Raw genomic sequence first — 144,179 nt, 5'->3', positions numbered from 1 at the left:
CCACTCCCTCTTTCTGGTCCTTTGAGAAAAAGCCTTAGATTTTCCTTTTGGGGACGGCCTCTGCCCCCACTGCTGTCTTTGGGGACAGGCAATCCAGAGAGCCGCCTACCCTACCATTGCCTGGAGGGCAAGGTCAGGTCACACGATCCAAACTAAACCAAGGGAACTCACTTCTGTGACTGAGATCACCTGAGTGATCCAATGACAAATAACAACGGGGAAGCAACCTTTCTGAAGGTGACCTCTGAAGAGCCTGTCCTGTTGTCCTGCTCCAGGAACGCCACTTGGTCATTTCAATTCTGTGAACCACCCCCATCCTTCCCAATCTCCTCTTCTGGTTGGATTAGGCACAGTCCAGGGGCACCGGGGTGGCTCAGTGGTTGAGCGTCACCTTTGGCTCACGTCGTGATCCAAGGTCCGGGATGGAGTCCGGCATCGGGCTCCCTGCAGGGAGCCTGCTTCTCCCTCTGCCTGTGTCTCTGCCTCTCTCTGTGTGTCTTTCATGAATAAATAAATAAAATCTCAAAAAAAAAAAAAAAAAAGAAAGAAAGAAAAGAAATTAACCACAGTCCATTTCTGTGGCTGCAACCGAAGAACCCTAACCTGTCATGGGGAGCCACTGGTCCTCAGCCCCGAGTCAAGCAGGCAAAGTTTCAAAATGTTATGGGTCTTTAGAATTAGCAACCCTAAAAGGCTATTAGCATATCACTCCTAATGGCAGACTGTTTTATTCTATAAAATGAGATCTAACATCCTTTCCAGAGCATAAAGATAAGAAGTTTCCCATGTTTGAAAAACCAAGGCTCAAGAGAACTTCAAGCATATTTTTTTTCAAGATTTTATTTATTCAGGAGAGAGACAGAGACAGAGGCAGAGACATAGGCAGAGGGAGAAGCAGACTCCCTATGGGGAGCCCGATGAGGGACTCAATCCCAGGACCCAGGGTCATGACCTGAGCCAAAGGCAAATACTCAACCCCTGAGCCACTCAGGCTCCCCAATCTTCAAGCATATTTACTTAGACCTTTCAGGGCCCTGAACTTAAAAAGAAATTCCAGCTACATTTTACTTTTGCCCCCTTTTGAGTCCCAGTAGGAATTTTTTTTTAATAAGCATATAAAATACATGTTTAAAGAATCTGGAAATTTTTTAAACGTACAAGCAGCAAGAAATCAAACCACTCATAAGCCTGCCCAGAGATAAATACTGCATGCAAAGCCTTCCAGTCTTTCCAGATTTCCTTCCAGTCTTTTCTATGCAATTTTTTTTAACACTGTGCAATCTCAACTCTGTATGCACTTCTGTATCCTGTTTTTTTTTATCTCAAACATTTCTCTCAAGCCCTTAAACTTTTTGAGTGTTAGGAAAACACTGAGATTGTTACAAGTGTACAGATGTGCCACAGTTAATCATTCCACTAATACAAGATGTTTAAATTTTTCTTTCTCCCCTACTACAGAGTCTTAGAGCACAGTGCTAAAGAACATTGCCACTTGAGCTGGGGGGGGGGGGGGGTCTGGGAGCAAATGCCAACTTGCAATGGGGTAGACAGCAGCAACAATGCACATGCTCTGAGGCTGGGGCAGAAAGTAAAGAAATTTCACAATCTACTCAGTGAGTGTGTGAGGATTAAGCACCACCATCTATAAAGCACCCCATGAGTATCTGTCACAGGGCACACTCAGTAAAGAGCACTTATGACAACAAGTGAGTATACACGTATGTCTGCCATCAGAGCAACATGCACCAGGAGACAGAGCTAACAGCCCTGTCTGTTTCACATATTCCTTATTTTTTAAGGTCTCTTTGCTTTACTATGTCATGCGGGAGGCTGTAAGGGCTTTGGCATTTACCCACAGTGCTTTCTTTCCACTGAGAGCACAGAGCTAAAAAAAATAATAATAATAATGATACTTTCAAAGGGCACTTCTCTTCCCCTTTCTCTGAAACTGCAGTGAACACACAAAGTGAAGAATTTTCTATTGGCAGAAATTTCACTGCATGCTCTTTGTGGTTAAGGCTACATACAAGATACCCATTACCTTAAATGAATGTGACATTTTTATTTTTATTCAAGACAAGAGCAGTTAATTAGCATTTGCAAAACCACCTAAACTGAAGTAACTGGAGGGACCCCGAGGCTATCGAGATCCACTGTTAGGGAAAGCAGACCAGAGGAAGCTTCTGCCTGTGTATGACCTACTTAGGACCCTGCTGGAATCTGGCTCTGCCCCTTTCTTGGTCTGCCACTTCTAGCCTCCACTCCCTACCTATAAAATAAGGCTATAAATAGCACCCAATTCATACAGATGTTGCAATGAGTCCATAAAAATAATGCCTATGAAGTACCCAGCCCAATTCTTGGCTACAGGTGACATAACTGTGGCTTTTGTGGTTCTATTCTTTCCGGGTCCATGAAGGATTGTCTTTGCCTGCCCCTGTTTCAACTGAGGTGTGGCCAGGTGATCTACTTTGGCCAATGACATGTCACTTCCAGAAGAAAACACCAGGAGCCAATGCAAGACTGACCACATCTTCATTTACTGCCTCTGTCATCAGACAGGCAGGTATGGAAGAGAGCTATGGCAGCCTGGGTGCTGGGGAGACTACTTGCAGTCTCTGCCAGCCGGGGACATACACTGCTTTGACATGGAGGGCTTCTGTCATGGGTACATAACCTAGACCACCCCAAGTAATACAATAACTATTAGTGGGTATCAAATGAAGGGGGCCATGAGTATTATCTATACCTCCAGATTATTTCAAGCTTGTGACTAAACCCAGAAAAACTGGACTTGGTTTGGGAAAATAAGATAAATGGGTATGAATTTCAAGCTGTAATTTTCAGGTATTTAGGCCTAGAAATAAGACCAAAATGAATGCTTCATGTCAAAGAGACTTTCAGCACAGCAAGGAATAGTGAGAATACCTACCACTTATTGAGGGCTTATTATTTCTCAGGGACTATGCTAAGGATATTATATTTATTATCTTATTTAACCCTGACAATAATCTCATAAAGTAGGTCATGTGACATTCCAGTACAGCAAGATGAGAATTTCTGTTCTCATTATTCTCCATACTGTAGGAAGCACTAAAAAACAAACAAACAAAAAAAACCACTAATCGGTGTGCCTGGGTGGCTTAGTGGCTCAGCATTTGCCTTCAGCTCAGGTTGTGATCCCACAGTCCTGGGATTGAGTCCTGCATCAGGCTCTCTGCAGGGAGCCTGCTTCCCCCTTGGCCTCTCTGCCTCTCCCTCTTTGTCTCTCATGAAGTGAAATAAATAAAATCTTAAAAAAAAAAAAACTAATCTTGGCATGAAAAATAGTGGACAACAGTAAGTTTGTTATCCTAAAAATGTTCCTCTGAAGGATCTCACAGTTTCCTACAATGAATGATAAGAATCAACAACTGCAAACATCCATGGTGGAGAGAAAGAATTACTGTCTCATAGGCACAAGTGTGGAGGGCAAAAGAAAGAAGAAAAAGAAATGCAAATTAGGAGCTACAACTCTATACTCAAAGAAGATTCTATTAAATTTTAAAATAATAATGAAATGAATGCATTCCTACAAACTATGTTACTAAAAATGACTCAGGAAAAGACAGAAAATGTAAGTAGTCCAATGAAGAAATTGGGAAAACTGTCAAAGAACTATGTCCAAAAAATGCCCTGGAAAAGTTGTTTCCAACCTTCAATGAACATGTTAATTCCTTAACTCACTGCACAGAAACAAAAGGAAGTGGGCAATTCATTTTACAAGGTTATCAAAATTTGGCAGGTTAGTAAAAGAAAAAAATTCAGATGCTCTTATTTATGAATACTGAATGCCAAAATCCTAAATAAAACAACCACAAATTAAATCTATGTGTATTTTTAAAAATTAACAAATCATAGTCATAAGATTCATTGCAGGAAGGCAAGGAGAGTTCAATATTAGAAATCTGTAGGAGGTCAAAGTCATAAAACATAACATAAGTTTTATGGGTAGGAACTTTATCACTAGTGTATCCCCAATGAAAACAACATGCAAAATATAGTAAGTGCTCAATAAATATTTATAGTATAAATTACTGAGTGAATATATTAGTTAAAGGGAAAAGATATGATGATCTTTAAAGACCATGAGAATATAATTACATCAAATTTAACTCTGGCACCAAAGAAAAACCAAAGTAAAATAATAAAATTATATAATAGGTAACAAAATTTCTCAAGCCAATTATCATGCATTTCCATGGAGAGTAGTAAGAAGACATGGAAGCCTACCTATTGCCCCAATATCTTAACACCATTCTAGAAGTCCTAGACAATGCAATTAGACAAGAAAGTAAGTATAACTACTGGCAAGGAAGAAGCAAAATTATTATCTGCAGAAAATTGAAGGTCTACCTGGAAAAGTCAATAGCTTCAATTACTTGGTACAAAGTATTTAAAAGTAATGAGATTGTTTATGACAGTGGTTGTGAAGACAATTACACAAAAATCAGTAACTTTCTTACCACTTACTTATTCCACTAATAAAGAGTAAAAAATAAATAAATAAATAAATAAATAAATAAATAAATAACAAGTTTCCAATCACTAAGGCAAGAGTAGTGACAATGACAAATTACCTAAAAACAAAAGCAAAATTGTGTAGGACTTAACCAGACAAACACTATTTTACAGGATCACAAACAAATTTGAATAAGCATACCCTATTCCCACATGGGAAGAATTCTCAGCATACTCACTAGCATAAATTGTCAATCTTCTCCACCTTAATACACTCACTTTTTAAAATGCTGAGGAAAAAATAAAAACATAAGCAAAACCAAGGAAACACAAGCAATTCTAATTTATAAGGGAATAATTTGTAGCTGTGGTGAAGGCACAACAAGATCCTCAGGCAAAGCTGCTGAGTTCTAATTGCCAAGTCATGGAGTTGCCCTGGATGAAGCTGAGATTTGGGAACTAGACCAACTCCACTGTTCCACCCACCCAAACCATGGGACATCAACCCACTGCTGCTCACCTGGGCAGGTGGGCCTAGCTCACATTCCTGCCAACTGACAGGTAAAGAGAATAAATTAGAAATCCTAGAAACAAGGGCACCTGGGTGGCTCAGTCAACCAGTTAAGTGTCTGCCTTCAGCTCAGATCATGATCCCTGGGTCCTGGGATCGATCCCCCCATCTGGGGTCCCTGCTCCTCAAGGAGCCTGCTTCCCCTTCTCCTTGAAACTCTCTCTGCTTATGCTCTCTCTCTCTCTCTCTCTCTCTCTCTGTCTCTCATCAAGTAAACAAACAAAATCTTTAAAAAAAAAAATCCTAGAAACAAATCCAAGTAGATGAATCTTTTAGTACATGATGACATTTCAATACAGTGGGATTGAACTCCATTATTCAATTTGATAGTAGAAAAAAAAATTTGATAGTAGAGTAACTACTTGGGTTTTTTTTTTAATTTTTATTTATTCATTGGGGGGGAGGGAGAGGGACAGAAGGAGAAAGAGAATCCCAAGCAGACTCCATGCTGAGCATAGAGCCCAATATGGGGCTCAATCTCACAACCCTGAGATCATGACCTGAGCCAAATCAAGAGTTGGACGCTCAATCAACTGAACCACCAAGGTACCTCTACTACTTTTTTTTTGTTTTTAAAGAAAAGCTAAATGTGACACCCTAGTCATGCCATACATCAAAATTAATGACTGATGAATTTAAAATCAAATGGCAAAATTAAATTTATAAATGGTAATGAAAGCACATGAATATTTATGTAATTTCAGTCTGGGAAAAACATTTCTAAGCATAATATTTAAGCACAATCCATAAACTGATAGATTGAAGATCACAAACTATAAAAAACATAAAACAAGACATATAAGGCAAAAAAAAAAGTACAGGGAAATGGGTGGCATATGATAAAATACATATATGTTTAATATATTAAAAATTACCTAAAATCAATAGGCAAACAGCTATGACATGACTTTAGAAAAATGGGCAAGAAATATGCAGGCAATTCAGAAAATGGTAAGAAATGTCCAGTCAACACAGAAAATGTTCTACCTCATTGGAAAATGAAAGAGAAGCACAGGGAGGTGTTTCATTTGTGCATTAACAAAGTTGTGATATCACTTCCTAAGAGGGTTCAGGGGAAGAATTTGGCAATTCTGCAGAGGATGTAAATATAATACGTGTGTATGTTTGTGTGTATAAAATATTCACTCACGCGATCTTAAAAACACACAGGCTCTTTGGCTCTGAAATTCTACTTCTAAGGCTTCATGCTAGGAAAGCAAACCAACAAAAAGTATTTGCTACGTGATTAGCAAAAGGAAACTGGTTGATTGAAATGGAATACTATATACCCTTGAAAAATTATACTATAGGTACACAGTTGTTGTTATATAGTTGTTGACAGAGGTGAAATTCAAGATGTAGTACACAGAGGGGGAAAAGCAGATTGCAGAAGATTATATAGAATATGGTCTCTCTTTTATAAGAATATATACCTATTAAAAACTTAGAAAATGATATCTAAACTATTAAATGTGCTCCCCAGGTAGTGAGATTACTGGTCATGTTCTTCCTTCTTGCTCATCTATAAGTTTATAACTTCCCTATCATAAACAAATATCATTTATGTAACCAAAAAGAAAGTTAAAAAAAGTAAATTGAATTCTGTGGGAAAATAAACATTCACTCTAAAAATAAACTCTAAAGTTGGAAAATGAAAGCAAAAACATCTGCTTCCCGGACAGAAAGGATAGTTTTAAATTGCTAGATGGCCACACACTTCTCAGAGGCAGTGGGGTCCCAGGTGCCAAGCATACTCAGATGCCCAGCGCCCAATGGGAGAGCCCCTGGCTTGTCTGCCTCTCCCAGCAACCTTCTCTCTGGCCTACACCTGACTCGATGCAGAGCTGAAGCACAATTTTAGGACTTGCTGTCATTATCAACACAGCATTTGAAATCAATTTTTCATCATTATTAATAAGAGGGATGCCTACTAATCCCCTCGAAATGGGACAATCACAAGTGACTGTTTGACTCACACGGCTACTGATTCACTTTCTCTGGAGATTAAAAAAAAAAAAAAAAGTAGTCCTTATAACCTATTACGAAAAACATTAATGAATAGAGACATTTCTTTGAAAGAGGCTAAAGTGAGAGGGGATGTCGTTAATTGCTGGTGAAGCGAATGGGTCTCACAATGACTTGCAGGTCTGGGATAACAAAATTTTCTGCAGGACGTCCAGGCAGCCAGCCTCACGTGGACTGCTGAGAGCAGCCCAGCAGACAGCTGAGAGCCAGCAGATCTGCATAGTAAGGAGCTCAGAAGACACAGGCAAAGAATATTCTTTCCAGATTTGCTAGCCTGCTCATCAATTGGTGAGTACATTCTGTTATCTCACAGATACGCACCCAGAGCAGGTGGTAAGACATGAGCTTTCATAAAACTCTAATGGAAAACTTCGCTCTGAAACCGAGTGAATGTGCACAGTGCTCCCTGGGGGATGAGTCTGGGTCTGCCCAGCCCTGCTGGGCTAAAAGGAAGACGTGACATGGCCTGTGTTGGGCTGACAGGTCCAATTCACAGGACATACATAATAGGTGGGGAATGAAGCAGTCTGAGGACTAATTTAGAACTGGTTCTGACTTTTTCCTGATGTCCTTATTGATTGGGTCATGGCTCTTAGGAGGCGGGCTGATGGGCAAAGCCCTGTCTCAGAGAAACCTTCAAGGAACGGATCCTCACTGCCTTGGCTGTTTTGACCTCGAGGCTCTGCACCTTCAGCCTCCAACTCCGTACCACTGGCTGCTGCAGTTGCGTCCTGAGAGCTGCACAGCAGCAAAGATGTTCAGCCAAGCCATGCACCAGAAACCAAGCTCACTCGGGGCTGCATGCTTAGCAGTCTAGGAATGGAAAGTGGGGCTCTAGACAAAACTCTATCTTCTGCACCCAGCGCAGAGCCTCCAAAACCAACTAATCCAACCCAAACGCCCTGCTCTTGAATTTGCATGCTGCCCTCCCGAGCTCCCATGCTGCTCCTTGCCTACTCTCAGACACCGTGAACAGGACCTGTTGTCACACAGGGGCACAGGGCCCATTCATAGCCACCACTGGACAATGGCTGTCACAATCTAAGAAGTCTTTAGGAGATCAGGAGGATTGAGTGAGCAAGAGGAAGAGAGGGACTGTAAACTACATCAACCATTTGCTTGACATTTGATGTAAGCCAGCCTCCCTTCAACCTCATAATGGTCCTCTAACGTGGAGGCCACTGGGACCCTCATTGTGCAGACTTGGTGGGGGGAAAAATAGCTTCCTTGCCAGATCGAGGTATCAGTCTTGCTTCTTGTCTCTTCCATGTAGCAGGTCTCTAAAATTCCACTCAGGGCTTTATTCCACTCAACACAAACCAATGCTACTTCGAAGAAAAACACCCAGTGCCTTGCAGGATGCTCCTCACCCCAGACATTCTGGAAGATACAAAATGGCATATAAATCATGTGTGAACTAATCCCCCCCCCCCCCCCATTAAATCTTGTCCTGTCTTTCCAAAGCCCAGCAGGGCAGCTGTGCCGACTCCTCTGGACATCCATTCCATCACGACACTGAAAGGGGCACCGTGTCAGGACCTGCTTTGCCCGATTTCTCTGATCCACAACACTTGGACCTTCTGCTCACTTGCTCATTCGGTTGTCAAAGAATTTCACAGAACCTACTCTATGCCAGGCATTAGGGCAGTTAGCTGTCCCTACCATCAGTGAACTTTAAGTCTAGAGGGCAAAACAAGTAAGATACAAATTGTAATATGGTGCAACTACAGCACATCTTTAGCATACAGATTCCAGGAGAAGAGGGATTTTTGTTTTACTCTGCGCTGTGATGGCTGTGATGTCTTCTGAAGCCCAGCAGTGCCTGGCACATGGCAGGCATTCAATAAATATTTACTGAATGAATAAAGAAATGGGTGAACATATGAATGCATGCCACAGCACACGTAACCTAGGATTGGTTATAATTTGTCCAAGGATGCCTACTGCAGCTACTCTTGGTTCAGCATTTCCTAGGGTGCAGCGCGGAATAAGGCACATTGGGGGTGGGGGGGTTGGCATGCTTCCCAGAGGATGGAGTGAAATGAAGACACTGAAAGTGGAAAATTCAAAGCAGAAGGAACCTGTGCAGGGATTGGAGAAGCACATCCAGGAGAAGAAGCTCTTCACAGTTACGGGCAATGGGTTTTATAACCTCTCTTCCCAGCAGTGGATGCCCTTCTCTACTCAGATGCAAGCCCTTGGAGGGAAAAGGTTAGTGACTCTGGAGAGGACACCAAAGCACGGCAACAGCTACGTTGTTAAAGTGACTGGAGCCAGTCCCTAGCAGTTCTAGATTCAGAACACTTCCAGGACCTAACAACTTATGGAAGGCGGGTGGGTAAAGAGCCGTGGGGAGGAGTGATCCTCGTGCCCATTGCTTGTCGCCCCTCAAAGACGGGAAAGAAAGTCATCACTTCCCAGACACCCAAGGACAAGGATGCGGTGGCTTACCAAAGCAACTCCATAAAATGGTCTACCAATCCCAAACGTTCAATCCAAAGGTTTCCACGGATTCAAGAAATTTAAAAGGACATTAGGATCCTGACTCACTGCAGTCTCAGTAAGTAAATACTACCCCCTTTGATTTACCAGTGTGGGCCCTACAGTGAATGGTTTTAATCTCTTCAATAAGGGGCACCTGGATGGCTCAGTGGTTGAGCATCTGCCTTTGGCTCAGGGCGTGATCCTGGGATCAAGTCCCGCACCAGGTTCCCTGCAGAGAGCCTGCTTCTCCCTCTGGCTGTGTCTCTGCCTCTCTCTCTGTGTGTCTCCTCATGAATAAAACCTTTTAAAAAATCTCTTCAATAAGCATGAACTAAGCATCAGATGTCTACAAGGCGTTGGGCTTCAAACACCGTACAGTGGCGATCAATACATTCTACTGGAGGCAGACAAGACAAGAGCCATGACCATTCCAGAGCGAGGGGCGCAGTGACAAACATGACCAGGACGAGGGGCTAGAAGGCAACTGGGGCAAGGCAGCCTCTCGAAGGCCTCTGAGCTAAAAACCTGAATGATGAGGAAGAAGAATATGGGCAGTGCACAGCCCAAAGAGGAAAACAGCAAGAATAAAGCCCCCAGATGGAAATGAGTTTGGTGCATATGGGTCCAGGAAGGCCACTGAGGTCACATCACAGTGAATGAAGAGCAGGTGAAACAGAATGAGTACGGAAAGAGAAAGAGGAGTCAAGTGGGTAACATCTGATAGGCCACCGGAAAGATCTGGGATGCTAAGTGCAAGAATATGCCATTGGAAACCCTTAGGCAACAAAGTAACATGAACTGACTTTTGCTTTAAAAAGTTCCCACTATGGGATGCCTGGGTGGCTCAGCGGTTAAGCATCTGCCTTAGGCTCAGGGCATGATCCTGGAGTCTCGGGATCAAGTCCCACATCGGGCTCCCTGCATGGAGCCTGCTTCTCCTCCACCTGCTTCTCTTCTGCCTGTGTCTCTGCCTATCTCTCTGTGTCTCTCATGAATAAATAAATAAAAATCTTAAAAAAAATAGTTCCTACTAAAGATCATCAAAATGGATACATGTCAGTGAGACGCAAGGAGGGGCCCCCAGGGAGGCGCCCCCACTTTCCCTGGCACATGACACAACAAATGCCACCTGACAAAGACAGCACTCATCACCAGAGTCCCAACAAACAAGTGGAAAGTACCTCTTGCTAACCAGTTGCTTGGACTTCCAAGAATGCGCTTTCAAATAAGTGCACTTACGGCACCTGGGTGACTCAGTCGGTTAAGTGTCTGCCTTTAGCTCAGGTCATGATCCTGGGTCCTGGGATCAAGCCCCGCCTGAAGATGGATCCCTGCTTGGAGAGTCTGCTTCTCCCTCTCCCTCTGCCCCTGCTCATGCTCTCTCTCTCTCTCTCTCTCTCTCTCATCTGTCTCTCAAATAATAAAATCTTAACACACAAACACAAATAAGCACACATATTCTGAAACCCGATTTCCCCTCTTCGGCATTCCCTCTGTGAATGAGGGTTTAAAAAAAAAAAAAAAAAGGCTTTATGCCTAAGGCTCATAAATCTTCCCACCTTGAAACAAGTCCTGGAAAGAGAAAGAGTTGGTTGGTTTCAGGGGCGCCAGAGAGAAAGCCTGAACACCTTCCTCACATTTCCATTCGGGCACTGAACTGAACCCCAAAACCAAGCGAGAGGAGCAATCCAAGTGTATGGCCCTGATCGCTTAGTTGGTCTGCTGTGATGCCTGATGCCAACCCAGAGAGTGGTGCAGAAATCAAGATCTTAAAGACAGGTCAGGTTGACGGTCATCTATCTGCTAAACGACCAATAAAGGAAAACACTATTTTTCAGTGTCCAACATATCAAAAAGCAGCCCACGTGAGGCTATATCTGTGGCGACACCATGCCAGAAATCTGGGCTAATCTGACTCTGCTATTCATAAATTCTCCCTCATGTTAAAGCACATGTGTTTGGGAAAGGGAAATGAATCCAAGTCAATTTTAGACATTGTTACTTGGAAACCATCTGGAGTCCCCTGGAAGCGTAAGAAGCCACCGCATCCCCTGCCCTCAGATGCCCACCGTAATAAGGGCAGTATGCTTACCTGGGACCTCAGTGTCCCCTGTCTCCCAGGGATGTCCCCACCCCCACTCGACCAGAGGCCAGTTCGGGCTCCACTTGCCACCCAAGAAAGGTATTTGGTTTCCGCGTAAACCTAGCGGAGAGCCCTCCATGTGTGGAGCTCGCACTTGAACTGCACCCGAGGCTGGGCTCTCTGCTTTCCGCTTTGCTTTAGCACCGCACACCTGAATTGCTCAGCCCCAGCAGCAAGGGAAATCCCTCCCCAGGAGCAGAAGTTTCGCGAAAAACCCCCTCTACCTAACAACAACCCTGAGTTCAGGCATGTCTAGCCTTGGAAGAGACCCACCAGAATCCTTATGTAACGTTAATAGATGTTGGCACCCTGCGGAGCGCGGCTCCCGGAGACACCAGCCCAGATGCAGCCCATTTTGACGGCGGCGATGACCGCAGGCTGGGTCCTGCAGCCTCCTAGGGCCCGGCTCTTCCTGACCAGAGGGCCTCTCTGTTCCCCTCCCCTACCTGGCTGTGATCCTCTGCTTATCTCATCTTCCAGAGGAGTTGGACCTCCCTCTCTGCAGCCTCCCTCCCTCTACTGAAATCAGTCTCAGGACCAAAGCCGACAGCAAGCAGCGCCATTCCACCAGCACCCTCCCCGCTGGCCCCTCTCCCCCTCACCCCTTCCGATCCCCTCTCCGACACCTACGGCCTTAAGAAACCCGGCCAAGACAGGGGTCCGGCATCTCGCAGTGTCACAGTCCCCGGAGAACAAGCACGGCAGGAGGGGCAGGCTCCGCTCCGCCAAGCCGGCCAGGCCCAACACTTCCCTGCCCGCCACCCCACCCCACCCCACCCCGGACCCCCCAGAAGCCTGAACTTGGCGCAGGGGAGGGAATCGTCGGGGAGCGGCTGCGGGTCGGGAGCCTCTAGCACAATCGGAGCAAACACCTGTTTCCAGCAAGCCGGGCGGCCGGGGCTGGGGCTGGGGCTGGGGGTGGCGCTGGGGGTGGGGGTGGGGGTGGGGGTAGGTAGGGGGGCAAGGGGCAGTCCCGGGGCAAGGCAGGGAGGACCGGGTGAAGGGGCGGCCGGGGACGCAGGTGGAGGATGCGTCACACTTCGCGCTCGGCGGCCGGAGCCCGGGCGCAGGGGCAGAGCCGGAGCAGGGCTCCCGCGGCCGGGAAGTTCGGAGAGGAGGGGGCGCGCCCGCGAGCGGCCCCGCAGGGGCGGGCTCCATCACCTGCGCGCCCCGGGGACCTACCTGCCCACCGTCTGGTTGGCCAGCTGGCGCATGCGGTTGAACTGCTTCTTCATCGTGGCCCCGCTGCCGCGCTGGCCCGGGAGCTGGGCGAGGACGGAGCAGCCCGGAGCCCGCCGCAGGTTACATGGCTCCCGCGCGGAGCCTCCCGGGCGACGGCGGCGGCACTGCGGGGCCTCGGGGGGCCTCGGGGGGCCTCGGGGAGCCTCCGGGAGCCTCGGGGAGCCTCCGGGAGCCGTCTGGCCCGCGCGCGCGGCTCGCTCCCCAGGGCACCGCCGCCTACTCCTCCGCCCGCCGCGGCGCCCGCTGCCGCATCCTCCTCACGCGCGCCGCCGCGCCTGCATGCCGACGCCCGCGGCCGCCCTCGGCGCCGGCCAGGTCCGCCCGGCCGCCCGCCCCAGCCCCTCTCCGGCGCGGGGACCCGGGAGTCTCCGCAGGCTCCTGGCCGGCGGGCCGGGGTGGTCCCCGCTGCGCCTGTGCGGCGGGCGCCGTGCATTCTGGGACTCGTAGTCCCGCGCCCCCGCTGCCCACCTTTCCGCGTGCAAAGTTTGCAAGGACGGAGGCGTCGCCCGGGGGTGGGGGTGGGGGTGGGAGGGTGGCGGTCGGAGAGGGGCTTTGCACTGTGGCACTCCGGGGAGGGAAAGGTTTCGCTGCCTTCAAAATAGCAAAGTGAAAGCAAGACTGCGGCAGCCGAAGAAGGAAAAGCGAGCATCTGTCTTTCATTGTATTTTAAGTGAATGTGAGGCACATCGCTGTTTTGAATCCACAGGAAGGAAATGTATGCCTGCTGGATACGTGGCTCAAAAAATTGCATGAGGCCACCTGCTCGTTGTTGAGGGGACCAGTTAAGCTCGGGGCCCCCGGGCTTGACCGCGCATAGCGTGCATCCCCAGAAGTTTCACCCTTAATTTTTGCCAAACCCAGGAGGTAACCAGAAGACAAAATAGAAGAAGGGTATATATAATAACAGTGGCATCGTGTCTACGGAACCAGGTTGACTGGGACAGCTTTCGTGTATTAATTAGATTCCAGTCTCATAGCTGTTCCCATTTCCTTTCCACCTCCGGGGGATCGATCGAGGGGCATCAGCTGCAGCAGGCCTGGAGAGTTCTACACAGCAGTTTCCCATTGGCATCAGTTGGCTCCTTGCAAAGGGGCCCTGACTTTCCTTGCGCAGGCTCTGTCCTTTGGAAGAGATAGGTGATTGCACTTAGGTTTCATCACTCCCTGTCAGGAACAGCATGGTGGGGTGGTAGGGGCTTTGGATCAGATAAGAGTTCGTATATTAGAATTCCAAATACCAATTATATAACCTTTGGAAAAAAATTACATAATCTCTCCGATCCTGAGTTTCCCACCTCTAATAGAGAAACGATACTGCCCAGTAGGCAGCAAAGTTAGAGAACTATTGGCTAAATCACCACTAATTAAATAACATGCATTTATTCCTATGCAGTACATTGTCATATCCGTTTACTACAAATATGATTATGGTTAGCATAATAGAGCAAAATGCCATTCCTGCAACAGAATTACTAATCGGATAAATGAAAGAACTTTTTTGAAGTGGTATATTTTGCATATGCTGATTACAGTTGCAAGATGTCCTAAATATGGTTCTAAGTATCTTGCTGGCCAGCTGAACAAAAGATGGTTTGAGGCAAGTCTTGGCTGAATGAACATGAAATCTTTAATTAATTGTGAATTTAGCCTCTGCTTATTAGGTCAGGCAGCTCCAGCCAATTAATAAGTGAAGGCATGATTTGCTCTTAACCAACTGTGCTATGCTTATAATGTCAATATAATCTTTAGACAAACTGAAATTATTTCCACTTTGAGATATTTTTAAAAACCAAGGCACAGTAGGGTTTTTAAATGTATAAATGAAAGAAAGATATCAGAAGTTGCTGTATGACTTTTAGCAACACTGTCTCTGCTAACATCTAGAGCTGCACTGTACACTACAGTAGCCACAACTGCATGTGGCTATTGAGACTAAAATTAATTAAAATTAAATGAAATTAAAAGTTTAGTTTCTCCGTCATCCTAGCCACGTCATAAGTGCCTAATAGCTACACAGACTGTATTGGACAGTGCGGATATAGAACATTCCTATCCTCTCAGAACATTGTATTGGACAGCGCTAGAACTAGAGAACTCTGGTAGACAATTCCAAAATCATGCCAGTCTCTGTCTTCAGTCTGGAGACATTTCAGTTCTTTTTCTTTTTTTTTTTTTTTTCTTTTTTTTCTTTTTCAGAGACATAGGTAGAGAGAGAAGGAGGCTCCCTGCGGGGAACCCGATGCGAGACTTGATCCCAGGACCCCAGGATCACACCCTGAGCCAAAGGCAGACGCTCACCCTGATGTGTGATGTAGAGCCACCCTGATGCCCTGACATTTCAGTTCTAAAAGGGACCTACTTATCCACACACACACAGCCAACCCTGCTAGAATGTATGTTATTAATTAATGGATGACTTCCTTATGTATTTCCTGTTCTCCTCTAAGCTTTTTTCCTCTGTTCAGGAAGCAGTTCATATTTTTCTGCTTCCTTCCCAGGGATGGGATGACAGTGCAGAAAAAAAGAGAAAAGAGTGTCAGGTCTACTGATCCCATCTTTCAAGGCAGGCTTCAGAGACATCTGTGAGAATAGGCTCTTTAAAGAAAAGCGTTTTGGGTTTCAAGGATACAGGCTTTGGAACTTTAACAGTTTATACCAAAAATGGTTGAGTTTGAAGAATACACTATCCTGCCTTTTCTAGACAAAGAACTCCCAGGCTATGAGGTGTTGCAGATGATGATAGCGGAATGGAAGGGGAGAGAGGGAGAGGAAAAGTACATGATGCATGTACAGATTTGATTATTGTTTAAAATTTCATTACCTATACCTATGATAAGGATTATACTTCACCTTCCCAGTGAGGTCAAGATCGAGCATGTGATTCTCTTTGGACATAGAATATGCGCAGAGTGATTTGTGCCACTTCTGAACAGATGTTTAGGAGTCATTTGTAATTCCCCCCACCCCTTCCTTTTCTTACTCTGCCTTATGGCCAGCAATGACCCAGTTAAGGGCTGCCATGGATCAGAGTCATAGCCAGACAGCTGTGGTGAAAAATAATACCTTTGTTGTTGTAAGTCAGAGGTTTGGGGACTGTTTGTTACAGCAGCATAATCAAGTCTGAGCTGACTACTACAGATCCTGTCTCCAGGGAAGATCACTTGCTCCTGGCTCCTTCCCATGGTCAAATAAATCTCCAGTTGGGTAGAGGTGTGCAGGTTGGTGGCAGCTCGACCACAGAACTGTAGCGCAGGATCTGTGTAACAGTTCTTCTGTGAAGGCTAGCAGTGGCAAAGCTCACAGACATCCTGTGCCTTCTAAGGCACAGGGGTAGTAAAGAAGGCTCCATGGTGGGACCAAAGTGCCTAAACCACAGTCCCTTGGTGGCTCCAGAGTTCCCTGCACCATGCCATGTGCAAGGGTTTGTATACCGTGAGGATCTACAAAATCACTTGAAGGAGCTGGGTGTTTTTGCTGCTGGGATAGAAGATGACAAGAGGGCAGAAATGGCCCGGGCCACGATGTGGAATAAAGAAGTCATGCATTACCTGAAATTAAATAAAAAGAGACTTCAAATTGAGTGCATTTGAAGGAAAAGGAGGGGAGGTGTGGAGAAGGAAGATAGAAGAGGGGAAGGAGGAAGGAGGAGAGAAGAAGAGAGGGGAGGAGAAGGAGAAAGAATAAGATTTTCTTATATACTCAACTTTGATCTATGGAAGGATTCCACTTCCAGCTCCACATTGGCCTTAAGTTTGGCCATGTGACATGCTTTCCCCAACCAAATATAGGCTTTTTATGTCGGATTCTTTTGGACAGCTTTGGTCTGTAGAGCAGAATTCAGAACACAGGATCCAGCAGAACAGAGAAAAGTAATGGCAAGTGACGAGCTCATTATAATCACGGCCAGTTAATTTATTTGATCTCTCCAGGCTACTCTCCTCACCTACTGCGTGGGAGGTGATAGTACAGAACCTCTAAGGCATAAATTTGGGGGAATCGATGAATTGACCAAACTATTTGTTCAATAAATTGCTTGTGACCTCAGTATGCCTAAGCCATCCAGCCTTTACTACACCCAAAATAACATTCAGGGGCCCCTGGGGGGCTCAGTTGGTTAAGCATCTGCCTTCAGCTCAGGTCAGATTCTGGGGTCCTGGGATGGAGCCCCGCATCTGGCTCTCTGCTCAGTGGAGAGTCTGTTTCTCCCTCTCCTTCTGCCTGCTGTTCCCCCTGCTTGTGTTCTCTTTCTCTCTCTGTTAAACAAACAAAATCTTTTTAAAAAATAACATCAATGCTACACTATAAATAAAGGATATTACTTATCCTTGTCAGAACCCAATCATCTTTATACCTATGGGTATAAAATTTACACCATTGAAATGTATCTGGTAGTCTAAAGATTCTTTGAAACATGGTGGTCAATGTTCTGATCTTTGGGCAGTATCAGCTCGGATTTTTCAGCTCTTCTTGGATCTGTAGCTTTATCAGAACCTTATCACGGCCAGAGTGTATTTCCCTACCTAGTAACGTCAGACTTTGACTATGACTGATTTGGCCAATGGCATGGGGGTGGAAGTGACATGTGCCACCTCCACTGTATGCATTAAAGAGGCTTTGTGCCTTTTCCTCTTCTTCACTCTTTCCACCAATGTAAGAACTTTGCTCAGGTGTGTGCTGTCTCTCACGTCAGCTCCCTAAGGAATACTTGTGCAGCAGGCTTTGTCCAGAGCCCCCTGAAATTAAGGAAATAATTGATACATTCACTTTAGAAGAGGTTATTTGAAGAGATGGATAAAGTGAATGAATAGATCTAAAGAAAGAGAAAGAGAAGCAAAACAGAGACCAACGAGAAAAAAGATTTAGTCACAGGTGCAGAAAATAAAAAAATACTAAAATTACGAGAGAATTTTCCTTTTTATGTTGACAGGTTTTAATACAAGCTCTGTTTTCACTAGAGAAATAGAAATCACTACAGGTGTTTCAAAAGTGGGTGGCAAGAGTGAGTAGACCAGGAAAGCTGAAGAAATTGGAAACATTGTCACAGAATAACACTCCCCAAAGTAATCAGGCCCAGATAGTTTTATGGGGAGCTGATTCAAGGGACAGATTAATTCCTCTGCTATTTAAAGTGTTCCAGAACACAGAAATAGAATGAAAGCAACCCAATTCATTTTGTGAAATTGGCTTAACCCTGTTACCAAGCCTAATGAACCAAACACAAAAACAACATACCAGCATCACTAACAAAATAAAAATTGTGAATAAAACTAATTCACTAATAAAGTGTTAATGAATAAAATCAAACACTATATGTGTGTATAAGTGCATTTTAATGGTATTTATTGAAGAATAAATGATTCAGATAAATTCAAAAATGAAAACCATAAAAAAAGAGAAAACCATGCATATTGTCGCTAACCAAGCTAACATTATGAATTTATAAATATATTTCAAAAATGGAATCACACTTGTTAGGTCAATATGTTCTTTCCTGTCTTCTGTTATTCTAAATATCTCTCTGATTAACACATTGGTGGATAAAACTGCACATATACTCATTTCCTTAAGATCAAAATTGAAGCATTAGTATTTTCTGTCCTGTGTTTTTCAAGCTTCTTACTGTATTGCCAAATTATTCCTCTAGATAAAAAATGTAAATATTTTGCAGGCCCACTTCTTGTGCATAAATTTTCCATTTTCCCCACACCCTGACCTACACTATTACACTTTTAATAATCTTGCCAGATGAGTACATGAGACATAGCATGATAGTGCTGTTTTAATTTCCATTAAAAAAAAATCACATTAAAACATTTTGCCCACATGTTTCATGGCTATTTGGTGTTTCTTCTTCAGTTAATTTCTGACTTATTCATGTCCTCAGCTCATTTTCCTGTGATGGGGTTCCATATTTTCTTATTGATTTTTTTAAGGCTTATGAGTTACATTAATGATATGATTACTGTTGTGTCTTATGGTGAAGGCTTTCTCCAGTTTGGCCTCTCCTTTTTAAGGTTTCTGATGTTGTTTTTTGTCTTCCAGGAATTTCATATTTTTAATGTGATCAAATCCATCAATCTCTTCCTTTATGTATTAAGCCTGCCTTATTCCCAAACGATATAAATATTCAACTGTATTTTCACCAATACCTTTCATGTGTTATTTCCCTTTACTTAGACTAAATTTTAAATTCAACATTCGGGACCAAAATGTTAACTAAAGCCAATAGCTTTCGACTCCTTTCTCCCTCCATTTCATTTTGAAATAACTCATCACAGATAATAGAGAAATTATTTGTCACTCATAGAAATTAGAGAAAATTTCCACTCACAGTCTTGGCAGAGAATGGTATGGGTGATCTTTAAGGAGCACAGTACAAGCTGAATTTACTATTCTTTGGTGGGAAATTAAATGAAGACCTACCCCATCTCTGATAGACCACCTCCCCCACCAACCCAGCCACCAAAATCTGGACTAAGCAGACGCCTCTATGTGAGAAGGAACAAAGAGAAACAAAGACTCAGTAGTTGAATATTATAGTAAAGATGAGGATGGTGGAAATAAACCACACCCCTAAGTACTACTCTAAGTACACTTACCCTTTGAACAACTTAAGGGATGAGCACCAACCACCTATGCAGTCAAAAATGCAGGTGTAACTTTTGACTCTCCCCAAACTTAACTTCTAATAACCTGCTCTTGACCAGAAGCCTTACTGATAACATAGTTGATTAGGACATATTTTGTATGTTATATATAGTATACACCATATTCTCACAATAATACCTAACTTTTTTCTTTCTTTTTGATATTTCAAGGCTACACTGTTTTGCGAGTTTTTTCAAATTATCATAAATCCCCAAAAACTTTTCCAACATATTGACTGAAAAATAGTCACATACAAGTGGATCTGCACAGTTCAAACCCATGTTGCTCAACATATATGATCTCATTTAATCCTTGAAAGAACTCTGGAATGAGGGTTTTATGATACCCATCAAGTCAAAACTCAAGAGGATTTAGGTGAATTCAAGTATCACAACTGTGATTCAAACCCAGGTTTGTCTAGTTCAAATGCCTGTGCTTTTACCGTGTGGGCTACTATTACCTCTTTGAAACAGAGAGGTTAATCTGAGAATTCAGAGAAATGTCCCCCAGTGAAAAAGTTAAGTGGGAAGTAGGGGAAATATAGTTTTAAAGTCTAATTTACATGCTTGGTGAAAACTGAGAAAACGTTGCTTTGATATGACAAGAGCTGGCTGCCATGAAAAAAGAGTCATATTAAACAAGAAAGAGTACTTGGATCCAGAAACACATGATTCCCAAATTCATAAAATGCAGTAGAGACAGGAAATAGCAGACATGGTACTGCCCAATATGGAATGGATGCATTAGATGATGGGCTGGAAGAATGTTCCCAAAATCCAGAGGAAAAAGTAGGTAATTTAATGAAATGAAGGGGAAAAGGAAAAGAGAAATGGAATATTTTTCAGAACATTCAAAAAGTATGTAATAGAATTTCCAGAGCAGATGATGAAGAAATAAATAAGCATAAAAAGGTAAAAAAAAAATTGCAGAGCTGAAGAAAGGCTCAACTCAAAATTAAAATAATTCACCAGTTCCAAAAAATATTACTATGAGGAGGGAAGGGGAGAACCCTACACCTATCTTTGTAAAACTTCTGAATTTCAAAGATACATCCTGTGTTGTATATTTGAAAGTTGCTAGAGTAAATCTTAAAAGTTCTCATCACAAGAAAAAAATTATAACTACACATGGAATGAGTATAATCAGACTTATTGTGGTGATCATTTTCCAATATATAGGTATAGCAACTCATTATGTTGCACACCTGAAACTAACTAACATAAGGTCATATGTCCATTACATGTCAATTTTTAAAAACAAAACCAGCAACAAAAAAGAAAGATACAAATGTATATAGGTACTACTCAGAGAAGAGAAGTTAGTCCTGAAGAAAAGAGAAGCTGATTCTCTTGGTACCTGCAACACTCAATAGCAATAAAATTTGGAGCCACATTTCCAGAGCTCCAACAGAAATAGATTGTGGCTCAAGTGCAACTCAAAAAGTCTGTATCTGGTCCAACATTCACAAATACAGGCAAAAGAAAGTTATTTTTAAACCTGTAATGACTGGAAAGGTTTATTGGCCACTCATTCTCTAAACTGTATTACTAAAAAATCATTCTTTCCAAAAGAAGTAAAAAAAAAAAAATCAAAATAAAGAGCAAGACAGAACGTTTTCTACATGACCTCGAAGGAGACAATGATTCTTGAATATTACCCTAAAAACTCGCACCTTAAAGGAAATATTGGTAAGTGGGACTACTTCACAAATAAGGACTTTGGTTTATCAGATGATACCATTAGAAGAATGAAAATTTAAAAATCATCCTCGGAGTGCGAGAAGTTATTTGTAACATACAAAACAGTCAAAGGACTCAACTCCAGAATTTATAAAGGATCTTACAGTCCAATAGGAAAAAGGCAGAAAACCTAAAAGAAAAAATGGAGAAGACTTGAACAGCCGCTTTACTGCAAAGACAAATCCCAAATGGCTAAAGAATATATGAAAAGTTGCTCGGTGTCATTAGTCATCCAGTATATGCCAACTAATATTACAATGAAACACCACAACATGAATAGCTAAGATTGAAAAATACTTGTAGAATGACGTATGGTTGAGGATGCAGAGCAATTGGAATTCATATATATTGGGCAGAGGAAAATTAGTACAAGCACTTCCGAAACCATTTTGCATTATCCATTAAGACTTAGCAGTATGCACACCCCCCATATCCCAATAACTTCACATGTTCTACAGAAATGGGTATATATTGGCAACAAAAGGCATGCTCTAGAATATCTGTATCAGCAAAATTTCTAATAGTCAAAAATTGGAAACAATTAAAATGTCCATCACCCATAGAGCAGATGGGGCACCTGGCTGGCTCAGCAGTGTGTCGCTCTTGATCTTAGGGTGGTGAGGTCGAGCCCCACTTTGGGTACAGTGATTACTTAAATAAATAAACTTTAAAAAAAACAAAACAAAAAGGATGCCTGGGTGGCTCAGTCCGTTAAACGCCTGTCTTTGGGCTCAGGTCATAATCCCAGGTCTCCCTCTCCCTTTGCCCCTCCCACCTGCTCATGCTCTCTAGTAGATAAATAAAATCTTTAAAAACTAATATATTAAACAGCAAAACAGAAAGAACCAGTAGAGCAGATAAATAAAAGGTGGGGGATCCCTGGGTGGCGCAGTGGTTTAGCGCCTGCCTTTGGCCCAGGGCGCGATCCTGGAGACCCGGGATCGAATCCCACGTCCGGCTCGCGGTGCATGGAGCCTGCTTCTCCCTCTGCCTGTGTCTCTGCCTCTCTCTCTCTCTCTCTCTCTCTCTCTCTCTCTGTGACTATCATAAATAAATTTTTAAAAAATAAAAAAAAATAAAAGGTGATACATTCATACATTCATACAGTGGAATACTTTATGACAAGGAAAAAGGATACATTCACCCAACAGTGTGCAAAAACAGGCATGAACCTCACCCAAAAGGCTGAGCAGATAAAGGAAGCTTCAGAAGAGTACTTTTTATTTGATTCCACTTTCAAAAACAGGCAAAAACAAATTGATGGTAATAGAAGTCAGGATAGTAGGTACCTCTGCAGGGGGAAAAAGTTATGCTAGAAAGATGTGAGACTGGCAGCCTGGTCCCTGCATCCTGTCGGGTGAACAATTGGGGATAAGTGAAAGTGAATGGGGGTTCTAGGTCTTTCAGGTGGCTAGGTTTAAGGTGACCATAGTCTTGATTTGCCAGGGACAATCTTCGATATGCCTGTTGTCTTGGCCTTCATTTGGATAGAGCACTTGTCCTGAACAGAAGTGTTCTGATCTAGATGATAAATTCCATGGTCACCCCCATGGGACCCTGTCTGCATGAGCTCTCAGCAATTTGACATGGAACAGAAACACAGAGGATTCAAATCCTGCCCCGGGCTTGGAAGAATCACAAGAATGCTGGATTTCAGCATGCCAATCTAGAGGGTCATGTTACTCAAAGAACACCAGTTCTCCACCCTGGTGAAGACCAAGCTGGCTTTGGCCTGGAGGGCCCTTGGCTGAGCATGATAGCAAGAAAGTGAGACCCTACTTTCTGAAGAGCCCCTCAGGCTGATAGCAGTATTAAGTGGAAAGTCCCTAGACTTCCCTCTCAGCAGCTGTGGCTCCAGTTCCTTGACCTGGAGGCTGGGAAGTGCATAGGCCCATCTCAAAACAACCATCTTAGTTGATATAGGATCCTCCGGTGTCAGAATATAGATTTGTGTTCCATTTTTACAACAAATTCAGGAACGGTAGGTGCTTCTTTCCGTTATTGCATCAAGGGCATTTCTTGACTTTTGGAGGTGATATGGGCTTTAGAATGATGAAGCCCTATAATCTAGGCATGTGGGGAATCAAGATTTCCACTTTGAGCCAGAACGGAAGATGGTTATTCATCTCCCCTTAATGATAGATGTGGATATTCATTTATGATGCTGGTGATGACGACGACAATGTGATTTTATTATTAGTAGTAGTATTTGGGATGGTTACTCTTATGTGCCAGTTTGGCTGGATGAAGGGATGCCCACACAGCTGGTGAAACATTATTTCTGGGTGTATCTATGAGAGCATGTCTGAAAAAGATTGCCTTTGAATCAGTAGACTGAATAAAGGAGAGCCATATTCACCAATATGGTTAGGTGTCATCCAATTTGTTGAGGGCACAAACAGAACAAAAATGGGAGGAAAGGAAGGACATATTCTCTCTCTCTTCTTGAGCTGGGACATCCATCTTCTCGGGCCTTTGGACTCTGGGATTTATACCACTGGCTACCTGGGTTCTCAGGCTTTCAGACCTAGTCTGAATTACATTATTGGCTTTCCAGACTGCAAATCATGGTATATCTCAACCTTCAAAATTGTGTGATTCCCAAAATAAATCTAGATAGATAGATAGATAGATGTCATACATTTGTGTATGAATATCTATATAGTTATCTATATAGAATATTTATAGATGTGTCTTTATAGTTTTAACTGTATTTTTATGGAGATACACATATCTAAAGATCTTTTAAAAAGTATTTTTTATTTAAATTCAGTTTGCCAACATATAGTATAATACCCGGTGCTCATCACCTCATGTACCCCCCCTTAATGCCCATCACCCAGTTACCCTATCCCATCACCCACCTTCCCTTCTGCAACCCTTTGTTTCCCAGAGTTAGGAATCTCTTATGGTTTGTCTTCCTCTCTAATTTTTCTTCACTCACTCAGTTCCCCCCACTTCCCTTATAGTCCCTTTATTCCTCTATCTCTATCTCTATTTCTATCTCTATCTATCTCTATCTCTATATGCATGTATCCTATCAGTTCTCTTTCTCTGGAAAATCATGACTAATGCAGTATTGAAGCAATATTGTATTAGTCAACATCAATTGCCTGGGTCCACTTGTAGTTTCTGACCCACCTCTTTCTGCCTCTAATCTGTCGACCATACAGCTCACCATTTTACCTGTTTTAATCATACCCTCAATTACTCAGTTCTGTTTTCTTTCTTCCACATCTATTCCTGCAGCATCCTTAACTTGGCTCAAGGCACCTCTCTGCCTTCTCTGCTTCTGCTGCTGGGCTGCCGATGTTGTTAATGGAAAGTCCCACCATTGTGCAGAGAGAAGGATCTCTGGCCTCTGGCTAAGTTTTCCAATTGTGCGCTACCCATCCTTCTAGGTATCCTGATCACTTCTTGCTCTTTCTGCTGCTCTTACATCAGCTTCCTCCATTTTTATTAAAACTTGTACCCCACTTTTCTTCTCCCCAATCAATGCACACTGTCTCTCCCTCTTGTTTTAAGTATGAAATAGAAGCCACCATATGACAACTCCCTCGGTGTCCTACCACACCTGTCAACACACCCACATCTCCACCCACCCTCTTTTTTCTTTCCTGCCACGATAGACATTTCTCCCCTCTTCAAAAGGCAACTCAACCTCAATACCATTCTCTACCACCTTCTCTCTTGGGTATACTACCTATTTCTTATTAGCTTTTAAGTTAGCTCAAAATCTCTCCTCTTGAAAATCAGTCCTTTAGGGATGCCTGGGTAGCTTAGTCGGTTAGATAGCTGCCTTTGGCTCAGGTCATGATCTCAGGGTCCTAGGATCGAGCCCTATGTTGGGCTCTCCACTCAGTGGGGAGTCTCCCTCCCCCTCTCCCTCTGCCATTCTTCCTGCCTGTACGCTTTTGCTCTCTCTCAAATAACTAAATAAAATCTTTTTAAAAAATCAGTCCTTTGACTGATTTTGACTCTGCTATGGCCATGTGCATCTTCTTCCCCACATCACCATACTTCTTGAAAGGCATGCCTGGATTCCTTGTGTCTACTTTCTTAACTCTTTTCAATTCTTCAGTCTATGCCACCTCTCTTCACCACAGCCCCCAAGATGCTCTCACCTTGATTAACAATCACCTCCTTATCACTTTATCATGCAACAGCCTTCTGCCCTTATCTACAGAACATGGCAGCATTCGATATGATTAAAGACTCCTTCTTCCTTGAAATTTTCTCCCACCTCAGTGTCTGAGGTATTGTCAGCTCCTGGTTTTTCTCCTGGTTTTATAGCAACTCTCTTTCCTCTTTCCTTTGCTAATATCTTACACATTGGGCTTCCTTGGCACTCCTTTTTTCTTCTCACTGCACACATTGTGTAGGTCAGAGCCATTCCCCTGACTTCTACTATCTCCCGAATATGGGCTACTCCCATATCTAAATTTCTATGGAATGGCACTCTGAGGTCCAGACCTCTCTAATGAAGACTTTTGACATGCACATGTCTCCCAGACAGTAGAAACTCAGAAATCAAATGCACGATTTTTCCTATCAAGTAGGTATTCCTCGCGCTGGCCTTTTGCCTATGTGAATGGAATTAATATACACTCAACATCCAACATCCAACTATCCCTCCCATTCCAAATCCTCTTCACTATCCACATCTGATGATCCATCCCATACTTCCATTTCATTAACAAGTTTCAAACAACCTTTATGTCTCTATTCCCACTACCATTTTCTGAGTAGAGTTACTATCTACCTGTTGGCTAGTTTATCACAACAGATTCTTAAGTTGCCACTTTCACTCATACCCCACCCTCACCCCATCATTATTCTAAATCCAATATATTGGGTTACTCATCATTTCACTTTAAGTTCTCAGGGCACCAATGATTTATCAGACTTAATTCACACAATGACTGGGCTGCCTTTCCCTTATCCTACCATTCCAATTCATTTCCATGCTGTAGAATTCTCTTTCTAAAGTGTGTAAGAATTATTATAGCAATTCCTTGCTTAAAACTATTCATTGAGGCCCTATGGGTTTAAAATTCATTCATTCATTTATTTATTTTAACTATTTTCATTGATTTATTTGAGAGAGAGAGAGAGAGCACAAGTGGGGGGAGGGGGAGGGACAGAGGGAGAGAGAGAAGCAGACTCAATCCCAAGACTTCATGACCTGAGGCAAAGGCAACCACTTCAAAGGCTGAGGCAACCAGACTTCCCTAAAGTTCATACTTTTAAAGCTTGTAAGCTCATGTTCTTCAGCATGTGTTATCAGGCCCTTCATGGTTTGGCCCCTGTTGAATTGCACCAATCCCCTCACCAAACTCATATGTTGAAGTCCTAATCCCCGCTACCTCAGAATGTGACCTTATCTGAAGAGAGGGTCTTTACAGAGGTGATCAAGTTAAAAATGAGGTCTTTAGGGTGGGGCCTAATCCAACATGACCAATGTCCTTATAAAAAGGGGAAATTTGCTTACAGAGATGCAGTATAACAGAAAGGAAAACAATGTGAAGATTCAGGGACAATGCGATGTGAACACAAAGACAGCCATCTGTAAGCCAAGGTGGGAGGCATATAATGAATCCTTCCTTTGCAGCTCTCAGAAGGAACCAACCCTGCCAACACTTTGACTTTGGACTTCTAGTTTGAGATGATAAATTTTTGCCACTCAATTTGTGGCATTTTGTTTTGCAGTCCCAGCAAACGAATAGCGCTCCTCCCACATCTCCACCCTGAAACCTGCCTTCCCCACCTTCTTGCTCCAAGAACTAGCCAATCTGAACTTCTTATAGCCCCTGAATATGGTAAATTCTCATTTATTTTCAAGCCTTTGTATAGCCTGTTCCCTCTGCCTGGAATGCATGTAATGCTTTTGCTATATCATTAGTGGTCTCCTCTGGAGAGTCCTTGACCATCCTGTCTACCTAAGATTTTATGAAATGCATATAACACATTATATGGGAGTAGTATGCACTTACTCCCACGTAAGCACTTACCAAACTATGTTGTCATTCTTTATCTCCTCCGCCAGATAACAAAATTCTTGAAAGTAGGGATTGTGTGTTGGAAATCTACAGTTTGTGCCTCTTCAGCACCTGTTCCTCCTTTTGCTAATAGCAACTCAATTTTCCCTTAGAAAAATCTCACTTTCTCTACTGCCAGCCCACGAGATTCAAATGATCCCACCCTACAGCTCAGGGATGAATGGGAGATCCAGACCCTGTGAGTGAATGTGTACCTCATTCTCAGGGCCACAGAGATGGATTCCAGGATGGGCCCACTGAGAGAGAGCTGTGAGATTTCTGCTGTGACTCTTAGGAAAGAGAGAATCTTTTTACTAGAATTGCTAATCTAAAGGGTGGATGTCTAGGACTTCTGACAATCTGTGTGTCCTTCTTGCTTCTACATGGGGAGAATCCACCAGAAAGTAAGAGCAGAAAAAAAAGTAAGAGAGGAGCTGGGAAGGCAAAGCCATGGCATGAACCAAGATCAAATACTCTAAATTAGGGCTTGGGATCCCCATTCCAGGGCTCTTTTCACAATATATCAGTTCCTACACACAGTTTACATATTCACTGATGGGGAAAAAAACAGGAATAAATTGAGGAAGGTAAATCAAATAAAAACTGAGCCTTACTTGGGCGGTCTATGTGTATCTTTGATGCCCCGTTCATTATGCATTTTCTACACTGATGAAAACATCGAGTTGGCTAAGTTGTGTGTGCTCATGTATTTTTACATCATGTTTGTGACAGGAGAGTCTCCTCCTTTTCACAAAAGTCTTCATCGTATTAGCGTCAGTAGTAAATACAAGTGAGACGTGTACTGTTTGAGATCAGGGGTTTTGGAGAGAAAAACATTTGGCTGCTGGCTCTATATTTCAAGTATAGAACCTTAAACAATTGGCTGAGCCATCAGAGCCTCAGTTTCTTCATAGGTAAAATGGAAATAATAGTGATTTCATGGTGCCATTGCACACACACACGAAATAGGACCCGTGAAGGATGTGGCATAGTGCCTGGTGTATCATACATCAGGGGGAGAAAAAAAAATCTCATGTCTTTTTTCAAAATAAACATTTTATTTAAAAATATATTTATAAATTTTTTAAAAGAACACATGCCAACTTTGATATCTTAGCCGTTGCTTCTTTTCCTGGCAATCCACATTTCTTTCCGGTAATGTATAGTTCGGTAAAGGAGACCAATGTGAGCACAATACAGAGGTCCCCACAGAGAATGAATGCTGGCTTTTTTTTTTTTTTCTTTTCTTTGCAAAGCACCTCTTTGGGTTTCTCCAAGGCAGAGTTTCAAGCACCCTTTTTCCTCACTGCAGGACCACTGGAGGGGAACTGTAGGAGGCAGTGTGGGTTCCCTTCCTTTGGAAAACGCTAGAATAGCATCCAGGATCCCCATCATTATACTTTCCTCTTCCATAAACACTCTGGAGCTGTTAAACCATTTATAAAGGAAACTCATGTGATCAGTGTCCATGATGGGAGGTGATGAAAGAAGCTCAAGAGATGTTCAGGAGTTTGTTGGTCCTAATCCATTGGGGGGAAATCACCAAATCCTAGAATCAGAAGGAAGCTTACTTGTATGTTATCAGCTCTAGTGATCCTATTCCAATTTCCCTGGTAAACAGAGGAGAGGGAAATTCCTCCCAGATCTCTCCCTATCTTGAAATCATCTTCTAGTGCCTAGTCTCAGCCTAGCCAGGGGTCTTCTGAAAATGTGGATTCTAGAATCAAAGCCAGCTCCTTAACACAACCGAGCAGCTCTTGGAACCATAGGACCATCTTGTTCCAGAACCATCTAAGAAAGAACTAGAATTTCAGCAGCTGAACCACCCTGCTGGTTTAGACTGGATTTATAGGAAAACAAGGACCCCAGACTCTTTTCACTTTGAGTTCTCTCATCCCTGACAGCAAACTGGGTGCCAGCCCTTGTGGGCTTCCCCCAGTGGCAAATGAAGGCCTGGGTGGGGGGCAGGGATGCAAGTGCTTTCCTCCTAATGGCTCATGTGGGAACTCTTTCCCCCCCAAATGTCCCTTTTGCATAGAGACCTAGTTATAAAAGTCAAAGACAGGGGCTGGGGGTAATAATAATAATAATAATAATAATAATAATAATAATAATAATAAAAGCTTCCTTCATCTTTCCCTGATTTTCAAGGGGTTTCTGTATCTGGCAATGAAAACAAACCCTAAAGCTCTCACAGATGGTTTAAGTGGTGGGGGAAATGGAGAGAACTCCCAAGTGCTATGCTGCTGTTTGACCCCAGAGACAAGCAAAAAAAAAAAAAAAAGTTACTGTGGGTGATAACTTTTGGCAGAAAAGGGTCCTTCTACTCTCACTTCTGGAAAAATGAAGGATTTCACTCACCCCCCCCCCCCTTTTTTTTAATTAGAGCTAAAGGTTTCTGGTTTGAGGACTGGGAGATTCCTAGTGTTCTTGCTTGTAGGAAGCACAGCTCCCCCATCACTGAATTTGAACCATGTGTATTTTGTCAGGTTAGTAGTGGATGTCTGGTGTGCCTGGCACAGGTCAGACATCAGGTAGTTGTCCATTGGATGAGGAAACTGGATGCCGGAGCTTTCAGCGGGCCAGCATTTGTTTCTGGAAGAGCTAATGGAGTTTAAATATATTTTGAAAAGGACTGTCTTGAATGCTTAGGATAAGTTTTTTGAGTGTTTTTCCAGATTAGAAATAAATGTCTTTGAACAGTGAAAGCCACCAGTGCACAGACCCTTGACTATTCAGGTGGAAAGTCTCTTGGCTTCCCTCTCTTTCTTTCCTCCTTCCCTCCCTCTCTCCGTCCCTTCCTTCTTTTCTTTCTCCCCTCCTTCCTTCCCTTCTTCCATCCTTCGCTTCCTTCCTTCCTCCTTCTCTCCCTCTCCTCCTTATAACAGAATGAGTGTTGTCTCAATAATATTGTTAGAAGCAGGGCTACTGCTAATGAGCACCAGCTTAATGGGAGCATTTGCACAAAGGCATTTTCTGACTCTGTTGGGTAAGTTTGAACCCATGGGGCTGCGGCCACATTGGGATTGGTACAAACTCTGTGTCTGCAGGTCTGCTTCACCATGGTGTGTGTGTGTGTGTGTGTGTGTGTGTGTGTGTACAAACGCATGTGCACTAGGAGCCTAGAGAAAACTGTGTGGTTATCTCCAGGCTCTGAGAGCATTAAGAAACTCGAACGTGGCCATCTTCAGAAGTCTCTGCGCATCTCCCAGTCATGCCCAAATGATCTCCAGAAAAGAGGATGCACTTAAGAATTTAAAAGTACTTAAAATAAAAACGCCCAATAGGAGACAGATGAATTAGCATGGTCTAGCTGGTCCACTGGGTGCAGCCAACTTCTTCAATTTTCTCCCAGGTATCCCTGGTTTGATACCGTAAATCTCCCATCTGATCTATGCAGAGACAGAGTGAATATGGTACGTGGAGCCTGTGGGGGGCTGGGGGCTGAGACCAAGAATCCAGGGGTGCACTCTGTGCTAAGTGTGTCGGATGGCAGTAGCAATATCCTTTGTTGGCTGTGATGTGTGTGTGTCAGTGCTGGTAATTCCTACAAAGGTCTTAATGAAAATGCACAGTCTTAAAGTACAGCAGCCTCCCTACCAAGTCTAGTCCTTCTGCTAGAAATACCTCAGGTAGGGACACTACAAGTTTGTTTTCCGAAGGCAGCAAGGTGAGGGGCGGGGGGAAGAGCATAAAAATTGCACAATGTGGCACATGAAAAATGTACTGACCAGCAAGCTTCATCAAGATCCAAGTAAAGCTTCAACATCAGAGGGACAAATGTGAGGAAAGCGTTAATAAGATTTTCTTCCCCGTAGCCTCACCTCCATGGAAAAGACTGGTAATTCTTCCCTCTTGATTTTTGGTTCTGATGAATGACATAAAGGCAAAATGAAAAATGTACCATGTGAATGTCTGAAAGCACAATGCAGGTCAAGGAGTGTAAAACCGGGTTTCGTGTCTCTTTGATGCTTTTCTACGAGAGACTGTATTTACCATTCCCAGCAACTCATGGTGAAGCTGTTCAGTCGTTCCACATCCATATCCCTTGTCAAGATGAGCGTGTTCATGGGAAGCAAGTGGCTGTGAGTCATCGGGCTAGAGTCGTTAGTCATACACAGAGAGGCAACATGCAGTCTGTTGATGAATCAGGAACTCATAGTGAGAAAGGCCGAGTATCATTTCACAGCAAATTGGGGCTTGAGGGCTTTTGGTATAGAACTCTCCATAACACTGCATTTCAAGACACGTACAAATATACACACGTGTGCAGACCTACACATATGCACATATATATGCACACATATATACACACATACATATGCATATGTATATCTCTATACACACATGCATACCTGCCCCCACAAAAGACTGGGCAGCTTTCAGAGCAGCAGTCCCCCCCAAAACACTCTGTGTTCACACATGTTTACAAGCTAACAACGGAATGACTTCTGAATCTTTGGTTTATCAAAAAGAGAACTTCTAAAATCACAACATTTTTGGTTATCTTCTCCATAAGTGCACAGTGAATATTATTATTATTTTTTTTACAAAAGAAGAAAACAGTGCCTTAGTGATTTAAATTAAAAAAAAAAAAAAAACCAACAACAACAACAAACCAACCAACCAGCAATAGCTACTTTCTACAGCATGCAACACTATGAGACGGTGAGTTGGAGCCACAGTGAGCTTGAGAGAGACCGTCCTGCCATTTGAGTTTTTCAACTCCCAGCAAAAGCACGAGGTAATGAGGAATGCACACAAGACCATCGTCTTCCTTCTTTCCTTCGTGTTCCATGTACAACCGTGTTTTTCTTTTACTGACTCAGACCTGAAACACTCTCTCCTTGTAAATATAATTCAGATCTATCTTTACAATGTAATGGTTTCCAATTTCCCCAAAACCACCCAAATCAATGATTGCTATGAATCAAAATGGGAGCAGAATGAGCTTTGAGACTGATGGGCCATGTCACCAGTTTTTTTCCCCCAAGGACATGCTTTCGGCCTTTTCCTTCCTTCCTTCCTTCCTTCCTTCCTTCCTTCCTTCCTTCCTTCCTTTCTTTCTTTCTTTCTTTCTTTCTTTCTTTCTTTCTTCTTTCTTTCTTTCTTTCTTTCTTTCTTTTTTTTCCAGCAAATGATGCATACGGAGAATGAGTTCTCTGGGAGAACCTGGTGTTTTAGCCTTTTAAAATACGGCTTTATTAGGGGTATGGCAGCTTGTTAGATCTGAGGAGTCCCTCTTGATATTGGGGTAGAAAGAGTTTCAAAAGAAGAGCAAGAAGAGATTGGTATCTTGAAAGAAAAGTGGGAGAAAGATAAACTGAAGTAGACCACCAACCCCTCCCCGCAAAAAAAAGTTGGACCTCCCTAAATAGTTATCCTGTTGTAGTAATCAATGGTGCTTATTCTCATGACACGTGAAACAGTGATTTTTAGGCCTGTCTGAACGATTCCTGGTATGGCTTCCTGAAGCTAGAGATAGTCTTTTCTTCTGCTTATGGGGTCACTTCCGGTCTTTGAAACTAAAGGGGGTTGTGTTGGGGAACCTTCAATGGCAGGAGGCTTTGAGTTTTGTTGGAGTTTTGGTTCTTGACTGTTCCATGGTGCTTATCACCACAGAGACAGTTGGAAGTGATCTAGCTACTGGCTGGCAAAGAAGGGAAATTCTGGGTAGCGTTCTTTGGACCAGATATAGGTTAGTTGTTATCTGGGATCACACAGAGTCCTGGGTTAAGGCCTGGAACCACCCCAAGGGGGCAGCTTTGCGGCCAGGGGACACCGAGTTGACTTCCTTTCCCTGGGAACGGACTGGTTCTGTCTCTCTACTTTACCTCAAAAACCTAACTGAAGTTGGGCCTGACTTCTGTTTTGAGAGACAAGGAGGGAAGTGATAGGAAGCAGCCTCCACCACGGGTATATCTTCCAGAAACGGTGATGGTCATGCTATACCCCCTAGACATCTTTCCATAGTATGTCTCATAAATTCATGAGAGAGGCTTACCATGTGAGATCTTGCCCGAACCATGCCCGTGAAAAATCATGGGCCACGAGAATATTGGTGTTTGAAAAGGCAGTGAAAGAATTTCTTTTTTGGGGTGGGGTGGGGTGGGGTGGGGGCATTCTTGATCTGAGAAAGCACATTCTGGAATGCATTGCTGAAATCATTAGCAGTCACTGACTGTTGGTCAGTGACTATTTGTTCTCGCTGATGGTCACAGAAGTCTCCACGGTTTCTTTGCAATTCCCTTGTCCTCTTCCTCTCCTCCTCCTGCTTTTGGATGGTGTGAGTGTCTTTGGTTGGGTGCTGTCCCCCGCGGGACTCCCAGCGCTCTTCCTCAGCGCCCCGGCCTCGGGCGCCCTACCATTGCTGTAAGTGCAGGTCCATGGGGGAATTCAGGTTGAGATCCGTGACATCCAGGAAATCAATGTTAAAGATGCTGGGGCCGCCCGTGCCGAGGGAGCTAAAGCTCGGGGTGGAGCTGGGCGGAGTGAGGTCCAGCCACTCCATGGTCTCCCACGGGGATTCGGTAAAGCTGAGCTGCAGCCCGCTGCTGTCCACAGACGAGGGCGAGAACTGAGTCTGCATTGGGGACAGGGGGCCCGGCAAGATCTCGTGTGCGCTGAACAGCTCCTCTGCAGCCTTCCCGGACAATCCATCCACGATCCCATCGAAAGGAGGCTCCTCGCTCCCAATTTTGAGAAGGGCGACATCGCTCACCTTTCCTAAGGGGCTCTGGGAATTTAATAAGACTTCAAGGTGCTCGTCGCTGTCGGCGCCATAGGGGTCGAAGGAGAGCTGGGCTCCAGAGGACGAGGGCTTGGCGACGGCAGCAGTGGGGCTCCGGGAGGATCCGGCTATCTTGGGGACTTTCTGAAGACACGAATGATCCTCTCTAGCGTCGGCTGGCATTTCTGGTGGCAAAACACAACGGGAACTGTTAAATGGCTTCAAGTGGAACAGGTTACATAGGATGGATCTTGGTTGTGTGTGTGTGTGTGTGTGTGTGTGTGTTTATTGTATGTATTTATTCATGAGAGACCCAGAGAGAGAGGCAGAGACACGGGCAGAGGGAGAAGCAGGCTCCTTGCAGGGAGCCCAATGTGAGACCTGATCCCAGGACCCCAGGATCACACCCTGAGCCAAAGGCAGACGCTTAACCACTGAGCCACCCAGGCGTCCCTACATAGGATGGATCTTTGGAACAAAGGAGTCACACTTAGACATGAAAGGTCAGACCAGAAAGGTCACTGCTTCTTCACCCAGTCTCATCCTCGAAAGTGCTCCTTCTGTGCCCAGTTCTTCTCTCCCGTCCCTCCCCAAACACTTTCTATGTGGCAGTTCCACTCTCATCAGCCACCTCTCCAAGAAGGTCCCTTGACCTGCTCCTTCACTGATACCTGGCTGTCCCCAAGGACACTGCATCCTCCTTACATTCTCAGTGGGGGAGCCAGAAGGTGAGTCATCAGGCGCCACACCACTGCCACCTTCTGATTGTCACCCTCGTCATCCTCCTGCCAGCTCCTCGGTGGTTTCGGTGGTTTCGAGGGTTGCGCCGCCCTCCCTGCAGTCATCTCCGGGTCCCCCTCCCACAGGCACTGAAAACCCCATTCCCCAGTTCACTGCCCTTCCCACTTCAGCTCTTGTCCTTCTCCGTGACTTCGGCATCCTGGGAAGGGGCTGAGTGTCCAGTGGCCTCCCAGTGCCTTGACACCCTACTGCCTCCACTCCAGTGGTCCCTCCATTCCCACTCTGTTGGACACCCTAGAGCCCCAAATACTGCATTCCCTGGAAGCTCAATCTCAAGCAAAATCTCCCCTCTCCAGCCATCCCCTCCCATTCCTCTAGTTCATTTATTAAGCACCCTGTGATGAGTTTCTCAGCCGCTTGGGGTCACTGCAGTCTAGACTCTAGTACTTTCTCCATCCAGCAACCCCCTTGGCTCTCGCTTCTTTTCCTGCCTAGCCAGTATGCTCTGCTCCACCATCATAGCTCCGTCTTATAAATATTCTCAATCCCTTTGCTCTTTTCTCCTTGCATCATATTCCTGTGGCAAAACCCCATACCTAGGGGTGCCTGGGTGGCTCAGTCGGTTAAGCGTCTGCCTTCAGCTCAGGTCATGATCTCCGGGTCCTGGAATCAAGCCCTGCATGGGGCTCCCCACTCCGTGGGGAGTCTGCCTCTCCTCCACCTCTCCACCTGCCTTTCTCCGTGCTCATGCTCGCTCAAATAAATAAAATCTTAAAAAAAAAAAAGGCCACGCCTGGATGAATCTTGGTTGCAAGAGAAAAATGACACAATGGAGCTGACTGGTCTCACTTTAGATTCATGATCACAGTCCTATCAGTGGCACTTAATACAGCCTAGAACTCTACTGTGCTTCCCCAGAGAATTCATTCATGAGGGATTTATAACTGTCCTTGAATGGTTCTTCGGTCCTCCAATCTCCCATGCTCTCCTCCTGCACCCTTACCTTTGCTGATCTGGCCATAGATTTCATTAAAAATATAGGGTGTCCGACATCACCCTCTCCTCTGTCTGCTACAAAAACTTACAAAGATACACATGCCCATGCCCATCTTTTTCTTCTTCCTCTTGCTACGATGTAGGAATTACCTGTTCACTTGCCTATTGTCCATCTGCCTTCCCAGACTGCAGGCTCCACAAAGGTGGGGACTTGGTCTGGTGCGGCCCTGAGCCTAGTACCATGCCTGGCCACTCCTTCCCCGAACCTTAAAGTTCTTATCGAAAGGCTTGGCCTTGCGGTGTGTTTGTTTGTTTTTTCCTATCTACATGTTCTCCTTATATGATCTTAATGCATCTGTGTGGTTTCAAATTCTGGGCATATGCCATGTCTAGACACATGCCATAGACATGTGTTATAATTCTTTTAAAAATAAAGGAATGACTAAAAAGGAGGCAAAATGAACATGCTGATCTTTCTTTCTTCTTTCTTTCTTTCTTTCTTTCTTTCTTTCTTTCTTTCTTTCTTCCTTCCTTCCTTCCTTCCTTCCTCCCTCCCTCCCTCCCTCCCTCCCTCCCTCCCTCTCTCTCTCTCTCTTTCTTTCTTTCCTTCTTTCTTTCTTTCTTTCTTTCTTTCTTTCTTTCTTTCTTTCTTTCTTCTTTCTTTCTTCTTTCTTTTTTGCAAGACTGGAATGACATCTGAGCATGAATGGACCATCCAGCAGGAGATTACTAATTGAATTTCATTTTGGGTAGGTAGCACAAAACTTGCTTTGTCTGCTCTCTTCTTCTTCTTCTTCTTCTTCTTCTTCTTCTTCTTCTTCTTCTTCTTCTTCCTCTTCTTCTTCTTTTCTTCTTCTTCTTCTTAACAGGTTAGGGAGATTGGGATTAGAAAGGCAGAGAGAAATGGGAAGAGCAAGAGGAAGCACTCAGGGAAATAGTGATTGGGTTGGGAATGCAAACTGGCACAATGATTGGTGAGCAAGCTCCTAGGACAGAGGGACAAAAGTCGCTGAGGGAGTCAGCCGCTGTGCCTGGACGGCGAGCTCATGTGAAGTGACACCGTACCTGTTCACGGCTTTTGGCTCTGACCTCCAGTGCGCACCTGACCTTGGTCCTAAGGGTTTATGTGCCCCCAGAGCACATGCAGGTGCAAAGGATCCCAGGGGCAACACATAGGCAGTCTTACCTCCACTTTCAATGAGGACATCGAGGAGCTCATCCATCTGCTGACTCCGAGTCATTTGCTGTTGCAAAGTAAGCAGAGGAGAACAGAGAAGTGAGAAGGTGGCCCACCTCTTCCGTGGGAGATCTTGAAGCAGGGCTACAGAATTTCGAACTAGGTTTGGTTAAGGAGGGTTTTCTTCTTAATTGTGGTAAAATACACACAGCATTAACATTTATCATCACAATCATTTTTAAGCATCCAGACATTCACATTATCCTGTGACCATCCCCATCATCTGTCTTCCAGAACTTTATCATCTTCCCAAGCTGGAACTCTGTCCCCATCAAACATGAACTCCCCATCCTCCTCCTGCCAACCCCCGACGACTACCATTCTGCTTCCTGTTCCCACGAATCTGACAAATCTGATACCTCCTAGAAGTGGATTCATACAGTGTATTTCCTTTGATTACTGGTTTGCTTCACTCAGTATAATATCCTCCAGCTTCCTCCATGTTGAGACATGTGTTAGAATGTCACACCTCAGTGACACTCAGTGAGCCACACCTCAATGGCTCAGTTGTTGAGTGGTGGCTCAGTGGTTAAGCATCTACCTTTGGCTCAGGGTGTGACCCCGGGGTTCTGGGATCGAGTTCCACATCGGGCTCCCTGCAGGGATCCTGCTTCTCCCTCTGCCTGTGTCTCTGCCTCTCTCTCTCTGTGTCTCTCATGGATAAATAAATAAAATCTCAAAAAAAAAAAAAAAAAGACTGCCTAGTATTAATTCTGTGTTTTTTTTAAAGAATTTATTTATTTATTTGACACACACACACAGAGCAAGCACAAGTAGAGGAAGCCGCAGGCAGAGGGAGAGGGAGAAGCAGATTCCCCACTGAGCAGGGCCCCCCACCAATTCGGGGCTCCATCCCAGGACCTTGAGATCATGACCTGAGCCAAAGGCAGACGCTTAACTGACGGAGCCACCAGGCACCCCTTAAATCTATGTATTCACCCCATTTTGGTTAATCATTCATCCATCGATGGCCACTTGGGTTGCTTCCCCCCGTTTGTGAATGATGCTGCTGTGAACATGATGATAATTGGCTGACCACACGAATAAAGCTCAGTGTTCATTTCAGACAGGAAAGCTCCTGAAACAACCTATAGCAAGAGAAGGGGAGAAGGACGCAGAGTGCTCCCCACAAGAGTCCTTCAGAGTGAGTTCGGCTGAGAGGCTTCTATCCCAGGAGCATGGCTTCTTAATACACAGAGAGTATAGATGTTTTTCTCACTTTGAAGTGACAGATCTGCCGCCTGTTGGGGGGCTGTGACTCATGCTTTCCTGGTTCCTCACTGCAAGGGCCTATGGAACCTGTAGACACTCGTAAGGTATATGCTCCTTCCCTCCAGCTCATCTGAGTTGTACGGTAGAGTCTTATTTATGGAAGTCCACTTTGCTTGATCTTTACCTTTTCTTTTGAAACCATAAAGGATCTGTGGATGCTTCACAGATACCAGAGGCAGAAAATGGGGAGAAGAGGGGCACATACCGATCTCTCGCCCCTGAGAGCCCACTCCCGGTACACAAAGCAACAATAATCGATATCATGGGAGCGCTGCTCAGAGAATGAGTCACCTGCCAGTCCAGAAGGCATTAGATGTCTACAGGGTCTGGCAGGTAATGGAAATGAGCCAAATATAGAACAGGATAGAGGGATAGAATGCACAACCAGTACTGTGGTTCAAGGAGGCAGTGGATACTTTGTCCTCCCATAGAAATGTGGCTCTGCTGTTGCTAGATCGTCTCATTTTTTTCAGAAACGAGAAAGCCTACTTTTCGCCTAAAATCTCCTGACATTTAAAAATACTCTTTAAGCCAAGTGAAACCTAACTGCAAGCTGAATTTGATCTGTGGGACACCAGCATGCAGCAGCTGACGTAATCCTTCCTTGCGAGGTCAGGCACATACAAAGGGCCATCTGATATTTTTTTCCAAGCCCAGACCATTTGAAATAGAAGATCATTCACTGCTTTCCTTTTTTTTTTTTTTTTTACCTTTTATTTGGAAAATTTCCCAACATAAATGACAGTAGAGTCATGATGATGACGGTCATCAATACTTTGCCAGGATCACTGAATTCTGAAACTAAGAACGAACCTTACAAAAGTATCACCCTGACACAACCGCTCCCCTCTACCTGAGTATCTACCTCTTGCCTGGACAATGGGGTAAAAGTGCTACACTCTCTAGAATCCTTACAAAGTAGATAGGGATCCTATTTTATATCACAGAAGTTGAGGACTTGTCCAACCTTATTGACAGTGGCAGCTGGTACAGCTGATGCCGAGTCCAGGGGCCTGGATGCCCAGCGGAACCTCTTCTCGGCCTGCTTTGCACACCTTCTGTGCACTGTGCACCCGCAACATCTTCCTGCAATTAGCCTTCCAGGCCCTTTGCCCATTTTCATCGAGGGATTCCTGACTCACTCAATGTCACCATCTACAAACTGCATGAAGCTCAATGATGAAAAACAATGTCTATTTAGGCCACCTGCTTCTCGACAGAGGACACATCTTGCAAAGTTACCTGCTTTACGGCATCTTCATAGGATGGAGGCTGGGTTATCTCTGGAACTGCTGAAGTTGACTTGGAAAAAGTTGGGGATGGAATTGAAAACTTTGGCCCTGTCTTATCGGAAGAAGAGTGTAAACCAGCCATCTGTGGGGATACAAGGCAGAGAGAGAGTCAACTCATGTGTTGGAAATGGCACGGCTTCTGTTTTTATAAACTCCAGGCTCGATTTTTGGAAAAATTGATATGAGGGGAAAACAAAAGAGTTAGGGGTTAGAAAACAGCCCTGATATATTGACAGTAGTTCACATCATGGGCATATCATAGGTGGATCATAGTCCATATCTGAGGGCACGTTAGGATGGCAGATTCATTTCTCCCTCTAGGATGAACTCTCTTTGGCTAGTAGAAAAGGATATAAAGTAAGAGTCCAGTCCAACGTGAAGAAGTCCATCACCCCAAGAATTCCCAGAGTACTTTACTGCCTAGGGCATTTCATTCCTAACGTGGTGCATCTGCAGAGAGGGGGAGGCATTGCTGGGGTATCTCTTTAGGAACCAGCCTTGTGTATTATGAGTGTTCTACAGTGTGCCTGAGGCATCTCAGGGTCTCTGTTTCCAAAGGACGCCTTGTGGCAGGTAGCTCTTCTGCATCATGGCCATCTTGCTTGTCTTCTTCTTATCACCTCTGCATTAGTCTGTGGAACTCTCATACCCTGGTTCTCTCCCATCCCTAATTTTCACCTGCTGGTATGTATCACCTTGTCTTTTTCCCCACTGAGACACAGCACTGTGACTCAAACTCTCTGCACTGTTCTAGACCTTTGCACAGATCCACATGCCTTCTGCTTTCTCAGGCATTATTTTCCCATGTACCGCTATCCCAATCTTCAACGCCACAGAAACTGGTTGGTTTGCCATGTTCTTTCACAAACAAACCACGCTAATTTTAGTGCTCGTGATTTCTAGGACAACCCCGGGAGATGGCTCCTTGGAACACCCTATCTGTACATCCATGTCAGCCTGTTCAAGTAGATTTGTTTTTTATCTAACACGTCACTTGTTTCTGCTTTTGAACCTCTTCATTTGGAGGACGAAGCCGCAGAAGAGGGAAGAGGCAACATTTACATCTTTTCCCAGGTGCCTACCTTTGGCTGGACACCTGGGCTTTTGGGACGAGAGCTGCCCCCAGCACCATGACTGCTGTCTGCCTGGGCTCCAGAGAAAGGCGGGTGGAGGCTGGAAGGCTGGGGAGAGAAGCTTGCAGGATGGCTCTCATGTGCCCCTGAGTTCTGAAAGGAAGAAACAACCAATGAAGTGGCCTCCAGCTGCATATTTGAGGGCTTTTGCTGAGAATCCTGTCCCTACCCTGGGTCTTATCTTTGCAAATCTCCCTAAATCTCATTATCATAGTCTCAAATCTGGCTTTATACACACCACCTATTGCTCAAAAACCTTCCATGGCTCTAGTCAGCCACAGCATTGGGTCTCCCCCTGTAACCACCGTTCAACATGCTTCAGGTCAGGTCCCACTTCCTTCAAAATCTTATGTTCTACTAATCCCTCCCCAAACTTCCCTCAGCATGCCCTGCACATCATACTTCCCTGTCTTTCCCCACACAGAATGCTCTTTTACCAGGACACCTGGGTGGCTCAGTGCTTGAGTGTCTGTTTTCAACTTAGGGTATGATCCTGGGGTCCTGGGATCGAGTCCCACATTGGGCTCCCCTCATGGAGCCAGCTTCTCCCTCTGCCTGTGTCTCTGCCTCTCTCTGTGTGTCTCTCATGGATAAATAAATAAAGTTAAAAAAAAAAAAAGCTCTTTTCCCTACTCTTCTTTTTTCTTTTCTTTTCTTTTCTTTTCTCTTTTCTTTTCTTTTCTTTCTTTTCTTTTCCTTTCTTTCTTTCTTTCTTTCTTTCTTTCTTTCTTTCTTTCTTTCTTTTTTATTTTTTAGCTCTACCCTTCTCATTGAGTCTAACCCTTTTGCAAAACCTTCCTGAACAAACAAAAACCAAAAAACCAAAAAACCAAAAAAAAAAAAAAAAAAATCAAAACCCTCCTGGACCTTTCTAGTCCTTCATGACCAACCCACTTCCCCCACCCTCCCCAACACTTCATGCAGCCCAGAAGCACACATCAGGCATGTTCTTCTGTATTGCTCTTTATCTTTTTACCATGTAACTTGTCCATGTCCTCAGAGAGTGCTTTGTAAACTATGAATCACTGCACAAATGTTAGTTCTTCTTGAGAGCATCCATATCGTTAGAATGGTCTTAGGGTCTGGAGCTGTGTTTCCAGAACTATTTTTACCTTTGTTGCCTAGGACACCGTGCTCTCCGTAAACATTGTCAACAGTGATGCTAATCCAGGTGAGGTCCCCACCCCTCCCAGAGTGCCCACTCTGGAGTGGACATCTTTTGCTTGAATGTGTTCTTCTGGCCAGTGCATAAAAGCATATTCCCATTATCTATGGCCACACCCCATATTCCCAGAGTTCATAACATCCAGTATGTGAAAGGCATGTCCTTTAGAATCAGCTAACCCTGGGTCCCTGTGATCCTGGACACCTGGTTTAACCTCCTTGAGCCTCATCTTCCTCAGTGGCAAATAAAGAATAAGGAATTGGAGCTCAGAAAGCTGTGACAATTAACAGGATCACTCAGAGGCATGCCTCTTAACACTGGTCATATGGCAGGATCCAGTGATGGGGGGTATGTTCCTATTTCCTTTCCAATAATGTAGATTTCAGAATTTCTGATGATATCACTTTTTAAAAAAGATTTATTTATTCATGAGAGACACACAGAGAGAGACACAGGCAGAGGGAGAAGCAGGCTCCCTGCGGGGAGCCCGATACGGGACACGATCCCAGGACCCCGGGATCACCACCTGATGCTCAACCGCTGAGTCACCCAGGCGTCCCTGATGATGTCATTTTCTTTCTCAGAAAGGCTTAAGTAGACTTTCCTAATGACTTTTGAGCTACGTGGATAAGGAAAGTCTCCCATGATCGCCTTGGTTGAGTCTTTGAACTAGTTACTCCCGTAAGCCGTCTCTACAACTGCCTCCCATTCTGCTCCAGCCACACAGGCCTTCCTTCCTCCTCCTCCTCCTCTTCTTCTTCTTCAAGATTTTATGTATTTATTCATGAGACAGAGAGAGAGAGAGAGAGAGAGAGGCAGAGACACAGGCAGAGGGAGAAGCAGGCTCCATGCAGGGAGCCCAATGTGGGACTCGATCCCGGGGCTCCAGGATCACGTCCTGGGCCAAAGCCAGCGCTAAACCACTGAGCCACCTGGGCTGCCCGGACCTTCCTTCTGATCTCTGAATATTCCACACACAACTCCCACCCTGGGGCCCCTGTGCTTAGGATTCTTCCTTTACCCCAAATATTCACCAGGCTCTCTCCCTTACCTCCTTTATAGATTTGTTCAAATGGCCCTGGATTTAAAGTTTTTGATTTAAAGTTGCAAATCTGAAAATGTCCTGCCACCAGCCCTCTCTGCTTTCTCTCCATAAGATCTATCATCTCCTAATACATCATATATTTCACCTGTTTATTTTATTTGCTGTCTGTCTTCCCATGAGAGTAGGGATTTCTGTTTGACTAGTTCAGCACTCATCCCCAGAGACCAGATCAGGGCCTGGCACACAGGAGGTGCTCAGTAACTCTCTGCACTGTGCAGACCAATAGATGGAGAGAACAGGAGGGGCTGGTAACTTCCCCTTTGGCTCTCTTGAGGAACTGGTTTGGTCTGTGGTAAGGCTTTATACCAACGAGTCCTGAAAAGGGGGGTTGGCAATCCGGCCCACCACCTGTTTGGATAAATGAAGTTTTATTGGAGCACAGCCATTTGCATTCCTTTACAAGTTGTGCACATCTGTGTTCATGACACAAGAGTCCTGCTGAGTGGTTGTGACACAGGCCCACACAGCCCACGAAGGCACAATAGTCATCATGAGCCCTTTACAAGACAGTTTGCCAACCTCAACCTCAGAGAGGGGAGCCTGGTCTACCTCCAAGACCGGAAGTTGCTTCTGGGCTTTTGGTAAACCCTTCCTGTTAAAACTTCCAATGTGGGCTCTGGAGGCCTCAGCAAGCCACGTCCCACATCCAGAAAGCAGGGGTGCATGGGGGGCATGGGCAGGAGTTCCTACCTGTGCAGTACACACCTGGCCGCTGACAGGTGAGGAGATCCTGTGCCCTTCTCCTTGGGCGCCTGAAGAGGAGGGCAGGAAGTAATGGTTGTTGGGTGATGGGGGCAAACTGATGTGCTGCGGGCTTTTGACAGCCCCCAGGGGCGAGTGCTGAGGGGAGCACTGGGGGCTGAGAAACGTGGAAGGCAGCGCGTCGCTGGGCCCTGAGGAGGCCTCGGGGCAGGGAGCAGGCCCCAGAGGCCGGCGCCCAGCCGCTTCGCAGGCCTGCGCTTGGCCCTCTGAGCCGTGGCCTTGTCTCTTCCCAGATCTCTGCTGGGGCGCGAAGGGACAGCTGGAGACGGCGTCCTCCTGCTTGATGGGGACGGCCAGGAAGGGAGGCGGTGGCGGCTTCTCGGGGCAGTGGCTCCTTTTCTGCTTCTGCAGCTGCAACCTCAGCTCCTCCACGTGGCGCTGCTCCTGCTGCAGCTTCCAGGTGAGCTCGTTGATCACCTTCTGCTTCTCCACCAGCATCTTGTCCTTCTCCGAGTCCAGCCCGTCCAGCTCGGGGGCGAGGGGGCCCCCGTTCAGGCTGCTCAGGAGGCTTTCCTCGGTGCACGCGTGGACCGGGGACGGGTGCAGGCAGAGGGACGGGGACGCGTCGTTGAAGGTGTCGGGCAGGGACCCGGCCCCCGACAGGTCGGACGAGGCGGGCGAGATCGGGGGGCTGGAGCTGGTGCTGCCAAAGTGGTAGAAGCCGTTGGATAAGGCGCTGGTGGTCGGGGAGGACTGGTAGCCGGGCAGTGAGCTGCTGGGCGTCACGGGGAAAGTGACCGTCGTTATGTCACCGAAGTTGGCCACGGGGTTCCCAGAACAGTCCTGGAAAGGCCGCAGCCGGTCCATGAGGGCCGTCTTGGTGCCCGACACCGGCAGCCCCCGGATTCGAAGCTGCTGTCTTAACTCAGAGACCTGCAGAAACCGGGAGTGGTGAGTGCACCGTTTTTAAGGACTGTCTTTAAAAACACAAAAAGTATTACATCAGCTTTAAAACATCACACGTGGGCTTTTACAACATCCGCTTTCCTATTACTTGGTGACCCCCATCCCTGCCCTGCCCTTGATAGCAATAGGTTTTGCACCGTGCTTCCCACCCCCCCCTACACGATCCCAGAATCCTAGAAATGTATAGCCCACGTGAACCACAGAGGTCACCTACTCTACTACTTTCCCACCCCCATCCTGGTCCTGGCCCCATCTTATGGCTGGGAAGACTGATCTCTGCTTGGGTTTAGCCATCAGCAGGTCAGGCTGAGACTCCAGGTCTTCTGCTCCTAGGTCACCCCTTTCCCTGGCAGGTTCTTTCTGTCCTGGGTTCTCCAACTTGAACAGGTGAGGGAACCTCAGGCCCCCCAAATATAGCACAGACAACCCAGCCCAGCCCTGAATTTGTGCTTCAGTGGGGCTGGGGTGGAGACCGAGAGTGTACATTTTTAATGGGTTCCCAAGGGATCCTGATGCCACTGGTCCTAGGATCAGTTTTTGAGAACTATGGTTCTCCATTAACACCTATATCCTGTCTTTTTTCTTTTCTTTTCTTTTCTTTTTAAGATTTTACTTATTTATTCACGAGGGACAGAGAGAGAGAGAGAGAGAGAGAGAGAGAGAGAGAGGCAGAGATACAGGCAGAGGGAGAAGCAGGCTCCCTGCAGGGAGCCTTGCGGGACTCAGTCCTGGGACTCTGGGATCATAACCTGAGCCAAAGGGAGATGCTCAACCACTGAGCCACCCAGGAGTCCCTGTTTTTGTTTTTGTTTTTTAAAGATGTATTTATTTATCTTGAGCGAGAGAGCCTGATGCAGGGCTTGATCCCACCACCTGGAGATTGTGACCTAAGCTGAAATCAAGAGTTGGAGGTTCAACCAACTAAGTCATCCAGACACCCCACTTATGTCCTAATTTTTTCCCTTTTTAAAAATTTAAATTCAATTTGCCAACAGATAGTATGACACTCAGCTTACATCCATATTTTAATAACTGGCTAGATAATAGTCACATACTGAGAGAGAGCATGCCAGGATAAGACCATCGGTTCAAATCCTGACCTTGCCTCTTCCTAGCTCAGTCATCACTGTGTGTCCATTTCCCTTCTGCAAAACAGAGACAATCATATTGACCTTATATGTTTTTGTGAGGATTAAAATGGCTTGACAATTGTAAAGTGCTCGGAATAGAGTCTCGCAAATGGTTAGTGTGGTATAAGCGTTTGCCATGATTATGTTGATTCACATGGAATAATTTCATCCCTGCATTTTTTATAATTTTCATCAATGATAAGCTACCGATATCTAAAAATATGGGAACTAAATTAGTGATACCGTCTATGAATGATGGAATACTTAAATCCATTAAAACTGATGCTAAATACATTTATAGATTTATTTATTTGTTCACATAAAATAATGAATAACTGTTTATGGTATATTTTTAAGTGAAAAGTAGTTTGAATGGCTTGATTCTATTTTTCTAAGAATTATAGAAATTTGTGTGTATGTATATAGGTATTTAAACCTATGCTTGCAGATGAAAATATGTAGATAAACATAGGTTAAAATGTTAACAATGCTTCTCTCTATCTCTGCATCCTAAACATTTCACATATTACTTTTGTAATTAAAACAGGAAACATTAAATATCTAAGAGTCAGTAATTCCATAAAACACCTAGAAGAGCATATAGGGAAATATTCTTCTGATATTCTGCAGGGAAAGCTCTTTTGAGCGTAAAAGCAAAGAAGGTGATCCTAAAAATACTGACGACAAAAATCAAAAACCCCTATAAGTCAAAAACACCAAAGGAAAATGCAAATGCTGATAGCAGCCTCAGACAAAAATAATTGCAGGACAAATAATAAAGTGTTAGTAAGCTCGATGTACCAAGTGTGCCTAACAAACCCCTGAAATAAATCAACACAAATGGGTAATGGGCATGGTCACAGATGAAAGATATATATTTTTAAAACGGCCAATAATGTACATGTACCAGCAGTAGTAATCCAAATAAATAAATATAGACATATTTTTGCATTCATCAGATTGACAAAGGAATTAATTACACTTTGCATTATTGAAACAGCAGCAAAAATGAGCAAATAAAAATTTGTTTTTTAAAAAAGTTTCTTAATACCTTGTTATTCCAGTGTGGTCCTTGGACCACCAGCTCTGACGGCATCTGAAGACGTGTTAGAAATGCAGACACTCAGGCCTCCTCCCCACATCTACTGAATCAGAACCTGTATTTTACCCGGAAACCCAGGTGGTTTAGTGTGTACATTCATGCTTGAAAAATGTTGCCTCAGCACTGTTTCTGGCGGTAGATTGGCACAAACATTCAGGACAGAAATTTTTACAATATGTATTCTTTGGCAAGAATTTTAGTATTTTGGGGGGACATCTGGGTGGCTTAGCGTTTGAGCGTCTGCCTTTGGGCTCAGGGCGGGATCCCGGGGTCCTGGGACCCAGTCCCACATCGGGCTCCCTGCATGGAGCCTGCTTCTCCCTCTGCCTGTGTCTCTGCCTCTCTCTGTGTCTCTCATGAATAAATAAATAAAATCTTTAAAAAAATTAAAAAATTAAGTTTACAAGGAAATATATTCTGCAATGCTGTGGGTCAATTATCTTTTAAAATACTCTTTATTTCTCCCTATACTATCATGTTTCAATAGTAAATAATTACTTTATTATCACTTAGAAGTTATTTTAAAAGGATTATAGCAACTCACTCTGCCGCAAGCGTAAGCATACCATCACCCCCTTCGTCTTTCTGGTATTGTTTTGTCATTTTCTCTCAGATTTGCTGGGTTGAAAAAGTGAAGAATGGCAACTCATTATTGTTTTAACTTTGAATTACTTAAAATTAATGAGTTCTATGTTTATTTTTAGAATATGTTCTGGCACTGAATATTTTAAACTACATCATTAAATAATGAAGCTCATATTCCAAAATAACCTGAATAATTGTTGAATTTAGTTTACCTTACATTTCAGAGTATTGTGCTGCGTGGGCTTGCTTGGGACAAAGGTTTGTGTACACTCACTGACGTTTTAATTGCCGATCACTCTTTCAACCGCATATTATAGAAAATGTCGAACATATATAAAAGTCGATAAAAAGTATAATAAACCCATGTACCCATCAATCAGCTTCAACAACAATCCATCCATGCCCAGCCTTGATTCATTTAGACCTCAAACCACTTCCACTCCATTTCCTGAATTATTTTGAAGCACATCACACAATTTGATCTGTAAATATTTTGATATCTTTCCTTAAAAAAATAAGTGCATTAAAAAAAACATGGATCAAAGGCCATTATCACAACTAAAAACCCACATGAACAATTATTTCTTAATATCCATCATATTTTTCCCAGTTTTTACATTTCCCATTATTTTCTTGTTTCTCCCTCATGCTATCATGCTCTCTGGCTCTCTAGTTTCTTAGATACGTGAAAAAAAGAAAAAATCCACATACAACATTAGCAAAAAAGTACATATACTGTGATGTTACCATGTATATCTAAAAAAAAAAAAAGATTTATTTATTTATTTGAGAGAGAGTGAGCAAGAGTTGGGGTCGGGGCAGAGGGAGAGGGAGAATCTTAAGCAGGCTCCCTGCTGAGTGCGGAGGCTGCATCTCATGATCCCAAGACCATGACCCTGAGCCAAAACCAAGAGTTGGATGCTAGGGACACCTGGGTGGCTCAGTGGTTGAGCGCCTGCCTTCAGCTCAGGGCATGACCCTGGGGTCCCGGGATCGAGTCCCCCCTTGGGCTCCCCACAGGGAGCCTGCTACTCCCTCTGCCTGTGTCTCTGCCTCTCTTTGTGTGTCTTTCATGAATAAATAAATAAATTCTAAAAAAAAAAAAGAGTCAGACGCTTAACTGCTCCACCCAGGTGCCCCCCACGTATAACTTTTAATGAGAAATCAAACTCTTTTTCTCAGTGCTTTTACCCTTTTACTCTTTTTAAGTAAAACATGAGCATCTGGGGAGAACAACCACCTTCGATACCTTATCTTTCTGATTGCCTGTTGTAAGGGTCACCTTCATTAATTCCTCCTATTTCTTCCTTTTCCAAGGAAGGAGGTGGTTATATCACCTGCTTCCTTTATTCCTCTTCTCTCCTTCCACCCTTTCCACTCTTTCCAATTGCTCTCCTTCATCTCTTTCAGTCTTGTGGCTTCAACGAACCACCCTACTTTCCAGACCTACTTTCCAAATTCCAAAATTTCTGTGCCTAGCCTGACAACACAGTTGAGCTGACCTAGGTTGGTATGTTTCTAACTGCTTGGAAACTGGGTAGACTTTCCCTCTTGGTTGTCCTGATGGTACTTATGACTCAATTTCCCCAAACTGAATGCACTTTCCAACACCCGTTCAGATCACTTCCCCATTCTATCCTCCTGTTTCCTGCCCCTGGTATCCCAATCCTGAGTGATACCTCTCCTCATTCACCCAGTGGCCAAGTCCAATTAAGGTTTCTCCATCTGTCCATCCCCTTTTCCATCCTCATCTTGAGTGACAAAAGAAAACCTTTGAGATCACGCAATTAAAAATGGAACTTGTGTCCAATCCAGTAATCATACGACTGGATATTTACTAAAAAAAACAAAAACAAAAACAGGAATTTACAGGCATACTTAGATCTCTATATTTAGAGTGGCATTATTTAAAATAGCCAAATTATGGAAGAAGCCCAGTGTCCATTGATAGATGAATGGATACAGAAGATGTGGTATATGTATACCGTGGAATATTACTCGGCCATAAAAAATAAAAAATCTTGCCATTTGCTACAACATGGATGGAGTGAGAGAGTATAATGCTAAGTGAAATAGGTCAGTCAGAGAAAGACAAAATACCATGTGATTTCGCTCATATGTGAAATTTAAGAAACAAACAGAGCAAAGGAAAAGAGAGAGAGAGAAATCAAGAACACACTCTTAATTATAGAGAACTGATGGTCACCAGAGGGGAAGCTGGTGGCAGGATGGGTGAAATACGTGATGAGGATCAAGGAACACACTTGTTGTGATGAGCTTTGGGTGTTGTACAGAATTGTTGAATTGCTATATTGTGTACCTGAAACTAATACAACCTTATATTAGTTAACTCTACTGGAATTTAAAATTAAATTAAATAATTAAATTAAATTAAATTAAATTAAATTAAAACAAAACAAAATTACTCACTTAAGTTTAAACCCCGGCTTTGTCATCTATAAGCTGGTTAACTTGCATAACCTCTTTCTGGTGGGGTGGGGGGAGGGGCAGGGGTAAGCAAGACATTTATACAGTTACCATATGACCTCAGTGAAACTTGTGCCTACAGTATCAATGGTAAACTCACAACTGATCACTAAAACTTTACAACATGCAACACATGTAGGGATGTTGAGTTGATATGATAAATGTCATATGTCTCCCAAATATAACTCCAGACTTCCTACTTTAATTTCTTAAAATACACAAATCAGTGTTACCAGAGAAACTAAAACTAAATCCTATGAATTTACCAAACTTATTCATAATTTAAAGGTTCTTAGGCTTCTACAGGATGAGATCTAAGTCTATTTTCAGATGTTAGCATCCAGGATTGACTTGTGGGTTCTGGAAACACAAGACAAAGTTGTCAAATGATCAGACCAAGGTGGGATGGCTTCTACAGGTCTGGGGAGAAAATGTAGAGATAAAAGAATCTCTTTTACATGTTAACCTATGTCCTCATAGAACTAACATATTTCCCTCACTTCTCTTACCTGTGCCATTAGGGTTGATGTTAGATTTATTAACAATATTTTTCTTCTAGGGGTACCTGGGCGGCTCAGTTGGTGAAGTGTCTGACTTTGGCTCAGGTTGTGATCTCAGGGTCCTGGGATCAAGCCCCGCATCGGGCTTTGTGCTCAGCCGGGAATTTACTTCTCCCTCTGCTCCTCCCTCCACACATGCTTGCTCTCTCTCTCTCTCTCTCTCTCTCAAATAAATAAATCTTTAAAAACAATAAAACCTTTAAAAACAATTAAAAAATCTTTTTTTTAAAATTTTTTATTTTATTTTATTTATGGTAGTCACAGAGGGAGAGAGAGAGAGAGGCAGAGACACAGGCAGAGGGAGAAGCAGGCTCCATGCACCGGGAGCCGGATGTGGGATTCGATCCCGGTTCTCCAGGATCGCACCCTGGGCCAAAGGCAGGCGCCAAACCGCTGCGCCACCCAGGGATCCCACAATTAAAAAATCTTTAAAAAATAGTATCTTTGTTCTATATAGCAAATCATTTTATAGCATTCATGATAAAAGTAAGTATCAAAAATATTTGATATGGTTTATGCCTTACTCATTTGATAATGAGTTAGATCTTATTCATTTAGCCTCTTTGAGGTCCTGATTTTTATGTTCATATTTAAAACCTATTCTGCGGGGTGAAAATGGAAGCAAATCTATACAGCATGGTCAACTGATAGTTACACTAAAAAAATGTCAGTTGCTGCTATCATCATTTCCCAGAACCTATGCTAATTCTAACTCTAGCCAGCCAATTGTTCTGAGCGTGTGCCGTCAAGGAAATCATCTTTGGTGGCTCTGCCAGATGGCACATCACCCATGACTATGGGTGGGACTATGTTGTCTGGGGTCAAGGAAGCTTCAGATCTACATGAACTGGGCTCCCATCCTAAGGTAGGCTGATTTTTTAAAAATCTTAAACAAAAAAAACTTTTAGAAAAAGATTTTTCACAATCCTGAGATCAAGACCTGAGCTAAAAAATCAAGAGTCAGATGCTTAATCAACTGAGCCACCCAGGAGCATCTAAAAAATCTTTTTTTATTGTGGTTAAAGATGTACGGGCATCAAATACACTATTAGCACTTCTAAGTATGCAGTTCAGTGGAATTACTACACTCACACTGTTGTGCAAACATCGCTATTATCTATCCCCAGAACATTTCCCACATTACAAGCAGAAACTGTGTACCCATTACACACCCACTCCTCTTTCCTCCTCTCCCCAACCCTGGCAGTCACCATTCTACTTTTTGTCTCTTTGAATTTCTCTAGGTATCTTATAGAAGTAGACTCATATGATAGTTGTCCTGTTGTGTCTGGCTTACTTCATTTAGCTTATTGTTTTCTAGATGAGAGGACCTAATTTAATACCTCCGTGGATTTATGACCTGGGGAGTGAAGGTGGGTGACTTGCTCTGGAGGGCATTATCACAGGCCTATGAGATCCTCTTCAGGTCTGTGGATGCTAAATTGGAACGAGCTCAATGAAAACCTAAGCATTTTTATTCCAAGTGGAAGGAACAGAGGAGCTTTTGATATCATAACCCAAGATACATTTTATTGACTGCACTTGGCCATTGGCAGCCATAGAATTAATCTTTTCATTTGAAATAATCCCAATCCCACCATTCCCCCAAAGCAGACAATGACCAAAGACCGGGAATGGGAATAGAGAGTGACCAATAAAGGCTTGAGAAAGCCTGGCACGGTGAAGACCATGGGGATCTGTAGGAATTTGGCTTTTCAGGGACAAATGATAAGGTCCTTTGGGGAGGAGAGTAATAGGTGGGTGGAAACCAGGTAAACAGTTGGAATCACAGACAATGAGGAGGCATTGAGGGGAGCAGGTGTGCTCACACATTAGAGAAGTCAAAGGCACCGCCACTGCCTCCTTCGGTTCTTTTGTAAATAGCGGATGGATGAACATGCAATCGTGAGCCCCGCTCTGGAATGTGTGAGGCTCAGCTCAAAGCCCAGGGTCATTTCAATGAACGGAAGTCCCTGAAGTCCGTGATTCATCCTAACTGCTCCCAGACACATGTAGCACTCGACACATTGTTGTCATATGTCAAGGCCGAAGTTCTCAGACTTGGGGATTTCACAGGACAGTATGTTGTTTCAAATTACACAGCGGTCACAGGGTTACCAACATTTCATCTTGTTACACAAGACTAACATCCTTATTTAATGATAGCCCTACTTAATACGAAGAAAAAAACAAAACTCTACCAGAAACATTCAACTTCCACCCACGACTATCATTGTTTCTAAACAGGATCTTTCTTTAGATTCAAAACATCAGGAGGAAATAAATACTTTAAATGAAGTGCAGTCAGGTATGCTGAACACACTTAGATTTTTGAAAAGCCCTTTACCGTGGTCCTTGTTTTTCACCAGAGATTGGTAAAAAGTTCATCACGGAACTGACTGCTGGTTTAGAGCATTCTGGAAGTCCACATCAATCTTGTAGCACCCTCTATGCTAAGCTCTACCATGTATATACGATTCCACTGGGTTCTCACAAAATATCACATATGCAAATAAGCAATCTACGATGCAGAAAAATTAAGAAACTAACCCAAGGTGGCACAACCAGTGAAAGACCTGAGCTAGAAGCCCAGGGTCTTCTGCTGTATGGGAAGGGGGGGGGGTGCTAAAAATGTTAAAAATCTACTTACGTATTTGTTGGGGCACCTGGCTGGTTTAGTCAGTGGAGCATGCAACTTTTGATCATGCAATTGTGAGTTCGAGCCCCATGTTGGGTGTAGAGATTACTTAAAAGTAAAACCTTAAAAAAAACTACTGATGTATTTGTTGAAGATGGGAAGGAAGAAGGAAGGGAAGGAAGGAAGGAAGGAAGGAAGAAAGGAAGGAAGGAAGGAAGGAAGGAAAGGGAAGAGAATCACACCAAATCCTATACCTTCAGGTCATCTAGGTTTGATGGCAGTGGGCCTGGTTTGAGAGAAGAGACACCAGTTTGTCCAGAAAAGTTGTTTTTGACAGGAGACAAAGGGGTATTGCTCAGTGGTGTTGAAGCAGAGTTTGGATTTCTGACCATCTGTTCATTTGGCTCCCTGAAAAACAAACAAAAAAGAGGCACTTAAAATATGGGCCAAATATATATATATATATACATATATATATATGGGGGTGTAGTACTGTGATCTACAACGAGGAATTACATATTGGGTCCTGTCCCTCTTGTTGGCACAGAGCTCCTAAAATCCTTAGAATCTCCTTCAGTGATGAGAGCCACCAAGGTGTCACCTATTATGTCAGTGAGGCAACTTTGTGAAAGCCCCTAGGTCACTTAAGGATGGGGGCTGATTGCCTGAGAACCAACCCTGTGGTTTGAGATTGGGATTGTCAGCCCCACCCTCTGACCTCTGGGGAACTGGGCTGGAGGCTGAGTCATTCCTCAATGGCCAATGATTTAATCACTCTTGCCTGTAATGCAGCCTCCACAGCACCTAAAAGAATGGCGTTCAGAGAGCTTCCAGGTGGGTGAACACGTGGAGAACGAGGGGAGTGACCTGCTTGGAAGGGGCATGGAAGCTCCTCACTTTCCCCCCTTACCTTGCCCCATGCATCTCTTCCATCTGGCTGTTTCTGAGTTATATCCTTTTATAATAAACCAGTGATCTAGTAAGTAAAGTGTTTCTCTGATTTCTGCGAGCCACTCTAGCAAATTAATCAGACCCAAGGTGGAAATTGTGGGAACCTCTACTCTATAGCTGGGCTCAACCGAAAGCCCAGGTTACAACTTCTATGTAGGGCACCCAGCACCAGAGAATTGCTTGGTGCTGTGGGGAAAGGCCCCTACCCCCCACACATTAGATTTGGGTGGCCAGAACCCTTCATGGGTAGCTTGTGTTTAGATCAGGTCACAAGCTAATGGCCTGCAGGGATCAGGCAAGAAATAAATCAGCAGAAGAGGCAGGGTGAAGACAACAACGGTGCGTGCTCAGTGGTAAGTGACAAGTGACACTCCAGCTGAGACCTGGGAGGACAGAGGGGAGCCATAGAGCCTTTGGCATAGGGGAGAGGGCATGGCCAGCTATGGCTGAGCAGATGCGCTGTCCTGTGGGTGCACCAGCTCGCCTGGTTAAGCACGTCTACACTCTGCACTCAGCATCATTGCCAACCCGACCTGAGGCTGAACGGGGACAGGTAGCAGAACCCACATCCCAACTTTAGAGTTGAAGCGAATACCTAGTTAAAAGGTGACCCACAGTGAGGTCACATGCCTGGGTCCCGGAGTCAATTTTCGGGGCTGGTACCCAGTCACCCAGCTTTGTTGCTTCCCAAAGCATAGGGGCTGAGCAGATCCAAGAAATGGAGTCATTCTTAGATGGGTTTTCTTTTCTGCTTCTACAATTCAATCTGAGAGTGCCAATCCTTTCTCTTTTCCCAAAGATACCTCTTACGAGGACATCGATTTATTTGCTACCCCCGACCCTGGGCCTTCTGTTCCTGGAAAGGTGGGCATGGTTTCTAAATCCAGTCCCATTTGAAACCTATAAGATGAGGATGTGGTGCAATCGGGGACTCACTGGGCACCCAGGTGCTGGCCCCCTGAGCCTCAGACACAGAGGAGGCCTCCCCAAGTGGCCTCTGCTCACCACTACCACTGCCCTGGGCTCTCCCGACTTACTTGAGCTGAGCTTGGTGAATCCCGGGGTAGCTGAGCCGGTGCTGCTGTTGCTGCTGGCTGAGGATCTGGAGCTGCAGGAAGAGCTGCTGCTGCTGGAGCAGCCGGGCATAGGCCGAGTCCATGGGCGGAGGGGACTTCTCTGCCTTCTGGTCTGGGGGGATGTACTGGTGATATTTGAGCTTCTTCACCTTGGGCTTGGGGTCCTTGGGCTTTTTGTGGCGGTTCTTACTGTCGCTCAAAGATTTGGACTGCAAAGGGGATGAAGAAACAGCAGGTGCTTTAGGGGTGGGTAGGCATGGATGGATGTCATGGCTACATCATGAGGACGTTCTGTTTAATGAGCTTTCTTGAATCCCAGAAATACAATTCAGCAAAGGCACAATGCACAAAGAGGTCCTGGGGCACTGAGGTATCTGTTGAACAGATCTATTGCAAGTGCCTCACCCTAGAAAGGGGGTTCATGAATCTTAGAAGTGGCTCCAGGAGCATTTCCTTCCCAGTGCAGAGTAAGATGTAAGCCTGCATTTCGCCTAGAATTCTTTCCTAAGCTAAAACCAACAGATGGCCTGATAAAGGACATGATCTGATCTTGATATGGAGTCATAGGAAAGTTCCTTCCTATGGATACATGAAATCACCTTTGGTGATGCACTTAGAACAATGACTTATTAATGACATCATCTTGGATCAAATTAAGCTTGTCTTTAATGTGGCTTTTTGCTGCTTTGAGTGGAAAAATAAGATAGCCCCCCCTCCCACCAATACCCCAAATACTGGTATAAATAACCCCAGGAACTGACACCCTCTGAGATAATGATATTTGACTTAATATGAGAAGGGTCAGCCACCCACTGAGGTCCTTCTAGAAGCTTCCCATTGCAGAGCGTGACTTGGACACATTGAAAAAAGTCAAAGCTATAGGCCAGGAAGTTAAGACAAATTTCTGAACACAGTACAAATACTTTGCTACATCTCATCTGAAAATTGAGGAAAATATTCTTACTTTTTATCTCAGTGACCAATACAACGATGCTGAAAGATACCAGCGACATAATGACAGATCTCACAGGACACTGTGGTTGTACCTATGACCTGCTCCTGAAATCAAAAGGCCTCCATATTTTAGGAAACAGTAGTACGTACTGTCATCAGTTGAAAAAAATATTTAATTTTCAAGCCCTGACTTTAATTAGAGAAGCCTGAAATGAAGAACATGGATGTCATGACAAGCGTTTTGAGGATTTGGAGCAACCCTGCAAAGGGGACATGTGGTACCAGCAGTGTCCAGAAGAGGGGGCCCCTGAATAGCTGGCTGGCAGGGTCCCACTGGGCAGCTTCCCCATTTTAACCACAAAACACATCTGAAAGTGACCCATCCAAGCATACAACTTGCATTTCTCTGCCTCTGCACATCCCACCACTGGAGCCTCTTTTGTGTTTTCTCAAGGAGGCTTCTTCTCAGAAAGTAATAAATGATGAACACAAGAATTCCCTGTGTGCTTGGTGGCTGGATTTCTCCTTGTTCCTTCATTGATTAGTGTTTGAATTAATTAATCAGTCTTCTGCACTCATAAGAGCATTTCTGCAGGGCTCCTGCCATCAGCCTGGCCCTGCTTTGCTCCACCTCAGCTTCTGTTCCCGCCTCATCCTAGGACTTGCCTCCTCATCTGGGGGAGCTGCAGGCCCGGATTTAGCAGGTCAGTCGGGGTTGGGGAACTTTGCCTTCATGTTGCCTTGGTGTAGGGACTCTGAGCATTCCAGAAGTTACTCAAATTGGACTGTTTTCTCTGGAGAGTGGAAGTCAAAGGCTATTGAACCTGTGGAATTCTGATTTCACAGGACTGTAAAGTTTCAGACTCATTTTGAAACTAGGGGATACAAGGTTGTAAGTTTGGTTTTTTTGCTTTTGTTTCTATTTCTGCCTAGAACTGCATGGCCCATGGGAGGGGAACACATTCGGCTCTCTAAAGCAGAGGTGGATACAACATCCAGTGATTTAAGACCCAGGTGTGAATGTGTAAAGCAGGTTAGTATAATGCAAGAGGGCACTGCGCGGTCTGTGGCTAGAGGGTCCATGATTGTTTTGCAAGAAGACATTCTATTCAAACCTGCTCACACCGTGGGCCTGCCCTGCAATGCACCACCCCAGCAGCCTACAATCAGTTTGCCTGTCCTGCCCTGCAAGACAAAATCCAAACCCCCTCTGCCAAACAAGACAGTTAGTTCACCCACCTGCATGACTCCCCCACCCCCACCCCCACCCAACAGCTTACCCCTCCAACCTCTTTTCTTTGTAATTTCCTGCTGTCTGCAACTCCTTCTGCACCTGTTATCCAACTTGGGCTCATCCTCTGAGTCCAGCTCACACTCCAGATCCCCTGGGAAGCCTTTCTCCACTCACAGCAAGAGGCCTCTCATCTGCAGGTCTCATATGGCATTTTGAGGCTGTCTGACAATGGTCACACCACTGCATACCCCACTTAGGGGGTCGGGGAGACTGAAGTCCAGCCCCTGTTCTGCTTCCTATGCTACTGGCCTTGATGAAGGTGGTGCCCACCCCCTTCAGAAAGGGGACCCTCTTTCTTATTGTGGTAAAACACAAATAACAGAAAAACCACCCTGGTAACTATTTTAAAGTATACAATTCACAATGTTGTGCAAGTGTTATCACTATGTAGTTCCAGAATATTTTCACCAACCCAAAAGGAAACCCCATACCCATGAAGCAGTCCCTTTCCCTTCTCCATCTTGTGATTCCAAGAAAATACTCATCTGCTTTCCATCTCCATGGACTTGCCTATTCAGGATATTTCATATAAATGGAATCATACACTATGTGGCCTTTTGTGTCTGGCTTCCTTCAAGGCTCATTTCTGTGTCAGGCCTTCATTCCTCTTTATAACTGAATCATATTCCATTGTGTGGATATACCACACGCTTGCCCATCCCTCACCTGATAGACATTTGAGTTAGTTCCAACTTTTGACTATTGTGCATAGTGCTGTCATGAATATTCATGTCCAAGATCTTGTTAGAACACCTCATATGTACCTTACAAAGTCAATAGGGCAGAGATGTTTCCCTCGAGCTAGATTGCTTCCGTCTTTGAGAAGCCCTGTAGTATCCTCTTAATTTAGAGATGATGAATATCAAACAACTGAGAATTCATAGACATTGGTCAGCAAGTATTTTCAATTCTTTGGTGGCATATACCTCAGGGGAGGAATTTCTGGGTCATATGGTAATTCTGTGTTTAATATTTTGAGGAACCACCAAGCTGGTGTCTGTAGCAGATGTACCATGTGTGAGAGCTCTGAGCTCCAATCTCCACACCAATACTTGTTATTTTTTCATTATAGCCATTCTAGTAGGTGTGAAGTGGTATTTTGTTGTGATTTTTGAGTTTAATTTCTCTGAGGACTAATGACACTGAATGCCTTTTCATGTGCTCATTGGCAATTTCTTTGGCAAAATGTCTATTCAGGTCCTTTGTCGCACATTTTTCTTACCTGGTCACAGCACTGTGTGGGGTAGTGGTAGCTGCGATACTTAATTAGACTATAGGCTCCTTAGTGCAGGAGTCATATTTACATTTTTTTTCTTTATTTTGAGAGAGAGAGAACACAAGTGAGGGGGAATGGTAAAGGGAGAAGAAGAAGTAGGCTCTCCACTGAGCAAGGAGCCCAACAGACGCGGGGCTCAATCCCAGGACCCCGGGATCATGACTGAGTCAAAGGCAGATGCTCAACCGACTGAGCCTCCCAGATGCCCCAGGAATCATGTTTTATTCAGCTATGATAATATATCTTCTAGGAGCCTTCACTGAGAACAATTTTCCCTTCATAGGATTTTATAGTTTTCAGGGCATTTATTCTTGTGCATTCTCTCAGTGGCCTCATATGTACCTTACGAAACCAATAGTGCAAAGATGTTTTCCCCAAGCTAGGTTGCTCCCTTCTTTGAGAAGCCCTGTCATAATCCCTTAGCATAGAGATGATGACTATCAAACAACTGAGAATTCATAGACATTGACCGATCAACAGGGATGCTGGCTCTTCCACAAACAACCAGTCCTTCTGGATCAGCTGTGTGTCAACCCTGCTTTTCATTGAAATTGACCTTCCCTTCCTCTGGGCAACTATCACATTTCCTTAGTGCAGTGAGGCTGAAGGCAGTGCTAATTTGACTTAAGCAAAATTTAAACACATTGGTAGAAATATTAATAAAATAAAATTTCTCTTGGTATACAATAGAAATAATATGAGCCATCTCCTTCCTCCACCTGCAGTGAACAAAGTTCATCAACAGTCATGTAATTCCAAAGCTGTTGAGCTGAGTAAATTGTAAAGCAAGGTTTAAGCTACTTAGGGAGTGAATTTTAAATGAGGTTTAGGGAGATTTACAGGAAGACTGAAATTTCTGCCATCATTTAGAACCGCTTTTGTGTATATGCATGCAGTGGAAGGGACTCTGGGGCTGTTGCTTTAATACTGATGCTTAACTGGGATCCCTGGGTGGCGCAGCGGTTCGGCGCCTGCCTTTGGCCCAGGGCGCGATCCTGGAGACCCGGGATCGAATCCCACATCGGGCTCCCGGTGCATGGAGCCTGCTTCTCCCTCTGCCTGTGTCTCTGCCTCTCTCTCTCTCTCTGTGACTATCATAAATAAATAATAATAAAAAAAAAATTTAAAAAAAAAATACTGATGCTTAACTTATGATCTTTTGTTTCATTCATTCATTCATGACAGACAGAGAGAGAGAGAGAGAGAGGCAGAGACACAGGCAGAGGGAGAAGCAGGCTCCATGCAGGGAGTCCAATGTGGGACTAGATCCCAGGTCTCCAGGATCACACCCCAGGCTGAAGATGGTGCTAAGCTGCTGGGCCACTGGGGCTGCCCCATTAACTTACGATCTTTTGAAAGATGTTTCATAAGAGATATCTCAGCTTTCATTAAGTGGTTGACCCTAGAGCTGAGATAACTTGTTCCCAAACTGAGGAAAAGTTATTTGGGATAGGGGAACCTGGGTAGCTCAGTTGTTAAGTGTCCTACCCTTGATTTTGGCTCAGGTCATGACCTCAGGGTTGTGAGATTGAGCCCCTCATTGGGCTCCATGCTGAGTGTGGAGCCTGGTTAAGATTCTCTGTCTCCCTGTCCCTCTGCTCCTCCCCCGCCAAACAAAACAAAAAACAAAACAAAACAAGTCATTTGGGATAAAATATTATGAAGAAGACCAAATAATTATTAGTAAGAGGCAGTTAATTGGTAAGAGGAGAGAGCCCTCTGTGAACTATTAAGTATAATGCAGAGAAAAGTTAACCAAGAATCTGCTATAATGCTTGTACTCAACTGGGAGGGCAACCTGTCCCTTTATCTCCAAAGGGAGACAGGCTTGAATGTTTGAGGTTTTATATTATGCAAGGCCTCGATCTGCTTCCTCTGCATAAAACCCAACTCCTCTCTACCTGTTTGTTGGTATTACCATCAGCTGTGCCTGTCTCTAGGCTGACCTTATGAAGTCTTTTAAGTCAGGAACATGCTGGCTGAGTTGTGATTGCAAAGAAATGCAAGCACATGGGTTTCTCCTCCACGGGGAAGATCTCTGCTGTGCCTACACAGATAACAGACTTGATCCGCACACACGATGGCACCTTAATCCCCTCCTGACTTGCAATGTTCCCGGTGGACTGAGACTACACATGGATCCATGTGACTCTCCTCATGTTGCTACACCTAACTCAGAGAGCTCTGTTCCCAGCTGGCTCTATGAGAAAGCACGCAGGCAGGTACTGGGAGGCTGGCCCGTCCCTACCTTTACGGCGGTGTGTACAGTGATCGGGTTGCCAAGAGGACCGAGCCCCTGCTTCCCTGTGTCTGACTGGTTGCTGGGCTGTGAGGCTGAGTCTTTTCTGTCATTTTCTGAGCCAGAAGAATGATCCTGAAAGCCAAATTTCAGCAGATTAGGATGCAGGAGGAAAAACTGTATGACAGAACAAAGTAGAGACCCTCCTCCTCTACCACATACATGGCTCTGCTTTTTCAATCTTACCTTCACATCCAAGTTCATATCACATTACCTCCCCAGGGAAAGGAGTCACATATGTAAGTTGTTAACCAACTGAGGTTACATTTGAGAGATAAAGGGGTCGTCATTAACAATTATTCCAGAAGATAGGAATAGAAATGGCCTGTTGTAGGCCAACCCAGACAGCTGGTTACTCTGTATGAGGGTTCCACCTGTGACAAGGTCTACTTGTTGGACTTGATAATGAGATTGATGAAAAAAGGAAGAGGGAGGAGTAGGTGTAGGAATTTAGTGGAACATAGGATCAAAAGACCTGATAAAAATGGTGTTAGCAGATAGAGGGAAAGTGCATGTATGTGTGTGTTTCTGGATATATATGTTTGTATGTATGCATATGTGTATATGTGCATATACACATTTGCATGTGTGTGCATGTGTGTGAGTCTGCACATATGTGAATGTGTCTGTACATATATGTGTGTATGTGCATATATGTATAGGTATGTACATGTGTGTATGTCCAGGTATATGTGTGAATGTATATGTGTGATGTTTGTGTGTGTATGCCTGTGTGTATATGCATGTGTTTATGTATATTCATATGTGTATATATGTGTATATATGCGGTGTGTGTCTGTGTACATATGTATATGTATGTGTGGTATATGTATTTATGTATATTTACATGCATGTGTATATGTGTGCATATGTGGTATGTGTCTGTTTATGTATATTTATGTGTACATGTGTATATATGTATGTGTCTGTGGTGTGTTTATGTACATTTACTTGTGTGTGTATATATGTAGGTGTACACGTGTGTAAATGTAGGGGTGTGCATGAAGTGTCACAAACAACCTTTATGAGATACATGTTTCTTATGTGGAAGAAGTGGAAAAACAAGTAATTATCTTGTCCCTCTCCTGCAATCTGATGCTGTGACAAAAAGGGACAAGGTCTGCTCATGTCCTCCTCCTGGAGCATCTCAGCCCTTTCCTGAGCCTTGGCATCTGTAAAGGCCTGTAGAACCCTTTCCTCTTGAGATTCAGTGTCCTTATCTGCTCACTGGAGCTGCTAGGTGCAGGGACAAAATGATTTTTGCACTCAGCCTGGCATCATCCTGCACTCGTTTCCTTCCACCCCTTCTTCTGGGTTAAGCAGATGAGAATTTGTCTTCTCCTGAAACTATTCTTAAATCAGAAGCCAAGGAACTTGCCATCAGAATCACAGATACAAAGGATCCAAAATATTGTTTGCTGTTATCAGAGAAGCTCGGCTGTGAAGACCAGCTGCGGCACACAGGGGAAGTGAACACGCTTTGATTCTAAAACCATGCACGATACACGTTTGGATGTTTCAGCTCTGCTTTAACAAGAGCTCTCATTTTCCTCCCATTCTACATTTTCTCCTTGCCAGTCCCAGCTTTGCTCACCTCGTGGTGTGAAGAAGGGCACGACAATGACGGGTAAGTAGCGGGGTTTCCGGAACAGGGCTCTGGATGATAATTAGCAAAGCTGTCCCTGATACCCATATGGCAATTTCCAGTGTAAACACGGTTTCAAATATAACATAATACCAAATTTCAACCCATCACATAATTCCCCTGAGGCCAGCAGGACCAAACTCTTCCTAAAAGGGAGGTTCTCTGCAAAGTCTGTGGGTGGAAGGCCCACGTCTTGCTGCCACACTGATGCATCTCTTTCCTTGTGTATGAATGTGTGCGTGTGCCCACACGCATCTTGGCCTAGGGGCTGCATGAGTACCCTCATGCTAGGCTGAAGGAAGCCCCCAGCAAGCCTCTGTGTGGTTTCTAGAGGTGGAAGCTCCAGGGGGTGGGGAACCTGCAGCATCTGGAGACCATGCAGCTGCTCAGCCTCACAGAGCCTGGGTTCCTCCTCCATCAGAAGGGACACAAACGCTACCTGCCTGGAGGGCATTGTGGCACCTCAAAGAAAAATGCTTGGAAAGTGCCTCGCACGGTTTCTGGGAGGGACTGAGCACTTAAAGCATGCCAGCAGCCATTGCTAATTATTTTTCTTACCAATGTGCTTTTGACAGTATTTGCAATGTATGTTCCTTACATTTCAGGAATTTGAGGATTTGTCCAGAAAGGGGTGAGTGCTGTTCTTGGGTTGGGCTGGATATGGACCTTGCAGGGGTTTGGCAGGGAGAAATCTGTAAGGGTAGAACTATCTCGGGGCTCCCTGCTGTGTAGCCAATCAGCACCTCCGCTCTGCACTCCCCCAGGGCCCTGTAGAGATTCCTCAGGGAGTGGGAAGTCTGTGGGCTTTGAAATTGGTCCTGTTCTGGCCCATTCTATCTGGGAGATCATTGGTGAGTCATCTGGTCTCAGGGAGTCTCTTTTCTACCTTGTCCATAAATTTGGCAGATAAAAGGTACCCACTTGGAAGAGTAGATGCTTAAAGAGTAAGTCAAAGGGTATAGTCCTGAGGATTCTCTTTCAGTTTTTTTCTGGAGGTTTTGGCCACCACACACTGATCCCTGAACTGGATAGGGGGTGAAGAGACACGAGGTTGAAGTGCCATCAAGAGATATTTCCAGGGTCTCTAAGCAAAGGTGGCAATGTGTTTTTGAGCCCATGAAGACATGACAGACTGAGGTGTGATTTGTTTACCTGGACTGCCCCCAGAGGACCTGCCAAAGGGGTCTCTGAAGCTTTAGCGTCTGCAGGGGATCCCGCTGAGCCCTGGGGGTCTTCGCTTCGAGTCTGGTCCGGAGAAAGCCCATCACTGCTGCTGTCCTCTTCAAAGGCAAATGCATCTGCAGATTTGGAGAAACTCACCTGGTTACCTGATGGGGTAAAATCCAAGAATCAGTGGCTTGGGCACACCAAAGCACTTTCTGGAAATGCTTCGCCGTGTTATCCCTATCAGGAGCACACATCTATCTCCTTCGATCTGTTTCTGGTGCCAGGTACAAGTGAAGACAGGTTTTAACTTACGGGGCGCCTCTTCTATTTACTCTAAATGGGAACTCGTCTTTATAAAAATGGTACATCTGGCAGGGAAGAATGCAGGACCTGGTAAAGATCTCTCTTGGCTTGTAAAAGTCTACCTTCAGGTTTATCTATTCCTGCACATTTTCTTTTTTTTAATATTATTTATTTATTCATTTATTCATGAGAGACACAGAGACAGAGGCAGAGACACAGGCAGAGGGAGAAGCAGGCTCCATGCAGGTAGCCTAATGTGGGACTCGATCCCGGGTCCCCAGGATCACGCCCTGAGCAGAAGGCAGATGCTCAACCACTGAACCACGCAGGCATCCCTCCTGCACATTTTCTATGTGAGACTTGCATCTTTTTGAAACAAATCAGGGAAGATGAAGAAAAGAAAGAGGCCAATGGATACAGAATCAGGCCAAAGGAGAGCGCAGATGGAGAATGCCTGTCTCCCTCAGGTTTTACGACGCGACACAGAACTGAGATGACAATTGCCCTTTGCATCGTACTCAAATAAAAAGCAGGGCACACAGCACAAAATGTTTAGCAAACTTTGCGAATTGGGCGAAGCCAGAGTGCTACTGAGTCTAAATTCCTAAAGGTCAGAATTAGCTAATGTCACCAGTATCACAAAAAGCCCCTTTCAACTAATGCACAGCTGTTTATAAAAGCCATAAATATGTTCCAAAAACTGCAGCGTGATCTTTTTTTTTTTTTAATTACTATTACTTGGATTTTCTTTGTATTCCTCGTATCTCTGTGTCTATTTTGGAAACCTTCAACAGCTGGAAAAGCAGAAATTCTTCCTCGGCAGCCTGCATGGCCTTTGGAGGGGACCAGGTTCATCAGCTTGGGGGGGAGGGACTAGCAAATAGGTGGCATGACAATGATATCCTTCCATGTCCTTTATGGATTGTTGTTGTTGTTGTTGTTCTTTTACAGTGTTGAATTGTATCTGGCTTATTATCCGGCTGCACGGTATAAAATGTGCTCAGGCCACATAGGCCCTCCTGACCCGATCCCAGGCTCGGCTCTTCTAAAGGCATTTAGGTATTATCAGGAAGTTTCCCAGCCCGGTATTCTGCAATCACACAGACAAGAACTTTTGACTCCTGCTTCGTGCAGATAAGAGAGGGGGAGCTTTCACGGTGGAGATTGGAAAAGCAGCAAGGAGCTGCAAGAAATGGAACGAGTATGGTTTGGGGCTTGTCATCACCACCACTGCTGGCATCTGTCACGGACCCTCACTCAGACATCCAAGTGTCAAATCAGGAAAGAGCTGGACAAAGACAGGGCAGGTGGAAATTCCAGCTGCCACCGCCCTCCTCCCCCCGGGGCACCCCACTAACCTAGAAGGACTTAGGGACCAGCATGGCTGCTCCAGCGCTTCGAGGACTGTTTATAAACCTTTATAATATTAATCTATAATTTATCCCTAGGATTTTCTTTTTTTTTTAAATTTTTATTTATTTATGATATTCACACAGAGAGAGAGGCAGAGACACAGGCAGAGGGAGAAGCAGGCTCCATGCACCGGGAGCCCGATGTGGGATTCGATCCCGGGTCTCCAGGATTGCGCCCTGGGCCAAAGGCAGGCACCAAACCGCTGCGCCACCCAGGGATCCCTCCCTAGGATTTTCTATCCTTAGGTCTAATTGTTTCTTTTGAGGCAACCTCATGATGCCTTTTCTGACTGTAAATGTAAGAGTTACTTGCCGGAAACATTCATACGATGTGAAGAGGCCTAACCTATATATTCATCCCATTTTCTGTTCACGATTTTGTGTCTCTTCTAATTTTTTTTTTTTGGTGCCTCTTCTAGATTTAGTTCTGTGCATATGACAAAACACACACACAGGCACAAAGTATTTCATTTGGATGGACTGGTGAAATACACCTTCTGAAACTGGCTTTATTCACCCTACAATGTTACTTAGAGTCCTTTCCTTGGGAGCATGCAGAGATAGTATTCAATTAAAAAAATTTTTTTTTTTTTGGCAATAGCTACACAGTACTCCATTGTATTACTGGAAACTTTTATTTTTCAACTTCTATTTGCAGAGGTGTCCTTTTTTTTAAACCAGAAAGAATTTGAAATAAAAAACACCTGTTTGGTTTTTTTAATGTAAAATAACACCTGTTTACCTATCACTGGAAATAAATTCTAGCCTTTTGGGATATTTATGTCAGCAACCCATTTGTTTTCTAAGAGAGGGGTTTTACTGGGGATTTGACAACTGCTGACTTATTTCTTTGCGATCTGGGGTCGCTCTTCCCCCTTCGGTGCTCTATTGTAAGAGTCCAGGGTTACACCCTTCCTTTCTCTTACAGGGAACCCTGAACTATTCGAATAGACCTTTGTCATTGAAATTTCAAGTCCTGCTTCTGTTGGTGGAATTGAAGGCACTGTCCCTGTTCGAAGGCTTACCTTCTGTGTTATTAAGGGCCAGGCAGATGTGGGAGGGTTGTGGGGAATGACAAGCCTTCCCCACCCAGGAAATCACAGCATTTTGTTGGATTTGCTCAACACATGCCCTGAGCCAACACCACTTCCATCCTCAGAGAGTCCTGCATGTGAGTGCATTAGGTCCTTAGGGTACCCAGTATTGTCTGCCGGACAGGACCCTCCATCTGAAAGCTTTATGATATCCCCTTCCGACTTCCCTCAGTCTAACTGGGTATAGAGTTTTTCCACAAGATCTGATTCTCGACAGGGCAGAGACACATGCACCCCATGGGTCCCCCACCATCTCACCCACACCCATGCCGAGTATCACACCCCAAGTATGCACACATCAGAGGAAGTTCATCACATCACAACGGTGTCTGAATAGTCTAACATGTAAGTAGAAATGTTACAAGAGGCAGACAGAGAAAAAGAGAGAGGATGGTTCCCTTTCTCATCTGCAACATCCCACTTGGTTTCAAATGGAGTGACAGCAAACGCTAAAAAGTTTGTATCAGGAGTTTACGTAGTAGTAGCAGCAGTAAGAAAAAGCATCCACCTTTGTTGGGTCTCATAATGGTCCAGTAAGTCAGAGCAGGGGCACATATTCTGGTTGCTGTTTTGTGTCTGAGGACATGCAAGCTCCGACGCCCCGTCGCACAGGGACTGAGCCAAGACGGCAGAGTGACTTCAGGGCCACCAGCAGAGGGGTGGGCAATGAACATCCATTACACTCCCTGGAAGCCACCAGCTGGTGGCATGTCCTTTAGGGAACACCCACCGGGTAATGGAAGGAGGACATAGCAGAGCAAGCGCCTCTCCTTTTTCTACACACGTGCTTTAAGGCTCTCTCCATATTCCACAGCACCTTGTACTTGAGTTTTTGAGGTTTAGGGGACTGGTGATGACACTGCGATCATGAGGATGGAGAAGGTGGGACATTCTGGGGAGGGCGGTTGTGATGATTGCATGGGGGACTCATCTCAGAAAAGGGGCTGGAAGGATTCCAGAAGCCTCGCTGTTGTCACCAGTTATTCAGCATGCCTTTCCTGCATTGACACCTGGCATTTGGTGACCTAGAAGCAGGGCAGGAGATGATGGGGAAAAGCCTCAAAGTAGAGTGTCTGGAATAAAGGAGTCAGAATCAGGCCCACCTTCCCCAGAGCTGGATAGGGTACTCTCTGGTTATGGTGTCCCCAGCCAGCCTGCACCCTTCAGGAGAAGTTAGAGACGCAGAATGAAAATCAGATACAGCTCGAGGAAGAGCTCATCTCCCTGGGACACAGTTGGAGACATTGGGCAAGGACTAGACTGCCTGGCGAGTGTGGAGATGGGCGAGGATACCGGGAGGAGGCGAGACTGGGTTGAGCCTGAAATGACCGCCAGCTGTGGACAAGACAGACAGACAGACAGACAGACAGGGCGCACCTAACATCCCCGGAGGGGGGCGGGTAGCAAAAGGGAAGCTAATGGAGTGGCCAACAGCAGAATGGCTGTGGGAAGGGGAGGAAGAGCTTTCCCCCGGCCAGGGGACGGGACTATTTTGGAGCCAGTCCCTGGAGAGACGCAGCTGCCAGGAGTCTACTGGATCAAGGGACGAGCAATCATTTAAAGAGGTTTTTCGGTCTAAGTCAATGAAGAAGCCATGCGTTCGCGCAGCCAGGTTCGGAGTGGTCGTTTACACCTGGAGGAGCCAACGGGGTGAGGGCGAAGGCCCCAAATAGGACTCCTATTTGATCTCTAAAAGGCACCATGTGCCAGGTCAGAACGTGCTATTGAGGCCACACAGTTACATAGAGACCCTGCTCTGGGTCGGGGAGGAGGGCTGCCCATCGCCACCGCCTCAGGGCTGCAGGTGGCTTGGCTCGGTGACCAAGTGGCCCCCACACGGCTGCACACTCAGTTCAGCCCCTGTCGGCAGGAGAAGCTAAACAGAGAGGCACTGGGAGCAAAAGGCAGTGGCGGCTTCCTTTTGGGGATGATGGATGATGTGTTTGTTTAGCGCGGCCAGTAAGGGCTTCAAGTCTGGACTCGGGCGGTCTTGGTTTTGCTTCTTGGTCCTTTTACCACTTCAGCACTAGTTCTTGTCCGCAAGTTACTGAACCACCCAGAGCCTCAGTGTCCCCATCCCGAAAATGAAAGTAACAGTCCTGGTCACCTCTCCAGGCTTTGAGGATTAAGACAGCGTCACCCATGCCCAGCGCCCAGCCCAGTCCCTGAAGGGCAAGCGCTCAATCATTTCTAGCCCTGAGGATTGTCGTTGCTTTCGTTAGGAGTATCTGCTTGTGGCAAGTCTGCCTTTCTTAAAAAAAAAAAAAAAAAAAAAAAAAAAAAAGACCACCCAGGAGGCAGTGGGTCCTGCAGTCAGTTTTGCAAAGATCAGCACAATTCCAGAGTCTTTTGCTTTGTTTTGTTTTGTTTTTTAAAAATGTTTTGTCCTGAGGGGGTCATCCTAGGAAAGCTAGACAGACAGACCTTCCCCCAGGGCCAGTGAGTCACGGGAAAGGCTGCTTGTCACTGCCTCTCCCTCCTGGCTCAAGCCAGGCTCATGTGGAAAGGCACAAAGGTCATCTTATCGGCCTGCCTCTAGAACAACCAAGTCTGTGGGCTTGTGCTGTGCCCCTGGGCCTCCTCTCCAATCTCCCCCCATCCCCCACACGGGGCGCCCTGGATGCTGCTGGAGTGCGGTGCGCTGGCTATTGTCCCTGTACACACGTCAGGTGGTGCGGTGACAAGGACCCGCTTTGGGAAGCCCTGACATCATCCCTCGCCCCCCCCCCCCCCCACTATGCCCGTGGGGGTGGCTCTGGGCACCGGCCCCTGGGGGATGTGGGCCTGGCGGCTCTGAGCTTTCCCTGTCCCTCTTGGAAGCAATTAGATGAATGAGTCAGTTGTACTTTCTTTGCATAAACATTCAAGAATCCAAGATTAAGTGAGATAGCTGGAGCCCTAGGTACCTTTCCGCTAGGACCCGCCCCAGGGGCAGGAGACCATGAAGTGGGACCATAGGAGAGCTATTTTAATTCACAGACAGACCATCTCTTCTAAATGCCCTCTTGGGAGAGACTGAAGTAAAATCCATTTCCAAAGGGACGTGATCCCTGGGGAAGTAACTCTGGTTTAAATGTGGCTCTCGCCTAAAGATATTTTAATACACGGAAGATGCCACCGTCTGTAGAGGATGGATTGCATCTTCCAACAAAGGCAGAACCTGCTGCTCTTGAAAGGGATTAGATAGATGCCTTTATTATGGAATTGGATGTCAGTGGATGTTTAGAGGAGCGACCACTCCTTTTCTTCAGATTCCTGGCAGTTTAGAAATTTGCCTTAAGTCTAAGACATAACACTGGTGCTAGGACCACATGAGTGGAGAACAACAGTTCACAGGACTCAACCTGTGTCAGAGCTTGAGGTTAATTCTCAAGGGACGAAGGAGACCAGAAAGTGTGTGAAGATACTTGAGTCTCGTTTCTTGCTTCCCTTCTACCCACTGCCCTATCAGAGCTCTCTCAGGGGAGCAGCACCTGTCTCCAGCTACAGGCACTTCGTGATGCCAGTGACCGCTTCATGGGGCAGCAAAGGCCCCCAGCACAGAGAAGTATTTTTCACATATGCCTCATGCCCCCTGCCCCCTTCCCTCAGGATCGGGTACATTTTTGAAATTATTTCTCATTATAGAATGATAAATTCTGTCCACGAGAAAGTTTTGCCAAAGCAAACCTATTCTTTTCTTCTTCTTCTTCTCCTTCTTCTTCTTCTTCTTCTTCTTCTTCTTCTTCTTCTTCTTCTTCTTCCTTCTTTCTTCTTCTTTCTTCTTTCTATCTTCTTCTCCTTTTCCTTCTCCTTCTTCTTCTTTCTTCTCCTTCTCCTTCTTCTTCTTCTTCCAAAGCAAACGACTCTACCGTCTGGCTCAGGTAGAGTCTATTGTCTATTTGCCTTGAAATAAATGATCAGAGTGTCAGGACTTCCAGACACTGAAGAATGACTGGATTGTTAGTAAATAGGAATTGTCTTCTTTGATTATGAAGTCTGCAGCTTGGGGATGTGAGTGAGCAAAGACTAGCATCGGATCTTTTAGAAATGGAAGTGACAGCTGTAAATGGATGTCTTCCAGACCAGCCCTGGTGGACTAGAAATACTGCTCCTTATGTTAAAGGGTTATAGTGACACAAAGAGCTGATTTATCTTTGACAATGGAGTCGCAGGTTCAAGTCTTTTTTTAAAAAAAAGTAGCTGAGTAGCTGACTTGGGCATTCAGGTGGCCACCTGGGCCAGACCAAGGGAAAGGTGAGGACACTTTAGGAGGAGGAGTTCATCTATTAGAACTGAAAACCAGCATCCTTCCACTGTTTGAAAAAATCCAGGAAAGGCAGCAGGGGTTCTGTTTCACTTAAGCAGAAGCCAGGCCTCTGGACAAGAAGCAGCTTCCTTGGAAGCTGAGGGATGTTTCTCCTGTCAAGTAAAGACTCAGATGGCCAGATAGAGAATTAACAAGCTAGGAGTAGGCTCCCAGGGGTCTCAAAATGAAGGATCTTTAAGTAATAATGACCCACTAATCAGCTCAAGGAGGCCATGCTAAACTCCAGTATATAATTTCTGTTCTCATAAATCCTCACTCCCCTGTAACATCATATTTGGTGTTTTGTTTCAGGGTTCTGTCCTTAGAGACTCTGGCTGTTTGCAGTTGTGATATGGTGATTTATAGTAAGAAATGTATACTTGGACTTCGACCCCCTTTCTGGCACAGAGCTCTGAAAAATCCTTGGAATCTTCTAAGTGATGAGAGCCACAAAAGTGTCATTTGTTATGTTAATGAGGTGGCTTCTGGACCTCACCTAAGGATGGGGGCTGGTGGCTATGAGAACCAACCATGTGATCAGAAGGCCTGGAAATTTCAGTTCCAACCCCTGATACCCAGGGAGAGGAGAGGGGCTGGAGATTGAGTTCAGTCACCAGTAGTCGATGATCTAATTAATTGTTACTGTAATGAAACCTCCATTAAGAGCCCAAAGGGATAGGGTTTGGAGAGATTCTGGATTGATGACCATGTGGAGATTTGGGAAGAGTGGTATACCTGAAGAGCATGGAAGGCCCTCACCCTTTCCCTATACCTGACTCAGACTTTGCATCTCTTCTATCTGACTATTACTGGGCTATACCCTTTCATAATAAACTGGAAATCCAGTAAGTAAATGGGTTTCCTGAGTTCTGTGAACTGCTTTAGCAAACTAACTGAACTCAAGGGGGACAGTGTGGGAAACTCTGAGCTGTAGTTAGTTGATCAGAAGCATAGGTGACAATGTTTGTGACTGGTGTCTGAAGAGGAGGGTGACTTTGCAGAACTGAACTCTTTACCTGTGAGATCTGATGCTATACCAGGTAGGTAGTGTCAGAATTGAGTTGAATTATAGGATGCCCAGATGGTGTTCTGCACATTGCTTGTTGGTATGGAGAATCCCTTCCCCCCATATGTTGGAAGTGGGTGCTCAGACCCCGTTAGTGACTTTCTAGGAAGAGGAAACAGGGAATCAGGTGCATACTCCTCTGAAATGTGGCCATGAGGAGGCCTAAGCCTCCTCCTGTGGAAGTCAAATCAGAAAGTCAAAGCAATCTTGAAAAAGAAGACAAAACTAGAGGTATCACAATCTCTAATTTCAAGATATTACAAAGATGAGATACAAAGATGAGATAATCAAAATGGTACTGATACAGTATGGTACTGATACAAAATAGACACATAGATCAATGGAACTGAATAGAAATCCCAGAAATAAACCCACACTTATATGGTTCATTGATCTTCAACAAAGGAGGCAAGAATATGCAATGGGAAACAGATGGTCTCTACAACAAATGGAATTGGGACAATTGGACAGCTACATGCAAAGGAATGAAACTGGACCACTTTCTAACACCATACACAAAAATGAACTCAAAATGGATTAAAGGACCTAAATGAGAAACCTGAAATCAAAAGTCCCAGAAGAGAGCTCAACCAGTAATTTCTCTGACATTGGCCATTACAACATTTTTCTAGTTACGTCTCTCCTGAGGAAAGGGAAATGAAGGCAAAAATAAACTATTGGGATTTTATCAAAATAAAATGTAAGAAACAATCAACAAAAGTAAAAGATAACCTATTGAATGAGAGGAGACATTTGCAAATGACATATCTGATAAAGGTTAGTATCCAAAATATATAAATAACTTATATAACTCAACAACCAACCAAATAATCTAATAAAAAATGGCAGAAGACATGATAAACATTTCTCCAAAGAAGACATCTAGATAGCCAAGAGAGACATGAAAAGATGCTCAATGTTATTCATCATCAGGGAAATACAAATCAAAACCATAGTAAGATACCACCTCACACCTGTCAGAATGGCTAAAATCAACAACACAAGAAACAACAGGTGTTGGTAAGGATGCAGAGAAAGGGGAATCCTCATGCGCTGTTGGTGGGAATGTGAACTGGTGCAGCCACTGTGGAAAACAGTATGGAGGGTCCTCAAAAACTTAAAACAGAATTACCATATGATCCAGTAATTCCACTACTGAGTATTTACCCAAAGAATATGAAAACATTAACTCACGAAGATATATGCACCCCTATGTTCATAGCAGTAGTATTTACAATAGGCAAATTTCGGAAGGAATCCAAGTGTCCATCAATAGATGAATGCATAAAGATGTAGTGTATAAACAATGGAATATTACTTAGCCATAGAAAGAATGGATTCTTGCCATTTGCAACAACATGGATGGATCCAGAGGGTATAATACTAAGTGAAATAAGTCAGAACAAGATAAATACCATATGGCTTCACTCATATGTAGAATTTAAGAAATAAATAAATTAAGGGGAAAAAAGAGACAAACCAAGAAACAGACTTTTACTATTGAGAATAAACTGATGGTTACCAGAGGGGAGGTGCGTAGGAAATGAGTGAAATAGATGAAGAAGATTAAGGGTACACTTATGATGAGCACTGAGTCATGTACAAATTGTTAAATTGCTATATTGTACACTTGAAACTAACATAATACTGTATATTAACTCTGCTAGACTCAAAATTAAAAAGTAAAAAATTTTTAAAAATTAAAAAAAAAATCTTTTTCTGTGTTGGGAGAAGTTCTAGATTAGTCAGGGGTTAGAGAGCACTTGGTCTTTACTAAAACCAGGAGGAAGACAATGACCAAGTGTTCCACCCAGAGCTTGGTGGAAACATAGAAACCCAGCTGTAGACAGTGCTGGAGAATCTAAGTACATCTGGAAAAGCACTGGAGACTGGGAGAAATACACAGACACCAGAAAACAACCCACAATGAACCATCGCCAAGTCACCATTTCACCATGGGGAGATGATCTGATCACAAGAAGTGATGGGCAGAAGAAGGGGCTGGGTGATCACCACCACTAGATGGGCCACTCCAAGTGCTAGATCTACAGCTGGTCTTTGAGTAACTCTTAGGTCTTTATGACATTTCGTATGATGCCATCAAAACTCTTAAGCACATCGAAAGATTATTGCTACAAGGCTAATGCTGGGATCAGTCTCCATTACTGGTGCTGAATTTTCCTTGGTTTGGTCAACCATATGCTCCATCTCTTTCTGTGGCCATTTGTCCCCTTCATTTTCATAGCCTCCCTACCTCTGTCTTAAAGATCACTGCCTGGGAGCCTCCTAGACCTCTTCCCCTTTTATACATTCTCCATTCCTCCCAACTACCCTCTAGCGGGCAGCCTTGATTCTTTCAACCCTATACTACCTTCACTTTTACATCATTCATACCCTTTAATTATGATATATAATTATTCATTACCTGTTTGTATATTACCCACCTCCCCTGACTGCACTAGAAGCTCTGTTGAAGCAGAAATGTTCTATTCACTAACATATCTCAAGCATTTAGAATCATGTCTGACATAGAACATACTCCATAGATAGAAAATGAAGAAATAGATGCATGAAAAGCCAACCTTATCTAGTCCATTAACTTATATACTCAAGTCTCCCAAATCTGTAATTCTAGGTCAATATTCTCCTGCATTCTAGTTCAATAGAGCACATTACTTAGTCCCTTGCCCTTGGATTTTCTGTGGGCCCCTCAAATTCCACAGGTGAAACAAGAATCCATCATCTCACCCCAAATCTGCTCTTCTACTCATGGGCTCCATCTTGATAAATGGCTGCCATTTACCCAGTTGCCTAAAAGAGAAACCTAAGTGTTATCTCTTGCCTTCCCTTTGTCTCAATTGATGTATTGTTTTTTTTTTCTTTTTTCTTTTTTCTTTTTTTGCTAGCCCTCATGTTTATCCATTTCTGCTGACCATACTCCTGCTCCTGCTCTCTGACTCCTCACCTAAATGGAGGCATGTTGTTTAACCTTCCCTCTGCCTCCACCTGTCCCTACTGCACCCGAAACTGATGAATAGTCTTGACCCTCAGATCTCCTCATGGAGGTTCTCCTGCTTGATGACCTTGCTGCAAAGCAAAATTAAATGAATCCAAGTAAGAGACCAGAAACCAAAACCCACAAAACAAATTCACAAACTGCTTCTTTGTGATAATAACCGACTAAATAGAAAGACTTTTAGCAAATGTGATGAAGGAGGGAAGAAGGGAGTAAATACACAATTTAACAACACTGCATCGAAAAATACAACAGAACCCCTGGTTGAGAGCAGCTTAGAACAATTCTAAGCCAAGACTTTATACAACTTTAGGCTGATAACTTTGTAAGTCAGTGGAATAATGAGAATTTTTTGAAAGGTGCAAATTTTAAGGGCACCTGGGTGGTTCAGTCGACTGAGAATCTGACTCTTTGATTTCGGCTTAGGTCATGATCCTGGGATGATGAGATTGAGCCCCTCATTGGGCTCCTCAGTGGGTATGAAGCCCACTTAGTATTCTCTCTCTCCCTCTCCCTCTGCCCCTTCCCCTTCTGTTTCTCCCCCTTCTGCAATTGTACAAGTCTTCTTAAGGAGAAAATTTGAATACATGAGTAACTATGGACAAAACTAAAGGACAGCTATCACAGGACTACTGCTAAGGGAAGCACCAGAGCCTCCACAAATTTAATAGGCAATCTTTTCAAACAGCTGATCATTGGGGTCATATTTAAACATTTTCCAAACATGGAAAAATATGGAAAGATAATTATAACTTATTTGTGAAGCCTGTATAATCTTGACACTTTAAACCTGACAAGCATAAAACAACAACAAAGACGGTTATTTTTTGTGAACACTGTAGCAGAGAAGACTAGCTATCCATCAAAATTTATGTTCCACCTTTCATGGTAGAGAGACATTGCCAGAAAATCACTGTTCAGCCAGAAAAAAAAAGCTTCCCCAGCCCTACCCACTATTTTCACAGTGGAATAGGAGCAGAAGTGCTGTGCTTATTTCTAGGTAGAGGCCTTTAAAATAGGTGAGTGGGTGTTTCCATTCCTTTTTTTCTCTCACTGGCTAGGTACAGAGGATGTGGGGGCTGTCAGGCACAGGTTGACAAATTATGGCCCGTGGGCCTGCTTTTGTAAATAAAGTTTTATTGGAACACACCCATGCCAACTTGTTGACTTATTGCTTAGGACTCTTTGCACTGCAGCAGCAGAGCTGAGTAGTTGTGACAGCTTAAATCACTTCCTTACTGTCCAGCCCTTTAAGAAAAAGTTTGCTGTCCTGCTCTAGGGAACAGTGGAACAGCCAGGCTGAAGGGGCCTGGGTGCCTGAAAGAGCTGCCATTATGGAAAATCCTCCCTGGACTATTTATGAACAAGATGTAAACTTCTATTGTTAAACTGCTGAAATGTGGTTCGTTTAGCAGCAACTCTTACCCTAATAAAATAGATGCAAATCTTAAATAAAATATCATATATTTCTAGAAAAAACATTCTACATAGGATTTTTCCAGAAATGCAAGGTGATTAGGAAAGAGAGCAATGCATATTCATCTAGGTCAAAGAAGAAAAGTCATGTGATCATCTTTCTGTGCATGTTGAAATTATTTAAGAATTCAGCATCTGTCTTATACCCTAGTCTTAATAGGATAGGATAGAGAAATACTTCCTTAGCATACCTAAAAGCTAACATCATATACAGAGGTACGTGAGTGAAGAAATCACCATTTATGATAGAAACAAAAAAAATTGTTATCAACAAAACAAAACATAACATATATAAAATAATATAATACTGATTGAAGCACTGGCAATGTACAAATAATGATGATTTTCTACTATGTAATATATTTATAATTATTAAATTGCATTTTTCATTGTAGAATATGAAATAACATAATGTGCTTTATATAATTCATATCTATAATTTTATATGATACATAACAACATATAGATATCTTATATGTAATAAAATATATATTAAGTTGATCTAATATAGTATATTGTACACTTTCTATAAAATTCATATAATTCACAAATATGTAATGTAAACAAAACATGAAAATTCTATATAATTTATACTATGAATATACTATAATTTTTTAGATGATGCTAATTATATCATATACTAATAAAACCTTGATGTTACTTTTCAAGTATCAGCCAGTGCACCAAGGCAGAAAAAAAATGAGGTGGGAGACAAATTATCATTATTTGTAGGAGATATGATTGTGTACCCAGGCAGTCTAAGATAAATTAAGAAACTCTTGGCCCTATTAATAAATTCTTCAAAGTTACAAATCAATGTGCAAAATTAATAGATTTCCTATATGTCAGCCATAATTAACATGACTTTAAAAAAACATGAAAGATCATTTGAATAAGTGGAAAGAGAAACTCTATTCCTGTCTCCAAAGAATTAAAATATTTTAAACATATAAATTACCTATCAACTAATCTATAAATTCACTGCAACCCCAAACAGGTGAAAGGATGAACAGTGTCGCCCTCACTCCCAGGACCTCTGGGGATGGAGAAGACTCTGGGACAGTGACACTGGCCCCCGCCAGGATTCCTGTGCAGTTAGAGGCCCCGCCCCCAGGGCCCCCAGTCTGTCAGAGCCTTGGCTGCCCTCAGATCCCAGAGCACAGAGGGAAGCCTACCATGGCTTCTAACTACCTTTTATGGCCTCCTTCACAGCAGAATCCACGGGGAGTATATTCTTCTCCACCAGCTCCAGGGGCCCTGGCCGGAGAGCGATCTTTTCATTAAGATCATCTGCGAGTCGGGCTCTTTTCAGCTTCATCTGAGCAGTTGGGATGGACCTCTCTGCAGTGGAGGCTAAGAGGTCGAAACAAGAAGAATCGGTTCTAGAGTTCTGACATCATTTTTGGCTTCGGTGCTGTTTTTTGCTTTTGTAAGTGAACCATTGTGTCGCACCCTAATGATTTTTCAGTGCCATCATGGTCATTTCACATGGATAAGCAGCAAAGACTAGACACTTCCAAATAAAGGCAAATCGAGACGCACGGAAGAGTTAGAGAAACGTGCTTTGCGCCGATTCTTGGGGAAAAAAATGTGCAATTTGGCAATTCTGTGAGCAGGAAGTCCATGGGGCCTACATTGCTTGTTGACCCTAAATTTGGAGGCACATCCTGCCTGTAGGTTGCTTGGCACCGGCTGGGACTGCCGCAAATCCATCTATTATTATAATTATTTGCAGTATCACTTTCTTTAGGGGTTTAGGTTTGGTGACGTTGTGACACTAAATTATGCCGAAGTCAAGATCCGTTGTAAAAGAAAAAAAAATCCCTTTGAGGACAGTTACGTAATTAAACAGGGGAAATTTAAAATTCAATTCATCCAAAGGGCAGTTTCTCATCATTTGGAGGGTGATAAAGGTTGCTAACAAGCCCTGAATCACCCGTGTATTCCTCTTTCGATTACTCCCAGAATCTGTGTAAGAAATTGGAGGAGAGTCTAGTCAACCAGTTGTTGCTCTAATCAGAGCCGTTAGGATTTCGTAAAACTTTGTAGCTTTAGGCTCAGCGCTGTAGGTTTAAAAGGGGAGATAATCACACACCAGCCTCCCAGCCCTGTCATTCTATTATTAGCAACCCACTAACCCAGACCTGGTGTCTGGTGGCTGATCTAGAAATCTCCATACAGGAGCAGTCCAGCGATGTCGTATGGTTGCAGCAGGTCAGATCTTATTGAGACAAAACATGTGTACTCTGAACCAAAGAACAGGTTTGAATCTCAGTTCTCCCTCGAACTTTCCCTAACGTCCCCTCAGGTCATGCCAAGGGCTTTCTGCTGGGTCCCCTGCCTCAGGGATCTTTTGGATTCATCCTGCACACCAATACAGGATTAATCTTCAAAAAATACTTCTCCCTCAAAACCCCCTGCATGATGCCACTCTGGCTGCACCATGAACGGAGATTCTCCATCCCCAAACAATCACTCCAGCGGCCCTGGTCCTTCCTTTTCTGTCTCTCATGTCCTACCAAGTTCACCTTTATAGCTTTGCTTAGTTTCCTCACCCTCGTGTGTTTCCTATCTTCTCCCCACTACCAGCCCAGCAGCCTATTCTTCAGGTCCCAGCACAAAGCCTATCTTAACGTGCCCCTTTTGCTTGCCTGCCTCTAGTACAGACAGCCATGTTCTCCCATCTTATACTGCTGCTTCCAAAAGTAGACCATGAACCTTTGCAAAAAGGGTTCATTTAGTATCTGACAGATCTGTGGTGTCCTATGGTGCTAATTCCCAATATCTGTTGGGGAGAAGAGAGGATCCCACGGGAACCACCAGAGACATGCAACTGAACTGGAGATTGTGGCAGTTCACAGCCTATTTCAATACAAGACTGTGATGATGTAACAAACAACGTTTCTCATGCTTTTTTTTTTTTTTTTAAGTAGGCGCCATGCTTAGTATAGAACCCACATGGGGCTCGAACTCATGACCCTGAGATCAAGACCTGAGCGGAGATCAAGAGTCAGATGCTTAAGTGACTAAGCCACCCAGGCGCCCCTCTCATGCATTTTTAATTGTGGTATTACTACTTATTTGTCCATCCTAAGCATGGAAAATGCTAAAAAAGTATACAAAAGATGAGAGAGTCAAGAAACTCCTCACTTTGAGTCAACTGTTTTTAATAAGTAGATGTCTTTCTTAATTATTTATATTTATTGTTAGGGTTAGGTTTTTGATTGATTGATGCGTTTGTTTTTTTTTTAATTTTTTTTTAATTTTTTTATTTATTTATGATAGTCACAGAGAGAGGGAGAGAGAGAGGCAGAGACATAGGCAGAGGGAGAAGCAGGCTCCATGCACCGGGAGCCCGACGTGGGATTCGATCCTGGGTCTCCAGGATCGCGCCCTGGGCCAAAGGCAGGCGCTAAACCACTGCGCCACCCAGGGATCCCTGATGCGTTTATTTGTTTCAAGATTTGTTTTTAAGTAATCTCTATACCCAACATGGGGCCTGAACCCACAACCTGAGATCAAGAGTCGCACTCTCCAACTGGGCTGCTGAGGCACCCCTGGACTACGTTTCTTTTTTTTCTTTTCTTTTCTTTTTTTTTTTTTAAATCACAGAATTGGACTACAAATACTATTTATCTGTGTGTTTGTCCATCCCCGAATCAGACCATGAATATAGCTTTGTTTTCTGTTTTCTTTCACTCAATGTCATCTTGCAAGCCTTTTCTCATTATATCTTGTTTGTTTTAAAGTCTCATTTGGAGACGCCTGGGTGGCTCAGCGGTTGAGTGTCTGCCTTTGGCTCAGGGTGTGATCTTGGAGTCCTGGGATCGAGTCCCACATCGGGCTCCCTGCATGGAGCCTGCTTCTCCCTCTGCCTGTGTCTCTGCCTCTCTCTGTGTCTCTAATGAATAAATAAAATCTTAAAATAAAATAAAGCAAAAATAAAGCCTCATTTGTAGTGGCTGCAAGGTATTCAATCATCCAGATGATGGATAATTAATTCAGCCAATCCTCTAGTGTTGAACATTTCACTGTTTTCAATGTTTCAACATCAAAAATAACTCCTCAATCAACACTGCTGTATATACATTTTTGTATGTATGTATATACACTTTTGTATATACGTATATATATTTTTTGTATACAAAATAAAATATTTTCTTTAGTTAACATACTAGAGGTTCATTACTGGCTAAAGGGTGGACACAATTCAGAGGCATCTGGTACATGGCAGGGAGAGAGGTGTGCTCAGGGAGGTTCAGGAAGTAGCACAGTTGAGACTGGAGCCCAGCCCATATCTTCCTGATTTGACTGTCTCCTAGGCCCTAGAACAACTCAAATGACCACTCTGGAATGGCAGGGGACACTTTTTAACAGGACACACAGAGGGAAGAACTCTGGCATGTGGCCCACTCTTTGGCAGGCATCCTGGCTTATGCCTGGGTGCAGACTCACCTTGGAGTATGTGCATATTAACCACGTCGGCGCGGTCGGGCCTGTTTCTGACCTTGTGCTTCAGACCGTCTTCAGCCTGCAAGCACAAACACAGGACATATTCCGCTGGTGACCTCACACAGTTGACCTGCCTCATTTTGCCTTTTTAAAAGAGCCTCGGTTTCTCTCAAAGGGGAAAACAGTCCTTCTTTTTGCAAATAGGACCTCCACGTTATCCCTGGCCTCCTACATTTTGATGCAGGAACACTTAACCAAATCTTCTCTGGTAATTTTGGGATGGAAACATTTAGTAAAGAGGTAAGAACCCCTGCACCCTAAAAGGCCAGGCAGGTGCATGTTAGTAAAATATTAATAAACCTCCAATGATGCCACGCTGTTTATGTTGTAGTCTGTTCTAGTTCACGGACTCTTAAAACAGCCACGAAACTGACTATGGTTAGAGATGAAATGTACCCCAAGTCCATCTGGTAAAACATGACAATGTACGCTCCCTTCCAAATATTCACCTGCCTTCTCTCTTAGGACCTATGAAGATGTAAATTCAGGAGTATTGTGAACAAAAAGGGCATAGGGAGATTGTTGACTGAATCCCACTGTCTTCTCAATGGTGGAGCTGGGGACGATGTGGGCTCCAGCAGGGCCACATCTAGACCTTGGGCCCCGATTTCCAGGTCTGGGTTTTTAATCCCACTCTACTGGATCTCCTATTTGACCCCTGAGAGGGGTCTGGAGATCCCTCCCATTCACTTGAAAGACCATTATTATCCAGGCAGCAGGGACCACAGCCTCACAGGGGCAACTTTGAAGAGGTACCGAGCTCTGCTCCTTTCTCCACCTGCTAAGTAGTTGCAAGGCCATATCTCATAGGCAGAGAGATCCCAGGAGAAAGGCATCCCCTTTGCATTTCCTTCTCATAGTTTTTATGAGTTTTTATTTATCCTCTAAATGGTTTTTATGATATTATTGGTCAGTTCAGTTTGTGGAGATCTGTTAAGAAGGTAGAGAGTATATGCCAACCCCCCCTCTAACCTAAAGTGCTAAACAAACAAACAAACAGAGAGAGAGAGAGAGAGAGAGAGAGAGAGAGAAATAAACCCGCCTTTTGCCTTTAAGTAACTTCCAATCAGCTCTGCTTTCACAGACTCCTACCTTACTATTAAATTGGGTTTTTAAAAACCTGATTATAAGAAAGGGCTGTAAGGCTTTTCAAAGTCTCTCTGACTTCTGCGGCACCCTTGCAATGATCTTCCCAACATCACAAAGATTGGGGATGTGTTTTTCTTAAAAGCTAAAAAGTAGATTCAAAGATAAATGTGTTCAAATGCATTTTCTACAGTTTTTGGTTCATAGGAGAAAGATTCCCTATGGTGTGGGTGGGTTTGGCGGGTCGGGGGGTGGTGGTGAAGGGGGCATGTATCAAGTTTGTGGTAGAAATTCCACCTGCTTTAGCCAAAGCTGAGCACTCAGAGATCTATATCCTGGGGTCCAAGGTAAGAAAGGGGGCAGTTTGAAAAACAAAAATTACCTTGTCACTATCCAAATGTTTTCTTTGCTCATGGAATTCAGTTGGACTTTTCAGTGCTGCAAGGAAAAGACAGGGAGGTGAGCAGAGGCAGGCTCAGGGCATCGAGCAGCGAGATGGGATTTGCTGGTGCGCTTGCTGAGCGGTGCGCAGACAGGATGGACGTGAGCGCCTTTATTAGGCCACAAGCAATTGAAGACGAGAGGCCTGGAGGACACCAGCTTCCCTGAAGCCAGAGGGTCCAGAGGAAGGTGGAATCGAGGGTGAGCACAGGAGGAGAAGCAGAGGCAGACGTGCGACAGGGGGAGAGGTGGTGGAGACAGGGCATTCCAAGATCCTGAAAAGGCACGGGGACCCGTGGCAGACCGGATGCTGACCTAGAGTGAGGGACAGGGGCGGATGGGGTGGCTAACGCCCTCTTCCACTTTGCTCTGCCCCTGGGTGCAGAAATCCGGGAGGACGCTGCAGACCGTGGGGGGTGCGTCCCACCCACAGGGAGGGGACTCGAGCTTTGGATGAGGTCCGTGACTGCTTGGACAGGAAGGCGCAAACTGAGGGTGCTGGGGTGAGAAGACAGAACCAGACTTCGAGGGCCAGAAGGGGCCCTGGAGAAGGTGAAATGAGCTCCTGCCCTGGGGAAACTGAGTCCACAGCAATTGGCTGAACTTGCCCAGGGTCACAGTTTGGGCTCAGGGCCTAGATCCTTTGACAACTTTGCTTCTTCCAAGGTGTGATGTTCAAAACATCAACACCCGGGAGACACAGGCATTGGTCAGCAAAAGCACACGCAGCCTGAACCGCCAGGACCTAGGGCCTCCTCCATCCTTCTCTCTTCCTCCTACTCTCTAGTGGGGAAACCTTTGACTCAGCAAAGCAGCAGAACGGTGCTGGGCAACATTCTGCATCTCTTATGAGCTTTCCTGAGCACCCCCTGAAACCATCTGTCAGGAGCTACAATCACTTCACATCCTAAGCGATGAGGTCGGTCAGAGGGCACTGAATGCCTTTCTAAGCCTGGGCAAGCCCATGACCAACATGATCTGGGGTCCAAGTGTCACTCCAGGAGTTGTCCACTCTTAAGTGGCAGGCAATGAAATATTCTTCCAAGGTTTGGCCAGCTTAAAAATTGGGTTTCTGGCCAGATGAGCCCTTGGAGGTGTGTGTGTATGTGTATGTGAATGTGTGAGTCTCGTTCCGTCTTTATGGTAAATTCTAAATTCGAGCACAGATTTTCAGGAGGGCTTGTTAGACATCCAACAAATGGCATTGCAGTCCTGGCAGCTGGTCGACCACCTTATCATCCTCTAAGGCGCACTCCTTCCTCCTCAGCCTCCTTGCCCCCCTGGGATGTTAGTAGTGTTGACCATAGGAATGTGCTGAATGGTCCCAGCGGGCTGCCTTGTGCCAAGTATGCTGGGCAAGTACCCGCCTCCTCACCCTGAGCAGACATTAAGGGGCTTCCTTTCTTATAGGAAGAATAATGGAATGTGTAGCTTGAATATTACATTTCCCATCAATCCAACATGTCTCTCTTTGTTGATTTCCCTCCTAAAAGGGGCTCCTGGGGAGCCTGGGTGGCTCTGTGGTTGAGCATCTGCCTTCCGCTTAGGGTGTGATCCTGGGGTCGTGGGATCGAGTCCTGCATCGGGCCTGCTTCTCTCTGCCTGTGTCTCTGTATCTCTCTGTGTGTCCCCCATAAATAAATAAAATCTTTAAAAATGGGGGGTTCTTTGCAAAATCTTCCATTTCCAATGTTCCCCCTACACAACATCCCCCTAAACACACACACACACACACACACACACACACACACACACTTGTCCCCACTCAGTAGCTCTGGGAAATCATATGGAGAAATGTGCCATGCTTCTGCATTGCTTGTGCATTTTCTCTGATTTGGATCTGGTCGCCATTCCTTGTAAGGAGGCTTGTGTTTTCCTATATTTGATCACAGCTGCAGTCTATACTGATGGAGCTCTGAAAGCAACTCCTGATCCCAAGGCAACCAGATCCTACAAGTCTGCTTGAAGTCCAGGGGAGCCCTGGTCAATTTGTACAATCTGACCCAATAGGTCTTCCCCTCCATCCCCTAGTCTGGTGGCCATCTAGTTCGGGATTACATATTGGTGTTGGCCAAATCACTTACATACTCTGGAAATGATCTTTGTGTGGCTGTCTTAAGTGGTTAAAAAGAATTAACACATCCTTTTCCTTAAGCAGCAGCCCTAAGGGAGCAGTATGAATCTCTCCTGGTGTATCACTTAGATTCCAAACTCAATTGTTTTTTTTAAATTGTGCTTAGGAATTAGGAGGAATTTATCTAGTTCTCTTGCCCCTGAGACTCTTCAATTCCTATTAGCAGAGCTTATTAATTGTTCTAAGAAACAGTGCATTCCCTGTATCTTAGCTTTGGAGAGCCATAATTCATCACTTCTTGGTGTTAATAACTTGTGAAATGATTTGTGCAGTCCAGGTCTCTGATGCCAGGAGCACAAAGGTTCTGGAACCCTCTATCACAGAGACAGAGTGGGAGACACTATGTCCATTTGGCAAGGACTTGGAAAGAAAGCCAAAGAGGTCCACACACTGTGTTTTACCACACGCTGTTCTCCTCAGGGCTTCAGGGATGTTATAAGGGGTATTGGCTTGGGGTCACACCACGGAAAACTATCCTGCCATGGCCCTGTGATTGACATTTGCTTTTTCCATGACTCCAGAGAATGTGGGGTTTTAGCCAGCTCCCCTGAGGGCCAGCGAAAGCCATTAATGCACCCCCCCCAAGTTGACTTTTTGGAAAATACACAAAGGGCCTCTTGCCACCAGCCCTGGGAGTATCAGATGACAAAATTTTGTGTTTTTGGGGACGCTGACATTTAAGATTGAAAAGGAATTTGGATTTCTAATTTAAAAAAATAATAAGTCAACGGGATTTCAAATTAAAACATGGTTGTAAATTCAGTCAGCCACACATCTGACTTGCTCCCCCTGGAGGAAGATTAATCACTTCTCACAAGGGAATTCATGTTTTCACCTCAGAGTTTAGCTACGGCCTATTCCTATTTCGGTCCCGCAGCTCCAGCTAATTTGGGTCAGCTGTGTGTATAAACATTTGCTTACTAAAGCTCAGGAAAGAGCCCCAGGAAAGAACAGGCCTCCTGCGGTCTCCTGCTCTGGACTCTAACCTCATGTCTCCAATGGGAGCCCAGGGAAAAAAATAATACAGGCCCTAGGGCCACTGAGACATCAGTGAAGGGGACAGGCTGACTCCTCAGTGCAGGGTGGAGGGGGCCTGTTGTTGGCAGCAGCTCTCACGGGGTCGCTCCCTCCAAGGCTTGTTGAACAGAACCCAGTTCCCTCGACATCACAGATAAGGAGGGTGATGCAGAATCATAGGGCTGGTTTCCCAGGGCGGCAACCAGGACAGTGGTTCTCAACCTCCTGGACTGGCATCTTCGGGATGCCAGCTTGTCAGAAATGCCAATTCTCAGGCCCTACACCATGGGACCCTTGGGGGGTGGGCCCTGGGGATCTGTGGTGGAAACACAGCCCTCCTTGCTGATCCTGATGCCCCAGTTGAGACTCACTGCTCTGGAGTTCACTAGGCCATTAGGTCCCACTCTAGGGTCTTCAGGAACCCAGGAGTTCCAAATAAGAGAAGTGAATTTCTAGGATTTTCAGCATTTCAAGGAACTAATGAAAAAGGGAACGTGTGCCTGGAGAAAGGCTGATTAGCCTAAGGGAATGGTCACTTTTCATTGTTGCTGCCTAGGATCCTAACAGAGTGCTTGGGGATGGCTGTTCTCACCAAAAAGCACAGGCTGGTCAGTTTTCAATGCCATTAATTAATCAAAAATAGATCTATGGATCCTTAATTCATCAATGTGGGCTTCTTTGGGTGGGTGGGGGGAGGACAAAACAATTTCAAACATAGTGTGGAGTATAATTAAAATTGTCTTCAGGCGCCTGGGTGGCTCAATGGTTGAGTGTCTGCCTTTGGTCCTGGGATCGAGTCCCACATCGAGATCCCTGCAGGGAGCCTGCTTCTCCCTCTGCCTGTGTCTCTGCCTCTCTGTGTTGCTCATAAATTAAAAAAAAATTTTTTTTTAAATCTTTAAAAAGAAATCTTGGGTGACTGAAAATTTGGGAACCACCCATCTTGGCTCTTTGTCTCCTCAAACACATGTGAGTCTCCCACCTATAAAATGCTGGTCTATCTGTTCGCTCACTTTTAAAGACCAACCAGATTGTGAATGGCTCTCTTCTCAGCAGGTGAGGTACATGCTCTGTGTAACTGTGAATGCTTTGGAAATCACATTCCTTCTTAGGTTGGCAATGAACTGTTTATTTGGCACCCAAAGAAGAATCCCAGGTGTCCAAAAAGGTAGCTTTGTTATCCTTAAGACCTGGCTGCATACTTGTTTAATGCAACATATGTGATACGTTGGCAGTTCTCTGAAGAAGAGTCCAAAGCATGCGTGTCATCACTGGCTTACTAGTTTCTAAGGAAGAAGGAACCAGAAGGTAGAAGGAGGGAGAAGACAACATTTAGGATTCTAGACCCCCATATTGGCTCGGCATGGAAATTCAGAGTGCCTTTGCCTGTCCTGGAACTTGATATGTTAGAAAGGAAGGGGGTGCCTGGGTGGCTCAGTTGGGTAAGCCTCTGCCTTTGGTTTGAGTGATCTCAGGGTCCTGGGATCGAGCCCCACATTGGGCTCCCTGCTCAGTGGGGAGCCCTCTCCCTCTCCCTCTATGCTCTCTCTCTAATAATAAAATCTTTTTTAAGAAAAGAAAAGAAAGGGAGGAGGCAGACAGATTAAAACCCTCGTGCCGTGTGCTGCTCAAACAGCCAACAGTGTGTGTGCTAGGGTGCTGGAGGGAGAAGCCAAGTCAGATGGGTGCATGGAGAAGAGGAGGAAAGACTTTGCAGAGTCGACTTCTCAAAACTATCATGAAGCTGCATGTGGTGTGGGAACAGGAGTGTGCCCAGTCATTCTTGCTGCTATTCAGGAGAGAGGGACCACAGAGAATTCGGGGATTTACCAAGGCTTTGCTGTGGCTGGGATTAGTCTGCAAAACAAATAAGGTGGCACCGTTCATAGACAGCTCATCGTATTTTTCAATTCATTTACTCTGATCAGATCAAGGACCTAAGCTGCCCGGGCGCTACATTCTGGCCAGAGGCAGCTTTCTGGAAGTTTCTGTGGAGACGCCGCAGGCTCTCTGGGGCTCCAGTCTACTGCAGTTGTCTTGTTCTCTGTATTTGAGGACAATAAGCTACCTGTCCCCTCCTCTCTCCCCTGGGTTCCAACATCACTATTTGGAACAACAGAGCAGGGGTGATCTGGGCCTCTTCCAGACCATCTGTTTCAGATGAAACAGAATCCATGCCTGACCACTCTGTGTTCCCCAGGGTCCTCCTCACAGCAGTTGGTCAAAACACTACTGAATTGCTGTGATCATTCGTTGCACCTGCTCCATAGAGCTGATCATCCTTTCCAAGTGGTTGCAATAAAGTGGTGGTGTTTTAGATTCCACCCAGGAGAATGATGCCTGAGGAAAAGAATTGTAGTGGAGAAAATCCGCATGAGAAATGGTGAACAGATCCAAGCCCCACAGGTCAACAGGGGAGGCTGGCTCTGTCCTCAAGCCATGAGAAAACAGAGAATGGAGATGTCTTTTGCGGCCTTGACCCCAATAGAGAGGGGCAGTGATATGCTCCCTTTGAATCCTGGCTGGTGGTGGCAAAGGAGGCAACTTGAAATCTTCATTTAGAGATTCAGAGGTGGGATTTTTGGAGACAAGTCCAAGTAATAAATTCTTAAAGTAATATTTCTGAGCTAATTTTGAGAGGGTATTTCACTGAGATTTCATGGCTATTTTGATAATGTGAATTCTACAAATTCTACAATGGTATTATAAATGTGAAAGCAATCTTAGAATCTGGTTAGGCCCCAAGCTCCTGGTCTGAGAGCCTCTCCCCACTATTGAAAGTTGTACTAGGGGTTCCCTGCTGGTCTCAGCACTCTGCCCTTCTTGACTAAATTCAAGGAACAATGACTTTACATTCATTCAAAGCACCTGGTGGGGGAGAACCCCAGATCCATAATGGACAAAAGTGAGAAATGAGCAAATTCTTAAGAGAAGTGATTGAGGGGGATTATGAAAGAGAATTTGTGCCTGGTTGCTGTGGCCTTTTTGTTACTCATCAGGAACTTCAAAACCTGCAGGATACATGCCCGAGAAGAAGGAAGGAGTTAAATTCAATCCACTTGGACTAGTTTCATTAGTCAACTGAAATTACACATGGCTCGGTTCATTGGAGTCAGTAGGGAGAGAAACTTTCATCATCAATTTGATGTGCAGGTGAAGTAAGATCTGCATGGCTAATGCAGTGGAACTTTTTCTTCACTCTTGGTCACGGTGAGGTATAGATGACGGTGGAAAACCTGACACCATCTTGTTAAAGCCATTGGGTTCTCCTTGGCATTTACACATACATATATTTTTTGACTTCCCTAAATTCCAACTGAATTTTTTGGCCACAAAAGGCTTGAGAGGAACTCAGGGAAGTGCTTTCAAAGTCCAAGCGATTCCTTTTGAAATTTTGAGGGAAGAACTCTACACAGGGACCAATCCCAACATAGGTTCTAGCCTCAGCTCTGCCACAAGAGGGGTGGCAATGCCTTTGAGGTTTAATCTGATGTAAAACCCACGAGGAATTCTGCCAAAGGATAGCAGGTGTTTTTGTGGACCTGTTAGGAATAGTGATGCTATGCAGTAATATTGGGACAATTAATAATTCGCTTGGCGATTAGCTTTCAATATAGGCATTTTATGACAGGCTTTAAAACCTGGGGGGCGGGGAGGATTGCAGTTATTTCAAACTTTATGGGTAAAGTTAGATTGTATTAATAATTATGTAACAAATTCCACCTTGAATTTTACTCCTGTGGGTTTCCTACCACCTCTTCCTCTAAAATCCTGAATCTGTTCAAGGAACATTCCTGCTCATTGTCCCTACAGGGCTGAGCACACACCCTGCATACAGTCTGGCTCATAACAAAATTTGTTGAATTTGATTGAATTGATAGGACCCCTGAGACTGCCTGTTCTCATCTCCTTCTCCCGATGGGTTGCCTTTACACACATCCCTAGCGGTACCCAAGCAAACACATGCTGCTCGACACTGCATTGAGATGGCGTGTTTAATCTCTAATTGGGCTGATGAGGCTCATCATCTTCACCTCTCTTCCCCCCCAATCTCTGTGAAAGATTTGTCCTGGATCTAACTTTCTGAGAAGAACTAAGTAGTCGAGGTCTGTCCAGGCTGGGCTTGCCGTGTGCACCTGCTGTGGCTTTGACATTTTTCCACAGCAGAATCTATACCCTCTGGAAGCCTAGCTAAGAGGCGCTGGCTGAAGACTAGGGAAAATGGATGACACTTAATTAATCTTTATCATTTTGCTGAATTAGAAAGGAAAAAAAAAATTTCGTTCTCATAGGACTTTTTTTTTCCCCTGGCAATTAATGTTCGACGGACTAAGGATGCAAAATTTCTGTCAAGCAGGACTTCATTAATAGGTATGCTATTTGGTTCTGGAAATCCTGGAGAACAAAATGTCATAGCCCCACTGGACCCCACTCTACAAATGGACATTGAATTGACAAAACGTACATAGAGGCGTTATTTTCAAGTGTTTTATAGGGTTCATTCCTATCTTCCCTAGGTGTTCTTATGGATTCTCAGAGATTTAACCTCATAAGCCTCAGAAAAGAAAGGGGAAAAAAGTTTATTTTCAACCAAATGCTGGCTGCAAGACCCCAGTTTAGCGTACTTAAGCACAGAAGTCGAGTTTTAGATCAGTTGTGAACAGCTTGAGCGAATTGAGAGGGCCTGGGTCTCTACTCCATGTGCCCTTCCAGAATCAAAGAAAAGAAACATCAGTGGGGCAATAGATTATTTTAATACTACCCAACTAGATGTGCTCCTCATATATTTGAGGGCATGGGCACAGATTGTGGCCCACAGGAAGGATCCTGGTGGGTCTACACACTTCCACTTAGTGAATAATTCTTCTAGATGATGCTTAACCAGGTCAGCTTCTACACATGTGTAACAGGATTCTGAAAAAGGCTGGTCTGGTCAGCTGTGAGTGAAAATGTACCTATCTGACCAGAAGTCTGTAGACCTTTCTTCTCACCTGTGTTTTTAGCACCTCCACTAGTGGGCTGAGATGAAACAGGCCATTCAGATGTGATCCTATGGTTTCTCATCACCTCTGTACAAATTGTGCAAGCAGCTTGTAAATTATGGGGTGAGCTGTTTCTTTTATGCTTATTAGCAAACCTCTAAAAATGTTGCTCTACTATAAGGTCACCTGCTGTTTACTGTTTGGAGGGCTTAGCCATTAACAAAGAGCTATGTTTGAATTATAATGGAAAAGGCTTTGAAACATTCTCAGTCCTGTTTTAAGTATATAGTCCTGGAGCATGGACTATATACTTAAAATTTTAGACCTTGGGTCATGGGGCTCTAATATTACTAACCGCAGGACATTATATCCAGGCCAAACTGCTTATTGCATGCTAAACTCCAAAGTAATAGGACAGATCTGGATTTCTGCAAGAATCATGGATTTTGACTTTTACATTTTATTGGGGAAGAAAATTTAAAAATATGACCTAAAGGAGCTTGAACTGTGACTTCATTCATTTGGGGCACCCCTTCTGTGTGTTTCTATAGGCAATCAAGAGTTAGCTTTAATCACTAACTTGGTAGGAAATTTGAAATCTCTCTACTAAAAGATATAATCCTTCTTCTTTGACCCAAATTATGGCCAGTAACTCAACATTATACCATTTATACTAGAAAGCCATTGCTTCTCTGTTCCAGAAAGGAAGCACTTGGCAACATTAAATTAATTGTGGACTCAAGTACCCCAAACAGAATTGAAACCGAGGTGGTAAGAGGATGCATACGTGATTGATGCTTCTGGAAAGAACAGTGACAACATCCTAAAAGTAACAGAAGGGTGAGGGGTGCCCACAGTGAATTATGTTTACTCTAAAAACAAACCCACCAATTGGAATTTTAGCTACCACCTCTATCATTAAAGGGAAGCCCCTGCAGCTGAGTAGCATCTGGGGCAAAGCATCCATATGTGGAGTTTCTGTCGACATGGAGTCTATGAGGCTCTTGGGAGACCCATCCCCAGGCTTCGGCTCAATGACCCCTGAGGTACTTTTCATCTCCCACATCATATGGTCCCGAACAAGAGATACGGCTACTCACGTGGTGTTATGCCTTGGTTAGCCAGCTGTTCTTGGGTCCTTCTCTGTTGAAGTCGTAACTGCAAAACTTAGAAAAGAAAGTGTTAGTTTGTAAGTTGGGCTGTATGTGATTATAGTCATTTATATTTACATCAGAATTTTCACCCAGCTCTTCTCATTTTATTCTTATTTTTTAAAAGATCTTATTTATTTATTCAGAGAGACTGAGTGCTTGTGCAAGGGGAGGAGGGGCAGAAGGAGAAGGAGAAAAAAAATCTCAGGTAGGCTCCACACTCAACGTGGAGCCCGACATGGGGCTTGATCTCAAGACCCACGAGATCATGACCTGAACCTAAATCAAGAGTTGGACGCTTAAAGGATGGAGTCACCCAGAAGCTCCTCATTTTATTTTTAGAACAGTCTTGAACATTTGTGTGAGGTACATTTGTATTTCTGTTGCAGATGTGGAGAAAGAAAAGAGACTTTGAGGGGGTTGCAGGGATTCAGGAAGTCTGTGACAAGTTGCAACTGTAACACTCCTCTCCTCTTTTAGAGTGAATGTTGTCCTCACAGCACTATGCTCCCTGTCTCACTATCATCCACTTTGGAGATAAACACCAGCCGATTCTGCTGGGAATTTGCCTGCATTTTCAAAAGGGCAAATGAAGAAAGCAATAAATAGACTTTGGAGTGGGTGGGTTAAAATCTTATCTCTAGCCTCTTCAAAAGATGGGAGTTGCTTAACCTTAACCTTTCTGATTCCTGATTCCCTCACCTGTAAATGGGAACAATGCCTACCTTAAGGTGTTGCTATGAAGTTTGATAAACAATATATGCTTAGCAAGTTGCTTAGCAGAGTGGCACAAAATAATTCATCAATAAGCAGGGGCATTCTGAGCATTTTGGATTCCTTTGGAATTCCAGTCATGTTTTGCTTAGAAAAGTTTGAACTTTATAAAACTTTGTTGCTATCCATAGCACAAATATATTATATGTATCATATACATATATACATATAAATAGTTCTAAAAACTATATTTAAAATTATGAGTGTAGCATTTGTGATTTTCTCCTACTCCCTCTCTACTTTCCCCCTAAAAATTCTATCTTTGGACATTTAGCCTCTCCCTTATGGATATTCCATTTTCTCAGGGAGATTCTTCTTCTTCTCCCTCTAAAGATTTACTTATTTATTTGAGAGAGATAGAGAGAGAGAGCACATGCACCCATGTGAACTAGGGGAGGGGCAGGGGGAGAAGGAAAGAATCTCAGGCAGATACCCCGCAGAGCATGGAGCCTTACGTGGGGCTCTATCTCACAATCCTGAGACCATAACCTGGGCCAAAATCAAGAGTTGGATGCTTAACTGACTGAGCCACCCAGGAGCCCTGCTTAGGGAGATTCTAAGTTTACCCTCTTGGCCCTGGCATTTAAATTGCTCAGAATAAGGATAGAAAGAGCAAAAGTTTGCAAAAAGAGGGATTGGTCTAATCAACTTATAATGAAAAGAGAAAGCAAGGAACTGTTTTTAGGAAGAGAAAATTAGAATGGAGAGAAGAAGGGCAAAAATAGGAAGGTATGTGGGCTGACTTTCAAGTTTATTTAGTATCTTGGAGTAAAGCATCAGAGCAAATGCAGTCACGATACTGAAAGAGTAACAGGGAAAGATAATTTTTTAAAGTTCTGCTATGGTTTTGAAATGGATCCCCATCCATCTTCTTTGAGAAAGATCAATGCTGTTGAATTGCTTTTAATGACTTTTGGTTGCTAGACTGTGCTTCACCATAGCCTCATTTCACTCTAAGGTAGGATTAGACAATAAAGACCAAAAAAGAGAAAATGATATGAGTTTGTTTTTTAAGACCTTCTTCAGAAAAAACCTCCCACTAAATAAAATCTGTAAACTCTGAACAAAATATGAGAAATAACAACCTGAGGTTTCTGAACAGGAAACAAAGTCAGGTAGATTGTAGAGGGGAGTTGAAGCTTGGAGAAGTAACTTGCATGGGGGTGAGTTTTCCATTTGGGGGAAAATTGAGGGTGACCTGCAGTCGTGAAGTGGCAGGTCACATGCAACTAAGACTCTAATAGAAAATGTGCTCATCTTTCTGGCCAGAGGAATCAGAGAAAGGTACCTGGACAACCATGGCTGACGACCATACACTAATGAGGAGGACATCATGTAGGGGAGAGAATTAGAGAGGGAAGGGATCCCCTAACTATGTGTAGAACCCTTGCAAGTTTCAGGTTGATCCCTTAATGATGTTTCCATGGGGTAGACTCAAAGAAGCAGGGCAAAGGTTTAAAATTAAACTAAAATGTGAACCTCTGTGCACATAGGCAAAAAAGAACCTACTGTTTGAATCTACCTGGGTTAATTGTGTGCTGAAACAAAATGAAACAAAACAAAGCAAAACAAAACCAGCATTCTCCAGAGGATTACAAAAGAACTCAAAATTTATGTAACACAAGGAAGAATGTCTAGGATACAATCCAAAATCACTCTACACACAAAGAACCAGGAAGAACCAGGAAAATATGATCCATTTTAAACAGAAAAGACAATTAACTGATGCTAGCCTTGAGATGATCTAGATGTTGGAATTATCACACTAAAGCCTTAAAGTAGTCCTTCTTCTTCTTCTTCTTCTTCTTCTTCTTCTTCTTCTTCTTCTTCTTCTTCTTCTTCTTCTTCTTCTTCTTCTTCGAGATTGAGAGAGAGAGAGAGAGAGAAGGGATGGGCAGAGGGAGTGGGAGAATCCTATAAAGGCTCCATGCCTAGCATGGAGCCTGACTTGGCGCTTGATCTCACAACCTGGAAATCATGACTTGAGCTGAAATCAAGAGTCTGAGCTATCCAGGTGCTCCTAAAGTAGTTATTTTCAACTATGTTCAATGAAGTAAAAGAAAACAGGCTGGAAATAAGTGATAGGAAATCTCAGCAGCAAAATAGACACATAAGAAGAAACCATAAAAAATCAAAACTTAATGTTAGAGTGTCCGTAATAATCCATGAATGAGCTGAATAAAAGAATAAACATCAAGGGCACTTGGGTAGCTCAGTTGGTTGAGGGTCTGACTCTTGATGTTGGTTCAGGTCTTGATCTCACAGTTGTGAGTTTGAGCAACATGTTGGGCTCCACACTGGGCATGGAGCTTGCTTTTAAAAAATAGAATAAATATCAGAGGGAATGAATCAGTAAACTTGAAGATAGATCAAAATAGAGAGGAAATTAATGGGAAAAAATGGACACACGAATAGCCTCATGGACCTGTACCACAATATCAAAAACTCTAAAATCAGCTAATTAGAGTCCCAGAAAGAGGGCAGAGAGAAAAATAATAGCCCCAAGCTTCCCAAATTCCATCAAAGACATGAATTCACAGATTCCAAAAGGTCGATAAAACCCAAACCAGACATATTCACAGACAACCACACTTAGATACATCATAATCGAATGGCTGCACCAAAGACAAAGAGTAAATCCTAAAAGTATCCAGGGAAAACAACACATTATATAAAGGGAAACACTGATTCTTATCCAGAAAGCATGGAAGCCAGATGGTAAAACAAAAACAAAATGCAAAACACAAAACACGAAACAAATGTCAACACCGAATGGGAAATGTCCTCTAGAAACGAAGATAAAGATGCGAAAAGGGAAAGTAAGATAATTTGTTGCCAGCAAATTTTACTACAAGAAATGCTTAAGGAAATCTTCAGGCTGAATTGAAATTAAAGCAGAAGGAAATCTGGATATTGAGGAATAACTAAAGAGTATCAGAAATAATAACTCTTTTGGTAAATATTAAATTTTTTCTTTTTCTTCTTAAGTTTTAACAGAATGTATGGAACTGTTTAAAGAAAAGTTATAGTATTGTCTTGTGATGTTCCTAAGGCATGCAGACATACTACCGATTACCACAATAACATAGAAGGTCCTTTTTGACTGCAAGATTTCTACAATTTACATATTATGGTATAATATTAACCATAGGTAGCCTGCAAAAGATTAAGGAAGAGCAACTAATGCAAATACAAAGAGGAGGTGAGCCTGGGTGGCTCAGTCAGTTAAGCACCTGACTCTTGATCTCAGGGTCATGAGTTCAAGCCCTGTGTTGGACATGGAGCCTACTTAAAAAAAAATACAAAGAATAGCTTAAGAAAAACCCAATAAATTAAATGAAATGCTAAAAAAATATTCAAACAATCCAAAAGAATGCAAAAAGTAGGGAATATAGAAACAAAAAACAGTGGATGAACAGAAGATAAATATTAAAATGGCAGAGGTCCAAAAACATTAATAATTACACTGAATTTCAATGGTCTAAACCCTCAAATTGAAAGGCAAAGATGAGCAGAATGAATAAAAATTCAATATGCAATAGTGTGCTGTCTACAAGAGACACACTTTGTATATAACAATTCAGATTGGTTGCAAGTAAATAGATGGGGGGAAATATACCTATAAACAAGAAGCATAAGAAAGCTAGACTAGTTATCCAATATCAGGTAAAAGAGATTTCAAGCCAAAGGGTATTATTGGAGAGAAAGAAGGTCCATAGCACTTGCCAGATTCCCAAAGAGGTCCAAAGCCTCCAAAATTTAAATCCCACTAATCCAGAAATTTGAAATCCAGGGTTTTGAGAGCATGCACTAGAGTCAAGTTATAATGATGTTGACAAAGAAGTCTCGGGAAAAAAGGATTAGTTTAATTTTAAACAATCTGAATTTTAGGAGTCCCAGTAAATTATAATGTTTCTGATATGCAATTTGAGAAATAGGGCTGGAGAAAGGCTTAGGGGTCAGAGCTGATTTGGGATATTGTCTCCAAATAAGTGGCCACGAAAACTTTTAATCAGAATTCCTAAAAAAGACAGGTATGCGATCAGAGGAAAGATAAAATGAAAATAGGAATAAAAATTATCTGACAAATCAAGAAAGTATAACATTAAAAGGAGCTGGTAAAGGGCATAATTAGTGTTGGGTGTGTAATGTGGAGAAATTATTGCACTATTTGACATCAGTCATTCCATACTCATCACTTTTTAGCTAAGCATTTGCAGATTTTCATGTTCAAAAGATCAAAAGCATGATTCGTTATATTCCTTCAACCTTTCAATAAGTATCTGATCGTTGGCTCTGTGAGAGACATGCTTGTTACCAGCCTAACTGCTGAATAGGATGGGCAGTTACCATTCTCAAAGTGTTTACTTCCCAGCTGGTGAGATCAACACAATTTTTCCTGAACACATAGTCTTTTTATTCCTTTTTGGTTTTTTTCCTATTTTATTTTGCCTTCTCTGGAATAATTTCTTTCCCCAAAGAAAGAAGAAGCTGGTCTTTAGGAGCTTTTTTTCATTCCCTGAACCTGTATACAATGTACATGCACATGCATATTTTTGTGGATTGGCCTGTGACTTCTGTCAGATTTTAAGAAGTCTCTGGGACCTCCAGAAGTTAAGTGACCTAGACTAGATCATCTCACATCTTTTCCAGGAGGCCCTCTCCTTATAGTGCACCTTACACGTGTAACCAAACTAATTTCCCTCAAACTCTATTTTCGGATGATTCCTTTGTGTAGTATCCTCGAGTGGCTCCTGATTCTGGTGTTTGAGGTCTTCTCCACAAGCACAAGTACCACACAAACTCTCTCCTCCAGTTTAGTTTGTTTCTACCTGAGTCCAACATCTACCAAATGTTTACACACCTTGCCTTGGATTATGATATACCCACCAGTGGAATCTGGTGTATGGTTTGAGGCTAGGCCATAATTTTAATTTATTCCAAAGACTTTGTGAACTATATATACCTGCCATTTATTTAAAATTTTCCCTTTGTCTACTGATTGGTAATGTCATCTCTGTCATTTACTAACGTGCTGATGTGAACTGCGATCTAATTTATACTAACTTATACTTTTGATCCTTCCCTCTTTTTTAGCAGCAAAAGTAGGAAATGGTTCCTGAGTCCTATAAATAACAGAAATGAGAGCTGTAAAAGTCTATACCTGCCCTGAAAAGACAAAGGGGATTCTTCAGTGGATTGAAACTGTAAGTGATCTTTGGGAGATAAACAGAATATGGCATTGGATTGGAAAAGTACATCATAAGACATAGGCAAGTGAGTAATAGAAAGCCTTGCCAAGTGTCTACCTTGCCCAGAAGCACAAGTGAGTGTAAAGCTCCCTCTAACAGGGCTGTTAGATAGGGTCCCCAAGGAAAAGATCAGTCTCCTCCATGTCCTGAATCCCTCTCCACATTGGACCAGGCATTGGTAATGGGAAGGGGCTGTCAGTGTCTAGGAAGGAGCAGCAAATATGGTATCTGGGAGACACAGGAGTGGACTCCAGATTGTTGGCAATACACAAGAGGCTCAATAACCCTTTGTTGCCTGAAACTAGCTACTGAGCATCCTGTGCCTCTTTCCTAGTCCCTGAAATCAAATCAAAGCACACGTGTCAGCAATGTATCTTTTTCCCCCAGGCTGTGCTCACCTGTGCATCAGGTAGTCTAACAGGTTTCCAAAAAGACACAGTATGAGGGTGCAATTAGAATCACTTACCCTGGAAGGAATGTTGTTATCACAAAGGGAAGACCCTAAACATACAAAAAAAGAACATATACTCAAGGTGACAGTGTGAATAAATGAAAACATACCTTTCTCAGAGGTAGACAAGAGAATGTTCATTAGTTAATAATAAACTGGGGGAGAGGCAGAAAAATAGAATAATCATCTCCTCACACCCATTAGGATAGCTACAATAAGAAGAAAGAAAGGAAGAAAGAAAGGAGAAGAAAAAAGAAAAGAAAAAAAAAAAGAAAAGAAAAGAACAATAGTTGACAAGGCTGTAGAGAACCTGGAACCCTTGTCTGCTGCTGGTAGGAATGTAAAATGTTGCCACCATATGGAAAACAATATGGCGGCTCCTCAAAAACTCAAAGCTAGAATGACCATATGATCCAGCAATCCTGCTTCTGAGTACATATCCAAAAGAAGTAAAAGCAGAAACCTGAAGAGATACTTGTACTCTCATGTTCATAACAGCATGATTCCTTATAACCAAAAGATGGAAGCAACCCAAGGGTCCATCAACAGATGAATGGACAAGCAACATGTTGTATACACTAGAGTCTTAGCCTTCAACAGGGAGGAACTTCTGGCACATGCTACAGCATGGATGAAACTTGGGGACATTACTCAGAATGAAATAAGCCAGTCACCCAAGGACAAATATGAGGTATGAGGTTTCTCAGGGTCGTCAAATCCACAAAGGCAGAAAACAGAATGGTGATGTCCAGGTGATGGGTTGGGGGAGGAAGACATTGGAAATTACTGTTTAATAGGTATGGAGTTTTAGTGTTGCAAGGTAAAAAGAGTTCTGGAGACAGATGGTGGTGATGGTTGTGTGATGATGTTAATGTGCCTAACACCACTGAACTGCACACTTAAAAATGTTTGAGATGGTAAATTTTATGAGCGTTTTATAAGTAAAAATTAAATTATGGAAATAAAGCAAACATTGAGTAACGATTAAGATAAACTCAATGGGTGGCTGAGTATTGGAACGAATATTGGGACGAATGTATTTAAACATGAATTGCTAAGCAAGGAGATGAACTGAATGGTTCTCTTAGAACATAAGACAAAGGGCTAAAAGACTGGAAAGCATAATTGGTATGTACTCAATGTAGACACATTGCTAAATAGAGAGAAGCTTCCAGAAAAAAAAATCTTATTCCTGAACTAGAGCTAACTATTATTCATGTCTGATTCCTGTCCTTGAAGTCCCTTTTTCCTAGATGTTTATGTGGGGTCACATTATAAATTTTTCCTTCCTTAGCTGATTTTTATTAGTAATACATCATAGATATATTTCCAGATCATTTCATACCCTTCAAAAGACATTTTGGTAGCTGCATATTTAATTTTTTGGTTATTCTGTACGTCATTGAACTGAATACCTACTGTTAATTCTTTACTTTGTTTCTAGTATTTTTACTACAGTGGGCACTCTTTGTGGTTGATTTAGGGCCACACCCTCAATATGGTTTTCGGATATACTCCTAGAGGTGCAACTGTTTGGGTATAGAATGTGTCAAATTGAAAGCCAGAGGGCCAAGGCCAGGAGGATCCTGGGACTGCAACTCGTCCCTGGGTGGCTTTTTGTCCGGGTCTGGTAGATTTCTGATGCTGGAGGTGGGAGCTGAGTGACCACCTCTATTTTTGTGGCTGTTTTCCTGCTGCATGTGGGGGAGTCCTGATGGGTTGGGCAGAAACCTTGCGATTTGGTGAAGCAGGCTTTCCCTGTGGGCACAGCTGCCCTTGGCCAGCACTGGCCTCTTTCCTGAACTGCCTCTGCGTGCTTCCCTGGGCAGTCCCTCCCTTCCTCCCCCTGCTTTCAGCTGGCTGGGGCCTTTCGTGTCCCCAGAGCTCTTGGCAAACATCCACTGATCCACCGTAGCTAAAAATACTCTAAGCAGAGGGTTGCTTTTTGGCCCAAGCCTCCCCCCACCCCCAACTCCTACTTTGAACCACCTACAAGTTACAGGTATTCATAAAGTGCTCTCTCTTCACCTCCTTTGAGGCCACATGGTCATCTTTGACGGGTGAAGGAAGGGATGTTCTTAGTCTCTGTCACCTCAGTATGTTCTCTTACGGTTCTGGCATTTGGGTGTCAGTCTTCCGTAGCTTTCACAACCAAAGCATTTATTTTATTTTATTTTTTGCATTCTTTTGGCCCTTGTCAGAATTGGGAGTTATTTGTTTGCACTCAAATTGCTTCTTTCCTCAGAGGTCCTGAGCTCTCAAGTCTGATTTCCTCATCTGTCTGGCTATTCTTGTCCACAGTACCACACTATTTAAGTTATTGTAGACTTTCCATAGACTTTCATCTAATACAAAGAATCTTCTATTGTCCTTTTGAAACAAGTATTTTGTGACCATCCTAATCTGTCTTTTCCCCCTAAATAAACTTCAGGACCAGGGCAGCAAGTTCCACTCCCCCCACCCACCGCATCCCCCCACCAAGGACTACCTCCCCTCAAAAAGAATATGTTCCTTTATTATTTTGTAAAGTGTGAACACCATCCAGTCAGAGAAACAGCCCCCTGTTTAATGATGATTAAAGAATACATAGAACTTCTGGATGAAGTATAGGTCAGGACTGGGAATAGTTGCCTTTATGCAGCTGGGACTGGATACTCGATTCAAGAATGGGAGCTAGAATATCTTTACACACCATAAAGCTGCAAACAAACCACGTCACTTGCCTGGGCCCAGGAGAGGAAGCAGTGCCACCCAAGAGACGAAGGACTAGATACAACTGCAAGGGTCTCTTAAGAGTTTCAGGTTGAAGAGGCAGGAGATACCAGAATGGATGGACATTATGACATTTTTCTTATCACACAGGCAGCCACCTCTGCCACACGCCCAGCGCGGGAGGGCAGGCCCTTCTGGATGCAGAGGGAGGCAGCATGATGGAGTGAGGGAGTTGGGAACGGAAAACAGAAGACTCAACTTTGACTCCACCATGCTGTGTGACCTTAGACAAGACACTGTGTCCATGAGTCCTAGACTTCTCATCTGTATACACAGCAATAGTCCTATGACTAATAAATCATAATAACCAATTGCACAGCATTGTCGGGATGGAGGTAATGAGTTAACCACTTCCTAAACTAGACAAGGCTGTCAAATGTCTTTCTGTGTTAAATTGATAAGGGCAGCTTCAGGAGGAAGCCCACCTGTTTCGTTCTGGCTACAGACTCTGGATGAGAAAAGGGAATCATTTGCAGTGGGAATAATAATGTAGAACTTTAAAAAGTCGTGCTGCCTTAAACACTGGCCAGGCCAAGGCTCCAGGCCCTGCAGTGAGAGGCAGTGCAAATCGGGAAGGAGGAATCTGAAGGAATCTTCTACAGAATCTACTGAAGAGACAAGGATTCCACCACTTGTTGAGTGAGGTGGGGATGGCAGGAGTAGGACAGAAGAAACTGAGCTATTAACTCATCACAGAAGCTTTTATAGACATCATCTCATCAAAACCACCTGCTAAGCCTGTGGGACTAGAAATTATCATCCCATGTTGCAGCTCGTAAGACTCAGAGGGCACAAATAACTCTTCCAAAGCCATGAAGTTATGAAGTGAGGGAAGCACATTTCAAACTGATGGTTTCAGACTCCTGGGTACAAATTCCAACTGGATCCATGTTCTACCTTATGTTTTAATTAATTTCAAATGAAGGAGCAGGAGCCACCATAACATGAGGAATACACCTCACACTACCTGCCACCTATGTAACTCAACATAAGGACCCTCGGCTCAACAGCACTGCCTACAGTGTCTCCATAGCAACAGTCATGTAGGGTACCATTATCTTTCTGGAGCCAATAGGCAGCGGGGTGGCTTTTCTAACCAACACAGGTGATCGGCCCAGCTAAATCTCTGATTAGGATGAGGCTCCTGAATGAGCCCGTGCTCTGATGGCATCACACAGAGTTGTTGCCATGGTTTTGGTGAGAAGTATTGCTTTTCTGAGGATTGCAAAACACTTCATGTTCCAACCCCATGCTCGTTCATTCCTGACAGAGTGGAAAATGTGTCTCCTTGGCTGAAATGTTCCTCTTGAGTCCAGCCCAAAGATGACATTTTTAGGAAAGTTTGAGAAGAATCCTGTGGCTGTTACTGAGTCACGATAGAGTGGAAATGGATCTTTTCTATTTAAAGAGTTTTGTGCTACTGTTTGAAAATGTCATATTGCTAGGGAACGGTGGAAATAGAAAACTTTCCACTTGCCATCAACAAAGAAATATCGTTACTGAATGAGAAACAATGGAGTGAGTTGAGAAGTTTTCTTACCTGTCTGACTGCAGTAATAGGTTGCTGGGAGTTTAATTTAAGAACATGAATCTAAATAAGCTTGGTGTTCTAGAAAGGAATCATTCATCTGAAATCCAACACATGTGATTCTAGACCACATTCTGCTACTACACAGTCATTACTTCAAACAGGTCTCAGAAGCTTTCTGGATCTCAAGGTCAATATAAATCAAAAGAAAAGATCAGATTAGATTCCAATTTCCCCAATTTACCTGATCTTAAGAGTCACCTAGGGACTGAAAAAAAACAACAACAATCACTTCTTTGGTCCCTTTCCTAAAGTTCAGCCGGTTCTGGGATCTATTGGAAATATATTTTAACAAACCTGCCTGGAAATTCTGAGGAAAAAGTAGGTTTGAGAAATAGAACTATGCAAATACAAAGTGCAAAACCATGTTTTTATGGGCCTTTGTACCTTGCTTTTTCACTGGAAATAGCAGGGTTACTTTTCATGTGGGTGTGTATGTACAGACTCTCATTTTTTAATGGCTATATAGTATATCGGCATGTTTCAATATCTGTTTACTCCCCTTTTATTGTCCATTTGTTGTTCTTTTCTTCAGAAATGATATACTGCTTTGGATTCTTACTAGGACTATTGGAGGGCCCCCATCTCACTACCCCTTGTGAAAGAAAACTCCAAAGTGCAGCAAGCACTGCTAAGAGAGTCTTTCAGAACAGGATGAGGAAGACATTGAAGAAGGTGGCTTGTGTGCATCTCCTGTCTCAATTTTTGGAACACCCTGGACTTTTGACTCCTGTCAATTGTAACTCGTCAATCGCACCTCCACCATGTCCCGGAACACATCCTTCTACTTTAGACTGGAACAGAGATAATGTAGCATCTGGTCGCTGAATAGCCAATCATGCAGGAGATAGTTTAACTCTGTCAGCGCCAATCATAATTCTTTCAAAACAAGTTATGTAACCTCGTGGTTTCTGCCTTTATAAGCCTACTCTCTGCTTACAATTCGGAGTACACTTTTGAGTTTGCTTCCTTGTAATCCCTAAGATCCCAAATAAGCACTTCCGGTTGCTTTATGGCCTCTTCTCCTTGGTCAACACCCTTTATTAGCAATGGATGCTATTATTTAGGAGGAAAGAAGCTTTGCTAATTTGATGAGTAATAATGGTATCCCATTACATTTCTTAATTAGTCGAACATGCATTCATAGATTTGTTGACTATTCATGTCTTTTCTTATGTGAATTGCCTGGTAACATTCTTTTCACATGTTTCCATTTTTTTTCCCTTATAGATTTGGGAGAGCTATTTATACCCCCTAAAGCACATTAAATATAGTCATCTATGTTGTAAACCTCCCTTGGCTTTCGTTTGCCATTCAATCTTGTTTGTGATGATTTTGGCATTTAACATTTCTATATGCAATCCTTCTAAAAAACTCTTAAGAATTCTATCTTTGGTATACGCTTAGAAAGATCTCCATATCCAGATTATATATTTGCTTAAATGTTCTTAACATTTTTATGGTTTTGGTTTTGCATTTGACTTTGCAATGCATCACATTTTAGTATACGGTATTAGAAAAGTCTCTAGTTATTTTTTTCAAACTGTTAACTAGTTTTTCTAAGATAATTTCTTGATCAAAGAGATTTTAGATACTGTGTTTGTCATACTATAGACTTGCATAACCTTGAATCTGTTTCTACTCATTGTTTTCTGACCTCAATATTTTGTTTTGTTTGGTGGCAGGCTGGGTTTATCTGACTTATTAAATATCCACTTCATAGGGTATAGGAGTCTAATTTGGGATAATTTGAATCCCCCAGTTACACAATCCTAATTTAGATCTCTCAAAACAAGACTTCAGAATGCAAATTTTTAAGGGACCAAGAAGTGGAAAGTAGTTTCTACCCACATCAGCAGCAGAGGCAACTTAACACAATAAGATAGTAGAGCTAGGTATTTATTTATTTATTTATTTATTTATTTATTTATTTATTTATTGCTAGGTATTCATGTAAGTGTTTAACATGCAACAGGTAGGAGTTTAATCCAATGAAATTGGCATAGGAATCAATTCTGAATGCCCTGAGGTTTTTCGGGACAAAGAGAAGCAGACAAAAGGAGAGAAAACAAGAATGGAAGAATGGTATAGAAAGAGGTAGTAAAAAAGAAACGATGGTAGGAAAACAGGTTTAATTTTTTTTTTTTACTTTGAGAGTATTTGTGTATAAATATCTATTCCAGTGAAGACTATTAAATCATGTGTATTTAATAGAAAATGAGAGAGGTGTTAAATCATCACACCAGGTTCTGCCCCAAGTGGGAAGTAAGAGGCCAACTATGCTGGCAGGACCCTGGGTATATAAAGCTATGCTTTTGGCCTTTTCATGGATGTCTCCCTAGCTAGGCTCAACACGGAGGTGATTCTAAGGAAGGGAGAAAGAGGAAAGTAAAGGATAAAAAGCAAAGAAACAAAACCTATTTTCACATGAAAGATATGCTGTAAGAATTTCAAAATGATTCTATTTGCTCAACTGTTTAGATAATTTGGAAGCAGAAAACTAGGGGCCGGAGTGATGGACCTATGCATCCTCCTCTAATAAACAGAGTTACCACCCATCCATGCTTCAGTTTGGCCTGCCCTGGCAAAGCTGGCAGGTCCACTGAAACCCAGAAATCTCTCTTGCTTTCATGCAATGTGCAAAACGGCTGTTCTTTCAACTCCATTGGGTAGAGGAGACTTTCCAGTGCTTCACTAGGTATATCTTGGTGTTTCTCAACTCTTTGGCAATTGTTACGTCTTTTTTATATTACCTTCTATCTAGAATACTCCGTGGGCCCAAGAAATTGTATCATCCAAAGAATCACAAAGGAGTTCCTAGGACCTGTGTGTTAACCTTGTATTTGGTCCATGTCAAGAAGCTATCATTGCTAAGAGCATCATCCTTACCCATTACTTGCCATAGATATGCTGCCTCCTTAAGACCATCATATTATTCATATTTGATTGAGTTTCTGTCCTACATGCCCTCCACTTAACTGTTCGTTTCTCCCTACAAAACCCTCATTTTTTAAAGCCAATTCCCCATGGCCTCACTTGGCCTGTGGTCTCTGTGCACTCTACTCTCTAACCCCTCTGCAAGCCTCTGAGCACGGTCGTATTTTGTAAAGGAACAGAATGTGTAGTCTAATAAGATTCTTTTTCTGAATCATAAATTAATTTGTACTTAAACTTTACCAAAGTCATAAAATAACTTACATTTACTCTATAGTTAGTAAGTCAAGTACTTTGGAGGGGCGAAATAATTCTAAAATTACCCCCAAAATGGCACATGATAAATGAAAGATGTATACTCACTGTACCAACCACATATTCATCATTCACAGAATCATCATCCTCTGTTTCTTCCAATGTGCCACGATCTTTAGTCCCTCTAGGAATGGCTCTTCCTTGACTATGCAGGAAGGTGAGAATAATGTTCCAAATTCTGAGTGAACCTAAGGACTATTTCCAACACTACTTCAAAGTAATAACACAAAGGAACCCATTTGGGTTCCAGCCTCCTTACCCTGAAGAAAAGGATGGACTAGGGCCTCTCAAGCTTAAAAACAACAACAACAACAAAACACTGGAAACATTTTTAAAACGGAATCTTACATGGAAGGAAAAAAATAGCCCAGGGGCAAATGATAAAAGCAGAATCTCACAAAACGTCACGGCTCCATGGAGCAGAGTTTGAAAAATCATTGGATTGGCTCATCCCCAAGTCCTTTCTAAATTAAATGTTATTTTTTTGTGATTTCTATCTTAAAAAGTCTCAAATCACCTAAGAGATGCTGCTTAGGAATAGATGGGAGTGATTCTATTTAGGAGGAAGAAGTGAGGGGTGGGTTATGGTGCCAACGCACGGAGAGAACCCTGTTCTCCCAAAACATCTTGGTCCTTTGAGCCTTCCCTGCAGGATGGTGAAGGCTCGCGAGCACAGGAAGGCTCCTGATTCCAGACGAGGATCAATCCCAGATCCCTTAGCAACAGCACCAGAGCGAAGCTTTCTTTTACACCAGCAGATGGTGGGGGGCCTTCGCGGCTCGGCAGCACCTTCTTACAACGGACTCCTGGTGACTATTAGAATCTTTTTTGACCCTGCCTGGCAACCAGCACCCCTTGGTAACATAGGAGCCATCATTCCATCAGACTCCACGATTGCTTCTTGTCTCATCGCTCTATACCTTTTCCATATCCTGCATATATAATATGCTCTGCATCTAAATGCAAATCCTTTAAATATTTTGTATATTGGAGGACAGATGCCAAAGTCCAGAAATTTATAGAAAAGCAAAATGGATTATATTTCAAAAATAACCTGCCTGTTTTTGACTTCTGCTGTACATACAAGATACCTGTGGGTAGAGATTAGAAGGTCATCCAAAGCTCTGTCTGCTGCAATAAATCAATGTGATGTCCCCTGTAAGTCACACAAGAGTTCAGGAGACCAGGTCTTATTCTTCCCACTATATAACTATGTGACCTTGGTCTAGACACTTCATCCTCAAGCTGTAGTTTCTCTTCCTTCATAAAGCAAGAAAGATGAGCTGATGATCACAGAGGCTCCTCGGGGTGCTAACATTTCATGACCCTTGGCTTCATTTTTGACGAGGGACTTTGCATGTCTCCAAGGTCAAACCTCTGGGATTTTTACTTAATCCCTAGAGTTTCCCCTATGAGATCACAATATTCCTTGTGATAGTTCTTAGCATTGTGTTCAGAGTGCAGGGAAGGGCTGACAAAGACCACAAGGCAGTACGGGTTCTAAGAAGTCAGAAACACAGGGTCCCCACGTGACCCTTGTGGTCGGAAATGGGAACAAGAACAGCTAGAGAAATCTTCAGGATCACCAGGCCAGTCTGGTGATCATGCATCCATGCATCTAGCTGCCAATTTGGTCTCTCAAAAAGTATTTAATAGTTCCTTGCTATTTGCTGAAGCATCTGTAGAAGCGGGGGGGATGATACAAAGTAATTTAAGGCAGGAATAATCTAGCGGGGGGAAGACAAGACACACACACTTACTTGAGTTAGATAAATAAAGCGTTAGGCCACAGGTGACTGGAGAATAAATCTTCACAGGAGGTTACCAAGGGTAGAAGGGGAACTTTCCATTTGCAAGGGAGAATCCTGTGGGGATGATGGTTGACACAGGGCATTCTTGACCAAGGGAAGAACACACGTACAAACTTGAACATGGGATAAACATGGTGTGTCTTGACTGGGGCTTGGTCTGGGAGGATATGACCTGTGCAGCCAGAGTCCCAGGTTCAGCAGGACCCCGTGCTTGGCTCAACACAACGCTGTTGCCAGCTGACATTCTCATCATTTTTGAGTGAAGGGCGCCATGCTATTTTGCATGGAGCTCCACAATTTATGTAGTGTCCCCTCGAATACTGGCTTGCTCCATCCTATCATGGACTGGTAGGAGATGAAACTGGAAGAGGAGGTGGGGATTCATGTACTGAGGGCCTTACATGCTGTGATCAAGTGTTTGGATTCCATCCTGTTCAAGGAGGCAGTATGGGCATATGGGCATGCTTTGAGCAGTGGAGCAACATGGTAACATTGAGATTTCGGGATGACTAATTTCATGCTAACACAGAGAGGGGTGAATGACTGGTTTGAAGACCCTTCCAGACCCATGGGTAAGGCAAGAAAGTCCACTTCCATGTAGGGGGGATGGGGAAGAGAGGGAAGATTTGAGAAACAAGTGAATCACAAGGAGGAATTACTCTGTCTTGTTAATGAAATTAGGGAAAGATGGAGAGAGAGAGAAAGGAAGGAATCGGGGTATTAGTGCTACTAGGATTATTGGGACCAGATTGGTAGAGTCACCAGGAGCCTTTGGGGTCACACTTGCGTCTGGGAACTTGGCAGTCAGGTGAACACTTTAACATCATTCATTCATGCACTTCATTTGTTCAACATTTATCGATCACCTACTACTATGCCCAGGCACTGTTCAGACACTAAAGATCCAGCTGGAAATAAAGCTGTCACGAACTCTGCCTAGATAAACTTTGCAGTCTAGGGGAGGAGAAAGACAAAGAGGCTAAGCAAATGTTACAACTATGGGCATGCCATGAAAGGGAAGCTCTATGTTGTCTGGGAATCAGAGGAGGCTTTTCTGGTTCTTTCTCCCGAGAAATTTAAACAAACAAATAAATGAAACTGTTAAGCCCACAACCCTTAATTTGTTTCATGTGTGTGTTGGGGTTGTGGCGGTAATTCTCATTTCCTGAAGACTAGGCGTGCCTCCTGAGAGAGGGAGATATGGATAGCCAAGTTACTGGCTGTGTGAGGAATAAGAGAACAATCCAGAAGCCTCGCGATACCTTCCTTTTATTCTCTTCTGAATGGCTTTCCACCGGATTCTTACAAAGAAATGCCTTTTTGAAATCTGCTATGGAAGTGGCTTTTAATGCAGCTAAGATGTTCCCACTGAGCTGCCTCACCCCCGGATCACAGCTTTTGTTTCAAGAACAGGCATTGACCCAGTCACACTGCACTTGTCCCTGGGAATTCTGGATATCGGACTGAGAGGGAGCAAACTCAGGAGCTTTTGGGGGGTGGCTGTTGTCAACCATCTGAACTGAGAAAATGGCGCAGGTGGCTGATGGAGAGGGCAAGATGCCGTATGGGCAGGAGCCAGGGTCAGTGGCCTGCAGGTGCCCCAGTCCCCAGTTCTAGCTCTTTTTCCTCCAAGTATCAAACATATCCCTGTGGCTGAGTTTCATGAGACACCCAGGTATCTTTCTAGTAAGTGCTTCTTTTTGCTCAAGCTTGTTCAAGATACTATTATCTGATTCTCTATTGTTTGCAAACAAGGAGGTTTCCCACTGATGACTGTTGGAGAAGAGCATCCAGGGGTGGGGGATGCAATGAGCCCAACCAAGGAAAATGTTGAGATCTGTTTTTAAATCATGTTTTACCAGCCCAGACTCCTAGGTGTATGGACTCAGAGCTTGGAAGGTAGACTCAGAGCTTGGAAGGTGGCCAAAATATGCCAAGGTCATGCCCAGGAACCTGGGTGACACAGGTTACTCAAAGCATCTTGCGTAGCTGTTAATGCTGCAGTGTCCCCTCTGTACAGTGCCAGGTAAAGACCACAAGCCCTGGACACAGGAGTGCAGCAGCCAGCTGAAGGTCCTTCCTTCAGAAAGGGCAACAGTCTATGCCCATAACTTAACCCTTGAGTTTAGCTGGATTGATCTTCATATATGACCCATACCTTTGACATTTTTGTCTGTAAGGCCACTGTCAGGCAAAGGACATTGGGAGGCTGTTGGCCACTGTTGGCCACTGCTGGCCAAGCAAGACTACTCCAGGAAGTTCTGGATTGAGACCAAAGCAGGAAGTCGATACTGTGGGACACATTGTAGATACAACCTCTCCTTTTGCCCAGTGGGTGGCCCACCCACAAAATTCTTTCTTCCACCTGGCATTACCCAACTCTGGGACAAAGCTACCCTTCACATGCACAGTTGAGTCACTTGCGGGTCTGAACCATTCTTCCTTGGGGGTACGTGCAGGCAATCGACCTGCCTGGGTCAAGAGGAGACTGTGGATCCACTGTGGATGGACAGCTGGGAGAACATGGCCTGATGTGCAGGTTGCCTATGCTGTTCCTGTCTGGGTCCTGGCCATGTTTCCCAAATAAGGCGCAGAGCCAGGACTTATTTTTGTGTGTAGTTCTGATGCCTGAGCACACTCTGCTTCTTGCCTTCTGACTCCAGGTACCAATAATAACTATTCCCTGGCCAAACACTGCCCTGCGTCCTGATGCATGGCCAAGTGACCCCAGTGACCAAGAATGACAAAGGCCCAATAGTCTACCCATTCACTGCTGGGAGCATCCAGAGAAGAGAAGGTATAAATGATGACCTGGTTTGTGGTCTGGGGCAGGGGGACAAGGCGAGCCTGGGGAGGGGAGTATTGGACTGGCCTCAGTGGCCCTCACAGACAAGCAGGCATGCACACAAGAGTCTGGGACCAGGCACACACTGTTCTTTCTTAATCTTACGAGATATTCTGACTCCAGGTTCCTTTAAGGAGACCGAGAGACATTAATTCAGACCGGCTTCAAGCACAGGGCATTTGGAGGGTAAAAACCAAGAGGCTATTCAAACCCAGAGAGCTAAACTCGGCCTTGCCATACTGTTGTTTCAATGATCAAGCCTCATGGCTGGGTGTAAAGTGGTTTTAGAAAGAGGTCTGTTCACACAAACACCGTGAAGCTATTCTTTCCCAAGCACCACACTCAGTTTGTCAAAACATTTGAAGAAGACTAATTCATGCCTCAAAAGGAATTCTCGCTCACTCACCAAACTGCCAGGTCCATGAGCTGAAGGCTTTTTGTGTGTGTTACAACAGCACAAGACACACAAGGACTGGACCCTGGACCTAATGCCTTGGGTTTTTACCATGTCACTAAGAGGCAGAATCACGGTCTGCGTGGTCTCTGGGAGGATGGGTGAGAAGTCAGGTGGCTGAAGCCAGTCCTGGCCAGTGCTGTGTGGACGAGACGCAGAACAGGGGAGGGTAGTGAGCACATGGGCTCCGAAGCCTGGGGTGCAAGCGTTCAAGTCCCACCTGGTCTGTTTGGACCAGGAAACTTAAGAAATGGAAACTTATGAAATGGAAACTTAAATTTCCTTCAAGATGCTTGCATCTCTTCATGTGTGAGTTTGGAAGTAGGGAGGGGTGACACCTCCCAACTGGTTGTTGCGAGGATGAAAATTAGCATGTGTTCCATGCCTAGAGGAGCGTCCAGCACCCAGTGAGCACCAGGTAATCCTGGGGGCACATGGAGTCTCCCCAAAGCCCTCCTGTGTCAGGAGGACAGGTGAACAGCTCCCCACACCATCCCCAGAGCCGTCCCTCAAGGGTCCCTGCTCAGCGGCAGGTAATACTCACCCCCGCCCCCCATCACAAACAGGTCCCCGAAGCACAGAACAGAAACGCGGCGATTGACATAAACAATTTCAAACAATAATTTCAGAAGACAGATTGTTCCATTTGGGCATCCAGATTCCTCTCGGAGGCTTTCCCCACTTGTTTATGTATTCCGTGGCACAGAGCCATGAGTGAATTAAGCAGACAGCCTGCACGCTCCCGGGCCCAGGAGCGGTCTGCGGGGGGAAGCAGCTTGCGGTTTGACCTGCTTTCCTTGAAAGTGATTGCTGAGGGAGGTCCTTGAGGAAAGGACCTGTGATCTAGCCCTCCTGGTGTCCACCCACTGGCCAGAGCGGTCACCAGGTCCCAGGCCCGGGGTGGGGTGGGGGTGGGGTTCCCGGTTTGAGCCCTGCTATTTCTCTACATGCATGAATTAGAACAGGTGATCAACCCTTGATCTAACCCCTACAAGGAAGATACTATTATTCCCACTTTATGTACCCAGAAGGAAGGCATCCTTGTACCCAAAGTATAGGGAATTGCAAGGATCCAACCCCGACTCCATGAGCAGTGGTAAATTACCACAGGGATATGAACAAGGTCAAGGGAGCTGTCCAGTGGCTTCCTGGAGGAGAACTGGTTAACCAGGGGGAAGTAGAGCCTGGAACAAAGGGGGTGTTTTAGGAGGCCGAGGTAAAGGACTGCTTCCCAGATTAAGAGAAAAAAATTTCATTCCACGTTTGCTAGATTCTCTGAAGGTCTATTTTAGTTCTTTTGAGATCCCAAGTGATGCCAGTGGTGTACTATACTTAGAGCATGAACGACCTTTCTGGTCATAAAACAAAGGCATGTTCATTAGGGAAAACTTGGAAAATGTACAAAAGTTCCAGGATGGAACACAAAATTAATGGTCATTCACGTCTTTAACACTTGCCGTGATACACCTGTCGATGTTTGACCTTCCTTCTTCCAATTCATATGTATACGCATAGATATATAATTTCTATTCTGCAGTTCTACCCATATTCTAAAATACCTATTCATATTCTAAAATATCTATTCATTTTCTAAAATATCTATTTTCTAAAATATCTATTCTACACTTTCTCAGGAATTGGGATCACAGGATGTGTAGGACACTGAAACCTCTTTCTTGCCTTGTAGACAGCTTTCCTCCTCATTAGGTATACTTTGAAAACACCATATTTAATGGGCATGCTACAATCCCATTTTCAGTGTATTCAAACATTCTCCTTTGGTTGAACATTTCAGGTTTTTCTTTCAATTTTTCTGCAGCAGATAGAACACTACAAATACGAAATCTCTGTCTTTCATATGATATGTATAGTGTACACATACATATGCAATAGACAGTATAAGACTATACCTTACACACACATGCTATTATATTTATAAGGTGCTACATATTAAGATATATATGTAGGTATAGATATGACTCTACATGAGTATATACATGTTATATATACCTTAGGCCTTTCATTAATATACTTGTACTGGTACCTATCAAGTTTGGAAAAATAGTAAATGTAGATATATTAACATTTAAAAAAATGTTAGAAAGTAATCTCAGCCCTGCCATTAGGCACAAGGTTTTGAAGCAACCAGACATAACATTTAGAACATTTTCTGTGTCTGGGACATTCCATGGTGTCAGGCTCTAATCTATGTGTTAAGACCAGAACCCGTTGCAGAGGCTGGCATTCCACTGAGTCAGAGGTTCCTCTGCAAACCCTAAGACTCATCCTGTTCTCGACTCCCAGCCAATAGAGCATTTGGTGTGCTGAATCTTCCCGTCTCCTGATCTCCAGCCCTTCCATTCTGAGGCCAGTACAGATGGCTACTATATGTGAAGAAAGCTTTAAACAGGGGGGTCATTTTGTTGAAAGAGCCACTGGTTTCCACACCAGGTACCTGCCTATCTGAACACTGTTTGTACTTCCCCTGCCAGCACATTCCCCTGTGGGATCACATGGTGAACTTGATGCTGGAGGCCCAGAGATGAAAGTTCTGGTTCTAAATCTACTGGGTGACCTTGGACACATTTCTTAAGGTCTTAATGTCTCCTCATCTGTACAACCGGCTTTGTGATCTCACAGAGTTGGTATGAAAATAAAAGCATATGGACTAATAGGATTTTTTGGGGGGGTAGTTAATGGACCATAAAATATTATATGTATATAATACTGCACATATATATGAATATACATAATACTGCATATATATCATATATGTGGGTAATATATACAGTGTTCCACATACATAACATTGCATATATATGTAATATATAATACATATATTATATACACATATACATTATATATTATATAATTTTACATTATATGTAAATATATGTATTATGACATATAATGTATGTTAATATATTATATATAATACATATATAAATACATATAAATGTATGTATAAATCATATACATATGCATATATATACATATATAATATATACATATATTATAATATATAATGTAATATACACTATATATGGTATATAAAGCTGACTGTTCCACTAGCTCTGTGAGCCTCAAATTTTGCTCCCTGTGGAGAGTGCTTTTCTTCTTGGTTTTATTTTTAGACAGAACAGTATTTTTGATTCTAAGAGCATAGGATTTGGGTTCTCAGTACTGCCTGAAAAACAGCCATGAGCCTTTGCTAATCCTCATAGCCAGTGGTAACATTGTGGTCCCAGACAAGGCCTAGGGCTCTCTTGAGATAACACCGAAGGACCTAAGCTGGATACCAGCCACCCCTCTCTGGAAAGTGAATGTGACAAGAAAGCCTTCTATAAGAATTTTCTTGCAAGGGAGACAATAGGTGACACCGCGTATACAGAGCACTTTATAGAATACAGTGTACATTCTATAGTGATGATAATTATTGTCATCACTCTTAAACACAGCTTGGGGTATAAAAAAAAGAAATGGGAGAAGCTAGTGGCACACCTTAAGAGATGTTCACAAGCAGCTGGTGGTTGCGAATTTAGAAACAACATGTTTTATAATGCCATTTAAGGGGTTTTAAAGTATTGTAAATTAATACACCATATCTAATATATACATGTCAATCTAACAATAATATAGAATTGATACCCATCTGTGAATAAAACTGCTACAATTTATTGAATATGTGAGCACATCCCTGAACTATGTCAAACACTTCTTATATGGCTTTTCACTGAAGCCTCACAGAATCTCCAGGGGGAAGGCCTATTTGTAGATGTGGCAACAAAGATAAGTGGAGGTCTGAGAACTTAAAAGTACAGGCTTAACTTCCTATAACCACGAAGAGTGGAGCTAGGATTTGAACCCACACCAGCCAAGCCGTGGAGCCCATGCCTCAATACATCCATTTACAATTTCTGATGGGGCCAAGGGGTTTTTGGTCTTCACAGATGAGCAAAATTTTTAGGTTACTTTTTTTTTTTTTTTTAAGATTTTATTTCTTTGAGAGTGAGAGAGAGAACATGAGTAGAGGGAGCGAGAGAAGCAGACTCCCCACTGAGCAGGGAGCCCAACACCAGGCTCCATCCCAGAGATCATGACCTGAGCTGAAATCAAGAGTCAGACACTTAATAGAGCCACCCAGGCACCCCTAGGTTATAGTTTCAACATGAGCATGCTTTAGGACAGGTGGAGAATTTATTAAGAACTTGCCCCGGCTGGGTGCTCAGCCACTTCCAGATCTAGTTCCTCAGATAAGATCTCTGTAATCCCTGTTATTCCATAAACAAACAACGCTCACTGCTAGTTGATTTATTACCAAACTCATTCCTGATTATTGTAGAAGGCCAAGGAGATACTGAATAATCAAAATAAAGAATATGGGAGTATAAGAAAGAATATAGGGAAAATTAATCATTACTCCCAATCTTACCACCCAGAGGTAATGGCTTTTTTCTATGCATATGCTTCAACGCTTTTGGTAGGTTTTGGTCTGTTTTGATTCCTAACTCATGGAGCTTAAAATATTTCAGCTTTTAAAAGTATTTTCTTTTAGGGATGCCTGGGTGGCTCAGCGGTTGAAAATCTGCCTATGGCTCAAGTCGTGACCCCGGGGTCCTGGGATCCAGTACCACATTGGCCTCCCCGCAGGGAGCCTGCTTCTCCCTCTGCCTCTCTCTGTGTCTCTCATGAATAAATAAATAAAATCTTTTAAAAAAGTAAATAAAAGTATTTTCTTTCAAAATTGCCTATGGTCAAGAAATGAGCTTGATATTTTAAATTTATTGACATTTCAGCATGTGTTGTGTTGGGGGTGGGCACTGAATTTAAAATAGTCTTCTAATATTCTAGGTCATGTCAGAGGTTTAAAATATATAGTCAACTTACCTTCAGTGCTCATATCCTACAAATGCCGATTTGAATTTTTGTCTATTCAATTAGGCTTACAGAAATGTGTTGTTTTCCACTTCTATCATGATATTGCCAATTTCTCTTTATACATTGTCATATTTAAAATTTTCATAGATACCATTCTTGTTCTAAAAGATTCTAATGATATATATATGTATATCATTAGAATATATATCATATATATATATATGTATCTCCATCCCATTTTTATATATACACATATATATTGATAACATTTGTCCTCCTCTTACCCCTGGGTATCACCGTGAACAGTTTGAACTTCTATTCTTAAGATTTTTTTCTATGTATTTACACCAATTTTTAAAAACAAAACTGCAAATATACTGCCTGGTTGTTTCATAATGTGCTTTAAAAAAAAATCTAAGTGTATGTCTTGGAGATCTTTCCATGTCAGTTCATACGGAATTTTATCTCCTTTTCCTTTGCATTTTATTGTCTTTTGTGAGTGTAGTGTAACTTAATTAACCTTGCCCTCTCTAATGGATGTTTACGTTCTTTCCACTCTTTTTGGCATTGTAGTTTATAATGTCCCATTATAAATTATAATGCCCTGAAAATCCCTGTACATACAAGTGTTTCTTTCAATTAAGATGCCTTAATGTATCTTGGTTGATGGTGAGCTCATTTAAAATGCAATAGAAACTGTCCAACTGTATCCCTTAAGCCTTTCAGATGTGCTCACTAAAGAAATTAGGTGTCTATTTCTCCATGCTTGCTAATATTGATGTTATCAATATTTTACATTTTTGCAAATCTGATGTTTGAAAAAAAATGCTGTCTTTGAATCTGCATGTTCTTGAATGTTAGTGGGTTGAATACATTTCATGCCGGCTTATTGAAATTCCCTTGAATTATCTTGCTCTTTAGGTTGTGGGCTTTTAATCCCATTGTTTACACAAGTCCTTTTAATAACTTTGTCTGAATACACATTTCAAGTGTTTTCTTTCAATCTACTATTTGATTTTTAAATTTCTTTTTGCTGGTTCCCACCCCCCTCCATGTAGCCTTTTAAACTTTTTAAGTGGCCAAATATATCAATTTTTATTTCTTCTCTGGCTTCGGTATTATGCATGGGAAGACAGTTCTTACTCCAAGATTATAAAAATATTCTTTTTTCTTCTAATATTTTATAGATTTCCTTAGCTCTTTAATCCATATGAAATTTTTATTTTTTTAAAATTATTTATTTATTTATTCATGAGAAACACAGACGCAGAGACACAGGCAGAGGGAGAAGCAGGCTCCCTCTGGGGAGCCTGATGTTGGACTCGATCCTAGGACCCCAGGATCACAATCTGAGCCAAAGGCAGGCGCTCAACCACTGAGCCACCCGGGTGCCCACATAAGGAGTTTTTAAGATGTTTTATAAAATAGCTGAATTAATTTACTTCCAAAAGGATGTCAATTTTCCCAACACTCTTTCATCACATATTTTATTGCTAATTTGAGTAGACACCGTTATTATTGGAGTTTAATAGAGAGTAAATTCATACATACATGTATACGTTACACACACACACAACTGTGATCCACTGATAGTATGTTTTACTCCTAATACTAATTACTACGTGGGTATGGGTTGCTTTTCCCCCCTTCATTTTATTGAGGTATAATTGATAAAATTATAAGAGTGCACAACATGATGGTTTGCTATTAGATGTTGTGGAAGGAAACCCACCACTGAATTAATTAACAGGGCTTTTATCTCAGATATTTACCTTTGTTTGTTTCTTTGGTGACAACACTTAAGTTCTAGGCTCTTAGAAAATTTCAGTTATACATACAATGCTATCAGCTGCATTCACCATATTATACATTAGATCCATAGACTTTATTCATTTTATAACTGAAAGTTATAAGCCTCCCTATGTCTCCCACCCTCCGGCCCCTGGCAACCAACATGTACTCTCTGGTACTGGATATTTCTTTTTAAGCTATATTTAGTGTCTTAGGGCAAGCCTATTCTTGTTATTATTGGTTTTCAAAAATTTCTTGAACTTTTATTCTCAAACTGAGATTTAAATAGCTTTCATTGAAAGTCCTAAAATTCCAGGAGAATGATGTGTATAATTTATAGATTAATTCATACTAGAAACAGGTCTCTTGATAAATCACTGTTTAGGAAATCAAGGATAAGAATGGTAATTGGGTATATGTCTGGTGTTGTCATCCAGAATGAAGTATTTTAAATCCACTTGGCCAGTGGACATATATGTTGGAATGGGGGGGGGGGGGGTGGAGTGGAAGGAGGGAGCTTTTAGATGGTAACAGTTATGGTCATCCTGGCACCAACCTGATCAGATGTAGCCTCAACAGCTTATTGGTTACAGTACTCTGAACCAGTTGCTTAACATCTTTGAGCCTCCACTTCTCCATCTATAGGTGTCTGACAACATTCCCTAAGGATTAAATGAGATAATAAAAAGTGCTCCATTAACCCCTAGCCCTCTGTGCTTCTCCCTGATGAAACATCAGTCCTATCTGGTAACAGGTGATCCCCAAAGAGCAGGTCACACAGACATTTCCAAAGGTATCAGGTAACTGTGGCTCCTTTTCCTTTTTATTCTTGACTGAAAAGGTATGAAAAGCTTCCAGAACATCAGTCACCAAGCTGACTCTGAGCCAGTTCTATTACAGGGGCAAGCATTCACTGGCATATGGAAATTAGACTAGGGTTAAGCTTGGTACATCGTGGGTGCTCCAGAAATATTAGCTACCAAAGTGGATCTTAGAGATTCATAACCATTATTCCCACACTTGGATATTTACTCTAAACAATGAATATCCTAGAAAACAATCCTGGGGAATAAAAAGACTATGTGCATTAAGATTTTTATAATGTTATTTGTAATATAAAAATAATGAGTCTTCATTTTCCAACCGAAAAGGAAAAGGTTTAGCAAATTACTATGTACTCATTTGATAGACTTTGATACAGTCTTCTAAATAAGAATGTGCTACGAGCACAGGAGCTCAGAAAACGATTTAGGATAATAGGCTCATGGGCAAAAACACTATCAACCTATGTATACACCCTGTAACTTTATAAAAATCTTTAGACATCTGGACAGGGACAGGAAGGAAACCCAAAATAGTAAAAACTTTTAAAGTATTGACATGATTGTTCAATTAATGTTGAGTAACATTTTCTGGATCTGGCCTGGTTTGGAGCCTTCCTGCCCCCTCTGGAGCTTGAGTACCAATAAAGTTCCATGTGGAACCTCAGACAGAGGAACCAGCCCAGCCAGTCCTGAGGAGAACAAACCCGAATGACTTCCAGAAGGAAGAGTGTTCCCAGACGCAGGGAGGGCAGAAAGCTATGGGAGATATTCCAGTCATTTCTCTGCATCTGGGACTATTTGACTTTGTTTCTCAAGAAAGAATTGATGACTTTGTACCACTTAAGGGGCTGAGAAGAAAGATATGTAGACTGAGGACAGAAATCTCACTTGGATGGTAGATCAATTGGGCAACCAGACCAGGCGCGCTAGGCAAGATGTCCTAAGTATCTGAAAGGTTGTAGATCTCCTCTTTATTGTTACACATATGGAGTGATGGCTAAGTTTCCACACAGGAGGGAAGCCATTATATACATTTTACAATGTCACAGTAGCATAAATCAGTATTTCTACTGCTAGCATTCTACTGCTTCTTTAATCTCAGGGGGCTCATCTAAGATGGCTGAATACAACAATTGTCAATTAGGGTGACTGACATGATTAAACTACATGCTTCAATAGCATCTATGGGAAAATGGAAAAATTTATCTTCCCTGACTAACAGGAGAAAAGAAAGAAATTACTCTGTTTTCAGTGGCTCCAGAGGGCATTGACCTAGGCCCAGCAAAATATATAAATAAAGCCGGGCACCTGGGTGGCTCAGTGGTTGAGCATCTGCTTTCAGGCCAGGTCATGATCCTGGGGTCTTGGGATCGAATCCTGCATCGGGGTCCCTGCAGGGATCCTGCTTCTCTCTCTGCCTATGTCTCTGCCTCTCTCTCTCTGTGTCTCTCATGAGTAAATGAATAAAATTTAAAATAAATACAGTCAGGAATCACCTTATTTATTCTAGATTTCTGGGAATAAAGGGCACATTTTTAAAAGATTTTTAAAAAGGATTTTATGTACTTATTCATAAGAGAGAGAGAGAGAGAGAGAGAGAGAGAGGCAGAGACACAGGCAGAGGGAAAAGCAGGCTTTACGCAGGGAGCCCAATGTGGGACTCAATCCCGGGGCTCCAGGATCATGCCCTGGGCTGAATGCAGGTGCTCAACCACTGAGCCACCCAGGCATCCCCCTAAAAGGCACATTTTAACAGCACTTGGAGATCCTCAGTTTATTTAGGAATAAAATCTAAAACTGGGTAAGTTTGACTTACTACTTATTCTAGGTGACATCAGAATAGAAATTAGTGCACATTACTCATTAAAAACAAATGCTACCTAATGATAAAGTTGAAAATCTAAGTCCTAGAACAGCACTGCTGTAAAACTATTACTTGGCTAATTGCTTTTGTTGTTTTTTAAGTCCTATTTATGTCCATCAAAAGCTTTGACCTACTCCACGTTTCTCTCTTGTGCAATTCGCACGCCACTGCGTCAATCTGTCCCTTCCCATATGGGGATGGGGACTTCTTTCCATAAAAAGAAACCGTCAATGATTCTACAAAGGTCTTTCCCTTACAAATGGCATGAATCATTTTATCAGGATGGAAACAAAAGCCAAGTGAGCAGGGCTGACTTTCCCAAGGTCATCAGCGGGAATATGATGGGCTCCGCCCATGGTCCTGCCCATGGGAGAGCATGAGTGAGCCCAGGAAGGCAGACCCCTGTGAAATGCACCTGCTGGCTCCTCCTTCCGGATCTGGGCAGAGATGCATGATAGTGGGTCACCATCTGCTAGATGGCCAGTGAGTTCTTGCTAATAACATGGAAAAAAGGCGATGAGAGACCACTTTGTGCTCCAGCATCTTCTATTTATGTCTGGCTTTTCTGAAGTATATAAAAGTCGAACCCTGAAGCTGAGCACCTCTAGGTCTGGCATGTCCATCTGTTACTCTCCGACTGGATTCAACTAGATTAGAATCCATTCAGTCTGGTTCAATCCAACCTGACAAAGTCTTCCTGATTGTGCCTGACACATACTATAGCAGAGAAAAGATGAACGCTACTCTTTCTGGTCTTGAAAAACTTAATTTCTTTAAAGCCCTCCAGGCACACGAAACTGGACTCATTATAATCCTCGATTCATGTTGCATTGCCACATATCATTGAGCCCTGAGTGAACACTGTTTAATTAATTTGCTTAATAATAAACACGCAGACACCCACTGCCTAACCTGATTAAAAACACCACCAGCAATGGTTTCCCTAGCCTAGGCTACACCCTACCTCCTTACCTACCTCCTTCCCTAGCCTAGGCTATACCTTACCTCCTGACCTCCTTAACTACTCCTTTCCTTGCTCCAGAGGAAATACTTTTCTGAATTTTGTATTTATAGTCTTTTCTACCCTTGCTGTTCTAGTTTTAATACACAACATATATGCCTAAAAATACATAAAACCAGATTATTGGGGCACCTAGGCGGCTCAGTCAGATAAGCATCTGCCTTTGACTCAGGTCATGATCCTGGGGTCTTGGGACTGAGGCCCAGATTGGGCTCCCTGCTCATCAGCGAGGAGTCTGCTTCTCCCTCTGCCCTTCCCCCTGATTGTGCTCTCCCTTTCTCTCTTAAATAAATAAAATCTTCTTAAAAAACCCACACAGATTGTTTACTTTTATTGTTTCTGAGTAGTCTTTAGGGAAAGAATAAAATGTGTTTGCAACACATATTTAATGGTGTCTTTTTTATGCCAATTATGATTTGACATGCTAGGGAATAAAGCAGGGGAAACAAACTAATCAACAAAAATCCTGGCCCGCGTGAAGGACAAAAAACCAACAAGTAACTAAGTCAAATGTTTAATATAACTGATCACTGATAAGAGCTATGGATAAAAAGAAGGCAGGTGGGTGGTGGGGGCTCTTGCCCCAGTAATGAAGATGGTAAGAGAAGGCCATCCGGGACAGGAGTAAACCCCACACACCTAGACAGGAGGGAACAATGATGGTCTCAAGCAGGTGGCCTGAGCCAGACCCTGAATGTTCCTTTTGCTTTGAAAAAAAAAAAAAAAAGAAAAAAAGATTTTAAATTCCCATTTAGGAATGAAAATGCATTCGCCCTTTAAGGACCAGCTAATTGTGTTCTCATGTGTACTTCAGAAGGCACAGTTTTGCTGGAACCATGCACAGAACATTAGCAGGTCGCTCTAAGATTCCATGTGAGGATGGAGAAGGTTTCTTTCTTACTCCCCAACTGTATACTCAGCCCCCTAGCTTCTCGTAACATCTACTGCAAGGGAAACCTGTTTGGACATAGCTGTTGAATGAATGAATGAATGAATGAATGAATGAATATGTAACTCACATACAGCATTTTCCAGGTCAGCTTCTTAAGGACAGGTTCCAGTCCTACAGAGATTATCCCTGGGGTGGGGAGCACTCATACCTGATACCAATTAACAACATGGACGCCTGGGTGGCTCAGCAGTTAAGCATCTGCCTTCCGCTCAGGGCGTGATCCCCGGGGTCCTGGGATTGAGTCCTGCATCGGGCTCCTTGCAGGGAGCCTGCTTCTCCCTCTGCCGGTGTCTCTGCCCCTCTCTCTGGGTCTCTTATGAGTAAATAAATAAAATATATATATAAAAAAAAACAAAACATATTGAAAGAGTGAAAGGGTGAGCTGGCACCTAAGCAAGCAGCCAGGAAGGAGAACCATCAAAGTAAGTGCTTACCTGGGGTGGGGAAGGGCCTGCCAGGAACCTACATACAGAAATTCACCCCATTAAAGCATTCACAGTGGAAAACTGTGAGTTTCTCTGTCCAGAGCAGAATTTTCCATAACGCATTTTTCCAGCTAAACCTGCCCCATGGGATGCTGTGTGAATAAAGGTGAAACATATTGGAGAATCACTATTTTTTAAAAGTCCACAACCTACATAAGAACTAGTAAAGTCTTCCAGAAATCCTGAGGTTAAAAATCTGGTGTGACTTTTCAGCATCCTCCGCCTCACTGTTAAAAATGTCCTGCCATGCAAACGTCGATGTCGTGTAGCATCAGTCTTCTGTGGACCATCGTGGTGGTGGTGGTTGGGGGGCATTAGGATTATGGTCATGTAATCCAGATTAAGGGAAAAATTCTGCAGAACAAAGTCTGCACAACAGAGGGATTGTGGGGTTAAAGAGGTGGGAATAACATATTAGAACGTGGGGTCATAGGAGGAATAATGCTCCCCCCCCCCCAAGATGTCCATGTCCTCATCTCTGGGAACTATGAGTGGGTTACCTCCCATGGTATTATGGACTAAATTGTGTCCTGCTCCTCCCTTTCCAAATCCATATGTTGAAGCCCTAAACCCCAATGCCATGGTATTTCCTTTGGGAAATATTAGGTTTAGATGAGGTCATGAGGGTGGGCCTCCCCTAAAGGGATGAGTGCCCTTGTGAACAAGAGAACCAGAGAGTTCACCCTCCCTATGTCTCCCCTCTTTCTTTTCCTCTCTGTGCCATGTGAGGACACAGAGAGGAGGTGGTCATCTGCAAGCCGGGAGGAGACCAACTTGGACTTCCAGCTTCCAGAACTGTGAGGAAATAAATTCCTGTTGTCTCAGCCCCCTAGTCTAGGATATGTTGTAGCAGGCCATGTGGACTAGTAAGACACATGACACTGGGGATATAATTCGGGTTGCTAATCAGCTGATCTTAAAATAAGGAGGTTATCCTAAATGAGCCTAATGGAATCACAAGATTCCTTATATGTGCAAGTTAGAGATTTGAAGATGCTCCACCATTGTCCCTTGAAGGGATCATGAACCAAGCAATGCCAGCGCCTCTAGCATCTAACAACCAAGATAACTGATTCTTTTGTAGGGTCTGCAAAAGGAACACGGGCCTGATACCACCAGGATTTTAGCCCAGGGAGACCCTTCTCAGACTTCTGACCTCCATAACCACAAGACAATAAATGTGCATCGCTTCAGGCCGCTAACTTTGTGGTAATTTGCTACAGCAGCCACAGGAGGTGGATGCCACTGCTGCTGAGTAAGGAATTAGTGGCAAAGAAAGAATTAGTTCAGCTAGGAGAAGTTTGCACAGACACCCAGAGTGAGAATAAGCCCTTAGCTTCCTTCCATTCTGCTTGCATCCAGTAGAAATTCCTGAAAGTTCCCGATAGGATAAGTTTTCCCCAAATTTTAAAAATAAACCAACTGGTAATCTCAATAGCAAGGTGGAATCGAGGAATGGGTAAGATATTTGTGCTCCAGTAGGCTTCACCTGGAAAAGTGGCCTTGAGTGAAATACTGAGGCAGCATGTGAGCACATGAACAATTATCTTAGAACATCGTGAAGATGTTCTATATGAAGATGACAGGTGCGGATTATTCATTTATCCATTCGAGAAATACGTATTGAACACCTACTGTATGCCCAGATCCCTGAGAATGCAACAGTCTGAAAATATCATGGTAATGGTTTTACGAAGCTAACAGTCTTCAACTTTTCGGTCATTCATTTGGGGGGAAAAACCAACACCTCAAGTCTTAGAGATGGAAACGATTGCAGATTCAACCAAACAGAGTCAGCCACTACTTCTCTAGCACCTGCTTTGCATGTGCCTTGGCTTCTTTCGGCTGCAGCCCCCAGTCTGGGAGCCCGTGCACCTGAGCACCAGCCAGCTGGTCTGCTGAGCTTCTCGCCCTCTGCCTCCCCAGAAAGCCCAAAGAGAAGCTCCCATGTTTTTCCTCAACCCACATGCTGGCTCTGCCCCAGGTGACCCAGCATTCATACTCCTGACACCTCTCATTTCCTTTCAAGTCTCCTCTTTCATGCCTAAAATGCAAGTTTTGCATTTTGAGGAGCTTTTGGGCACACAGAGTTTTGGGAGCTTGATGGGATATTGGAGGGGGCGGCAGAGAGTGCTGGTCAAAGGTGGCTTGGGTTGAAGGCAGGGTTTGCCGGAAAAAACACAGAAGGACTAGTTCGGTTTGGATTTCAGGTAACAGTATGCCCCTAATTTTGCAATAGGTTAAAAAATTAATCCTTGTTTACCTGAAATTCAAATTTAACTGGGCATCCTGTGGTTTTTTTTTTTTTTTTTACTTATTAAATCTGACGGCCCTAAATTTGTGCAGGGAAGGAGGCAGGATCACGGTGGATACCAGAGTCTGCCTTTGCGTGGAGTGTTTGAGTCAGAAGAGGAGACAAAAAGCAAAAGAAATAAGCAGTTCTTTTGAAGGGAAATCTATGAATGGCCCTCGCCCTCTCCTTTTGATCCTTGGTGCATGGTGTGTGTTTGCATGTGTGTCTATATCCATATATTAGAGTCGGAGTTTTGTTGCCACGAGGATTATGGTATCAAGGGAAACCACTGACAGTGATACTGGTTAGAGATCTTGACAAAACAAGCGAGAATTTTTTAAGAAGGTAAAAATATGATCAGTCTCAAAGGAATATTACTTATTGCACTTGTATGAAAAGTCTACCACCATTTATGTCCAACAGCTACATAGCCCCATCGCAATTTTGTTTGTTCCCAGTCTTTGTGTGCTTTCATAAAACCACAAAATGTTATGAAAGGGTCTGCAAGATCACCTAGTCCAAACCTGACACAACGTTAAGGAACCAAGACTCAGAGGAAGTGACCCCCCTAGGGTCACACTGTCAGAACAATATTTTTTGAGGGCTTACCAAGTACCAGGCATTTTTAAAATGCCCTGCTTGTGGTATCACAGTCCACCCTCACAACAACCCTATCACAGTTATTTGGGTGAAGAAAACCACGGCAGAGGGAATTATGAAATCTATCTAAGGTCAAGGTTATACAGCTCGAAAGTAGAGGCACCTGCAAAAAAAAAAAAAAAAAATTCAATCCTGAGCTTGGCTCAGGATTCACACACTCAACCATGAACCCCGCAACAGCCTCTCAAATAAGAGGAGTTTATATCATTAAATATATTAACACATGTAAAATTTCCCACTTTGCTGCTCCTGTAGATTTTTATCCTTAATACCAAGGTCACTCGAGCACGGTTTACAGAAAGCCGGTTGGACGTCGCTGCCATACACACCAATTTCAGAATCAAAATGGTCATCTGCTCACTTTTAAAAAGGCCCTACAGTATGGGGTGCCTTGCTGAGATCAGAGAACAACTTACTTGCATTTATTTTTGAAATAATTTGCCTTGCTGTGATCAGAGAACTTAGTCCCATTTATTTTTTGAAATAATTTTAATTAAATAAGTAACACCAGGGTTTATCATCAAAGCAAACACTGGCAGTGAGAGTTTTGTGAATTTACATTATGAGTAGCTCACGAAAGAAAAGAAAAAAGCCAGGAGCACAAATCAAAACAGAAGAGGCTTCCCTACCCACCGTTAGCCACAAAATAAATGAAGTTCACTTGGGAAGAGGCAGGCCCTCTTGCTAGCAAGCAGGCAGTCTAGCCAAGGTCTGAGCTGGTGCAGCTAGACTTGCAATTATATCCAGGAAGAATCATCGAGGTCCGCAACACTGCATTACTTAGCCGCACATGCTGCTCGCTTTTCTGCTCGTGCAGATTATCAACCCCTTGCATCTCCAATGACCAAAGCACTTTGTCCATCTCCAGACCCCAGTTTGGCCGATTATCAAAAGGTGGAGGGTTAAGCATGCTCCTATCTGCATGGATATCTCATGTTTTCCTGAAGCTACTCTTCCTGTGACACAAAAGCCTGTCCAAGCTCAGAAAAAAAAGAAAAAAAAAAAAAAGAAAAAGAAAAAAGAGAAAGCAAGCTGGCAACTGGAATTCTCTGAAGCTCCAGGGTGTCTACCTAGGAGACACCAGGACTCCACTGACCCACAGACAGGAATCAGGAACAGGGCAAACACGGTCTTCCTTCTGCTCTGCACTTTCCCCCCCAAGGAAGGATGCCTTGATTAGTTCCATAAGTCGGTTTTGCGATTTTACTATCAAGTACTTCAAATCCTTTTAGAGGCAAACCAGCCCCTCCCCTACCCAAAAAAAAATTGCCAGGGGTGCAACTGAAATGAGCAGTGGCTTTCTGCAAAACAAATCCGTATCCTCTCTTCCTCAGAAAGGTGGCAGTGTTGCCTTGCGGTTTTGACCAAATTACAAAGCGGCGGAGTCTCTAGCTCATTAAGACACGACCAACCAGCCACAGAAGCTCCAGAAGGGTCATCTGCCTACAACAGCGCAGAGCCTTAGGAAACCTCCAGTGGACCCCACGGACATCTAAAAGCCAGAAGCGCCCAAGGAGGTCGCAGACCACCCTCCCTCTCCACACCCATGCTTCTCATTTTTGAAACATGAATCTCAGGTGAAAGTAACACCGAGTGGTCCCATTTACAAGAGCTTTGAGAACATCCTAAACGAGGCCCACATCCTGCTAACACCTGTTACAGGGAGTGTTCGGGGTAGGAATGTAATCCACCTTCTGGGTAGAAATTTAGCCATTTATTGAGTGGTTTGTCACCACTTTTATAAAACCAGTATTACACACGGTGCTACTGAGGTCAAGAGCTTAAGGCCGCGAGTGTCTCCCTGTCTGAATGGGGAGACCCACACGCTGGTAACTTGCGTGGGCGCCTAAACCAACCCTTGGTGGGGAGCCACTACACTTCCCGGCTGTCCCTTCCACTCACCTTCACCCGGCGACCTCTCTGAGAAGTTTCTCTGTGCGCCACTAACACAGAAATTTGGGGGGAAATTCTCCATTTATAAATATCAGATGGTTTGGGAAAAAATATTTGTGGCACTGGACTTTTTTTTTTTTTTCTACAGTGATGTCATCCTAAATACTTGGTGTGCTCCAAATTTGCTATTTTTACTTCCCCCAAGTGACTTTTTTGGGAAATACATTTGTTTGGATTAGCTACATTTTAAGTGACCCTGTATCTATTAATACACAGCATCAGGTTCATCTTCTCAGCGGTTACAACTGATATTATGTAGCTCTCAAACTCGAAATCCCTTATTTGTTCATTTTCAAAGTTGGCCCTTTCAGAGGTACCCTTCCAAAATTTCTATTCACAGATATGGGGTGGGGGGGGGGCGAAGAAATAAAAGAATTGGCCTTTTCACAAATCAACCAAACAACAACAACAAATCGCATCCGGCAACTCAAAGCATCGACCACGGAAGACATCAAAGTCCCCCACCCCCTCCTCCTCCCCAACCCCAAAGTCAAATAAAAGTCTTCACTTTCAAAAATGTGCTCTGGGAGGACCAAGTGGCAGGAGCCAAGCGCAGGCTCCGAGACGCTGGTTGGAAAGCAGTCCAGAGTGGCGAGGCGCGGCGAGGAAAGTCAGCAAGGATTTGCTAAGTGCCTTAGCCCTACCTGATCTGAATTTGCTCCTAATCAGCAAAGAGTGCTGAGACCCCAGGAGTGTCATGTTGAGGCTCAGCGAGCCGCTGGTCCCTTGGCCAGACGCCCCCTGTCTTCCACCGGGAACGGGCTCCCGGGAGCCCCGCTGAGCGCAGCTAACGACCCAGAACTCATCCAGCTCTCCGGGAGCGCCCCGGGGCAGGAGGACCGAGGACCCCGCGTCCCCGCAAAGCCGGCGGCTCCCCCCTCGCTGCGCGGGGCTAACTGACTCCCAGCGGGCGGGACCCTCCTCCTGCTCCGAGGCCGCCCGGCCGCGGCGGCATCCCAGGCGTGCCCGGCTGATGTCATAGGCTGCCCGCGAGCGCCGAGGATCGCCACCGCGCCTTTATGAAGGGCCCAAGTTTGCCATCTGATACTTTTTTACTACTGACAGCAGCTCAGCCAATCAGGGGCGGCGAGCGGGGCCCGGGCCGCCGGGGGAGCGGCGGGAGCGGGGTCCCCGCGGGTGGGCGGCGCGGGGGGGGGGGCGCGGGGGGGGTGCGAGGCCCCCCACCCTATCCCGGCGGGCAGGACGGGAGCGCGCGGGGAGCGCGGGGGGCGCAGGGGGCGCCGGGGGCGCGCGGGATGGGTGAGAGCCCCCCCATCCCCGCGGGCAGGACAGACCCGAGCGCGGGGAGCGAGGGGTGCGCGGGGAGGGGGGCGGGTGGGTGCGAGGCCCCCCACCCTATCCCGGCGGGCAGGACGGGAGCGCGAGGGGCGCGGGGGGCGCGCGGGATGGGTGAGAGCCCCCCCATCCCGGCGGGCAGGACAGACCCGAGCGCGGGGAGCGAGGGGTGCGCGGGGAGGGAGGCGGGTGGGTGCGAGGCCCCCCACCCTATCCTGGCGGGCAGGACGGGAGCGCACGGGGAGCGCAGGGGGCGCCGGGGGCGCGCGGGATGGGTGAGAGCCCCCCCATCCCAGTGCGCAGGACGGGCGCGCGCGAGAGGAGCGAGGGGTGCGCGGGGAGGGAGGCGGGTGGGTGCGAGGCCCCCCACCCTATCCTGGCGGGCAGGACGGGAGCGCACGGGGAGCGCAGGGGGCGCCGGGGGCGCGCGGGATGGGTGAGAGCCCCCCCATCCCAGTGCGCAGGACGGGCGCGCGCGAGAGGAGCGGAGGGTGCGTGGGGGGCGCGGGGGGTGGGTGCGAGGCCCCCCACCCCATCCCGGCGGGCAGGATGGGCGCGCGCGGGGAGCGTGGGGGGCGCGGGAGGTGGGTGCGAGGTCCCCCCATCCCGGCGGGCAGGAGGGGCGCGCGCGCGCCTCGGGGCGCGTGGAAGCGAGCGGGGCTCCGGGCGCGGGGCGTTCCCGGGCCTCGGGGCACAGGCAGAGGCCCTCCGGCCGCGGAGCCGCTGAGAAGCCAGCCTTGCGTTTTCCCGGGATGCGCACTTTCCGGGATGAACCCGACTCTGTGGACGCGCAGATCCAGGCCGGGACGCGACGCCCTCCCTCTTGGGTGGTGGGAAAGACACATTAGGGAACGGACGCCCTGTGCCCCCCCCCCCCCACCCCGTAGGGTGGGACTCAAGGAGGGAGGGTCTTGGGAGCAGGGGGTGTCAGGGCTGGGGTCGGGCTGTGCTTGCAAAGGCTCTAGGCTTTTCCTAGGCATGAATCCCTCCTTGGAGGGGGTGGGATGGGGTGAGGTGGGGGTAATCGGAACCCCAACTGAATTATTGGACATCTAGAATGTGCCGGCGGTTATAAGCTTTGCCTGCTCTGAAGGGGCTCCAAATTAGCAAAGAAGGCTCCTGGGGAGTTAAAATGAAGACTCTAGTTTCAAGAAGCTTGCTCAGTAGGTGGTAGCAGCTAAAATAAAACCCAAACTGTGTACCTATATGATGTTGGGTTGAATTTACTTGCAACCTTCTATGCGCCTGGGCCCCAGGTCTCCTGGATCACATACATGACTGCTTAGGTCTCAGGAGAACGCAACCCTTGAAAGGTCAGTGGGTGACAGGTGAAGACCCGATAGGACAATAGCTCCTAGGACAGATTCCAGCACCCTGAGCTCAGACCTCTGCCAGAATTCTCTGAGCCTTGCCTTCACGCTTTGGATCTGACCAGTGATTTGTGTACAGAAGGCTTTCTGAGTTAGGCCATTCAGTTTCTGCCTCAGAAGGGAGGCAGAGCTGGCCGCCTGGGGGGCTCAGTGGTTGAGCATCTGCCTTTGGCTTAGGGCATGACCCCGGGGTCCTGGGATCCAGTCCCACATCAGGCTCCCTGCAGGGAGTCTGCTTCTCCCTCTGCCTGTGTCTCTGCCTCTCTGAGTCTCTCATGAGTAAATAAAATCTTAAAAAAAAAAAAAAAAAAAGAGGGGGGAAGCAGAGCAATCCCACTCATGCTCCCATTGAGAACTGGGTCCTGGAGGCAGAGGGGGTGGCTTACAGGATGGGGGGAGACACAGGAGCACCTGGGTGACTGGTACTTCCATACACACAGTGTGTTATTTTCCTAGTCCTGCGGTAACAAGTGACAGCTTTAGTGGATTAAAATGACACCAATTTATTACCTTGCCGCTCTGGAGGTCAGAAGTCTGAAATGGGTTCTCGTGGGCTAAGATCAAGGTGCTGTAGGGGCTATGTTTCCTTCTGGAGGCTCTAGGGGAGAACGGTTCCCTACCCCGTTCCAGCTTCTAGAGGCCGTGCATGTTCTTTCGTTGGCAGTCTCCTTCTCCCATCTTCAGAGCCAGCAGTGGTGGGGACAGGCTCTCGTCCTGTCGGAGTAGCTCTGATCCCCACTTTAAGGATGCTTGTGATGAAATTGGGCCCACCTAGGGAAACCGTGGTGCAAGGTCATCTCATTGCCAACCTTAATTCCACCTGTTACCTTAATTCCTCTTTGCCGAGGAGTGTAACAGACTCCTGGGACTGAGACGTGAACAGTGGGGAGGGGAGACGTTATTTGGCATGACATAGAGTGAGCCCTCCTTCTGCTAGCAGGTTCTTATCCCCAGTTGAGCCCTGAGGCTCCTGGTCTTCAATGGACAGAAGTCAAGGGGGTGGGGTGGGGACCCCAGGAGCCTGGAAAGATTCCAGTGCCTTGGAGCTGCCCATGGCACAGAGGTGCTCCGTAGGGAAGGGACCAGTGCCACGGCAAATATTGCAAGATGAACTGAGTAGAGAGAGAGAGAGAGAGAGAAAAAAAAAGCTGTTCTGGGCAACATTTAAAAAAAAAACAAAAAAAAAAACCAAAACAAAACAGATTTTTATCCTGAGCGCCTCAGGGCCGAGAAGAGGTCCACGCAACTTGGCAGAGAATTCTTTTTCAGCGAAAGTTGTGAGGGAAAGAGCTGAAGCCAGCATTGAAAGTAAGGGTCTGTGTGACCTAGGGAGTTGGACAGGAATACATTGTTTTTCCCTCCGCGGGTCTGAGTGTCTGTGTGTGTGTGTGTGTGTGTGTGTGTGTGTGTGTGTGTGTGTGTAGGGGAGCTTGGTTTCTTTTTTGAGTGAGTTTGGGAAATGCTGGTAACCCAAACGTCAATTTTCCCATCACAGCGCAGAGCTGCTGACGTCTGCCCTCTGAGACTTATGCGCCACCCCCCCCCCCCCCCCCCCGCCGTGTGGAATATCTCTGGATATAAATATGCTCATATAGAAGCTCATCCTTCCCTGTCTCTATGCAAGCTTTCTTTTGGGAAAAAAAAGGAGGCAATTTGGAGAGGATGTTCCCAAGGGGAAAAGATCTCTGAAGCAGCTAGGAGAGCAGCAGGCCAAAGCTGCGATGGCATGCCACCAAGCTCTGTCCTGCAACTTGACCATCTTGGTGGCACTTGTCCCACATTGTGCGACCCTGAGACTTCTCTCCTGAGCCTGTGCTGTAAGGTGGCTGAGCTGCCTGCATCAGGGAGGCCTTCATCTGACTCGGAGCTCCCTCTGTGACCTGGAGTGAGTTTTCAATGTCTTTCTGTAACATGATGTTGCACATATTTAATTCCAGAAGGGCTGGGAAGTTTAACTGAGATAGGACACTGGGAGCACCCAGAACAATTCTCCTTGGCGTGTTTTAGGTCCCTCTCTTTACCATCCCCTGACCTCCAATCATTCTTGATGATTCTAGGCAACCCTGGAAGCTTTTGTTACAGCTTTCCTTTACTTCACCCTGAGATATCTATGAGTGTGTAACATGTCACCGCACGCACGTGCTTATTCTCTCATGGTTCCCGTGGGTTGGGATTCTGGGTGTGCCTTGGCTCAGGATTTCCCAGGGCTGCAGTCAGGGCAGCTGGCTGGGGTCGTGACCCCGTCAAACGCCAAGCATCCTCTTCCAAGCTCACTGGCTGAGTAGAATCCAGCTCCTTGCAGCTCTAGAACCCATCACAGCTTGCTCTGCCAAGGCCAGCAGGAGAATCTCTCTTTCACAAGAGACCCTTAAGAAGGACTCCCCTGATTAGGCCAGACCCACCCAGTATCACCTCCCTTTTGGTGAACTCAAAGTCACACCATTAAGGAACCTTCATGGTATCTGCAAAACCCCTTTACATTTGCCCAATCACATAACCTAACCATGGCCATGTCATCTGTCCCATTTCACCGGCCCCTCCCAGGCTGAAAGGAGATGGCTCTACAAGAGTAAAACTCACTGAGTCTTATGCTCTTCACAACTGTGGTCCCAGGCCTTCAGCCAGTGGGAGTGGTTGTGTCTGGAGACGTGAGTCCACTGCACAGCTCAGGGTGGTCAGCTTGAACCCGACCTTGTGTGGACCTCCTCGTGATGCAGGGAGGGAGCAAAGGAACAGCTCTCTTACATGACCTCAGGACCTCCAGTTCTTTTCTTAGCGCAATCCCCTCGCTCACCAAAGGGCATCACTGTCTTTTTGGATCTCATCATGTCCTTGTCCCCAATGCCTTTTCCCAGTATCATCTGGTATCTGTTTTCTCTTTTTTTTTCTTCCACGTGTCTGATGAGCATTTGTTCCTCTTTTATCCAGTCATTGAAAGTGCAAATAGGGATCTGTGCAAGCCACTTTGGCGAGTGCCCTCCTGGTAGACATCCAGCATGCACACGGGTTTGCAAACTCACATGATTTGAGCAAGGATAGGAGAGAGTGTGGGGGGCGGCGGTGTCTGTGGCTGACCGGACACATAGGCCCTGTCCAGATGGGGCAGCTATGACCTAAAGCTCTGGTTGATTCTGCCCAAACAGACACTGATTGCCGTCCCCTCCAGATCAAACAAACAGAGAACCAAGGGTAAAATGTGACATGTATTGGTTTCTGAAAATGTGAGTGACTATTAGTAACTTCAAAAAACAAAGACAAACAAACAACAAAACCAACTCTTAAAACACCGTATGAGTCAACCACGGGCAGATTCACGATGTGGGACCTGAGTCTTATACAATATGAGGTGGGGGTGGGGCTCTAAAAAATGAGTGCAAAATCAGAAATGTGATGGTTTGCAAAAGTGTGACTTTTGGCCAAAGTTGAGAAGTTGAACGGCAACTAAGGAAGGCATGGAAGATTCGGATCCTTCGATCAACTGACCAGAAATGGCAACGTGGAAATGCTTCTTAACTGCATCCTGCCTTCCCTTCCAACCTGGAACTCTTTAGAATTTCCAGCCACTCCCAGCACCCACAGGGCCCATGTAGTGGGTGGAGGGAGACCCCGAAGCTGAGGCATCATTAACTTCATGGCAAATCTGTCTCTGGAGCCAATCAAACACATGTGCAAGCCAAACGAGGCTCACATACCTCTGGTCCCTAAAAGGCTCCGTGACCCCAGGAAGTAAACTCTGTGCTGCCAGTTTGAGGAATTACCTGTGTGAGGACCACAGCCTCAGCCTACTGCTTTGTTTCAATTCCAGAAGTATTTATTAAGTACTGACTGTGTTCTAGCACTGCAGGGGTCATAATGCAGCTGTGATCCTGGGCCTCCGGAGGCTAAGGTCACAGCGGCAAGGCAGCCCCAAGCTCCCGATCCAATGGCATTATTAGGCTATAGCGGGATGAAATCTCAGATGGAACTCATGTGAGCCACCCTATTAATGTGACCTGTTTTCCTTCATCAAAGTGAATGTAGAAGGACTCTTGCCTCAGTTGAACATTCTTTAAAATGTAAAGGAAGTGGATTCGGTTGGAAGTAGGTGTCACAGCTCGTGCGTGTGTGTGTGTGTGCGTGTGTGTGCGTGTGTGTGTGTGTGTGAGGGGGGGGTCAGGGGCACTGTCTGCCAGCAATGCTTCCCACCCCGTCCCCCTCTCTTTGCACGTCTCCATCCTAGCTTGTGCCCAAGGAAAGGCAATGCGATTTGATCATTCTGGGTTAAAGCCACTGGGTCGGGCCGCATTCACTAGAGGGCAGGGTCACTGCGCTAAAAAGTCATGCATCCATGTGCTGCCTCTTCTTGGGCCTCCTTGTTGCTATGACTGTTGAGAGGGTGGGGAGGAGCATAGACCAGAAATAAAGAATGTGCATTCCGACACTGTGAGTATTCCTTCAGCTAGTTGGCCTCGAATGTGTGCAGTGACTGTTTCCTTGGGGTCCCGGGTACCTCCAAGGGGCCTGTTGCACAGCTGGGACTTGCTTGCCCTCAAGAATACGGGAGCTGGAAGTACGTGTTGCACAGGGTGGCACCCACGGTTGTCCTTCACTGTTGGATACATGGAATTTGCTTGATGCCAGTTCTTGGGGCCACTTCCATTTGTTTTCCCTATATGTGGCGGGCACAGGATGTGAATAATCTTTGTCCAATAGCACCTTTTTAAAAAATATTTTATTTATTTATTCATGAAAGACACACACACAGAGAGGCAGAGAAACAGGCAGAGGGAGGAGCAGGCTCGCTGTGGGGAGTCCAATGCGGGACTCGATCCCAGGACCTCGGGATCACACCCTGGACCGAAGGCAGATGCTCAGCTGCTGAGCCACCCAGGGCCCCTGTCCCAACGGCACTTATTAGTGTTTGTGCTTCTAGATTCTCTTGAGGGCCAGGCATTGTCAATCCTTTCCTTTCTCTCAAAACTCCTTCCACCTCTGTATTTTTTCCTAAAATTGTTCCCTAACACTCTAGACCCATAGAACCAAATGCTTTCTCTGCTGTACTTTCCCAAAAGAGCCCTGATGTCCATTGCTAGTTGAATGGATAAAAAAGACGTGGTGCATACACACAATGCAAAGATTCCTCCGCCACAAAAAAAAAAAAAAAAAAAGAATGAGATCTTAACATTTGCAAAGATGTGTATGGAGCTGATTTATGATGCTAAACAAAGTAAGTGTTGTCACCGGAGTGATGTTTCTGAATCACAAGCAGGATCACTTTGCTTCCTGCCTAAATCCTGCCGTGGCTCCTAACTGCCACACTCCTGAGGGTGCCATAGAAAGCTCCATATTGTTCGACCCCAACAAAGTCTACCTTAGTTCCTGCCCCTCCCATTTTATTGTCTGTCTACTAGCAGTGATAAATAGTGTTATGAACACAGAGGCTTTTCTCTGTTTTTCTTTTCCTAAGATGTTTCTCTTTTTCCCCGAGAATGCCTTCTTTTCTCCTATCTCGAAGCATCCTTCTTATATTTCACAACCCAACTCAGATGACCTTATTCAGGAAATCTTCCTTGACAGCTCAGGCCGAGAGGCTCCGGCCCTCCTCGCTTTGCTACTTTCCTATCTCGTATGCACTTCTGTTATTGTATTTGTCAGGGAGGATTATCAATTACTTTCTAACACAAAAATCCTTCCAGGACTTTATGGGCACCTGGGGGACAGAGATGTTGTTTTCATTCATGTCCATAACCCACTATCTATTTTCCCTTTTGATTTTATGTTACTAGTTCCCTGCATGACTCATCTTGTAATAAACTGTCCTTCGGCCTAATTTCTGATTGAATTATTATATATAGACCAGGGTTTCTCGTCTTTCTCTTTATCTTCTCTTCTACAAAGAGCTTCTAAACTTCTTGAAGGCTGTGGCTACATCGTATTATTCTTTATATTCACCAAGGTGTCTTATAACAGGGCTCTCAAAGAATAGTTGGAACAGGGGGTGGTGAGATGATGCCTGGGGTGTGGGGACTGTTTTGTTCTGATTCACTCCATTCACGCTTTCCAGAGATGACGAAACTGCTTTTGGTTCATGTGGTCTGATCTGGGAGTTTGCTTTTCCAAACCAATTTTTTTTTTTTTTGCTTGGCAACTGGTCACATTCTGTTTTCCTGACTCCTTACTTTGCTCAGCATCCCTGCTGTCTCCTCCGCTCTCCAGAAAACAGAATGGAAACCCATAAATCCCCGACCTGCTTCAGATGCCCTGACAAATCCTGCGTGCCTGGCCTCCTTAACCTGGGCCGCCTATTATGGCTAAGGAATAGTGAAGCACTACCCAGTGTCGGGTGGGAGTATGAGGGTTTTCAGGCAGCCGTACGACTCAGTGAGCCGCAATCACTTGAGAGCATTCCAAACTGCTTCTTTACTTCATCCCACATCTCCAGGGCTGTGAATGAGGCAGGAGAGTTCTGGGGGACACCGTGTGTGGGAAGGTGTTTCCCTCCCTCTGAAAACAACAGGGCCCACTCAGGGAGTTAGAACATGCTAAATAAAGCTGACATCTCACTATTGAAGTCAGTCCATTCCAAGTAAGAACGCCTGAAAAGGGCAAAATCCAAGTGCGATTAAAACCAGTTAATGATAGCAGGGAAGAAAGTTAAGGGTGGGGCCGTGTTAGCCAACAACACCCTCACTCATCTCAGGAGCCTGGTGTCCAGTAAAAAGAAACTTTAAAAAAATCATTCATGGGGCACCTGGGTGGCTCTGTTGGTAAAGCACCTGCCTTCGCCTCAGGTCACAATCCCAGGACATGATCCCTGCATCAGGCTCCCTGCTCAGTGGAGAGCCTGCTTCTCCCTTTCCCTCTGCTGCTCCTCCTGCTTGTGGTCTCTCTCTCTCTCAAATAAATAAAATCTTTAAAAAAAATCATTTATTTCAGCCAAAGGCCAAGGGATATTTGAATCCACTGGATGTTTCTGTAGCAAAATTCCTTTTTATGAACATAAGTTGAATGGATGTGTCAGTTTTATAGAAATTGACCCGGGCATCTCTCAGACTTAAATGCACATGGTGTTAAGACAGGGGTTACAACCCTTAGCATGACTCTTCTTGTAAGTTTTTTTTTTTTTCTAAATCAAGACTATCCTTTTTAGCACAGTTCTGGATGCGCAGCAAAACTGAAAGGAAGGCACAGGGATTTCCCATACACCATCTGCCACTGCATGCCCAAGCCTCCCCTAGCCAAATGGTCTGTTATAACTGATGGACCTATGGTGATATATCAGAATCACCCATATTCCAGAGTCTCCATTATTGCTCACTTCTGGTGGTGTATGCTCCATGGGTTTGGATGAAGGGCTAATGACATGGATCCACCTTATAAAATAGTTTCACTGCCCTAAAAATCTTCTGTGTTCCATCTCATTCACCACCCTCCCAGAAGACTTTCCTGTTTTACAATTGTACTATTTTCCCCAAGCTTCAATTCAAATGCACCTTTACCTTGTCGAAGGCCTTCTGAGTATTTCCCTTTGTGATCCTCATAGCCATCCTGTGAGATATTGAAGACACTTAAAAAATATTTTATTTATTTATTCGTGAGAGACACAGAGAGGGAGGCAGAGACACAGGCAGAGGGAGAAGTAGGCTCCCTGAGGGGAGCCCAGGATTACTCCCTGAGCCGAAGCAGACACTCAACCACTGAGCCACCCAAGTGCCCCTGAGGACACTTTTTGATGGCTGGAGTAGCTGCCTTAGAAAAGAGGGGCACTGAGCCACCAGAGGTTGTCCCTCCAGGTAGAGGTGGAGCTAAGACCAGGTCTTGGGGCTCCCCACTTCTGTGGGACTGCTCTTTGTAGGAGCTTTTGCAGCCTCTGCTTTGACAGTTGACTCAGAAGCCTGCTTGTTTCCCTCTCTGGGTATCCACATGCCTTGCCTTTGACAGGTGGGTTTTTTTTTTTTTTTTAATTCCTCTGGTGGTTAGTATTCATGTCAGGGAAACTTTAAACATCTCAATGCAGCTTCCTGGCTCATGCAGTATTTTCTTACAGTATGTTGCCAATTCCTGTTTTTCTTCTGGAAAATTCTTTATTGTGAACTGACCTTGGTGCTGACCCATTCCATTAAAACACACACACACACACACACACACACACACACACACACACACAAATGAAAAACCTCACACACACTCCCAGGCACACACAAACCAGGATTTTGTTACATTATCATGCAAAGCTGAAGAATAGTAACTGTGTGTCCAAGGTTTTCCAGTATCTTCCAGTCTTGACAGAAAATTTGTTAAAAGTGACCAAAGGAGGATCCTGGAAGATTCAATAAAATTTACGTGTCTGCTGATGAGTTGAGTTTGGAATGAAGTTTATTGAAACCTGGAACTGTTAGCAGTATAATTCTTCCCCTTGTGTACAGGGGCAGTAGTAACACAGGGACTACCTATGGCGAAGGATGTGGGTTCCAGAGCCAGATGTCTAAGAGTAATTTCAAGGTTCTACCTTTTATTACCTGTGTGACCTCAGGCAAATTACTTCTCTGTTCCTTGTGTCTCAGTTTCCTTGTCTGCAAGATGAGGATGTCTAGGTCATAAAGTCATGGAGAGGATTCAACAGATAAATATGTATAAAGCTCTTAAGACAAAGCTGGGCATGTGGGAAACTCCCCCCAAAAAGGAGAGCCATGATGATGACCATAATGGTGGTGGTGATCTATGCACCAACCAACCCATTTGCAGGCAAAGCGATATATATATGTGTGTATATATATATACATATATATATATACACACATATATATAATCGAAGCTACATATTAGGATCTGTGAATAGTGACCCCTTGGGAAATAATTATTTTCTGTGATAGAAAGAGTCAGAGCAATTCCACATGGGTGGCAAGGTCAGCATTCTTGAAACAGCTTTCAGTTACATGAAACCAGACTGTCCTTGCAAGAAATCAGTGCCTCCTCCTGGCCGGGTGGTGGTATTGCAGATAGAGGAGCATTGGCTGGTACCTGAGTTTTTTCTAAAGATTCCACAGGAGAAATAAAAATGTGGAATGATCCTTGCTTAAGTTAATTATAATAATGGAAACAGTGATATTCGGTTTTAAGTTTTGTTTTTGTACTACATTTTCTTTTTTAAAGATTCATTTATTTATTTGAGAGAGAGAGAGAGAGAGAGAGAGAAGGAGCAGAGGAAGAGAATCCCAAGCAGACTCTCTGCTGAGTGTGGAGCCCAATGTGAGGCTTGATCCAGGACCCTGAGGTCATGACCTGAGCAGAAACCAGGAGTTGGATACTTAACTGACTGAGCCACCCAGGCGCCCCTGGTTTTTGCCCTACTTGAAAAGGAAAACCAAAACCCTTAAAACTAATACCTACTTGGGTAGAAGTTTGAGAACTTAGAACTAATGTTTCTAAAAAGTTTTGTGTCCTTTTTTTCTTTGCTGTTGTTGCTGATAGACATGACCTATCATCAAAAAGTTTTTTGAGGGATCCCTGGGTGGTGCAGTGGTTTGGTGCCTGCCTTTGGCCCAGGGCGTGATCCTGGAGACCCGGGATCGAATCCCACATCAGGCTCCCGGTGCATGGAGCCTGCTTCTCCCTCTGCCTATGTCTCTGCCTCTCTCTCTCTCTCTCTCTCTCTGTGACTATCATAAATAAATAAAAATTAAAAAAAAAGTTTTTTGAATCTGGGCTACAAAATACTTATTTAAATGTATGTATTTAATGTATGTATGTATGTACAAGAACACAACAGCATTAGCTAACATCAAGTAAATTCTAGGGATATGAATGGTTTTGTTATTTCATTTAATACACCCAGTAGCCTTGGGAAGTAGTACCAGTTTTATTCCCATTTTACACACAGGGAAATTGAGATTCAGAAAGACTGTTATTCTTAGACAAAGGGTTCTACCCCAGGTGCCATATCTCAGGGAACCCCCTTTCTTTGGAGTGCCTCCCTTGAAATTTTCTTTTCTTAAAAGATTTTATTTATTTATTTATTTATTTATTTATTTATTTATTTATTTATTTTTAAAAAAGAGACACACAGAGAAAGAGAGGCAGAGATATAGCAGAGGGAGAAGCAGGCTCCATCCCGATGCGGAACTCGATCCTAGTACTCCAGGATCACGCCCTGGGCTGAAGGCGGCACTAAACCTCTAAGCCACCGGGGCTGCCCCAAATCTTTTAAGTCTTATGGCCAGCAGTACTACCCTGGCTAAGAGCTGTGAGCCCAAATAAGACCAGCTGGGCCCACTCCCTCTCTCTTTCTCCCCTCTGGGGTGTTCTCTAACCCTCTAGCCCATGTGTATGGAGTGAGGTTGACCAGATGTCCACATGAGCTCTAGCACTGGAATTTAATGAGAGGTCTGTGCTCCCATGACCAGCCCTGATTCTAGGAGGACAGCCTGGTGAGCTGATAACTTCCTCTGACTTGTGTGTTATTAGGCTGCCAGGAATCATGCTGACATGCTGATTTTGAGTGACTCAGATTAATTATTTGGATGGGAGCCCTACTAAAAAAAAATTCCCCAAAGCCCCTGTACCTCCTAGGGGTGGGTAGCCTTGCTTAGAGAAGTAAAGCAGCTTGAACAAAATAATCCAGCTGGGTAAGTGGCAGGGCTGTTATTCGACCTTAGGCATGTCAGAGGCACTTGCATATTCATTCTTTATTTTTAAAGTACTAGGAGTTGTGATTTGTATGTGTAAATTTTTTGCAAAAATGATCAATTCCTTCAGCAATATTAATATGTGCAGAATAATCAAACAACCCTTCCACAATTCTCTTTGGTTTCTGACCACCTTCCATTCTAGCTCTACCTTACATACAAATATGAATTTAATAGTGCCCTCAGGTTTATTTATGGGGATTTCCAGGAATGAATTAATGGTTTAGGGTTGGTATTATGACACCAGCCTTTAAGCTGCTTGTCACTGGTGTGGCCTGATCCTTGAAGAGACATAGATGGATTCCTAGGATTGGCCTTCAGATCTTTAGTTGGAAATGATACCACCTCTGGGAACACAGAAAGGCATTTCCGATGTCCAACAAAAGTGTCACCAAAGAGAGAGAGAAAAAAATACAACAATTCCGTAAACATTCATGACAGTGGAATTAAAAATTTCTGACATTTGTTTATTAAAGATTATAACTCACTTCAACATCACACAGGATGAAACCCCTTTAACCAGATAATAAGCACAGCACGTTCTTTATGATCATGCCAACAATAAAACTGGAAGACTTTACTATTTGTTATTTATCGGGTCGACTAGACAAATCATTTTTCTACATGCCAGGCTTAGGAAATTCCTTATTTTCTCTCTCCTTCTTATAAATAAAAACAGCATAGAGTGGGTATTAATGCATTTAATGCACTTTGCACATTAAAAGCCACATTTGTTGGTGTTGGTGCTGAAGTTCCAGAGTTTGTAGCAGTGACAATATATGTGCATTTTTATTTCCCATTAGACTTGTAGAAGGGTCACCTTTAGCTCTTGCCAATGGTGGAAACTGTTTTTTTTTTTTTTTTAATGTTTTTTCCAATGTCTATCCATTTATTTTGCTTTATCTTCAGCCACCATGCCAGACCACGCCAATATACATTTCCTACTTAGATGGTGTTAATGATCTCCTAAATACTCTCCCCAAAATCCATTCTTGCACCTCCGAAGTCACTCTACACAGAAGTCAGAACGATCTTCCTCTATCCCAGCTTTCACTCTGGAGGATACAGGCAAGTGAGCAGAAATCTTGTCTCTCTTACACTCCAATGGAACCTCAGTGCCTAGAACTGTGCCTTGCACATGGTAGATGGTCAGTAAATGGTTGCTAAGTGTTTGTTGAATGAGGAAGCTGAGATCCCTAGAAATAGACCTTGTCTGGGTCTTGAACATGAGGCTTTGAATCGGGGTTTCTGTGACCTAGGGCTGTCCTTCTTGTTTTTTGAATTCCTGTTTTATTTGTATCCTGTCTTTTCTGTAGAAAGGGACCTCTCCTCTTTACGGTCAATTTGCTGGATTTGTCTGTTTTTAATGCAATGAGTAATTTCTTATAGAGCACAGATTTTCTACTGTGCATTTCCCCAATCTTTCTCTATTCTCTCTCTATATTCTTTGACATGTCCTATCTCCTTGCAGCTAGGAAGCACTGAGAGCTGATGGTTAGATACTGATGTGGGGAAAACCATATTCATGTGGCAGAGCAACTGGAGAAATCAAGACCTGGGAGATCTTTGAGGAAGTCGGGCCATTTGTGCACAAATAGTAATAATCACAGATATCACTACTTAATCGATGAGTATGCGCTCTGGACCAAACATAGTATGAGGTACTTTACACATAATTCATAAATGTACACATAAATTCTTACCTATTCCTCATAGCAATCCTAAGACCTATATACCTTCCTCTTTCTTTTTCTTTCTTGCTTTTCTTTTTTTTTCTTTTCTTTTAAGATTTTGTTTTTATTTATTCATGAGAGATACAGAGAGAGAGGCAGAGACACAGGCAGAGGGAGAAGTAGGCTTGATTGCAGGACCCTGGGATCATGACCTGAGCCAAACGCAGATGCTCAACCACTGAGCCACCCAGGTGCCCCCACTTTCCTCTTTCTTTAGGGAGGAAGCTGACATTCAAGGAGGTTAGAAAGCTTTCGAGAAAGTGGCATAGATTCTGACATAAGTCTGGTAAGTCAGGAGAGGGATCTGTAGGTTACTCAGCCTCCAAAGTGGGGAGTGAGACAACTAACACCCTGATTGGGAGTTTAGCCTGAGCTTAAGAAATCAGAGATGGGTGAAGAAGTGAAGCTCAAGGAACAGAGAGTTCAAAAGAGCTAATCTAAAACTCAGAGACAGAAATTAGAAATCACAAGGCAGACACAAGGAGGCAAAGCTCATCAGAAAGATGGTGCTTTCTGGCCCCTTGATGTCAGGCACCTTTCCTGTAATTTTAAGAGTATTCTTTGGAAATGACATGGATTAAAAAAAACCAAAACACCTGATATTCAAGGAGGGTCTTTCTTTCTGAGTCAATGATGAGAGGCATTTACTGGCTGGACCCTCTCTAGGGCAGAGATAAGTTGCCCCTGAGACACGGTGACTAGTTTTGGAAGCCTAATAAAGCAGCAACATAGGACAGAGTGAGAGAGAAACATTTGGAAGATTTGAAGGGAGCATCTGGCATGAAGGGAGTAGGCCAAGCTGAGGGCATGTGGCCTTTAATTGCCCAACAGATGACTTTAGACTGCCAGGTGTCAACACTTACTTACACCCAAGGTTAAGTATGAAATGTATTTTCTTGATCAGAGTCACCTGCAAATGCCCATTCTGTGCCCCAGAAGGTTTATATTTCCAGCTAAGAAAAGGGATGAATGGCCAGAAAGTAGGGTCAGGATGCTCCATCAAAGGGGGACCAAAGGCAGGTATAGGAGCAACGACTAGCCATGAAATATTAATCTCCATGCTTCAAGCTTCTCAAGGAAATTTCTCAATGTATTGCCATGCAGGGGCTGTTGTGCAATTGACCCTAACAAAAAATACTTCCACGCTTTACTAAAGTCTACTTTTGAGCTGCCCAATGTTTTCATCATAATATTTACTTCTGGGTAAATAGGCTAAATTCTCTAATTCTGATACAAAACAGAAAGATCAGAGATTGAAAATAAATAGATGACATGGCTGTTTAAAGATAATGTAAAATGTTTTCTAGCAGCATAAATATTTGATTGTA

The 144,179-nt window shown here is 44.0% G+C and overlaps 2 protein-coding genes across 21 annotated transcripts in view; both read right to left on the bottom strand.

The window, feature by feature from the left end:
* Positions 1 to 13,301, bottom strand: part of ARHGAP44 (Rho GTPase activating protein 44) — a 168,575-nt gene extending 155,274 nt beyond the window's left edge. For 6 of the 10 annotated variants that reach the window (XM_072730391.1, XM_072730389.1, XM_072730392.1 and 3 more), the window contains exon 1: positions 12,906 to 13,301. In XM_072730391.1, coding sequence (XP_072586492.1) covers positions 12,906 to 12,958 — 53 coding nt within the window. In that variant the 5' untranslated portion in view covers positions 12,959 to 13,301. The other 4 variants (XM_072730393.1, XM_072730395.1, XM_072730398.1 and 1 more) reach the window with 2 other exon arrangements.
* Positions 13,302 to 32,441: 19,140 nt separating this feature from the next.
* Positions 32,442 to 128,807, bottom strand: MYOCD (myocardin). 11 transcript variants are annotated; one of them, XM_072730383.1, is made up of 15 exons: positions 128,433 to 128,783; positions 91,821 to 91,886; positions 87,569 to 87,595; positions 82,529 to 82,584; positions 81,004 to 81,079; positions 77,740 to 77,901; positions 63,879 to 64,054; positions 61,031 to 61,156; positions 55,220 to 55,467; positions 53,486 to 53,639; positions 43,752 to 44,696; positions 40,741 to 40,884; positions 39,609 to 39,740; positions 37,044 to 37,101; positions 33,449 to 34,305 (listed from the first exon to the last, which is right to left on the bottom strand). In XM_072730383.1, exons 5-15 carry the CDS (start codon positions 81,017 to 81,019, stop codon positions 33,752 to 33,754), a joined length of 2,715 nt encoding a protein of 904 aa, XP_072586484.1. In that variant the 5' UTR covers positions 81,020 to 81,079; positions 82,529 to 82,584; positions 87,569 to 87,595; positions 91,821 to 91,886; positions 128,433 to 128,783; the 3' UTR covers positions 33,449 to 33,751. The 11 variants fall into 11 exon arrangements, with proteins under 11 accessions (XP_072586479.1, XP_072586484.1, XP_072586485.1 ...); XM_072730384.1 differs by having other exon boundaries at positions 43,767 to 44,696; XM_072730387.1 differs by having other exon boundaries at positions 63,879 to 64,024.
* Between the last annotated feature and the right edge of the window lie 15,372 nt (positions 128,808 to 144,179).

Source organism: Vulpes vulpes, chromosome 12 (genome assembly GCF_048418805.1).
Source record: "Vulpes vulpes isolate BD-2025 chromosome 12, VulVul3, whole genome shotgun sequence".
Lineage (NCBI taxonomy): Eukaryota > Metazoa > Chordata > Mammalia > Carnivora > Canidae > Vulpes > Vulpes vulpes.
Note: the sequence above shows the minus strand (reverse complement) of the source record. Positions and strands in the feature narration are given on the sequence as shown.

What these genes read in the sequence shown, in the direction of transcription:
- MYOCD (XM_072730378.1), bottom strand. Translation starts at nt 128,487, where the DNA reads ATGACACTCCTGGGGTCTCAGCACTCTTTGCTGATTAGGAGCAAATTC. An exon ending in TAACCAAGGCATAACACCAC is followed by an intron (nt 82,585 to 91,820) that starts GTGAGTAGCCGT and finishes TTTTCCTTGCAG; the next exon opens with CACTGAAAAGTCCAACTGAA. An exon ending in ATGAAGATGCCGTAAAGCAG is followed by an intron (nt 37,102 to 39,608) that starts GTAACTTTGCAA and finishes ACTTTGCAACAG; the next exon opens with CAAATGACTCGGAGTCAGCA.